The sequence below is a fragment of the Schistocerca piceifrons genome, chromosome 8, assembly GCF_021461385.2.
Source record: "Schistocerca piceifrons isolate TAMUIC-IGC-003096 chromosome 8, iqSchPice1.1, whole genome shotgun sequence".
Taxonomy (NCBI): domain Eukaryota; kingdom Metazoa; phylum Arthropoda; class Insecta; order Orthoptera; family Acrididae; genus Schistocerca; species Schistocerca piceifrons.
In genome coordinates this window covers 90,314,207-90,441,776 of record NC_060145.1, presented here as the reverse complement: position 1 = coordinate 90,441,776, position 127,570 = coordinate 90,314,207, and the positions used below count along the sequence as shown (strand labels likewise).

The 127,570-nt window shown below is 43.5% G+C and overlaps 1 long non-coding RNA gene across 1 annotated transcript; it reads right to left on the bottom strand.

Annotated features, from left to right (window-relative positions):
* Positions 1–6,911: 6,911 nt before the first annotated feature.
* Positions 6,912–108,286, bottom strand: LOC124712040. Its single transcript, XR_007005569.1, has 2 exons — positions 108,167–108,286; positions 6,912–7,275 (listed from the first exon to the last, which is right to left on the bottom strand). It is a non-coding gene; the product is annotated as an uncharacterized LOC124712040 (long non-coding RNA).
* Between the last annotated feature and the right edge of the window lie 19,284 nt (positions 108,287–127,570).

The window sequence follows — 127,570 nt, the reverse complement described above, 5'->3', positions numbered from 1 at the left end:
ACTCCGGCCGGCCAAACATATGAAGTCAGAGTAGGACGCATCTAGTAGATGACCTAAGAAAATTCGTAATACGACAAATTAGAAAATAATACGTGATCATGGTACCTCATCCCTGCGAATTCAAATATGCATATAAATAATTCATTTGAAAATGTAAAATCTCAAAAAAATATTTTCTTTTGAGCCAGCATTGATCCAATTTAGAAATTTTCTATTGGAAATAGGACCATTGGTTATTTTAAATTTTACAATAGTGTGAATGAGGAAAACATTAAAACTCAGAGTGCCGGCGGGAGTGGCCGAGCGGTTAAAGGCGCTACAGTCTGGAACCGCACGACCGCTACGGTCGCAGGTTCGAATCCTGCCTCGGGCATGGACGTGTGTGATGTCCTTAGGTTAGTTAGGTTTAAGTAGTTCTAAGTTCTAGGGGACTTATGACCACAGCAGTTGAGTCCCATAGTGCTCAGAGCCATTTGAACCAAAACTCAGAGTAAGAATACCTAGCAACATTTAACACTGCAATACTTCTTTCTTCATTGGCACCATCTTGAAGAGACATTTTCCAACCACACCATGACTGAAAATGAAGTTCGCTTCGATATGCATTGCTTCGAAAATTGTAGCTATGTACATTCAGCTCTTGCGGACTGACACAAAAAGTTTATTGTTACCAGTCACTATTTATCTATTTTCACGTTTCGTAGGTTTAAACATCCATCATCAGGTGGATTTAACTGGCGTAATATGGTATGTATGTAGCCGACATCGGGGAACATCAGTTTCGATTCCGTAGAAATGTTGGAACACGAGAGGTAATACTGACCCTACGACCTATCTTAGAAAATAGATTAAGGAAAGTCAAACCTACTTTTCTAGCATTTGTAGACTTGGAGGAAGCTTTTGAAAATGTTGACTGGAATACTCTCTTTCGAATTCTGAAGGTGGCAGGGGTGAAATACACGGAGCAAAAGGCTATTTACAATTTGTACAGAAAGCACAGAAAGGCAGTTATAAGAGTCGAGGGGCACGAAAGGGAAGCAGTGGTTGGGAAGGGAGTGAGACAGGGTTGTAGCCTGTCCCCGATGTTATTCAATCTGTATATTGAGTAAGCAGTAAAGGAAACAAAAGAAAAATTCGGAGTAGGAATTAAAATCCATGGAGGAGAAATAAATAGTTTGAGGTTCGCCGTGACATTGTAATTCTGTCAGAGACAGTAAAGGACCTGGAAAGGAGGATATAAGATGAACATCGACAACAGCAAAACGAGGATAATGGAATGTAGTCGAATTAAATCGGGTGATGCTGCGGGAATTTGATTAGGAAATGAGACACTTGAAGTAGTAAAGGAGTTTTGCTATTTGGGGAGCAAAATAACTGATGATAGTCGAAGTAGAGAGGATATAAAATGTAGACTGGCAATGGCAAGGAAAGCGTTTCTGAAGAAGAGAAATTTGTTAACATCAAGCATAGATTTAAGAGTCAGGAAGTCGTTTCTAAAAGTATTTGTATGGAGTGTAGACATGTATGGAAGTGAAACATGGACGATAAATAGTTTGGACTAGAAGAGAATAGAAGCTTTCGAAATGTGGTGCTACAGAAGAATGCTGAAGATTAGATGGGTAGATCGCATAACTAATGAGGAGGTACTGAACAGAACTGGAGAGAAGAGAAATTTGTGGCACAACTTGACTAGAAGGAGGGATCGGTTGGTAGGGCATATTCTGAGGCATCAAGGGATCACCAATTTAGTACTGGAGGGCAGCGTGGAGGGTAAAAATCGTAGAGGGAGACCAAGAGATGAATACACTAAACAGATTCAGAAGGATGTAGGCTGCAGTAGGTACTGGGAGACCACAACAACAACATGTGTTGTGCTAATACTTTCGAATAACGTGTGGCTCTGTCTCCAGTAGTTACAGGCTCCTCTTCCTGTCGCGTTACACCACGTGCGCTATCGTACTTTGTAAAGACTAAAGGGAGAGCAAAGATGCACCTACAATAATTTTTCTGTTGGTCACACTCTGGCACAGCCTTGTAGTGTATAATCCCTAAACTTTATATACTCGATCAAGTCCTTCTTTTATTATTTGTTGCATAGTTTACAAAACCAGTTGCTTGTACCATTCATCGACACTACCTTGGCAGGGAAGTCATTCTTTGATAGTAGTTTTGTGTATTATGTAAAAAAATGAAAAAATAAAAAAAACACCAGTTGTCTCCTTGCAGAATCCACGAGTCATGGTCATGCATCTCGCTGCTCGGCAAAAGGCTTGTTATACTCAGGCAGCAGGCTCGCTGCCGGCACATCACTACTTCCTGATCGCACAGATGCCTCGTATCTCGGCAAGAACCATTACTCTGCGACTGTCTACAGCCTTGTTTAAGTGGATTATCTGCAGCGTATGCAGCAAAAATTATGCTATGCATCATCCTACAACATTAACAGTTGTTGGTTCACGCTAAAAAGGTGGTTACTGACAACGAGAAAGTAGAATGGGTATGAATGCAACCTTTTAATGTAGACAGTATACACTGAAGATACTGCCACAAGTTCTTACAACAGCTCAAAAATTACCGAGAGACAATTACGAACCTCGCAACCTATTTCCCAGTATTTTCGAGACTAATTTAAAATATGAGGATTAATTAGAAATTCTAATGTTATTTCTGTCGAACAATGATTTGTAGACCATCTACTTTACATACTACTTCTGCCGTTTATAGATTTTCCTGCTGATGTTTCAACGAAATAAAAACTGTAAATTAGATGAAACAATGTAACCAATTCCCACAAAGTACTGTATCTAACATTAGCCATCATCAAGTGACATAACCAACGTGCCTCTGGTCACTGACAGCTTTGCATTAAAAATCGGTTTAAACAGGTATCTGTTTAAAACCGCCACTTGTAACTACAATCATGCTCATAAATTAAGGGTAATGCTGATACATGCTGAAACAATGCTCTGGTGGGCGGTTTGAGGGTTTAAATCACCTCGGGGTATGACCATACGTTGCATTTGACCTGCGGTCGTCGCACGGTGGCGCTGGCAGCAGTCCACATACTCAGAGGTGCGTTGCTGCATGTCTGAGTACGGTGCATCGAGTAAGTGTGCAGACTTTTCAGACGTGCTAATGGTGACTGTGTGTTGAAAATGGCTCAGAGAACACATACTGATGACGTTATGAGGGTTAGAATACTAGGGTGACTGGAGGCTGGTCAAACATAGCAGGTCATAGCACGGGCCCTCCGTGTACCACAAAGTGTGATCTCAGGATTATGGCAACGATTCCAGCAGACAGAAAACGTGTCCATGCGCTACAGTACGGGATGTCCACAGTGCACAACTCGACGAAAAGACCGATATCTCACCATCAGTGCCCGCACACGACCACGGAGTACTGCAGATAGCCTTGCTCGAGACCTTACTGCAGCCACTGGAACAGTTGTCTCCAGACACACAGTCTACAGACGACTGAACAGACATGGTTTATTCGCCCGGAAACCTGAAAGGTGCATTCCACTGACCCTTGGTCACAGGAGAGCCCGTAAAGCCTGGTGTCAAGAACACAGTACATGGTCATTGGAACAGTGGTCCCAGGTTATGTTCACCGACGAGTCCAGGTATAGTCTGAACAGCGATTCTCACCGGGTTTTTATCTGGCGTGAACCAGGACCCAGATACCAACCTCTTAATGTCCTTGAAAGGGACCTATATAGAGGTCGTGGTTTGATGGTGTGGGGTGAGATTATGATTGGTGCACGTACACCCCTGCATGTCTTTGACAGAGGAACTGTAACAGGTCAGGTGTATCGGGACGTCATTTTGCACCAGTATGTTCGCCTTTTCAGGGGTGCAGTTGACCCACGTTCCTCCTGATGGATTATAATGCACGGCCCCACCGAGCTGCCATCATGGAGGAGTACCTTGAAACAGAAGTTATCAGGCGAATGGAGTGGCCTGCCTGTTCTCCAGACCTAAACCCCCTGGAGCACGTCTGGGATGCTCTCGATTGACGCATCGCTGCACGTCTTCAAACCCCTAGGACATTTCAGGAACTCCGACAGGCACTGGAGCAAGAATGGGAGGCTATACCCCAGCAGCTGCTCAACCACCTGATCCAGAGTATGCCAACCCGTTGTGCGGCCTGTGGACGTGTACATGGTGATCGTATCCCATATTTACGTCGGAGTACGTGCACAGGAAACAGTTGCGTTTTGTATCACATGTGTTTCAGGACGGTTTTCTCAACTTATCACCGATACCGTGGACTTACAGTGTGTTTGTGTCGTCTATGTTCCCTATGTGCCTATGTTATCAGCGCCAGTTTCGTGTAATACCACGTTGTCTGGCACCACATTCTGCAATTATCCTTAATTTAAGAGCATGAGTGTATCATAACATTAGTGTCTGCATATTCCGGGAACAGGCTGTCAGTCTACAAAGTGATAGCTTACAGTCACATGACTCATTCTAGAACATTGATCAAGTGTATAGCATCGATACTTACAGTACACGTGTTCGCCCACTGCTTGAATACTGCTCACCGGTGTGGGATCCGTACCAGATAGGGTTGATAGAAGAGATAGAGAATATCCAACGGAGAGCAGCGCGCTTCGTTACAGGATCATTTAGTAATCGCGAAAGCGTTACGGAGATGACAGATAAACTCCAGTGGAAGACTCTGCAAGAGAGACGCTCAGTAGCTCGGTACGGGCTTTTGTTGAAGTTTCGAGAACATACCTTCACAGAGGAGTCAAGCAGTATATTGCTCCATGCTACGTATATCTCGCGAAGAGACCATACCATGAGAATAAAATCGGAGAGATTAGAGCCCACACATAGGCATACCGACAATCTTTCTTTCCACAAACAATACGAGACTGGAATAGAAGGGAGAACCGATAGAGGTACTCAAGGTACCCTCCGCCACACAACGTCAGGTGGCTTGCGGAGTGTGGATGTAGATGTAGATACCAAATAACACTATTGGCAGACCCCGGAAGTGTGCAAAATGTTCAAATGTATGTCAATTCCTAAGGGACCGAACTGCTGAGGTAATCGGTCCCTAGACTTACACACTACTTAAACTAACTTAAATTAACGTGTGCTAAGAACAACACACACACACACACACACACACACACACACATGCCCGAAGGATGACTCGAACCGCCGGCGGGAGGGGCCGCGCAATCAGTGACATGGCGCCTCTAACCGCGCGGCGGAAGTAAACAGAAAATGTCAAGACCAAAGTCGCATATATGATCCATGATAGAGCATTATAGAAATGCAGAAAAATCTGAAGTGGCAGGTTCTTGAGGTTAGATGCAAACTCTCCCTCGCAGGACTCCTTAAAAAAGTGTTAAGTGGTAGTATTAAGTGAGGAACCTAGAACGGGCATTCAAATCAAAACAGAACACCTGCCACGACGCGACTACAGAATGGATCCATTCAAAAATAACAACCACACACGTTAAGACATTTATCACAGTTGGAGACGAAACGATCTATTATTGTTTCAGAGAGCGCAGATAGCTACTAATGGATCCATAACCGCACCCACTTCTACACTTCCTCATACGACTGAAACCCACGTGCACGTGCGTCTTTCTTCGGTTTGCCAAAGAACTGAAAACCACGCAGTTCCGGGCTGGACAGAGGATGTTATAGTGTTTCGCAAACAAACTGCTGAAGCACAGACTTAGCCTGATTAGCAGTGTAGGAGTGGGCACTACTGTGCAACAGGATGATTCCCTCTTAAGCGTTCCTGGGCAAGTCTCAGTTTTCGCAAAGCGTCGTCATAGCGGTGTGCATCGGCCGTAGTTTCACGCTCCAGGAATTCGATAAACAGAGAACCGCTGCAGTCAAAGAAGAAACTCATCAGGACCTTACCAGAACTTGTGCGAACAAATTTGGATCTTTTTGGTGGGGGAGATGTGGGATGTCTCCACTTCTGGCTTTGGTGTAAGCACTCGAGTTGTAAGAATGCTGTCGGACTGAACTATCCTACTGCACAATAGCGCCCACTCCCACACAGCCAATCATACGAATGTTACAGATCAGCAATTTGGACGGTAAATGCTATAACATCCTCTGTACTCCCCAGATCTTTCACTGTGTGATTTCCACATCTTTGGCGACCTGAAGAAAGACATTTGTGGATGTCAGTTTCAGTCAGACAAGGAAGGGCAAGAGTGGATGTGTTTGTGGATCTGTCAGCGGCCGACCATCTTTTATGAAACAGGAATTGTTCGTCTCATCTCCCAGCGGGATAAATGTCTTAACAAGTGTGGTAATTACTTTTGAATGCAACCAGTCCATGCTCCTCTTGTGGCGGACGTTCGGTTTCCATTTGACTCCTCATAGGAAGCTACCACGGTTCCCTAGATATTACTCTTGCACTGATTGTGAAGATTAGATTAATCCAATCGCAGCCCACACAGAGCATTTAAGAAGTCAATTTCCCACGCTACGTTCGCGGCTGGAATGGAAAGAAACTTTAATATCTGGTACAACTGGAAGTATCCTCTAGCCTGCACTTCATCGTAATTTCCAGTATATGGATGTAGATTGAGATGCTGAAGTTGATTTGTGGTGTGCGAGAAACCACACAACGAGGCGCAGCCAAACAGAGCACTATTAGAGTTATCTTGAAGCGGCTAATCATGGCTCAAGATTCAGCATGGGCGGCGGCGACTGCTGATCCAAATAAAAACCAGGTTGATATTACTGCGTGGTGAGGATCGTAGCGAGATGTCGGTGAGGAACGACCAGCAAGGTGGCACCATGAACACCCTGTAACTCCCCGTTGAATCTGTGATTAGCACACTCAGGGACACTTTAGCCCCTATGAAGTATTGTCTCAATCTGGGTAGATGTAAGGTTGTGTAGAATGAGAATATAGCGGCAGCTTTAATGAATTTATTGGAGTTTGTACAGAGAAGTAGGAAGATGCACAGCAAAATGTCAGAGTGGCAGACACAGCTCAGGACCGTGTGGAGCTGCCTCTGGAACCCACTAGAGCAGCCTGGAAGGTTCCAAGCTAGGGGCACCAGGCTATTGGGTTCAAGGCTAGGGGGTTCCAGGCTGTGGGGCTCCAGGCCTGCGGGGCTCCAGGTTTGGGGGCTCGGGGCTCCAGGCTAGGTGTCTCCGCTGGTACAGTGACGGTTGGTGCAGGCGCCGCTGTGGCCATCCGCGCGGCAACGACACACATCGCAGCCATGCGTGAAGCTGGTTCCAGGCACGCAGTTCACGCCAGCCACGTCTCGCGCTGCAACACAAATAAAACGAGGTGTCAGCAGAAAGGCAGTGTGTGCGAGCTGCCATACACTTCACTGTCCTCCAAGCACAATACAAGGATGTCCTGAAAGCAAGAGAAGATGGTACAGGTGACACAATCAAATGCCATTTGAATCCACACCCGTTTCTGGTTTAACGATGGAAGGGGCGTCAGCAGAGGAGCGATGACACATGTGCAGAGCGACGAAGAAGAGAGAGTAGCAGCAGACTGGCATGCCTGACGTTATTCGAATAGGATATGTCTTTGAGAGTTGGTCCACTGAGTGAGATGGACCGGTAGAGTATTTCACAAATGGGTAGCTAGAGAGCATCCCCCACCGTTTGTGAGGCAGGTCCTTTGTTAAAAAACGTGGTGCACAAGTGTTGCCGTTATATTCGTGTTAGTTCTGCAGAAAAATCAAACTCTTGGTTCAGGTAAGCCGAAAAGTTTTGATGAGGAGTCACTTAATTTTAGAATTAAGACTCAGTTTGCACAATATTGATGCAGTTCCTTTACTGTGAACTTGACACATTTGTGAGCATGAAACTAATCTAAAATGTCTATAGAGTTCGCTACCTAACGATAGAAGTCAAGGTGGTCCATTTCTCCCTGACAATCAGGAGAGATTGGCCAGTACTATTTGGGAGCGATGGACCAGTGTTATTTGGCAGAGATGGCATACATGTTTTGATGTGGGACAGCTGGATCACAATTACATTTAGCTTAGGTGATCATGGAAATTTAATGATACTCTGGAAAGAGTATAAATAACATGTATTGTTTTCAAAGCTGCCATTTTTCTGTTCCAAAAAATTCCAACTGATTACAAATGACTGCGTCTTGTGAGCATGGTAAATGGTCTGAATATGCGTTAATAAACACTATGGACGCTGTGCGAAACAATTTCATGGGTATCAACGCTAAATACAAGACTGCAGTAAAAAAACTATTCTAAGGGTTATATGGGACCTCATCCTTTACTGGGGACTATCAACGAACGGAAGCTTATTGATCATGTTAAGAAACTGCAAGAGCGAGGTTTCGCTTCATCTTGAGATTCAGTAAGGTGTATGGCATTTGAACTAGGAGAAAGACAAAACATACCTCATGCATTTAATAGGCAATCAAAAAAAGCCAGTTACGACTGGCTCATCTCCTTTGTTAGACGTAATCAAAATATCCTTACAAGAAAGATAGAAGGTGTGTAGGTTGATCGAGGGAAAGGGCTGAATGAAGCCACTATAAAAGTATTTCAGACTTCTTGAAAATGGCTCTAAGCACTACAGGACTTAACATCTGAGTTCATCGGTCCCGTAAGACTTAGAACTACTTAAACCTAACTAACCTAAGGACATCACACACATCCATGCCCGAGACAGGATTCGAACCTGCGACCGTAGCACCAGAGCGGTTCTGGACTGAAGCGCCTGGAACCGCTCGGCCACAGCGGCCGGAAAACTACTTGAAACTGTGATGTACGAAAACGACTTGTTTGTTAAATCGGGACACATTTACCACACAGTTGAAACGGGGCTGAAGTTGAACAACGAACCTGACAGTGTTTTAGCAAACAGAGGTTCAAGAAATGTTACTTCAGTCACATGTACGTATATGGAATTTTAATTCACTCTTTTCTTCATGTATAGCCATATTTTATGTCGTCCATCTGTCACCAATGGGTGAGATGGACCACTCATGTATATTTTCATTTTATCATATCTCTTGCATTTTAAGTGGCAGTGCCTCAGTAATATAATGTACTTAACTTTATATGACACTGTATACAAACATGCTGCCAGAAGTCAACACGTCAGTTACATACTGAGGAAAAAAGTGATCTAACTCTCTCAGGGTTGTCCTACACAACACGATGTCAAACCGACGTGTACTGGCAACATGGTCGCCAATGGAAGTGCGTGCTGTTGTCCGATATGAATGGGCACGTGGGACTAGTGTGTGAGTCATCCATGAACGCCTACAGACCGTGTATGATGAAGAGGTTGTGTCCCGTCAGACGGTTGGTCGCTGGAGCTGCATGTTCAGAGAAGGAAGGAAGAGTGTCGAGGATGAAGGTCGAAGTGAGTGATCCTCTACATCCACAAACCAACGCTGAAGTGGAGCAGGCTGTGCGACAATTCCATGGGCGTACGGCGCCGAGTTTTGCCAGAGCAGTTTCTTCAAATTATAAAATGCAATCTAGCATTTTATCTAATTCTGACCCTCCAATATGTATTGACACACACAGTGGTTACGGTTACTACAAGCCACACCACACGTTGGGAAACGGGGCCATATTTCTAGTAGTTTACTGTCGAGTTGAGATTTTCACACACAAATGTTTTATTCATATCTTACAGAAACGAGCAGTACGGCAATAAACAGCCTTTTAAACACGCCGCTAACGGCAATCAAGTAATTCATACCAATACAACAATTTTAAAAAATTTCTTTTTTTAAAAAAATAGAAGTAACAGTACGGCAATAAACAACCTTTCAAAACACGCCGCTAAAGGCAATCAAGTAATTTATAGCAATACAATAGTTTAAAAATTTAAAGAACATTAGTAAACAGGCTACTAAAGTAAATACAGAACTTTGTTAATAAAGTACGCTGAGGTAGTGAAGCTACCAACACCGCCATTAAAAAAAAAGCAAAGGTCTCAGCAAACACACGATTAGTGGCATAAAGGATTAGAGGAATTTAAAGAGGTTTTTAAGCAAAAGTGTCCTGGAATATCATTAGAACATAACAGATATGACGGACCCGTGTAAGGCGGCCATAAATCACCCACTCAGGGGTGCTCAGGCTAGGCAGAATACTGACCAATTTGAATACGCCCGTAAACATTGTAAGACGTGTATATTTCTATTGTTTATTGTCAAATCACAATTTATGAAAGATGTTTATATTTTATTAATAGGATTAAGTAGGAATAATTAATATTTGTCATGTTGGAAATAACTGTGGTAGCAGGGAATGTCTGCACCAAAATATTGTTGACAAGAGAGACCGCAAATTGATATAATTTTAAAAAAGGGCGGGAGAGATCGCGTATGGATACATTTTAAAAAAAGAGCGGGAAAGACTGCGCATTGATACATTTTGTAATGGTAGCAGGGAGTGTCTGCACCAGAAAGCATTGTTGGCAGGAGAGACCGCACTTTAGCGTTCGTAGGAAGTCAGCAGTAAGCGAGAAGTGAAGCGAGTCGGTAGCAGGTCTGAAGTGAGAGGTTGAGAGAAGCGGTGTGCCTACCAGCCACCAGTTATGATTTACAAGAGATTATAAACGGATGTACAGAGACATCAGCTAACTATTATAATAAGAGGAGCTAATATTATTGAATTAATTTTTTGAGAAACTCAAGACTACTGAAGGTATGTTTGCGCATTGCTAGTTGTAAGATTATTGTAAAAAATAAGTCCCATTTGAACGTTTGTAAAATCCTTTCATTCAGAATACAATTAACTTTTGCCAGCAATATTGCATTTCTAATTATAATCCATCCCAAAAACCATCAACGTAAAACACTGCAAAATTTTATTATTGTCAAGAAAAAGTTTAACTATGAATTACGTAACTTCAGTCAAATTAATTAAAGAATAACGACAGCTTTGGTAATAAACGCAGCCACTTATTATGAAATCCCACCAGCAGCTAAAAGAGTATAGTAAAACAGAGTAAGTATATTCATGTCGCAGTTAGATGTAGCAGTCAGATGGCGATCCAGTAACAGTAAAAAAGGTAAGGAAGAGTTTTGGGTTATTGCAGATAACGATTGAGGGCCACACGACAACGACACGTTCTATGTTTCGTCGAAATAATCCGAAAATCACTTTTAAAAAGCAGCAATTAAATTTGTATGCGAAGATTGAGAAAGAGAATAAATTTCAAAGGGGAGATTTCATTTGTTATTATTAAGCAAGAGATAGAAATCCTAAGGGAAGGTTACATAGGTTATTGTAAAAGGGAAGGTTATGCGTAACAAAAGAGATATAGAGGAGACGGGAAGGTTTCAACACAATTGCCACTCTCAGGCTAGTCAGTGCACCGACCTTTAGCCAGCGAAAACTTGTAATAAGATGGCTTAACTTGCTGACAGAATTATAGCTAACCTCGTGCAAAAACATTTCACCACACACTCCTGAATGAGCGACCACATTTTCAACCAACAAGAAGCATGAATTTACTCATAACACACGACAGAATAGCGAAACAATTAAACTGCCGAAACTACACCTCCCATCGGGCAGTAACGAGAGGAGGAGGAATGATCACTGTCTTCAATTACACCGGTGCCGGGCACAGGAAACCCGATCGCCGGAGGTCACAAGGCAGAAGAGACACTGGTTACGCAAACATATTACTTAATCATTAAACCTTCCACTAACTTAACTTGCAATTATGCTCGAACAGGCAGTACACGACCTCCGATGGCAAGGATCCACACATCCGACCGCGCACGCATCGCCAGTGTACCCAACACGCCACGGTCACGCGACAACTCGCTCTGTCATCGGAGTTCACGTCTTCTCTACAGCGTTGACGGGTAGTGACCGCTCCTTCATGTTAGGTGTCTCCTTTTTAAACTCCAGTGTTGAAACGGAGGACTTAAAGAAGCTTGTTAACGTCCCACCAAGGTGAAATGAACAGCAACTACTCGTGGGGCGATTCTGTATACAACCAACACGTGGGGAGCTCTTCCGCCAACTCGACCCGCTCGTTACACACAACCGACACACATCACATGGCGACTCGGTACAACCGACCACGCCCGGTCCGCGCTGGCGAGCCACACTGCCCTCCCTTCCCCACCAGACTCTCTGAGCGCACCACCCTAGTTCCGCGCCACCACACGGAGTTACCACCGGTCAAAGATCTCACTTCCTCCATGGCAGTTTCCCGGATCAAACGCAGATATCGATAGCAGAGGGAAAGACAACCAAGCAGCCACTTAATGACAGACAACATATCAAACAAACATGTCAGGGGAAGAAAAGAAAAACCAATGCAATTTAAACACAAGGTGTAGCACCAGTCGATACACGGCTCAGTATATATAAGTGGGGGTCGGAATTAGATAGAATGCTAGATTGCATTTCACATTTTACCTCAGCACACTAATTATTCTGAGGTGAGAAAGAACCACAAAAGGTAAGGCGGGAGTGAAAATAATCATGTTTAGTCTGCAGTTAAGACAGGACTTAAAACTTCGCGCAGAACCTGAATCTGCATTTTGTTACCTTTTAAGTTATATATATTTATTTATTTAAATTACACATGGTGAATCATAATTAATGGCGTAAACGCATACAGTTGAAAATACACGATACTATAAGGAAAAAAGTCTCAGTAAACATAGGGTCAAAATGCGTACCTTAAGAACTACGTGCAATTTTTCATCTTCGATACTGTGAAGCAAATCTCTTCTACTGCAAGTTCTTTGCTTTCCACATTTTGGGAAGTAGTAGTATGGAACAAAAACAGGCCAGCAAACATGGGCTCTAAAACGCATACCTTAAGAGCTATGAGCACGTGCTAATCTTCGCTTCTTGGATACACAACTCTTCTAATGAACAATTGCTCATAACTTTAGAGGTATACATTTTAGAGCAAATGCTTACCGGACATTTTTTCTTGTTTAGGTTCATGCTACTACTTCCCAAAATGTGGAAAGCAAGGAACTTGCAGTAGAAGACATTTGCTTCACAGTATCGAAGATGAAAAATTGCTCGTAGCTCTTAAGGTATGCATTTCCGACCGTATGTTTACTGAGACTTTTTTGTTTCTAGTATCGTGTACTTTCAACTATATGCTTTTACGTCATTAATTATGATACAGTATAGACACTCCTGGAAAATGAAAAAAGAACACACTGACGCAAGTGAATAAGACCTGTTATACTTGCACGGGGCTCTATGAGAGGGCAGCGCATTCGATGATGAAACGCGCCACACCGCGGACACACCAGGAACTGCGGTATCGTCCGTCCTGTTGCAAGTTGCTCAGCAGCTAGAATGAGATTTTCACTCTGCAGCGGAGTGTGCGCTGATATGAAACTTCCTGGCAGATTAAAACTGTGTGCCGGACCGAGACTCGAACTCAGGACCTTTGCCTTTCGCAGGAGAGTTTCTGTAAAGTTTGGAAGGTAGGAGACGAGGTACTGGCAGAAGTAAAGCTGTGAGAACGGGGCGTGAGTCGTGCTTGGGTAGCTCAGATGGTAGAGCACTTGCCCGCGAAAGCCAAAGCTCCCGAGTTCGAGTCTCGGTCCGGCACACAGTTCTAATCTGCCAGGAAGTTTCATGCTCAGCAGCTGTTCACCGCCAGAGCCAGTGGCAGCCAATTTGCCGTTGTGTACGGAGCTCCTTGTGTGTCTTCAACATTGTCAGCACGCTGCGACAGCGTGTACGTGAACCGTTCGTGCAACTACGGAGTTTGAGCGAGGGCGTATGGTGGGCCTGCGGGAGGCCGGATGGACATACCGCAAAATTGCGCAACACGTGGGGCGACAGGTCTCCCCAGGACATCGATGTTGTCGCCAGTGCTCAGCAGAAGGTGCACATGCCCGTCGACTTGGTTCCGGACAGCGGCGACGCACAGATGCACGCCAAGACGTTCGCCTCTTACGAAGTACCGTGCAGGACGGCACCGTCACTTCACAACAAATTAGGGACACTGTTGCTTCGTGGGTATCATCGAGAACCATTCGCAACCGTCTCCTTGAAGCAGGGCGACGATCCCGCGTGCAGTTATGGCGACTTCCGCTCCAACATCGCTCAGCCCGCCTCCAGTGGTGTCACGATAGGCGTTTATGGAAGGACGAATGGAGACGTGTCGTCTTCAGTGATGAGGGTCACTTCTCCCTCGGGGCCAATGACGGTCGAACACGTGTGTGGCGTCGTGCAGGGGAGCGCCAAAATCTGGAGTGTGAACGACAGAGGCACACCGGATCGATCATGGTGTGGGGAGCCATATCCTAGACTGGCCGTTCTCCATTGGTGATAGTAGAGGGAGCATAGAACAGTGAACGGTACATTGAACCCATTTTTCAACCGGTATTGTTACCGTTCATGCACCAACAAGGCGACATGCTTTTCCAACAGGACAATGCACGTCCACATGTCTCCTGTGCCACCCAACAAGCTCTTCAAGGTGTACGCCAACTACCCTGGCCAGCACAATCCCCCATGGAGCTTGTTGGGACCGGATGAAACGTCATCTTGCACTGTCTGCACGACTGGAACGGAATATGGCCCATCTGGGGTACCAGGTGGACACTGCATGGCAGGCCATTCATCAAGACTACATTCGGCACCTCTACGATCGTCTTCATTGGAGAATTGCAGCCTGCATTGTTGCAAAAGGAGGGTACACGCAGTACTAGCGCCGACAATGCACACGCTCTGTTGACTTTACTCACATGGGTAGGGCTCTGTCTTTGTTATCGTGTGTTGTATACATCCCCAAGGGCGTATCAATGAAATTTCCCTCTGCTGGGTCGACGAATTCATGGTGTTCTTTTTTCGTTTTCCAGAAGTATATATACAGGGTGTTACAGAAAGATACGGCCAAACTTTCAGGAAACATTCCTCACACACAAATAAAGAAAAGATGTTATGTGGACATGTGTCCGGAAACGCTTAAATTCCATGTTAGAGCTCATTTTAGTTTCGTCAGTATGTACTGTACTTCCTCGATTCACCGCCAGTTAACCCAATTGAAGGAAGGTGATGTTGACTTCGGTGCTTGTGTTGACATGCGACTCATTGCTCTACAGTACTAGCATCAAGCACATCAGTACGTAGCATCAACAGGTTAGTGTTCATCACAAACGTGGTTTTTCAGTCAGTGCAATGTTTACAAATGTGGAGTTGGCAGATGCCCATTTGATGTTTGGATTAGCACGGGGCAATAGCCGTGGCGCGGTACGTTTGTATCGAGACAGATTTCCAGAACTAAGGTGTCCCGACAGGAAGACGTTCGAAGCAATTGATCGGCGTCTTAGGGAGCACGGAACATTCCAGCCTATGACTCGCGACTGGGGAAGACCTAGAACGACGAGGACACCTGCAATGGACGAGGAAATTCTTCATGCAGTTGACGATAACCCTAATGTCAGCGTCAGAGAAGTTGCTGCTGTACAAGGTAACGTTGACCACATCACTGTATGGAGAGTGGTACGGGAGAACCAGTTGTTTCCGTACCGTGTACAGCGTGTGCAGGCACTATCAGCAGGTGATTAGCCTCCACGGGTACACTTCTGCGAATCGTTCATCCGACAATGTGTCAATCCTCATTCAGTGCAAATGTTCTCTTTACGGATGAGGCTTCATTCCAACGTGATCAAATTGTAAATTTTCACAATCAACATGTGTGGGCTGACGAGAATCCGCACGCAATTGTGCAATCACGTCATCAACACAGATTGTCTGTGAACGTTTGGGCAGGCATTGTTGGTGGTGTCTTGATTGGGCCCCATGTTCTTCCACCTACGCTCAGTGGAGCACGTTATTATGATTTCATACGGGATACTCTACCTGTGCTGCTAGAACATGTGCCTTTACAAGTACGACACAACATGTGGTTCATGCACGATGGAGCTCCTGCACATTTCAGTCGAAGTGTTCGTACGCTTCTCAACAACAGATTCCGTGACCGATGGATTGGTAGAGGCAGACCAATTCCATGGCCTCCACGCTCTCCTGACCTCAACACTCTTGACTTTCATTTACTGGGGCATTTAAAAGCTCTTGTCTACGCAACCCCGGTACCAAATGTGGAGACTCTTAGGCTCGTATTGTGGACAGCTGTGATACAATACGCCACTCTCCAGGGCTGCATCAGCGCATCAGGGATTCCATGCGACGGAGGGTGGCTGCATGTATCCTCGCTAACGGAGGACATTTTGAAAATTTCCTATAACAAAGTGTTTGAAGTCACGCTAGTACGTTCTGTTGCTGTGTGTTTCCATTCCGTGATTAACGTGATTTGAAGAGAAGTAATAAAATGAGCTCTAACATGGAAAGTAAGCGTTTCCAGACAAATGTCCACATAACATATTTTCTTTCTTTGTGTGTGAGGAATGTTTCTTGAAAGTTTGGGCGTACCTTGTTGTAACACCCTATATATATATATATATATATATATATATATATATATATATATATATACTTCGATGATCTGACGGGAACCGTCAGATCATCGTAGTTAAGCGCTGTCGGGCTAGGCTAGCACTTGGATGGGTGACCGTCCGGTCTGTCGATCGCTGTTGGCAAGCAGGCTGTACTCAGCCCTTGCGAGGCAAACCGAGGAGCTACTTGATTGAGAAGTAGCGGCTCCGGTCTCTGAAACTGACATATGGCCGGGAGAGCGGCGTGCTCATCGTGTGCCCCTCCACATCTGCATCCAGTGACGCCTGTGGGCTGAGGATGACGCGGCGGCTGGTCGGTACAGTTGGGTCTTCCAAGGCCTGTTCAGACGGAGCTAAGTATATATATATATATATATATATATATATATATATATATATATATATATATATACAAAGTGCAGATATATACAACACTAGCTGACCCAACAGACTTCGTCCTGTCAAAAAGATTTGTAATATGGCAGTTTTTTTGCCTACGTATTTAAAAAAATTCTCCTGAACAGAACCGTCACCCTGGTGATAGGGCGTTTTGAATAAAAAATAATTAAATAAAACATATATAAGGATTTAAAAGTAAGTAATCGCTTTATTGTTAATCATGTGAATCATAATTATTATTATTATCATTGTAGTGCTTTGTGGTATACGATGTTTTTTGTTTGATTACCTGGCGCATAGATAAACAAATCTGATGGTTTTCCAACACGGGAACAGGCAACATACAATTGACCATGTGAGAAACATGGGTTTTCTATATTAATACCACAAACACTTAATGATTGCCCCTGGGACTTGTTTATAGTCATAGCAAAAGCAAGCCGCACTGGAAACTGTAGTCGTTTAAACTCAAATGGCACATCAGTCGGAATCATTGGGATGCGCGGTATGAGAACATCTTCTCGTTTATACTTTCCTTTGAGTATAGTTGCTTCTATCACATTGTTTAGTAATTTTTTTATCGCTAACCGTGTACCGTTGCAAAGACGCGGTTGGTTGATATTTCGCAACATTATAACCACCGATCCAACCTTTAATTGAAGATTGTGAGGTGGCAATCCTGGCAAATCCAGCGAGTTTAAAAATTCCGGTGGATAGTTGACTACATCATCTTGATTAGTAGCCGAATCAACTGATTTATATATCCTCAATTCGCCTGTAATTTGTTCTTGAATTTTGAAATTTAATTCATTTACATCTATGTTTTTTGCAGCCAGTATAGCTCGTTCGCTCAACCAATCATGGTTTCTGTAATTTTGAGAAACATCTGGAAACACCTTCTGAATAAGTTCATCTTTTGATCGAGTTAACTGACAAAAACTTTGAGGAAAGTTAATGCAGCCAGTCAACATGTCTATAGGAAATTTGCCATTACCAATGTCAATGAGTTGTTTAGAGAATATGTTTCCAGATTGGTCATTTCGCAACTCGACACGCATATTCTTGCTTAAATGAAGTACTTTGACATGTTTCCACAAATTGGAGGACTTTAGACATGCATTGAGTTCATCAGCTGGCGTTGATCGTGGAATCACTGGCAATGTTTGACGAAAATCTCCTGCTAATAAAATCATTGCACCACCAAATCGGTTATTATTGCTCCGTAGATCTTTTAAGGTTCTGTCTAAAGCCTCCAAAGATTTTTTATGTGCCATCGTGCATTCATCCCAAACAATCAATTTACATTGCTGCAAAACCTTTGCCATTGCAGAGTTCTTCGAAACGTTGCAGGTTGGAGTTTCATTGCTTTGCATATTTAATGGCAATTTTAGTGCTGAATGGGCTGTTCGACCACCTTCAAGCAAAGTTGCTGCGATTCCCGACGAAGCGAGTGCAAGTGCAATTTTATTTTGTGAGCGAATTGTTGCTAATATTAATGAAATCAAAAAAGTTTTTCCTGTACCACCAGGTGCATCTAAGAAGTAAATCCCTCCAGTTTCATCATTTGTTACTTTCATAAGAGTTTCAAATACATACTTCTGTTGTTCAGTTAACAGTGGAAGATTTGTTTGAATTAATTCTTTCAAAGCGTTGAGATCATACAGTTTTTCTCGATGCAACTCTTGGTTAAAAGCGTCATGCATTGGACGATTGGGCGCGGTCAGGCCTAATTGAAATAATAGTTTGTTTGACATTATCAAGCACATGTCCTCAATTGAAATCAATGCTTCATTGTAAATTTCATCACTGATTTGTATATTTGGATTTCCCATTCTATTCCGTATTTGATACGAAATATCATCACACATATAATCTTTGTACTTGATCCACAAATCAATTGGGTTTGATGGGAAGCATGTAGATATGATTATAGAAAACAATGTTCGTATTTGATGAGCGTGTGATGATATTACAGCATCATTGAGAGTTTGCTCCCAATGAGCGTCATTTTCAAGCAATTGCAAACGTTGACAGGCTTCTCTGTAGGATCCACACAATTCACCATGAACAGTTCGTAACTGTTGGAATGATGTTGGGCCACGTACATTGACTAATAGCAGTCGTAAATAAAAACATTCATCATTGCTTGGATGTACTGAATAAATCCGGCCAATCGCATCGGTGGAATATACATCTGTATATCCTGGAACTGGTTTTCCTTGTTTCCGTCGTATAAATCTCCTTGAGGATTGATTCCAGGTATAATATTTTGGCATTTCAGAATATAGCAATGTTTGTGCGAAATGATCGTTTTGGCATGTCTCAAAAAAACTGGTTAATGTAGTAGATGGTGGCTGAGCAGCTCTTTGTACTGCGTTCTGTGCTGTAAAATACACTCTTTGTCCATTTTCTAAATGCACAGCTAAGTGAACAACAGAAGGGTGTCTCGCATGAATAGGAAAAGAAAATATTCGCCAAACTGCTTCATTACTACTGACATAGCGGCCCATTTGGTATTGGGTAACTTCATCATTGGAATTCTCTGCACCAATTCCAATCACAGCCATATCACTCCCTTTGGTTACATATTTGCAAATGTATTTAATAGATTTCACTGAATGGCAAGATTCAACGTTGATGTGTGCTTTGAATGTCTTTGATAAAATGGGTGAATATGGAACAATCCAACGATTATCTATTTCAATATCTTGTTGATTTAATTTGACAATTGTTGATTTTCCATTGTCTGCTGTCGATCTGCGACGATACAATGGATAACCGTCATTACCAGTAATTGTTTCCGATATTAATGTCCGTGGATATCGTTTTGAACATTTACCATCCATCATACACGGTGAATTTTGATTAAGAGTTCCACAGGGACCATGTATCATGTTTTTGATAACTACCTCATGCAATCCAGGATCTACTTGTACATTAGGGATTTCAGCTGATATCACTGCATCAACTTCATTTGGCCTTATCTTTTCAACCAACCAAATCAAAATGTGTGCATGTGGCAATCCTCGTTTCTGCCACTCCACAGAATACATCCAGCAGCGTGTCTCACCAAACACATTATGTTTTACGATGAAATCCATTAAAGATTTCAACTTTTGTCTAAAGACTCTGGCTGTAATATCATGACGATCAATGGGTGATTGCCCAGGGAATAACTCCTGCTTGATTTCTATCCATTGCGGATTGCATGTAAATGTGATGAACAAATCTGCTGTACCATAATGACGAACATACGACATGGCATCTTGAGCATATTCGTGCATATGCCGAGGGCTTCCGATGTATGTTGCTGGAAGAATAGTCATCCGACCGACATTCTGTGCATTTCCATCAGTATTAATTGCATCTCGAAGGTGAATATACTCTTCAGATCGGAGTTTGGTTTGATTCAACCTGATGAATGTTAATCTCTCCGTTTCAATTTTTACATACATGTCAACAACATATTTGTGATATAATCGCCGACATTTCAATATGTGATTTTCTTCATTTTCCCGAATCATTAGGCGGTATGAATAATAGTTCATTGAACTGACTTTTTTGTTGGTTTCAGAACCTGTAAATAGATTTTGTTTTAATAACATTCAAATATAAAATTAAAATACATAATATAATGACTGAGATATTATCGCCATAGCTAAATTAATATTTTAGTTACCTGTAATGGGATTTATCATTTTTATTGAGAAATCGTAGCCATCTTCACCTTGCCAAAATATAATGGGATATTGCAGTGCATCATATGAGCGGTGTGTTTCCTTTATAATTGATCATTCCGACGATGTAAAACAATATCACGGGATTCCAAGTTTTCTCCAACTACAACGATAGCAACTTCATCAATAGTTGGTGCATTAAAACGTCTTGTATGTTGACCTGCAGGTGTTTTGTCAGCTCTGATTACAATTTTGTGATTATTGGATGGCATCAGATCCAGGGCAGTTTTAAACAATATAATCAATTGATTGTGTTGATGAAATAAAGTTTGTAATTGTTCTACAATAGACCTCTTTACTAAATTGTTATGTGCACAACGCAGATCAATTTCTTGTGGTGAATTGCCCATAAAATAAATTTGCAGGAATTTGTTGTCGCTATCTGACACTGGTAACAGTGAACCTGCTCTGTGATATATTTGCCCTTGTATCTGTAAATAAAATAAAATATTATGGTGTGGTATAAATTAATGGATTGTCAGTGATCAAACTTAAATAATATTTGATCTTAAAAAGTATATATTTAGTTTGAACTAATATCTATCAAATATAAAATATAATAAAAGTGTCACTGAAACTGAATCACCATATAATATGATGACTAAGTGATATATAAGTGATTAAGAAATTGAATATTAGTGACACATCATAACTTTTGTGACAGAAAATTTTGTTCGCTAAAATAATTATGAGTAACTGCTATAATACATACCTTGAAAGTTGGCATAAAATTTTCCCGAACTACATTTGTTGCCCCAAACGAAGTCATTTGAAAGCAATTGTTATATTGTTGGATATGTGTCAAAAAGTGTATAGAATCTGTTCCTATTCCTGAAACCAATGAGTACAATGGTTCTGGTGGTGGGTCCAATGGTATCAATTTCACTTTACCATTTGCGCAACACAATCCATTGGCTTCGTTTTTGTATTTTAATGCCTTACAGTGTGAGCAAACCGAGTTCATAGAACCAATAACAACACATTGGTAGTTACTGTAGTCAATTGACACATCGTAACTGAAAGCAGCTCGATTCAAACTTGCGCGATTATTAGTTGAATGTCGCGCTCGCGCATCACGCGTTTGTGATATCCGAATTCTTTCACGTTCATTTCCGTCGTCACGTTCTTGTGCCGTACGATTAGATCGGTAATTAGCTTGGTTTGTAGCATTTCTGGTTCTTGTACCTAAATTGCTTCGTCTTATAGGAGGCATATCAAATATAAATTAGTTTTTCACTAATCACGAACTAAACAAACACTAACTAAGTAAACACTCTGCACAAAACACGAATTTGTTTCGTGTATCAGTTGACAAAAGCAAACTCAGTAGATTAGGTCACAGACAACTTTTTTTTTTTTAAATTTTATATGACTTGAAGTCAAATCCTTTTAAGCCGTACGAATTGTAACGCGATTTTTGTTTGACTGATGTAATGACGTGGAAACTGATGCATTTTATCTCGCGTGCCGAAACTAATACAAAAGAAACGCGAGTTTCGGAACGCGACATTAAACTTCTCCAACTATGTATTCTGTGCTCCAACGCACACACGCACATTGTTTTGATAGATATGATCTTTGACGTTAGGAACACACCTACATTGCTTAGACAACAGTGAGTGCTTGTAATTTAATATGAAATTTATACCATAGCAATAAAGCTCAAATTGACTACGTTTTAGTTACAAATCATTTGTATAGGAAAAAGAAAAGGGCTATTTTTAGGGTTTTTCCAGCAATAATTCTAATTTTTCTCGCCGTAACAACCATCCTTGAACTTCAACGAACATTTTAAAAAAAGATCTGGCCAAATTGGTCGAGGCGTTGTTCAGTTATGCGCTTACCAACACATTTTGCGATTCATTTTAATATGAACTTTATACCATAGCAATAAAGCTCAAATTGACTACGTTTTAGTTACAAATCATTTGTATAGGAAAAAGAAAAGGGCTATTTTTAGGGTTTTGCCAGCAATAATTCTAATTTTTCTCGCCGTAAAAACCATCCTTGAACTTCAACGAACATTTTAAAAAAAGATTTGGCCAAATTGGTCGAGGCGTTGTTGAGTTATGCGCTTACCAACACATTTTGCGATTCATTTTTATATTATAGATTCTGTAGTCTGCTCATTAAGGATATTATCAGCGCCACTAGTTTTATGTGTATGTATTTCCATTTCTTCTCACAAGTTCATGCCGGCTCCTTTCCTGCTAAGTGTAATATTTTCATGTTGTTCTCAATGTTTCTCACTGAATGGTTATCTTCAGCAACGTAGTCCGCAATCGTAAATTCGTTCGAGTTGGCAGGTATTAACGCAGCAAGGTTTTCTTTGTATCCAATCTCAAAACTCCTGCCTATCTGACCAATTGCCCTAGGGCATTTCACCGGTAAACCAATGCATCATATGTTTTGACGAAAGTACGGATGCTGTCTGATGATGAATTATGTAATACTTTGTGAATAAAATAATGTAAAAGCAGTTTGATGCTGGTTGCTGTTCACTGTCAACAACTAATTTCATATAACTAATTTCATATAACAGCCACAGTCTCCAACCTTGCATTTATCTGAAAAAATTGAATTCATGACATGCATCAACCAGCTCTGTAGTAACATACGTACAATTTGTAAGATCCAATGGCATGTTTCATATCTAATGTCATATATATACAAATCTGTCAAGTGGCACAGAGCTCGTTGTTGGATCCAATGTGAAATGTGTGATTATTTAAAAAGTTTTAACACAAAGCTCTGCAGTGGAGAGCCACTACTTTTCAATCATGTATTTTAAATGACGATTAAGTGAAAAAAAATGGTTCAAATGGCTCTGAGCACTATGGGACTTAACAGCTATGGTCATCAGTCCCCTAGAACTTAGAACTACTTAAACCTAACTAACCTAAGGACATCACACAACACCCAGTCATCACGAGGCAGAGAAAACGTGGGAAGCGCGAACGCTACCGCACGACCATGAGCTGCGGACGATTAAGTGGATGACACAACCCGCCAGTGTAGCTCAGAGTGCTAACGCGCAGCTTCCTGGACTCCGGTAGGCGCGTTGCCCCCCCCCCCCCAGATCGAACCCGCCCAGCAGATTACCGACGAGAGCCGGTGTGCTGGCCAGCCTGGATGTGGTTTTTAGGCGGTTTTCCACATCCCGCTATGTGAATACTGGGCTAGTCCCCACGTTCCACCTCAGTTACACAGCTCGCAGACATCTGAACACATTCCCACTACTTCCTGGATTCCACTAGACACAGATAGTTGGGGTACACTATTTCCGTCCTGGGGGTTGCGGGGTGGCGGCAAGAAGAGCATCCGGCCACCCCTTCAAATTAACATGCCAAATCCGATTAACCATGGCCGACCCTGCGTATCCGTGGGACAAGGCGCAAGCGATAGATAGATAGATAGATAGATCAAGTGGATGACACGCGTATCTACAAGACAGAGCCAACGACTCCCACATTGGATATACATTATGTGATTCCACGCACAATACCTTCGGAAGAAGACAGTTTTTAAACTGTCGAAACCATGTTCATGGTTTAATTAACCTGTATTTTGCAACTGGTTGGCTGTTGTTTCCAATCGATTGAAGCTCTTGCATGCACAGTAGCTAAATCGCAACCATGTTCAAAATCTTATATTGAAAATATACGTCCAGTGCTAATCTACTAAAACTGATAATTATGGGAATTGCTGTTATATTATTTCTCTTAGGTATACATATATTAGTAGAAAGCATCTACTCTTGCTATTCAATTCATATACTCATTCGCATCAAGCAGTTATGTAGCTTAACTGATTTCACAGAACATATCAGCTGTGTATACAGAACGTCGCACTTATTTCCATGACCCCAAATATCTTTCTGTCGAGAAGCAAAAAAAGAAAAATGCATCAAGTAAATGTTGTTCATCCATCAGGGGACATTAATCAGCACGATTCCCTTTCATGCAACTTTGTTCATAGCGATGATAGGACCAGCAGTGGGCCCTTTTTTTTTAAGTTTTACCCTATATTGTTTCTGGCAATCAACCTCGTCTCCTCAAGAGCTCTTTCAAAGTGTATCACATTCTGTACCCTATATTGTTTTCGCAGTCAACCTCGTCTGCTCAAAGACCTCCTTAAAAACGTTTCATATGTTGTACCCTATAGTGTTTTCATCAGGCAACACCCTCTCCTCAAGACATGTTCAAGAACGTTTCTCAGTGTACCATTCATGTAGACAAGACGTTATTAAAGACGTAACAGAAAACTGACTCTTAGTCTCCTGCACCAGCACGTACTGCAAGTACCGGCATGACGTGACTCGCCCACTTGCAGGAGTTGACAGAAAACAAATGGAAGCACAAGGAAAATGCAGACGGCCCATTCAATCAACCGCTCTCAGTGGAAGGTTTGTGTGAGAACCACGTACACCAACGAGGGCAAGATAGAAGTGCCACTCATCTGTGGAGAATGTAAGTTAGCAGAGCAAGATTGCAATAATATTTCCTTGTTTACAATAAGGGTACAAGTACTGCGGCACTACAGAACTTTTAAACAATGTTATGTACAGTAAAGATAATCCGTGATTAAAAATTGCACCATCATTACCTTCAACTGAAGACGGCTGAGTGAACAACTGGTGTATTATTTCCTTGTGCTTGCATTTTGTTTTCTCTCAACTGTAGCAAGTGGACGAGTTACATCACCCCAGTACCTGCAGCGCATACTGGTACAGATGATACTGGTACAGGTGACTCAGATTCAGTTTTGTGTTACGTATTTAACAACGTGATGTCTGCGTGAATGGAACATTGGGATACTTTTTTGAACAGGTCTTGAAGGGAGGAAGTGAATAACCGAATAAAAAAAACTGAGTACCATTTAAAACATTCATAACCTCTGGCTACAAATGTGCACAATAACTTTTATTGTGTCTTATCAGCAGCAGGATTCTTTTTGCCCGATGAAAACCTGAGGACCACATTTTTCAATGTTCAACCTTTTCATCTTACGCAAGTGTTGCCAACTGTTGAACAACACTATGAAAATATCAACAAGTCAGTGTAGCAGTGTGCAACAGGTCGTAAGCCCAGAATAAACAGGTGTGGTTGGTTCGCTATATTTCACTATATAATTGAATTATTGTTATTTTGCATGGTCATTATTGAATAAGAATATGTCGTAATTAGTTATTTTACTCCATTAAATGAAACCAAGTGTACAAAGCATGTTTCGAAAGCGGGTATATACAGGGTGAAAAGTATTTAAACCGACAATCTCTGGGCGGTTGTAGGGGACATCAAAACAAATATTTTTCCCTAATATAATTTTTTCTTATGAGGATTATTTAAACCGGTGGAGGCCGTATTACGCTCTTCAGTTGTTAGAGGCCGTATTACGATCTTCAGTAGTTAGAGGGCGTATTACGCTCTTCAGTTGTAGGCAACTGCTGTCCACCAGTGTAGTAGTGCATTGTCTCTGTATACTAATGGAGCGATACACCTGGAGTGAGTACACTGATATGGTTGGTGCGTACTATGTAGCGCACCACAACGGACGAGCTGCACAGCGGGTTTATCAACGACAATATCATAATCGCCGTATCCCGCATCATATGATCTTTGCTGCTGTGTACCAACGTCTGCGTGAGACCGGGTCATTTAGCAGATTAGCTGGACAGGGACGCCGTCGCACGGTAAGAACGCTGCAATTTGAGGAAGCTGTCTTGCAGCATGTGGAACGGGATCCTACAATCAGCACTCGTGCAATTGCACGTAACATGGGGACGGATCAGACGAATCTAAGAACTGTCCTTCGAGAGCAATTGTTACATTCATTTCACTTACAGCGTGTCCACAACCTGGAACCAGTTGATTATCCACCCAGACCACAGTTTTCGCAGAGGTACCTGGAACAGTGTGAAATGCATCCTACATTTCCATCCTCTGTGTTGTTTACCGATGAAGCAACGTTCGGGGTGATGGAGTCTTCAACATGTCCAATTCGCATGTTTGGAGTGAGGATAACCCACATGCCACAGTTACTAGCGCTCATCAAGTGCGGTTCTTCGTTAATGTGCGGGTCGGTGTTGTTGGGGACTGTTTAATTGGAGCGTATCTGCTACCTAGTTGTTGTCTTTTGGTCATAAAAAAATGGAAAAGTGTTTGTTGGTTTCATTTATTAAACGCCAGAGAAATCTTCCTCTACCGGTTTAAATACTCCTCATAAGAAAAAATGACGTTAGGGAAAAAAATTTGTTTTTATGTCCCCTACAACCTCCCAGAGTTTGTCGCTTTAAATACTTTTCATCCTGTATTTTTGTATAAGTCTTGCACCAAAAATCATTTTAAAAAAACTACCTAAGAGCATTACCACACAAAGAAAAATTTTCGTTACTCCATAAAAAATTCAGGTATGAATGGATTAAATGCATATACTGCAGTTCATATCTTCGTAATGAGCAAAGTTACCAGAAAGGCAGTCACAGTGTTTAATGTCCCCCTGATAGCTAAACAACATTTTCATGAGTACGAAGTCTTCTGCGATGGCAGAAGACGTCATATATACCGTAGACGGCTTCCAATTGGTCGGTAATCTCGCAGTGCTGTTGCTGATGGTGTCAACGTCTGCATTGGTGGCACCACCGCTCCCGTCGTACCGTAAATATTGCAACAAACATCTCTGGTTCCTCTCTGCATCGAGGGCTCACTTCCATGCACCCTGTCACAGCTGAAATTCTTCCCACAAATTCTTATTTCTACAGCCTCTTTAATCACAGAATCCGAGTATGTGGGAGACGGGGACAAAACTTTTGTGTTATCAAACAATATCTTGTGTTTGTTTGTGAGGCTGTACTCAGCAACTGCAGATTTCCCCAGTACTCGAATTTTAATATGCCGTGGATGTTCTGCACAGCGGTCGCAAACGGTGCGGATGGACTGACCGATGTAACTGCTTCCGCACTCACAAGGTATGTTATAAATCCCAGGGATTCAGTGGCCGAGACTGTCCATCACAGGGCGTTGTGTCTCGTTTATCTTCTTAGGAGGTCGGAAATTAGACCTGATACCTCGTCTTCCTAGGTCTCTCCCTGTTTTCCTGGATGTAGCGTCGCAAAAGGGAAGGAATGCAGTCGGTGACTCAGCACGTGAGTGTTCAATATTAACACGTTTCCTTTTCTTGGAGAACGATGACTCCACATCAGGTGACCCATAGCCATTCTTTCGGGCCACGTACGTCAGATGATAAATTTCGGAATCAACTGGTCCTTGCCAGAAACAGTTTATCATGTGTGTATTACTATATTCAAAGCTGCTGTCCGCTGAACTGGATGGTGCAAACTAGGGGCGCAACATCCCTTGTGAATGTAATATCCTTTGAGAGTGCGGAAGCAGTTATATCCGCACCGTTTCCGACCGCTGTTCAGAAAATCAAAGGCGTATTACAAATCGAGGACGAGAAATCTACAGTTGCAGAGCACAGCAGCAAAAGCAAACACAAAATATTGTTTGACGAAACAAAAGTTTTGCCCCAGGCTCTTACCTAATGATACACAAAATACGGTTTTATGAAACAAAAGTTTTTTCCCAGACTCCTTCATTTTGGGATTCTGTAACTGAAGAGGCTGTAGAAATAAGCCTGTGCGAGAATAACATCAGCAGTGACAGCTGATATAATTTTAGGGGCGCATGGAAGCGAGCTCTCGACGCAGAGAAGAACCAGAGATACTCGTAGCAATGTTTACGCTACGACGGGAGCCGTAGACACCATCTGCAACAACACTGCGTGATTATTGGCCAATCAGAAGCAGTCTACGTCTTATATAAGCTCACCACAGCAACAGTTTTGGCAGTCAGTCGCCTCTGACGAAGGCGATGGATGCAATCGTCGAAAGCTCGAGATTTTACGCACAACTGCCGCGGTAAAAAGTCCGAGAATGTTTTATGCAACATTTTCTTGATACATGTTTTGTTTTGCTTCTGGACAAAAAGTTATTTGGTATGGTCAAGATAGGTGGGACAGCTTATACAGTGCACAGCATAACTTCAAAACATTTTTGACATGAGTAGTAATGTGAACTGCAAATTTACGCCTGTGAGTCAAGCAGTTCTGGTAAGTTGTAAGAGGAGTACCTAATGAGGTATTCTTACAGTCTGATTTTGAATATACTGTGGTTTTCAATTTCCTGTCTGATCTGTACTGGCCACCTCTTAAAGACTTTTGACCCTGAATATCAAACTCTGTTCTGGGCCCTAGATGAAGATATGTAGTCCGCTTGGATATTATTTTTACTTTCAGTATTGTTTAAACGACAACATTTTCACCGTGGACTGCGGTACTTATTTAAATTTCCACAGTTGCAGTATCGACCTTTAATCTATTTTGAAGTGGTGCTGAAAATACAGCATCTGTCAACTTAAACCACTTGACAATGTCATTAAAATCGAAATTTGCAATTGTAGAAATTAAAATAAATTATGTCGCCCAAGGTGGACATGATGTCATTTGAGAAAATTCGGTAAGACTGCGAACCCAAGGGAGATACACTTGCTGGAGTACTGCGGTGGGGAATTGCACAGTAGATTGTAAGTCCACTAATGTTATTAACCAGAAATAATTATGAGGGAGTCCGTAGAAGTATCATCATGCTAGGTTAAGAAAGCTAAGTTACATCAAAGGATTATTTAACAGTATCATTTATCTACTTTTACGTAATGTTCTTACTGCTTTCATCTGTAGAATAAATACATTTTTTTTACTTCTGCTGCGTTGTTCTGAAAGATTACGGCGTAGCACAGGGTAGAGAAAAACTAAGTATTCCAAGCACGCTAGCAGTTCCGTCTACAGGTGAACGCAAGGGAAGAGAGATTCGTGAGAGTGAAGCAGGCAAAGCCGGTTTTCTTAGTTAACTTATCCAAAAATGGTTCAAATGTCTCTGAGCACTATGGGACTTAACGTCTGAGGTCATCAGTCCCCTAGAACTTAGAACTACTTAAACCTAACTAACCTAAGGACATCACACGCATCCATGCCCGAGGCAGGATTCGAACCTGCGGCCGTAGCGGTCGCGCGGTTCCAGACTGAAGCGCCTAGAACCGCTCGAGCACACCGGCCGGCTGATCGGAAGTAGTGCTGGAGGGAATTGACACCATGAATTCTGCAGGGCTGTCCATCTGTGACATCTCTTTTGAACAGCACGTAGCAATGCATCCCAGATACGCTCAATAATGTTCATGTCTGGGGAGTTTGGTGGCAAGCGGAAGCGTTAAACTCAGAAAAGTGTTCCTGAACCACTCTGCAGCAATTGTGGATGTGTGGGGTGTTGCATTGTCCTACTGGAAATGCTCAAGTCCGTCGGAATGCACAATGGACACGAATGGATGCTGGTGGTCAAACAGGATGTTTACGCACGTGTCACCTGTCAGAGTCGTATGTAGACGTATCAGGTATCCCGTACCACTCCAACTGCATACACCTCACACCATTATGGAGCCTCAACAAGCTTCAACAATACCCTGCTGACATGCAGGGGCCATAGATTTGTGAGGTTGTCTCCATACCAGTTCATGTCCATTAGCTCGATACAATTTGAAACGAGACTCGTCCGACGAGGCCACAGGTTTCGTCACCAACAGTCCAATGCCGGTGTTGATGGGCCCAGGCGAGGCGTAAAGCTTTGTGCCGTGCAGTCATCAAGGGAACAGGAGTGGACCTTCGGCTGCGAAAGCCCATATCGACAATGATTCGTTGAATGGTTCGCACGCTGACTCTTGTTGATGGCCCAGCATTGAAATCTCCATCTATTTGCGGAAGGTCTGCACTTCCGTCACGTTTAACGATTCTCTCCCGTTATCGTTGGTCCCGTTCTTGCAGGATCTTTCTCCGGCCGGAGAAAGTTTTATCTGAGATTTGATGTTTTACCGGATTCCTGACATTCACGGTACACTTGTCAAATGTTCGTTCGAGGAAATCCCCACTTCATCGCTACCTCGGACATACTGTGTCCCATCGCTCGTGCGCATCTACTACCCAAGGTTAAAATTTCGTCACACAGTTTTTCTCCACCCTGTACAGGCGTTGCCGACCACAGCGCCTTATTCTGTCTGTTTACGTGCCTGTGTATTTGAATACGTAGGCCTGTACCAGTTTCTTTGACGCTTCAGTGAGTAAGATGAGCGTCGGTCTGAGTCACCTACTTGCAGGCCCTCTCGTGGGAAGGAAACTTCTCTTTTCCGTCGTGGCGCAACCAGTCTTAGACTGTAAACACAGAAGAAGTAGTGTGAGTAAGGTGAGCAGGATTACCGCTTGGAAACGGGCCAAGGAAGGCGAGGCGCGGTTACGCCTCAAGTGTCACATCGGCTACACGCCGACAAGCCGTTGGCCGCGACGCGGCGGGACAAGTTGTTTCTCTAATGCGTCTGAATCTCACCTCTCTAGCAGCGCAGTGCGAGCCACAGGTTGCGTCCTCAGTTCAGCTAGCAAAAAAACTCATTTCTGCACGTCGTTCGTGACAAACTACAATACTGGCCATTAAAATTGCTACACCAAGAAGGAAATGCAGATAATAAACGTGCATTCATTGGACAAATATATTATACTAGAACTGACATGTGATTATATTTTCACGGAATTTATGTGCATAGATCCTGAGATATCAGTACCCAGAGCAACCACCTATGGACGTAATAACGGTCTTAATACACCTGGGCATTCAGTCAAACAGAGCTTGGATGGCGTGTACAGGTACAGCTGCCCATGCACCTTCAACACGATACCACAGTTCAGCAAGAGTGGTGACTGGCGTATTGTGATGAGCCAGTTGCTCGGCCACCATTGACCAGACGTTTTCAGCTGGGGAGAGATCTGGAGAATGTGCTGGCCAGGGCAGCAGTCGAACATTTTCTGTATCCAGAAAGGCCCGTACAGGACCTGCACCATCCGGTAGTGCATTATCCTGCTGAAATGTAGGGTTTCGCAGGGATCGAATGAAGAGTAGAGCCACGGGTCGTAACACATCTGAAACGTAACGTCCACTGTTCAAAGTGCCGTCAATGCGAACAAGAGGTGACCGAGACGTATAACCAATGGCACCCCATACCATCACGCCGGGTGGTACGCCAGTATGGCGATGACGAATACACGCTTCCACAGTGCGTTCGCCGCGATGTCGCCAAACATGGATGCGACCATCATTATGCTGCAAGCAGAACCTGGATTCATCCGAAAAAATGACGTTTTGCCATTCGTGTACCCAGGTTCGTCGTTGAGTACACCATTGCAGGCGCTCCTGTCTGTGATGCAGCGTCAAGGATAACTGCAGCCAGGGTCTCCGAGCTGATAGTCCATGCTGCTGCAAACGTCGTCGAACTGTTCGTGTGCCGCGCAGGATTAGCCGAGAGGTCTAAGGCGCTACAGTCATGGTCTGTGCGGCTGGTCCCGGCGGAGCTTCGAGTCCTCCCTCGGGCATGGGTGTGTGTGTTTGTCCTTAGGATAATTTAGGTTAGGTAGTGTGTAATCTTAGGACTGATGACCTTAGCAGTTAAGTCCCATAAGGTTTTTTAACTGTTCGTGCAGATGGTCGTTGTCTTGCAAACGTCCCCGTCTGTTCACTCAGGGATCGAGACGTGGCTGCATGATCCACCACAGTCATGCGGATAAGATGCCTGTCATCTCGAGTGCTAGTGACACGAGGCCGTTGGGATACAGTATGGCGTTCCGTATTATCCTGCTGAACGCACCGATTCCATATTCTGCAAACAGTCATTGGATCTCGACCAACGCGAGCAGCAATGTCGCGATACGATAAACCGCAATTGTGATAGGCTACAATCCGACCTTTATTAAAGTAGGAAACGTGATGGTACGCATTTCTCCTCCTTACACGAGGCATCACAACAACGTTTCACCAGGCAACGCCGGTCAACTATGGTTTGTGTATGAGAAATCGGTTGGAAACTTTTCTAATGTCAGCACGTTGTAGGTGTCGCCACCGGCGCCAACCTTGTGTGAATGCTCTGAAAAGCTAATCATTTGCATATCGCAGCATCTTCTTCCTGTCGGTTAAATTTCACGTCTGTAGCACGTCATCTTCGTGGTGTAGCAATTTTAATGGCCAGTAGTGTACTAACACAGTGTCCATCTAGTAATGAAGAACGAATAAAAATATTTTCTGCGATTGTTCTAACGTTCCCCTGTACCCTGGGTGGAAAAACTGCGGTCTACATCAGATCATAAGAATTCAGGAGATCTTTCCAACATCCGTTTTCTAGCGTAACCACACACAAAATTAATATTGAAGTCAACACAGGCAACTAATCTTATGTACTTTCTACAAAGTGAACCACGAACCCTCCCTAGCTTGAGAAGAAATGCTCTGATGTAAGAGTTAGGACTGTTATAAAGAATTATAATTAAAAGTTTACTTTCACTAAATTCAGCTACCCCTGCACAACATTCAAATGCCTGTTCAATACAGTGCTTTGATACAGCTACGAACTCAAATCGAACACTGTTTTTCATACTCATGGTCAGTCCCCCACTCCAAAAAGAACCAGCGAATCTGTGTCGTGTTAAAAGAAGCCTCTGAATTGTCACATTATTTGAGTGGTGCTCTGGTATATCAGTAATGTCAGTCTACCTTTATAAGAATTTCACTAACTCTATCTCTAACACCTATTACATTTTGATGAAATATGCTAATTCCTTCACTATGTGGGTACCTAACTTTCTTTGAAGATGGTCTCTTTGTTGCAGAGACGTCCTTTGACCAGGGATACCAATGAGCTGACTTCAGTCTAGAAAAGGTGCAGCTCCAACACCGACTACTACAGTAATTTTCCCATGGGTGGTCCCACCACCATCTACTATACTCTCACCTCTAAGCTTTGCCAACTTCCCTTTTCCATACCTATTGAGGTGCAGGCCATTCCAAGTGAAACCTGATCTATTGACAGACTCAACTGGCACCACTGCACTGGGAGCCATGCCCTCCGCTATCGGCCGGCCGCGGTGGCCGAGCGGTTCTAGGCTCTTCAGTTCGAAACAGCGCGACTGCTACGGTCGCAGTTTCGAATCCTGCTGGAGGACTGATAACCTCAAATGTTAAGTCCCATTCTGCTGAGAGCCATTTGAACCATTTTGAACCCTCCGCCATCAGTACCTGCTCAGTCCCCACGTTAACACGTCTAACAGCAGCATTAGGATGACGTCGATCACGACGTTTGTATAGTTGCAAAAAATGTACATTTGTGTCACCAATCTGAGTAGCTACCATTTCCGGGTAATCACCTACAGTCCTACATCATACTTTGTGCATGGTATTGTAATGCAGTTTCACAGCAAAGGCGAAGTTATAATTGTCATTCTTTCTCCTCTTTCACTTCCTTTCATTTTAAAGGATTCTGACGACGGGTCGCTAGACTGCCTCTTTGCGAGCAAACAGCCAGTGGACGTCCTTCATACGATGAACAGATAGCGGAGACTAAACGGCGCTGACGCTCCGACCGTTATGCCGACTTAAAAATGCCACGCCGCTATACTACACGCTGCGCGTGTGAAGTTTGGTACGCCTTGGCCGGCCCTGTTCCACATTAATGCCACAATCTGTACCAAAGAATGTGATAGCGGTATCTGCTGTTGCTGTGAAGCCACGTGCCATGCCCTCGCTCACTGATAATTCCACTGTTCTTTCTTTCTTTCTTTCTTTCGCTACTGCCTTTATTCCGCAGTGAGCGCAGGGTTGGCACGGTTAAGTATGGAGTTGGCATGGTTAATTTTAAGAGGTAGCTGGATGCCCTTCCTGCCGCCACCCCATACCCCCCGGGACGGAATTAGTGTATCCCAGCTGTCTGCATCTAGTGTAAATCGGGAAATAGTGTGAATGTGTTTCAAATGTCGTGTAACTGAGGCGGGACGTGGGGACCAGCCCGGTATTCACCTAGTAGGATGTGGAAAACCGCCTAAATACCACATCCAGGCTGGCCAGCACACCGGCCATTGTCGGTAATCCGCCGGCGGATTCGATCCGGGGCTGGCGCGCCTACCCGAGTCCAGGACTGATAATTCCACTGTTCTCCTGTACAAATTCAGTTCTGCCTGAATGATAATCTGATACAGTTTGTCTATACTGTGTTGGCAGAGACATCATTTCCTTTTTTAGGTCTTTGCTGCTAACATTAAGAACAGAAGAGAATTTCTGGATGGTGTCCTGTTTTAATTTTGAATTTTAGTATAGTTTGCACTTCACACATTACACAGACACTACTTTCCTCGTAGTGTGGTACTATTAGATATCAATTATCTTGACAAGACGACAGATACTGGATATCTCACACTCTATGAGGCAATACAATTACTATAATCTCCTACACAAAGTATGTAATAACATAATGAAATACTTGCACCATAATGTACGAGGATAAGTCAATTATTATCCGCAATTTAGTTATATTTTTGTTTATTTTGGTAGTACTGTCGTTTTACGTTGATGACGCATGCTTTGTTTATTTGTTGTTATATCTTTGCGATTTTCAAGCTGCTAGGTTAGTTTCGTTATCGCTGCCGTGCTGTTAATCATGGCTGCTCCGCTGTCTATTTGCAGGAAAGGAGAGCAACGTTCAGTGATCCGTTTTTTGTGGTCGGAAGGCGTATCAGGGGCCGACATTCATCGAAGACTTTCGGTACAGTACGGGAACAGTGTTTTGCCACAACGGAGTGTCTACGAATGGATTGAAAAATTCCGAAATGGTCGCACAAGTGTTACACACGATGAAGGAGACGGACGGCCTTTTACCGCCACAAATGAAGAAAGCATTGAATGTTCACGTGAAATGATTCTCTTAGACAGACGATTAACTGTTGACGAAGTGGCACATCGTCTGCAAAGCAGCCACGGTTCTGCCTACGAAATCATCCACAACAGACTTGGGTTTCATAAAGTTTGTGCAACATGAATCCATCATTACGAGCCGGAGAGTAAACGGTAGAGTATGGAATGGAAACATCCAAATTCGCCGTGCAAGAAAAAGTTCATGACCCAACCGTCCGCAGGAAAACTGATGCTTACGGTTTTTTAGGACGCACAAGATGCAGTACTCGAACACTATTGGGAAAGGGCATCAACAATAAATAGTGTACGTTACAGTGAGATGCATACTGCCAGGCTAAAGCCTGCAGTTCGAAGCGTACGCCGAGGATTGCAGTCAAAAGGTGTTGTGCTGTTGCACGACAATGCGCGACCGCATACTGCTGCGCACACTGCTGAAACGCTCCGGAAACTCAAATTTGAAGTACTGGATCATCCTCCATATAGTCCTGATCTTGCCCCTTCTGACTATCACTTGTTTGGTCCACTCAAACAGGCATTAAGCGGCCGTAGATTTGCCTCGGACGAACCCACCCACTGGGCTGGAACAAGGATCAAAATCAGGGTCCCTGACAAGATAACACTTTTGGGAACCACCTCTATCCTATAAATGGCAATGTCAACCATCCACGGTACCAATACGAAACAAGGTAATGGTGTAGGCCAATTGCACGTATTAAAAAAGAAAAGAAAACGGGAAAATGAAGGTCACCTATTCACTGTACCAATAGGAGCCAAGTCAATGGTCTGGGCTAATAGCATGTGCTAAAAAAAAAAAAATGCAGAAACGAAGGCCACCCATCCGCTGTACCAATACAAGCCAAGAACAATCTCCCTGACGTGGTAAGATTATAAGAAAACACAGGCAAAAGACACCTGCAGAACTCGATCAAACTACAGAATTATGTGAAAAGTAGATTGACTGCTGCATTTCATTGCTCCATACCTGAATTTAGAAAAATACCGTCAGATCTGTTGTTACAAATCTTGACAGGGTCAAGTGACTTATTTTATGTATTGTTTTCTTTGCCCCTTATAATTTTTAAGTGTTGAGACCACAAGAGGAACCTGAAGTCTTGTTATCAACACGAAAACTTTCTTAATTACCGTCCTCGCTATGCAAACGCTATAAAAATATAAATTTTCTTTAGTAATAAAATGATTTTTCAACATTATATACAGAAACATTATGAATTACTCTTCAAATATCCATTCTCTGCTCTCACTTGGGTCTCACATACGCACAAGTCACAGTTGAAACATAATATTCGTCTGCTTTCCGAAACACAGACGCATTTTAAATGTTAATGTACTAAAGACAAATGAAAATACAGTATACACATACACAGAACACCCACAAAAAATTAAATAGTATCTCAAAAACATATCAATCTGTCTGCGTTACAAGAATAATGGGTGTCACAAAATAGTGTCATTCATCAAAGATAAAATATAAGATTGCTAATAATTAGGTACATAAGAGCATTGTCCTCATTTGGACGAAATACAATACAGATACCACAGCTATTGTCTTTTCCTGAAGATAAAAAGCACACAATGAAAAAACAATCACGATACAAAATATAGTCCTCATTCATATGAGTTAGGAAATAATCGTGTACATGTGTTATTGTCATTTTCAGCAAAAAAAGACAAAATTCGCATTATCGTACTTCGAACAAGGACCTGATGATGAAGGTAATGAGAAGTTAGCATCTTGCATTCGTGTCTCTAATACATTCTGTCCCTTCCATGAAAATGCAACACCAAAGCCACCTGAGGTTGTAGACGTCCATTGTCACTGAAGTCCACTGTTCTATAATGGACCCCCATCCTATAATATTTGTTCACAAGAAAGTGTGAGTGTCAGAAATCAGGAGGTGTTGAAGATGGTGATGGTTGCATGATTTTGTTGGTGATGATGAGGTACAATTGACTAGACCATGGTGTAGGCAACGTTGTTAGTCATCTTGGTAATCAGGATCTGGACAGAGGTTGATGACTGGACAGCAGAAAAGTCATGCCATCATAGTTCGGGGTTGTACCTCATCTGTTCCAAAAATTATAAGAGAGATACACCACACAGCTACTACTTGTTACAAACGTGTCTATGGCTTCTGGTTGAAAGATCGTATGTTACATAGAGATAAAATTTCAATAGCATTACCGATAATACAACAGTCATTAACTCCTGTCTCTGCTTACTCATCCCTCTCATTCTGTACTGAAAGAAGAATATGAGGCGAAAACATCGACGGTAAATTTGTTCCTGCTTTGCATTTTTACCTTCAGATTACTTAGTGGGCACAACTGCATCTAATTAAGAATTAACAAGTCTCTGTCCCAATCACCATACACCCGGACTGAGTGCACAGAGTAGTAAGAAGGAAAAGGTTCCCACAATTACAAATTACTGCTTGTCCAGTCCACAGTCCTTACGTGGGTGCCTATTGTTGAGCTGCCTTCCTCCACAGACAAGTGACGAGGGTATGGCTGCTCACCAGGTGCCTCGTCGTGGCCAAGGCTGCCTGGAGGCCCACCGGCTGCAGGTACAAAAGCGTCTCCCAACCCTCCAGTATCTTCTGCGTATCTCTGTCCTCGTTGGCCCTGGTCAATGCTACCTAGAGACCAGCTGGCTGCAGGTATGGGTATTGGCAGGGTGTGGAAATGTTTCACACCTCTCCATCACCTTCCATGTAATGGAGATCCTCGTCCTTGTTGTCCCAATCTGGCCGTCAGCTGACCACAGGCATACATGCCTTTGGTGCTCAAGGTGAATTTGGCATTCACGGGGACCGGGGGGATGAGGTGACTGCTCCCATCTGGACAGCAAAGAAAGCAGCAACCCCACTCTATTAACTCGCCCAGCGGCTGATGTCGACCACTCCACAACTTCTCTGCCAGTGTTGTCCCAGTGTTCTCCCTTGCTGTCCCCACTGTTGCTCGGTACCTCTTAACATTTGAACATGCAATCCTTAGACCATCTACGAATGTAAATAATTAAAAAAGACACTAAAATTTACAGGGAAAAACTTACAACATCTATGAACAAATATTGCTTTCTCTTTACACGAGGTGGTGAAAACATAATTACCACTTGGAACTTACAACAGAGTGAGCTTCCGTGTAAGCATGTATTCGAGACACTCCATGCAGGTCATTATATAACATAGGTCAAAACAAATACCCTAAAATACTCATTAAAACAAATACCCTAAAATACTCATGATTTCACATAATGGAAAGGAAAGCCTCTTTCAGGATAGGAAATGTGTTGTTGAGGCTTCTTACAAAATCTTTTCCGTGGCATCACCAATATGGATGCCACAATGAACAATACATGATGAGATGGTGTCTCACTTTAAGTCTCCGTTTCCAGGCCGGCGGGAGTGGCCGAGCGGTTCTAGGCACTACAGTCTGGAACCGCGCGACCGCTACGGTCGCAGGTTCGAATCCTGCCTCGGGCATGGATGTGTGTGATGTCCTTAGGTTAGTTAGGTATAAGTAGTTCTAAGTTCTGGGAGAATGATGACCTCAGAAGTTAAGTCTCATAGTGCTCAGAGCCATTTGAACCATCTTTTTCCGTTTCCAGTTATGCATGTCGATACAAAAACTTACTTATCATCATCGCCTATCACTACACATTATTAGGTCTACTTACTCCTGACTCGGCCTAACAAAGAATTTCATGCAAGCTTCATTCTCTTGTATACATGGCGACTCATCCTTGATCCGTGTAGACAAGCCAAAACAAGCCTACTGCCAGTGGACGTGCATACAACCGTACAAGCAAATATTAAAATTCCACTGCACATTCCTTTTGTGGTCTCTCTCCTTTTTCCCCAATCACGTTCTGGCCACTATTTGCACTAGAACTACACAAATGGTTAGGCATGTCACGAAAATAGTACATTGAACGGCAACATTTTATCATTAGCCTAGATGCTAACACGCACCTGGTTGTGTAAGTAGGCTATTTAGGTTTTTATGTTCGTAACGTCATGTAGCGCTCTATATGAAAAAATCACTGACTGTGCTGTGTGCAGTCTGTGGCTGATTTGCATTGTTGGAATTTGCAATTGTAGTGTTGGGCAGTTGGCTGTTAACAGCGCGTAGCGTTGCGCAGTTGGAGGTGAGCCGCCAGCAGTGGTGGATGTGGGGAGAGAGATGGGAGAATTTTAAGAGCAGACGATCTGGACGTGTGTCCGCCAGAAAGAGTAAATTTGTAACACTGGATATCATGAACTGAAATGAAATGTCGTGTGGCTAGGGCCTCCCGTCGGGTAGACCGTTCGCCTGGTGCAGGTCTTTCGATTTGACGCCACTTCGGCGACCTGCGCGTCGATGGGGATGAAATGATGATGATTAGGACAACACAACACCCAGTCCCTGAGCGGAGAAAATCTTCGACCCAGCCGGGAATCGAACCCGGGCCCTTAGGATTGACAGTCTGTCACGCTGACCACACAGCTACCGGGGGCGGTATATATATATATATATATATATATATATATATATATATATATATATATATACACACACACACAGGGTGTTTCAAAAATGACCGGTATATTTGAAATGGAAATAAATACTAAACGAGCAGCGATAGAAATACACCGTTTGTTGCAATATGCTTGGGACAACAGTACATTTTCAGGCGGACAAACTTTCGAAATTACAGTAGTTACAATTTTCAACAACAGATGGCGCTGCAAGTGATGTGAAAGATATAGAAAACAATGCAGTCTGTGGGTGCGCCATTCTGTACGTCGTCTTTCGGCTGTAAGCATGTGCTGTTCACAACTTGCAAGTGTGCTGTAGACAACATGGTTTATTCCTTAGAACAGAGGATTTTTCTGGTGTTGGAATTCCACCGCCTAGAACACAGTGTTGTTGCAACAAGACGAAGTTTTCAACGGAGGTATAATATAACCAACGGACCGAAAAGCGATACAATAAAGGATCTGTTCGAAAAATTTCAAAGGACTGGGAATGTGACGGATGAACGTGCTGGAAAGGTAGGGCGACCGCGTACGGCAACCACAGACGGCAACGCGCAGCTAGTGCAGCAGGTGATCCAACAGTGGCCTCGGGTTTCCGTTCGCCGTGTTGCAGCTGCGGTCCAAATGACGCCAACGTCCACGTATCGTCTCATGCGCCAGAGTTTACACCTCTATCCATACAAAATTCAAACGCGGCAACCCCTCAGCGCCGCTACCATTGCTGCACGAGAGACATTCGCTAACGATATAGTGCACAGGATTGATGACGGCGATATGCATGTGGGCAGCATTTGGTTTACTGACGAAGCTTATTTTACCTGGACGGCTTCGTCAATAAACAGAACTGGCGCATATGGGGAACCGAAAAGCCCCATGTTGCAGTCCCATCGTCCCTGCATCCTCAAAAAGTACTGGTCTGGGCCGCCATTTCTTCCAAAGGAATCATTGGCCCATTTTTCAGATCCGAAATGATTACTGCATCACGCTATCTGGACATTCTTCGTGAATTTGTGGCGGTACAAACTGCCTTAGACGACACTGCGAACACCTCGTGGTTTATGCAAGATGGTGCCCGGCCACATCGCACGGCCGACGTCTTTAATTTCCTGAATGAATATTTCGATGATCGTGTGATTGCTTTGGGCTATCCGAAACATACAGGAGGCGGCGTGGATTGGCCTCCCTATTCGCCAGACATGAACCCCTGTGACTTCTTTCTGTGGGGACACTTGAAAGACCAGGTGTACCGCCAGAATCCAGAAACGATTGAACAGCTGAAGCAGTACATCTCATCTGCATGTGAAGCCATTCCGCCAGATACGTTGTCAAAGGTTTCGGGTAATTTCATTCAGAGACTACGCCATATTATTGCTACGCATGGTGGATATGTGGAAAATATCGTACTATAGAGTTTCCCAGACCGCAGCGCCATCTGTTGTTGAAAATTGTAACTACTGTAATTTCGAAAGTTTGTCTGCCTGAAAATGTACTGTTGTCCCAAACATATTGCAACAAACGGTGTATTTCTATCGCTGCTCGTTTAGTTTTTATTGCCGTTTCAAATATACCGGTCATTTTTGAAACACCTTGTGTATATATATATATATATAATGACTTTTGAACAGCGCAGTGGTTAGACACTGGACTCGCATTCGGGAGGACGACGGTTCAATCCCGCGTCCGGCCATCCTGATTTAGGTTTTCCGTGATTTCCCTAAATCGCTCCAGGCAAATGCCAGGATGGTTCCTCTGAAAGGGCACGGCCGACTTCCTTCCCCATCCTTCCCTAATCCGATGAGACCGATGACCGCGCTGTCTGGCCTCCTTCCCCAAACCAACCAACCAACCAACTTTTGAACACTATTAAGGTAAATACATTGTTTGTTCTCTATCAAAATCTTTCATTTGCTAACTATGCCTATCAGTAGTTAGTGACTTCAGTAGTTAGAATCTTTTATTTAGCTTGCAGTATTGGCGCTCGCTGTATTGCAGTAGTTCGAGTAACGAAGATTTCTGTGAGGTAAGTTATTCATGAAAGGTATACGTTATTGTTAGTCAGGGCCATTCTTTTGTAGGGATTATTCAAAGTCAGATTGCGTTGCGCAAAAAAGTATTGTGTGTCAGTTTAGTGATGATCAGAATAAGTAAAGAGAGAAATATCTGAGTACGGTCAGTTTTGCTCAGCTGTTTGAAAATCAAATAACGTAAGGGGTTTACCAGCACAGTAATTCACTAATTTTTCTAAGCGGAAGTTTCAGTTCAAGATAGATGCACACAACCGGGTTGCCTTCTAGTAATGGTTTTTCTCTCTCTCTCTCTCTCTCTCTCTCTCTCTCTCTCTCTCTGTGTGTGTGTGTGTGTGTGTGTGTGTGTGTGTGTGTGTGTGTGTGTGTTTTCCCTAACGCAGGTCTGGTTGCCTTACATACGACAACTTTATCATAGCGTTTTGCAACTCTCTTCCACTCGTATTGTATATCCGATGTCTTCCTTTGGGCTTTATGATACGTAGTCACCTCTCAAAATAACACGCTACAGTCAGAGGAAAACAAGAACATTATTCACAGTTAATCGATTCTCCTCGGTTCTATGACTTCGCTCTACTCGGGCAGGCTACAAAAACGTCAGCAACATTACCTTTGCATCCTCGTGCAGGTGCTTGCTTACGTCTACATTCCACGTGCAGATCTCAAAACTTGGTTCAGGGCCTTCTCTGCTAGCCGACATTTGCTCCCTGGTATTCTACATGCAAAAATACTCTTCACGTAACTGCTAATTCATAACAGTGGATCGGTCTTCTTTCCTGTGTCTGCGTCAAGACTCCTTCCTTCACGGCGCAATATTGATATCTCACACAACGAAGTAACCCACAAGACTTCTCCTCCATCAAATACATTAAAACTGGCAAAACAATCGCACTAACCACAGCTATTTCTGAGGGTACTTTTGTTCTGTCGTTACAACTACAAGAAAATGCGTGTTTTTCTCGCCAGATGCGTTTCACTCTAGTGAAGTAAAGCGTCAACAGTGGGCTGCAATTTAGTATATTTACAATTTGATTTGTTTCCTAGATCGAAAAACAATTCATTAACAAATTGTTGGTTTTTATTTAGGGTAATTTCTACTTGGTTTTTCGTCTACTTCAGAAAATGCCGTCTGCTAGCATGTTTTTGATTCCATTTTACGTTAGACACTGATAATTGTTGTCTAATTTTACGTTGCTTTGCAGAATAATGCATTTTTGAAGTTCAACACAGCACAGTTTGTACACTACTTTCCACTGTTCATTTGTACACTTCTGCACTCATCTTAGCTTCTTCCCCCGTCCCCCTCACCACACAAAATTTAAACTCCATCACTACTCCTTCATTTCACTTACACAGAATATAAATACACAGTGCCATAATTAAATGGAGTAACACACATACAATGAACTACTGAGAGAAAAAAATATAGATCAACGAAAAATTAGTTTCATTGTTGGTAACACTACAAAACACGGCCACGCTTAGAAGTATATCCCTGGTAACTGGTCACAGATACCCGCTACTTCACATAAACACAAATACTACTCACACATAGGATTACTATCCCTCCAAAAGCACATGTAAAATCACAAGAAGGCTGTGCCGTAGTTTTCAACGCCGGAAATCCAACACTGTAATTTTGTGTTATACAAGAATTGGAATATCCCTGTAAGAAAAGTAACACAAAAACTGGATTATCTCTGTAATAAAAAAATACACATCAAGCATTTCCTCGAATCTAACAGTTCCCAAAAGAACTGTGGTGTGTAAAAAATCCTGCCAGGCGCGCCAGATGAAAGGCACAAACTATAGAAAACGATTAAATGTCGGTAACTGGTTCTTCAGTGGGAAGCACTTCTGCCATATAACTTGCACTTTTTCACAGCTGCGGACTTCCTTTTGGACAAAACGGTGCTTATTGTTCTTTAACTTCCCTAAATGACGTTCCTCTGAAGTTTCAGAAATATTAATTGAATTTAGCACGAGGTTTTACCACAAAGAAATTGTTGTTGTTGTGGTCTTCAGTCCTGAGACTGGTTTGATGCAGCCCCCATGCTACTCTATCCTGTGCAAACTTCTTCACCTACCATTACCTACTGCAACGTACATCCTTCTGAATCTGTGTATTCATCTATTGGTCTCCCTCTACGATTTTTACACTCCACGCTGCCCTCCAATAGTAAATTTGTGATCCCTTGATGCCTCAGAACAAGTCCTAACAACCGATCCCTTCTCCTAGTCAAGTTGTGCAACAAATCAAATTCCTCTTCTCCCCAGTTCTATTCAGTACCTCCACATTAGTTATGTGATCTACCCAACTTATCTTCAGCGTTCTTCTGTAGCACCACATTTCGAAAGTTTCCGTTCTCTTCTTGTCTAAACTATTTATTGTCCACGTTTCACTTCCATACATGGCTACACTCCATACAAATACTTCCAGAAACGACTTCCTGACACTTAAATCTATACTCGATGTTCACAAATTTCTCTTCTTCAGAAACGCCTTCCTTGCCATTGCCAGTCTACATTTTATATCCTCTCTACTTCGACCATCATCAGTTATTTTGCTCCCCAAATAGCTAAACTCATCTACTACTGTAAGTGGCTCATTTCCTAATCTAATTCCCGCAGCATCACGCTATTTAATTAGACTACACTCCATTATCCTCGTTTTGCTTTTGTTGATGTCCATCTTTTATCCTCCTTTCAAGACACTGTCCATCCGTTCAGCTGCTCTTCCAAGTCCTTTGCTGTCTCTGGCAGAATTACAATGTCATCGGCGAACCTCAAAGTTTTTATTTCTTCTCCATGGATTTTAATTCCTACTCCGAATTTTTCTTTTGTTTTCTTTACTGCTTGCTCAATATACAGGTTACAATATATAGGTTACAACCATGTCCCACTCCCTTCCCAACCACTGCTTCCCTTTCGTGCCCCTCCTCTCTTATAACTGCCATCTGGTTTCTGTACAAATTGTAAATAGCCTTTTGCTCCCCGTATTGTACCCCTGCCACCTTCAGAATTTGAAAGAGAATATTCCAGTCAACATTGTCAAAAGCTTTCTGTAAGTCACCAAATGCTAGAAACGTAGGTTTGCCTTTCCTTAATCTATTTTCTAAGTCGTAGGGTCAGTATTGCCTCAAGTGTTCCTTTTCTATGGAATCCAAACTGATCTTCCACAAGGTAGGCTTCTACCAGATTTTCCACTGTGAAACGGAAATTTAAGCACCGAACTTCAGATCGACCAATCAGGAAGTGAACTTTACTAAATGCTTCCTAATATCTTTCTCTTACAGGGTACTTGAGGTTAATGACTCATCGCACGCTGGGGAAAGCTTTAACAAACTAAGTTCATTCTGAATGGACATTTATTCACAAAACGAATCGTACTCCTGAACTTCAGTAAACGTTTATTGCGTATAAAATGTTACCACAATGGTTCTGTAAGGGTAAATAGTTTCTCATTATATTAATCACCATAATTCAGGAGTAGTATCGTCAAAAGTGGCTCATGAGTCGTGGTGAAAAGAAATATGAAACTTGATCGGGAACACGATGCATGAAGTGAATACTGACCAGATAAAGAATAAATCTGAACCCAACCGAGTTTAATTCAACGTATAACCCAACTGCACTCTTCGCTGTACTAAAGATCCATGCACCCTAATCTTCTGTACTTCACACAAAATGTCTCGATTCCAAACCATAAATGCTAAACCGAAATAATGTCAGCAAGATCATAAGTCATCGTTGCCGAATAATAAGTTATTCTTAATAGCAATGATCCGCACAAATTTTGTATTCCCGTTAAATAATGTTGTGTAACTAGCTATTTTGATAATTAATTACGTAACTTATATTGGTTGAAATGTTATTTACTGACTAATAAACTATGGTCGCCAGTTCATGTTAGGCAGGAGTTATGAAATTATCGGTCTGCTTCAAACTGTCGTTGCATAACAAATACTGTACGAAAGCAAAAATGAAAGTTAATTATTATCGCAAAAAATGCTTTATAAATGGTGAAAACCAAAACCGATTAGCTATTAGAAACACATAACCTGACATCGACTGAGAAACGTTACTGCAATAATGTTATCTGTAGTCAGAATTTGTAAACCAACTAATTAATAATCTTTACTACATTTCTCATTAGTTCTGCCCTACATGACTTGATAAACGGTTTCAAACTCTATAAACAACGATAAAAGTGCGAAAAACAAGGTTACATAAAATATCAATGGAACTCGTGAAATAAATGTTGAGATTAACTGCATATTGCCAGCAACGTGCAGTTACTTTCTTCTAATGCTTTGAATTTTTCAATCATTGTCGAATTCACTTAAATGCGCTACAATACAAAATGAATTTAGTAATTATCATTGATTCTAGCTTTCGAAACAGATAACGTTAAGTTTTAAGTGGCAAGTATCTTTTCTTTCAAATCACGTAACATTGTTTTTTTATAATGTGGTACGTAGTAATGATGAGGGAAAAGATTGGTTGGTAGGGTTGAGAGGAAAGAACCAAACAGTGAAGTCCCATCGCTTTAGGGAAAGATGAGGAAGGAAGTCACCGTCCCCTTTCTAACGAACCATCCCGGCACTTGCCTGAAGCGATTTAGGAAAATCACGGAAAAAAACTATGTCAGGATGGCCGTACTCTGGTTTGAACCGTCGTTCTCCCGAATGCGAATCCAACGTGCTAACCACTGCACCACCTCACTCGGTTGAGGGGGAAGTTTCCTACTGATGATTGGTGACGTAAGTAAATCAGTTAACACAGATGCTAATTACGTTTTAACAGAATAACTACAATTTTCGTTTCAGATGTATCTGCGACACTGACCAATCTTATACACTACTGGACATTAAAATTGCTACACCACAAACATGACGTGCTACAGACGCGAAATTTCACCGACAGGAAGAAGATGCTGTGATATGCAAATAATTAGCATTCCAGAGCATTCACACAAGGTTGGCGCCTGTGGCGACACGTACGACTTGCTGACATGAGGAAAGTTTCCAACCGATTTCTCATACACAAACAGCAGTTGACCGGCGTTGCCTGGTGAAACGTTGTTGTGATGCCTCGTGTAAGGAGGAGAAATGCGTACCATCACGTTTCCGAATTGGATAAAGGTCGGACTGCAGCCTGTCGCGATTGCGGTTTATCGTATCGCGACATTGCTGCTCGCGTTGGGCGAGATCCAATGACTGTTAGCAGAATATGGAATCGGTGGGTGCAGGAGGGTAATACGAAACGCCGTGCTGGATCCCAACGGCCTCGTATCACCAGCAGTCGAGATGACAGGCATCTTATCCGCATGGCTGTAACGGATCGTGCAGCCACGTCTCGATCCCTGAGTCAACAGATGGGGACGTTTGCAAGACAACAACCATCTGCACGAACAGTTCGACGACGTTTGCAGCAGCATGGACTATCAGCTCGGAGACCATGGCTGCGGTTACCATTGACGCTGCATCACAAACAGGAGCGGCTGCGATGATGTACTCAACGACAAACCTGGGTGCACGAATGGCAAAACGTCATTTTTTCGGATAAATCCATGTTCTGTTTACACTATCATGATGGTCGCATCCGTATTTGGCGACATCGCGGTGAACGCACATTGGAAGCGTGTATTTGTCATCGCCATACTGCGGTGCCATTGGTTACACGTCTCGGTCACCTCTTGTTCGCATTGACGGCACTTTGAACAGTGGACGTTACATTTCAGATGTGTTACGACCCGTGGCTCTACCCTTCATTCGATCCCTGTTAAACCCTACATTTCAGCAGGATAATGCACGACCGCATGCTGTAGAACCTGTACGTGTCTTTCTGGATACAGAAAATGTTCGACTGCTGCCGTGGCCAGCACAGTCTCCAGATCTCTCACTAATGGAAAACGTCTCGTCAGTGGTAGCCGAGAACTGGTTCGCCACATTACGCCAATCACTACTGTTGATGAACTGTGGTATCGTGTTGAAGCTGCATGCGTAGCTGTACCTGCTCACGCCATCCAACTCTCTCTGACTCAATGCCCAGGCGTATCAAGGCCGTTATTACGGCCAGAGGTGATTGTGCTTGGTACTGATTTCTCAGGATCTATGCACCCAAATTGCGTCAAATTGTAATCACGTGTCAGTTCTAGTATAATATATTTGTCCAATGAATACCCATTTATCATCTGCTTTTTTTCTTGGTGTAGCAATTTTAATGGCCAGTAGTGTACAAAACTGTAACAATAAATGGCGTAGTCTTTCTTTATGATGAGTGCAGGTGACGTGGCGAAACGCATTTCGTGGCTGCAATAATTGGCAAGAAGCTCTTATTTTAATAGTGGGCAAATTGTGTTAATATTGGCCGCACAGTACTCTCCTTCTAACATTCCATTTGCTGTACCCACTTGATTACAATATGTATTGTGACCCAGATATATGCTTGCTCTTTAAACGCTTATAATGCCTCGCCTCACTTTAAATACCACACCGAGAATATACATCATTAATCACACTAGCACAGGCACTCCCCGTCTGTGCTAGTGTGTGTGTGTGTGAAATCTTATGGGACTTAACTGCTGAGGTCATCAGTCCATAAGCTTACACACTAATTAACCTAAATTATCCGAAGGACAAACACACACACCCATGCCCGAGGGAGGACTCGAACCTCCGCCGGGACCAGCCACACAGCCCAAGACTGTAGCGCCCTAGACCGCTCGGCTAATCCCGCGCGGCTGTGCTAGTCCGCTATACCATTGCAGTTCTCTGTTCTCCCAGTCAGCGGACACCAGCACCTATGCAGTTACAGTGCCATACTAACCAACTCTTTGAATTGTGCAATGCAAAGCCCCTGGCTTGGACAGCGTTTCTATCACAGAATTTTACTATATCGTTTGTGAATATTTCACCAGAAACATACATTATAGTTATTCGGTTGATGATCTACGAAACTAAACTCCAACCGAACAGACCTCGAAAGGCCCAACGGTATTGACCGACAGCTGTGTCCCATCCTCGGCCCTTAGGCGTCACCGGATGCGGATTTGGAGAGACACGTGGTCAGCACGCCGCTCTCCGGCCGTTGTCAATTTTCGTGACCGGAGCCGCTACTTCTCAATCAACTAGCGCCAAAATTTGCCTCAGAAGGGCTGAGTTCACCGTGCTTGCAAATAGCGCTCGGCAGACCGGTCGGTGACCCATCCAAGTGCTAGCCAAGCCCGACAGGGCTTAACTTCCTTTATCTAACTGGAACCGGTGTAACCACTGCGACAAGGCCATTATCTAATTGATGATCACAACCAACAAAATACCAAGTGACCCCTGCGAAACTTTCGCGCTTTTATACACTACTGGCCATTAAAATTGCTGCACCAAGAAGATGACGTGCTACGACGCGAAATTTAACCGACATGAACAAGATGGTGTGATATGCAAATGATTAGTTTCTCAGAGCATTCACACAAGGTTGGCGTCGGTGGCGACACCTACTACGTGTTGACACGAGGAAAGTTTCCAACCGATTTCTCATACACAAACAGCAGTTGACCGGCGTTGCCTGGTGAAACGTTGTTGTGATGCCTCGTGTAGGGAGCAGAAATGCGTACCATCACGTTTCCGACTTTGATAAAGGTCGGATTGTAGCCTATCGCGATTGCGGTATATCGTATCGCGGCATTGCTGCTCGCGCTGGTTGAGATCCAATGACTGTGAGCAGAATATGGAACCGGTGGGTTCAGGAGCGTAATACGGAACGCCGTACTGGAACCCAACGGCCTCGTATCACTAGCAGTCGAGATGACAGGCATCTTATCCCCACGGCTGTAACGGATCGTGCAGCCACGTCTCGATCCCTGAGTCAACAGATGGGGACGTTTGCAAGACAACAACCGTCTGCCCGAACAGTTCGACGACGTTTGCAGCAGCATGGACTATCAGTTCGGAGACCATGGCTGCGGTTACCCTTGACGCTGATTCACAGACAGGAGCGGCTGCGATGGTGAACTCAACGACGAACCTGGGTGCACGAATGGCAAAACGTCATTTTTTCGGATGAATCCAGGCTCTGTTTACAGCATCATGATGGTCGCATCCGTGTTTGGCGACATCGCGGTGAACGCACATTGGAAGCGTGTATTCGTCATCGCCATACTGGCGTATCACCCGGCGTGATTTGGGGAGGGGGGGGGGGGGGGTGCCATTGGTTACACGTCTCGGTCACCTCTTGTTCGCATTGACGGCACTTTGAACAGTGGACGTTACATTTCAGATGTGTTACGACCCGTGGCTCTTCCCTTCATTCGATCCCTGCGAAACCGTACATTTCAGCAGGATAATGCTCGACCGCATGTTGCAGGTCCTGTACGGGCCTTTCTGGATACTGAAACTGTTCGACTCTGCCCTGGCCAGCGCATTCTCCCGCTGTCTCACCAATTAAAAACGTCTGGTCAATGGTGGCCGAGCAAATGGCTCGTACAATACGCCATTCACTACTCTTGATGAACTGTGGTATCGTGTTGAAGCTGCATGGGCAGCTGTACCTGTAGACGCCATCCAAGCTCTGTTTGACTCAATGCCCAGGCGTATCAAGGCCCTTATTACGGCCAGAGGTGGTTGTTCTGTGTACTGATTTCTCAGGATCTGTGCACCCAAATTGCGTGAAAATGTAATCACATGTCAGTTCTAGTACAATATATTTGTCCAATGAATACCCGTTTATCATCTGCATTTCTTCTTGGTGTAGCAATTTTAATAGTGTAGTTTTGAATAATGACCGTATATGGAATAAGTGTAGTCGTGGGAATGATGAGATCTTTAAAAATGAACGAACGGTGTCAAATAATGATCATAAATTTATGATACATCCTTTTATACCCATTACCATATGTCCAACAATGTGTTTTTCATTCGGAATGTTTGTCCTGGCTTGTACGATAGGCAGAGATCAGCGACTGTCTGCAGGGCTACGTAACCTATAACTTTAACTCGACAAACATTTTTCATTACAGTAAATACGTTATACCATAGTAGAGGGTATACCACAATTAGAGAAGACAATGACAGATATATTTGTCGTTTCGGAAAATATATTCGTTTAGAAAAGTCAACTTGTATTATGGGCATAGATAATAGACTACTGCAGTGGTTACGCTTATTGTCTATGACAATGCTGTATACAAATCATCTACTTAAAACAAATGAAATGGTATTTGTAATGAAACAGTATGAAAAAGTGTCTCTCATTCGGGGTAAAGAAATTAGCTTAACAAAAAATAGGTACGAAGCTGGGCGTTCATGGCGTCATTTCCCTCTGTAGTTAAAAGTCTATTTTATGTTAAAATTTCTGCATAAAGTAAGATTTGGCGCAAAATCAGTATGCAATGTCAGAAGCTGGTTAAAGAACCTTTTTAACGATACCTCATTCATCCCTGTCCGCTTAGAACGTGTTGAGAAAAAGGTATGTTGACTTGAGAAATAATATACTACACTCACGCTCATAAATTAAGGATAATTGCAGAGTGTGGTGCCACACAACGTGGTACTACACAAAACTGGCGCTAACAGCATAGGCACATAAGGAGCACACACGACACAGATCTGTAAGTCCACGGAATTGGTGATAAGTTGAGAAAACCGTCCCGAAACACATCTGCTACAAAACGCCAATGTTTACTGCGCGTGTAACCCTGCATTAATATGGGATATGATCACCATGCACACGTGCACAGACCGCACAACGGGTCGGCATACTCTGGATCAGGTGGTCGAGCAGTTGCTGGGGTATAGCCTCCCATTCTTCCACCAGTGCCTGTTGGAGCTCCTGAAGTGTCATAGGGGTTTGAAGACGTGTAGCGATACGCCGACCGAGAGCATCCCAGACGTGCTCCATGGGGTTTAGGTCTGGAGAACAAGCACGCCACTCCATTCGCCTGATATCTCCTGTTTCAAGGTACTCCTCCGTGATGGCAGCTCGGTGAGGCGCTGCATTATCATCCATCAGGAGAAACGTGGGACCCACTGCACCCCTGAAAATGCGGACATACTGGTGCAAAATGTCGTCCCGATACACCTGACCTGTTACAGTTCCTCTGTCAAAGACATGCAGGGGTGTACGTGCACCAATCATAATCTCACCCCACACCATCAAACCATGACCTCCATACAGGTCTCTTTCAAGGAGATTAAGGGGTTGGTATCTGGTTCCTAGTTCACACCAGATGAAAACCCGGCGAGAATCACTGTTCAGGCTATACCTGGACTCGTCGGTGAACATAACCTGGGACCACTGTTCCAATGACCATGTACTGTGTTCTTGACACCAGGCCTTACGGACTCTCCTCTGACCAGGGGTCAGTGGAATGCACCTTTCAGGTCTCCAGGCGAATAAACCATGTCTGTTCAGTCGTCTTTAGACTGTGCGTCTGGAGGCAACTGTTCCAGTGGCTGCGGTAAGGTCCCGACCAAGGCTACCTGCAGTACTACGTGGCCGTCTGCGGGCACTGATGGTGAGATATCGGTCTTCTTGTGGTGTTGTACACTGTGGACGTCACGCACCGTAGCGCTTGGACACGTCTTCTGACTGCTGGAATTGTTGCCATAATCTTGAGATCACATTTTGTGGCCCACGGAGAGCCCGCGCTACTACCTGCTGTGTTTGACCAGCCTCCAATCGCCCTAGTATTCTACCCCTCATAACTTCATCAATATGTGTTTCTTGAGCCATTTTCAACACACAGTCACCATTAGGACGTCTGAAAAGTCTGCACACTTACTCGCTGCACCGTACTCTGACATTCACCAACAGACCTCTGCGTACGTGGACTGCTGACAGTGCCACCGTGCGACGGCCACAGTTCAGATGCACCACATGGCCATATCCCTAGGTGATTTAAACCCGCAAACCGCCCACCAGAACGTTGTGTCACCATGTATCCGCATTATTCTTATTTTATGTGCATGAGTGTGTATGTGATCCAAATACATACTTTTACGATCATAAAATTATATTGATATTGCAAAAATAAATGAAGTTATAATGGTGAGGTATTACGTTGTAGTGTTGTAAACGATAGTAACATTATTATTGGAGAGAACTCCATAACGCTTCTAAAGAATCACTTTAAAATTAAGAAGGTCTCTAGTACGGAAATACTGCACAGAAGCAGCACGCCATACTCATCTGAACCCAGAACTGCGACTGACTAACTCTGTACAAAATCCAACGTGCTTCGCCTCCGAACACAGAGACATAATACTTGGAGAGCGCGAACTGACTAGTCACCAAGACGAATTTTTCGGTGCTCCAGACATCTCCTCCAAACAAAAGACAGGAGAGACAACGCTTGTTTGCATGGCTCAAAACATTCCACTGGTTCAATGTCTAAAATTTGAGAGCACGTGTACTTTCCGTTTGGGCCTGAAGTAATCAATCGCAACGCCGAACGTTAAGAAACCCTGAGGAGATAAAGTCCTGCCTGCTTCTAAAACTGAACTCAACGACCGGTCTGAGGCCTCTACGACGAAGCTGAACCAGGAGGGTCATTTGCATTTGTACTTGCACCCACATTCATACAATCTACACTACTGGCCATTAAAATTGCTACACCAAGAAGAAATCCAAATGATAAACGGGTATTCATTGGACAAATATATTATACTAGAACTGACATGTGATTACATTTTTACGCAATTTGGGTGCACAGATCCCGAGCAATCAGTACCCAGAACCACAACCTCTGGTCCGCAGCTCATGGTCGTGCGGTAGCGTTCTCGCTTTCCACGCCCGGGTTCCCGGGTTCGGTTCCCAGCTTCGATTCCCAGCGGGGTCAGGGATTTTTTCTGCCTCGTGATGACTGGGTGTTGTGTGATGTCGTTAGGTTAGTTAGGTTTAAGTAGTTCTAAGTTCTGGGGGACGGATGACCATAGATGTTAAGTCCCATAGTGCTCAGAGCCATTTGAAACATTTTGAACCAACCACCTCTGGCCGTAATAACGGCCTTGATTAGCCTGGGCATTGAGTCAAACATAGCTTGGGTGAAGTGTACAGGTACAGCTGCCCATGCAGCTTCAACACGATACTACAGTTCATCAAGAGTAGTGACTGGCGTATTGTGACGAGCCAGTTGCTCGGCCACCATTGACCAGACGTTTTTAATTGGTGGGAGATCTGGATAATGTGCTGGCCAGGGCAGCAGTCGAACATTTTCTGTATCCAGAAAGGCCCGTACAGGACGTGCAACATGCGGTCGTGCATTATCCTGCTGAAATGTAGGGTTTCGCAGGTATCGAATTAAGGATAGAGCCACGGGTCGTTACACATCTGAAATGTAACGTCCACTGTTCAAAGTGCCGTCAATGCGAACAAGAGGTGACTGAGACGTGTAACCAATGGCACCCCATATCATCACGTCGGGTGATACGCCAGTATGGCGATGACAAATACACGCTTCCAATGTTCGTTCACCGCGATGTCGCCAAACACGGATGCGACCATCATGATGCTGTAAACAGAACCTGGATTTATCCGAAAAAATGATGTTTTGGCATTCGTGCACCCAGGTTAGTCGTTGAGTACACCATCGCACGCGCTCCTGTCTGTGATGCTGCGTCAAGGGTAACTGCAGCCATGGTCTCCGAGCTGATAGTGCATGCTGCTGCAAACGTTGTCGAACTGTTCGTGCAGATGTGTCTTGTCTTGCAAACGTCCCTATCTGTCGACTCAGGGATCGAAACGTTGCTGCACGATCCATTACACCCATGCGGATAAGATGCCTGTCATCTCGACTGCTAGTGAAACGAGTCCGTTGGGATCCAGCACGGCGTCCCGTATTACTCTCCTGAACCCACCGATTCCATATTCTGCTAACAGGCATTGGATCTCGATCAACGCGAGCAGCAATGTCGCGATACGATAAACCGCAATCGCGATAGGCTACAATCCGACCTTTATCAAAGTCGGAAACGTGATGGTACGCATTTCTCCTCCTTTCTCGAGCCAACACAACAACGTTCCACCAGGCAACGCCGGTCAACTGCTGTTTGTGTATGAGTAATCGGTTGGAAACTTTCCTGCAGCACGTTGTAGGTGCCAGCACGTTGTAGGTGCCGCCACCGGCTCCAACCTTGTATGAATGCTCCGAAAAGCTAATCATTTGCATATCACAGCATCTTCTTCCCGTCGATTAAATTTCGCGTCTGTAGCACGTCATATTCGTGGTGTAGCAATTTTAATGGCCAGTAGTGTAGCAATCATCCACGTTTAGCGAAGGTTGTTAAAGGTACATGATGTGCTGAATGTCAAACAGAATGAATATGAAAATAAAACGCACTCAGTTCGGTTCTCAGCGCGATCTTTCTCCCTGGCGTGGTACAAGAAAACACAGAAAGAGAAAAGACACACTGCAGAACTCGATAAAATACATAATTGTATGAAAGGTTGACCAATGAGCGTCTATCAGTATGAAGTGGGACGAGCACGTAATATCTCTAATAGGAAGGCTTGACAGCAAGTTATCAAAGGAATTCATGTAGCAACGGGTTGGTGGTATAGCCCTTACGAAGATGCAACAAAGATACTCAAGGGACTTAAATGGTTCGATTAAAATACTCTGTACCACGCACTTCACAATGTCTTATAATTTATAAATATGGAAACACAGAATTGCGCTACACACATCAAAAGGTTAGCGTCTCTCCTGAAAAATCTAGACCGGAAGATTACAGTTACCTCCCAAGAAAAATCGAAAGTAGGTGCAAGAGGATGGGAGCGCTCGCACACAAGAAAGAAGTAACAGCAAACAAAGTCATAAATGTTCTCAGCACATTCTGCTAGTTGACCGAACTCATAAACAACTACGAGAAAACAAAATTCTTGAAATACCAAGTTCAAATGTCAAGTAGATAGCAGCTGTTTTCTTCCACGACCTTGCCCACATACGCATGCTTGACAAAGGTCTGTGTTATTAAATACTGTCTCACATCATCACAACACGGACTTTCGCCACCTTATATACTACTGGCCATTAAAATTGCTACACCAAGAAGAAATGCAGATGATAAACGGGTATTCATTGGACAAATATATTATACTAAAACTGATATGAGATTATATTTTCACGCAATTTGGGTGCATAGATACTGAGAAATCAGTACCCAGAACAACCACCTCTGGCCGTAATAACGGCCTTGATACGCCTGGGCATTGAGTCAAACACAGCTTGGATGGCGTGTATAGGTACAGCTGCCCATGCAGCTACAACACGATACCACAGGTCATCAAGAGTAGTGACTGGCGTATTGTGACGAGCCAGTTGCTTGGCCACCATTGACCACACGTTTTCAATTGGTGAGAGATCTGGAGAATGTACTGGCCAGGGCAGTAGTCGAACATTTTCTGTATCCAGAAAGGCTCGTACAGGACCTGCAACATGCGGTTGTGCATTGTCCTGCTGAAATGTAGGGTTTCGCAGGGATCGAATTAAGGGTAGAGCCACGGATCGTAACACATCTGAAATGTACCGTCCAATGTTCTAAGTGCCGTCAATGCGAGCAAGAGGTGACCGAGACGTGTAACCAATGGCACCCCATACCATCACGCCGGGTGATACGCCAGTATGGCGATGACAAATACATGGTTCCAATGTGCGTTCACCGCTATGTCGCCGAACACGGATGCGACCATCATGATGCAAACTTGGATTCATCCGAAAAAATGACGTTTTGCCATTCGTGCACCCAGGTTCGTCGTTGAGTACACCATCGCAGGTGCTCCTGTTTGTGATGCAGCGTCAAGGGTGACCGCAGCCATGGTCTCCGAGCTGATAGTCCATCTGTTGACTCATTGATCGAGTCGTGGCTACACGGTCCGTTACAGCCATGCAGAAAAGACGCCTTTCATCTCGACTGCTAGTGATACGAGGCCGTTGGGTTCCAGCACGGCGTTCCATATTACCCTCTTGAACCCACCGATTCCATATTCTGCTAACAATCATTGGATCTCGACCAACGCGAGCAGCAATGTCGCGATACGAGAAACCACAATCGCGACAGGCTACAATCCGACCTTTATCCAATTCGGATACGTGATGGTAGGCATTTCTCTTCCTTACACGAGGAATCACAACAACGTTTCACCAGGCAACGCCGGTAAACTGCTGTTTGTGTACGAGAAATCGGTTGGAAACGTTCCTCATGTCAGCACGTTGTAGGTGTCGCCACCGGCGACAACCTTTTGTGAATGCTCTGAAAAGCTAATCATTTGCGTATCACACCATCTTCTTCCTGTCGGTTAAATTTCGCGTCTGTAGAACATCATCTTCTTGGTGCAGCAATTTTAATGGCCAGTAGTGTATTAATGACGCTTGGCAGTTGCTAGAACAGTCTTTTCATACAACTTCTCCTACTGGCAACATAAATTTTCGCTTGGACGTTCGAGCATCACTCAAATCGTCGTTGTCAAGCACTTCTGTCATTGTGTCCATTTGGACAACAGAATTGTATATGCTCTCTGCCTTCTCGATAGAGATTTCTTCCCACCCATTAAACACGATATGGTTTTGCAACACGGCTGAGCAGTTTTTTAATACACCGTTCTGGGATCAGATTTCCGTGGACCTTTCAGGAGGAAATGCTACTACAGGGAATTTGACCCTAAACAAATGACCTGTCACTCGCTTCAATGGCAGTTTAGCTTACGCGGTCATTCACTTTAAAGATAAGTCTGTTAGCACTAGTGGTCTGCATCTACTCCTATACTCTGTGAGTCAATGTGAAGTGCGTGTCAGAGGGTACCTTTTATTGCAGCAGACATTAAGGATTTATTTCGTTACATCGACAGATGGAGTGTGGGAGGAATTGAAACATCTCCACCGCCCTCTGGTCAGAGAATAAAGGACAGTCAAGTAAAATGTGGCGGACAGTAATCTGGGCGCCACAAGCACTGCAGATTGGGGGTCCTCCCACAGGAGTAAAAAACCATGCGTTACGGGACTGTGCCCGATGCGGAGGCGAGTGAGGAGAACCTCATCCCGCCTGCATGACTGGTAGGACGTACGCCATGGCCGCGTGGTGGCCTTGAGCAGACGCAGCTTATTTTCACCAACTGCCAGCCACTCCTCTTCCCATTGACGCATAACACGAAAACGCAAAAGGGAGGTAACAGCATGGAGGGGGACGGCACATTCAACAACGTGAGGGAGGGAACATGCATCTTTGGCAGCCACATCCACCAGTTCGTTTCCCCTAATACCCACGTGCCCCGGCACCCAGCAGAAAGAAACCTCCTTCCCCTGCCGTTGCAGGTGGAGTAGGGCATCATGGATGTTCTGGACGACCGTGTCCGCTGGGTACAAGTGTTGCATGGCCTGAAGGGCACTCAGGGAGTCAGAACAGATGAGAAACGTAAGACTGGGAACACGTCTCATCTGCTCCAAGGCCCGCAAGATCGCATACAATTCGGCATCAAAGATGGTAAGCGACGCAGGAAGCCGTAACTTGACGACTCGATCAGGGAAAACAACAGCACAACCAACAGAGTCCCCCTGTTTAGAACCATCCGTAAATACTGGTACATTATCGGGATGCTGGTTTAAAATATCGTAAAATAAGGAGGTAAAAACAAACGCAGGAGTGCAGCTCCTCCGGTACTCTGACAAGTCTAAAAGGACGCTGGGCCTCTGGAGCAACCAGGGAGGCAGGCGGGTAAAACCCTGGAGTTGGGGTGCCACACGCTCCACACCAAGGGACTCAAGCAAATGCTTTGCACGAATCCCAAAATGGTCTCGTTGCCCTGGGACGACTAGAAAAGAGACATTCCACAGGCGATCGGGCAACAGTAGGTTACGCAGGGGAGGTAGGGCAGGCAAGGAATTGACAGACCCGTCGCACCATGAGGAGTTTCCGCCGGATGGCGAGCGGCGGTTCCCCTGCCTCAGCACACAGGCTGGGGATGGGACTGGTACGGAAGGCACCAGTGGCTAGCCTGATACCCTCATGGTGTAGTGCGTCAAGAAGCTTCAGATACGAAGGCCTCGCTGACCTATACACGGTGCATCCATAGTCAAGACGCGACCGGACGAAAGCCCTATAAACCTGCAGCAGACGCGCCCGATCTGCTCCCCAGAACCGATGGCTCAGACACTTCAAAATATTCAGTGCCTTCAGGGCCCGCACCTTGAGGTCTTTAAGGTGCGGCAACCACGACAACTTGGAATCAAAAGTGAGGCCCAGGAACCTCACAGTGTCTCTAAAAGGAAGAATGGTGTCCCTCAGACGCAATTCAGGGGAGGTAAAAGCGAGAACGATTAAAATGAACACACACAGATGTGCGTTCACCGCGATGTTGCAAAACACGGATGCGACCATCATGATGCTGTAAACAGAACCTGGATTCATCCGTAAAAATGACGTTTTGCCATTCGTGCACCCAGGTTCGTCGTTGAGTACACCATCACAGGCGCTCCTGTCTGGGATGCAGCGTCAACGGTAACTGCAGCCATGGTCTCCGAGCTGATAGTCCATACTGCTGCAAACGTCGTCGAACTGTTCGTGCAGATGGTTGTTGTCTTGCAAACGTCCCCATCTGTTGACTCAGGGATCGAGACGTGGCTGCACGATCTTTTACAGCCATGCGGATAAGATGCCTGTCATCTCGACTGCTAGTGATACGAAGCCGTTGGGAACCAGTACAGCGTTCCGTATTACCCTCCTGAACGCACCGATTCCATATTCTGCTGACAGTCATTGGATCTCGAGCAACGCGAGCAGCAGTGTCGCGATACGATAAACCGCAATCGCGATAGGCTACAATTCGACCTTTATCCAATTCGGAAACGTGATGGTACGCATTTCTCCTCCTTACACGAGGCATCACAACAACGTTTCACCAGGCAACGCCGGTCAACTGCTGTTTGTGTATGAGAAATCGGTTGGAAACTTTTCTCATGTCAGCAAGTTGTAGGTGTCGCCACAGGCGCCAACCTTGTGTGAATGCTCTGAAAAGCTACTCATTTGCATATCACAGCATCTTCTTCCTGTCGATTAAATTTCGCGTCTGTAGCACGTCATCTCCATGGTGTAGCAATTTTAATCTCCAGTAGTGTAAAATACTGCAAGAATTCCGGAAGGTTTGCAGTGAAAAATAAAGGTCGCTATGAATTTGCGTTTGTTTCAAGCTAGGCCATCCGTTCCTGTGTATCAAATGTGGCTAACATATTGACTTTTTCTTTAAACTTTGAAGGATATTGCTATCTATTATCACTCTCCGGAAATTGGACTGTATATAAAGCGCTTCGTGCCGAACTCGCGTGCCAGCTTAAAAGCCAAAATGAAATATTCACATTATTCCTCATATCTCTTACACGGTTTTAGAAACTGAAACACGTTTTTGAAAGTGGTGGTACACTAAGAGGAGAGTATTTTGGTGTATTATATAATACGAAACTTCCGTATCTACCGCGATGTTCAAGCGGCTACAGATGTTTTCATTGGAATGGAATGATATTTAAATGCCGTCGATAGCTGGTGAAAAGAGAATTGCTGTGGTCTTGGAACACGATTTGTGAGGAAATTTCACTTTATTATTATACCAAGAATGGGCATTTTCACAAGCTACTGAGTTGTCTTTCCATCAGTTCGTGTTTTATGATTCTTTCGCAATTTCAACTGAATTAGAATTGTAGTGACACGAGTACTTACAAACTCTGCTGTGTTTTGACGAAAGCAGCAGGTTTGAACGTGGCAATACGGGAACTTAACACATCACTCAAAACTCATCTCTGATAACATCTCTCTGAAGACAATTAAAGGAAATGAGAAGTCTGGCGATTGAACCGATACTTCCGTTGAAATTTTAATGGAATCCTATAACGAAGTGTGTGTTTAATAATGAGTGTTATGGACTGAAACTGACCAAAGAATTTCATTTTCAAAAATTTGAGAAGTATGAAAACATTTATATTTGCAAACATCCAGTCAACTACTTCTCAAGGTGTAAACAGATTACCTGTGCCTTTGACGAACTAAAAGATGTTTGTGGTGAAAAAGTGCAGTCCCTCATTCTGTATAGGGACAGGAAAGAAAAGCTGGCATGCTATGAGCTGTTAATTGTTTTCATATTTCTTAGATTAGTGAGTTACAGAAATAAAATCTGTTGCCCAGATTCAATCCATGTCATTCATTATTAAAAATAGACAGAGATATAGGATATCCCCGAAACTTCAAGAGAAGTAGTGATTTATTTTCTCCTGGCTTATAATTACCTTTAGTTTTCTTCAGAGAAATGTTATTAGTGACGAGTTTTGAGTAATAGATAGGCTCCTTGTTGCCATATTAATCGGTTTCTTTCGCCAAAGTACTTTTGAATTCATAAATATTCATCTATTTAACATTCTAATGCAGTTGAAACTGCGACAGAACCATAAAACAGCAACTGGTATCAAGACACGTCAATAGCTTATGAAAATACCCATTCTCGGAATAAAAGTAAACTGCAATTTTTTCACATACATTGTTACAAACCCACAGTAATCCTACTTTCGCCAGCTATCGATGGCGCTTAAATATTGCGTCATTTCATCGAGAAAATCTGTAGCCGCTTGAGTATTGCGATAGGTATAGAAGTTTCACATATTAATCCATATGGCGAAATACTCTGCTCTTTGCATACTGTAATTTGCCAAAATCTTGTTTCGATATCTGAACTGTTTAAGAGATATGAGATATTTTGTGAATATTTCATTCTTGCTTTTTCCCTGGCGCACGAACTCAGGATGAAGTGCTTTACATATGATCCATTTTCTCGAGGTGGTGATAGATATCAGTGTCCTTCTAAGTTTAAAGAAAACCCTCGTTTTATACACATCAGCATATGACCTAACATACACTAAACGCAAATTCGTAACAACCTCTATTTTTCACTGCAAACCTTTCGAAATCCTTGCAGTAGTTTATTTAACCCTAAAATACCACAATAAATATGACCATTAAGGAAATTATAGGCAGTTCATCGTGAAGCTGACGAATCAAGCTATAAGATTGAAAGTCTACCCCTTGTTTGTTAAGCTGATTAATTTTCATGTAAGAAGTATCTCCCTTTAATATAAGCGGACGCAGTGCTCCATGGTTCCCATTTCTACCGCTATGTGTCTAAGTCTTTCAATTAGGCCCGATAAATTGAGATATGGGTCATCAAACCCGCTAGAAAAGATAGTATTCTAATTTAAAAATGAAGCAACGGATAACGCAACATCGGTGAATGGCCATGGAACAATACGTGCACATTAGGGACGGTAAGATTTTCTTTTTCTGATACTATGAATTCAGTTAGTCGCATGAAGTGCATAATGCATAGAGTGGATATGCCTGGATTGAAAATTCATAAAATATAGTCATTATCTCGGTGGTATGGATGAAGGATACTAAATAACGCTAAGAGAGAATTTCAATTATCATTCTGATTTATTTCGATAATATTTAAGAAAACTATTACTCTCTGTGACAAAACATTTAAGAAAAGTATTACTCCTTGTGACAAAACATACATTAAATCTATTATATTTAAGAAAACTAATACTCTCAGTGACAAAACCTACATGAAGCACTCGCTATCTCTTGCATCTCATTATACCGGAAACATAGACAACATTTCGTCGCCAGTTACATCTACTAATGATTCAAGTGGGTAAAAATGAATGTTACTGATTGGTGGCCTCTTAACACCATTTAGTTATTGTCACACCTATTTAACGCGCGGAGTAGGGAAGGATATTACCTTTCACTGTCTCAAACATTACTTGTGTTACTACACATGCAGTAGCATGCTGATAAGTTCATGTTGAAACCACGTATTATGCAACCGCAATGCAACGTGAGCAAACCAGCCCAGGCTTCATGACCCCACATTATTCATACTATTTTTAACGAATGGCAAATCCAGTGACTACCGTTATGAACGCTGGCAACACGTGGCCACGTTCGACAAGAAAGAAAGGAGTAAAATAAACCGTTGGATCATGAAAAATTATGTTGCTTATATCCAGATCGAAACTATGCAGCAAATGAAACATTAATGAACCTGTCCGCTATTGACCTAAGAACAAGAACCGTTTGTTCATGCCTTCAATAACCTCGCGCCTAAGTCCGCTAGTTGAAACACATTAATCTTAAAAATTTCTACATATAAAATATCGCTGAACGTTTCCCGGTATTAATTCACACCCGAACATGCTTCATAATCAACGTTACTCCAAAAAACCTACATTATGAATAACTTTTCTCACCATCAATGACGGGCGCCGCACCCCTGCGTCCGTCTCGTTCAATCGGCGGCCCCAGAGTCCTAACACGGCGCGTTCCAGGACCAACCGCCAACCGTTCAAAAAAACTGGTGGTAGGTGTAGGACCTCAGTGATAACCAACCTCACAAACTCTTCCTTGCTCATCCCCACTATCTTTGGAATCACGAAATCTCTGCCGAATCTGCTCACGTTGTTATATTGGTGCTAAACTACCCTACTGCTACCATCTTTGACTAAGCCAGATTATTATATATTCCATGCATAATTACGTTTATCCATCCACATACATCATGGGATCAAAGGATGAGAGAGGAGGTGTGACACCAACGCAAGAAAAAATATACACGGAAGCATCCTTGAATCCAGAGGTTAATTAGCTAGACGAAACATTGAAAGGACGCTCTCGGCGTAAAATGAATCATTAAACATGTAGAAATTAATCACTCAGTTAAATGAAGCGTAAACCTGTGATGTTTCAAGATATGCAAGAATAAAATTTTGTTACCGAGTTGTTTCCTTATAAACGTCTGAGAAAGGTCGCACGTAGGCTCGAGGGCGTGTGACTTCGTGATTGGTTTCAAGGTACTTAACTGGCGTTTCCCAGAATTTCCGTGCTGTAGCCTGTGACGTCAGTCACCAAGCAGAAGTCCTGATAAGCCAGTGCAGGTAGCATGCAGGGAATCCGGCTAGGCCTCGCAAGAAAAATAGCACCAGACCTATCTAGGGAAACATGCATAGTCCCTGCAGGGCAGCTGGCATGCAGGCAACAGAGCCCTCAAGGGGGCCGTGGCATGAGTCAGCAAGTAAGATTGCAGCGAATGTTACGATGGCAATGTGGTAGCTAGCCAAAACATTGTGTGTATTGGACACTGCCATCCAGCTATTCATCCCTGAACAATTTCGTCATTAATCACAATGACAGTACTTGAAAGATCTCTAGCCAATTTTAATTTGGATATGATGCTTTTTATTTGGATAAAACACTTTTTATTTATCATGTATCCATTAGAACTACTGATGCCCTTGGGAGAGCCAGCCCTGACAAAACTCTACCATCTGGTGAGCAACATGTATGAGACATGCGAAATACCCTCAGGCTTCAAGAAGAATATAATAATTCCAGTCCCAAAGAAAGCTGGTGTTGGCAGATGTGAAAATTACCGAACTATCAGTTTAATAAGCCACGGCTGCAAAATGCTGACACGAATTCTTTACAGACGAATGGAAAAACTGGTAGAAGCCGAACTCGGGGAAGATCAGTTTGGAATCCGTAGAAATGTTGGAACACGTGAGGCAATACTGACCCTACGACTTATCTTAGAAAATAGACTAAGGAAAGGCAAACCTACGTTTCTAGTATTTGTAGACTTAGAGAAAGCTCTTGACATGGTTGATTGGAATACTCTCTTTCAAATTCTGAAGGCGGTAGGGGTAAAATACGGGGAGCGAAAGGCTATTTACAATTTGTACAGAAACCAGATAGCAGTTATGAGAGTCTAGAGGCATGAAAGAGAAGTAATGGTTGGGAAGGGAGTGAGACAGGGTTGTAGCCTATCCCTTATGTTATTCAATCTGTATATTGAGCAAGCAGTAAATGAAACAAAAGAAAAATTCGGGGTAGGAATTAAAATCCATGGAGAAGAAATAAAAACTTAGAGGTTCGCCGATGACATTGTAATTCTGTCAGAGACTGCAAAGGACCTGGAAGAGCAGTTGAACGGAATGGACAGTGTCTTGAAAGGGGAAATATAAGATGAACACCAGCAAAAGCAAAACGAGGATAATGGAATGTAGTTGAATTAAATCGGGTGATGCTGCGGGAATTAGATTAGAAAATTAGACGCTTAAAGTAGTAAATGAGTTTAGCTATTTGGGGAGCAAAATAACTGAAGATGGTCGAAGTAGAGAGGATATAAAATGTAGACTGGCAATGGCAAGGAAAGCATTTCTGAAGAAGAGAAATGCGTTAACATCGAGAATAGATTTAACTGTCAGGAAGTCGTTTCTGAAAGTATTTGTATGGAGTGTAGCCATGTATGTAAGTGAAACGTGGGCAATAAATAGTTTAAACAAGAAGAGAATATAAGCTTTTGAAATGTGGTGCTACAGAAGAATGCTGAAGATTAGATGGGTAGATCACATAACTAATGAGGAGGTATTGAATGGAATTGGGGAGAAGTGAAATTTGTTGCACAACTTGACTAGAAGAAACGATCGGTTGGTAGGACATATTCTGAGGCATCAAGGGATCACCAATTTGGTATTTGAGGGCATCGTGGAGGGTAAAAATAGTAGAGGGAGACCAAGAGATGAATACACTAAACAGATTCAGAAGCATGTAGGTTGCAGTAGGCACTTGGAGATGAAGAAGCTTGCACAGGATAGAGTAGCATGGAGAGCTGCATCAAACCAGTCTCTGGACTGAAGACCACAACGAACGTAGTCTTGTGAAGCTGATTCGGTTTGGAAGGGTGTCATCAAGCCGTTGTATCTTCCCTGTGGTGAGCTGCCCCATCACTGCTGTGACTGGACCTTGTTATCCTGGATCCTGCCACTGGGACAGAGCTGACATCTGGTCTGGTCAAACTCATGTTTTATCGGGGACAGGTCTGGTGATCTTGCTGGCCACAGGAGTACCTCAACATCACATGGACATGTGTGGACCAGCATGCTCCTGTTCAACGAGAAGTAACAAATGAGAATGCAGAATGTCCATGATGTATCGTTGTGCCATCAAAGTTCCCTCGATCATTACCAACCGTGACCAGAAGTCATAAGCAAGGTCTTCCTACAGCACGACAGCAGTAACACCACTGTGCCTCTCAAGAACGTGGGAAGAATGGGAGCTCCCAGGGTCGGCAGCCGTTTGTGTTGTCGTGTTGCCGGCCTCTGTGACCGAGCGGTTCTAGGGGCTTCAGTCTGGAGCTGCGCTGCTGCTACGGTAGGAGGTTCGAATCCTGCCTCGGGCATGGTTGTGTGTGATGTCCTTAACTTAGTTAGGTTCAAGTAGTTCTGAGTCTATGGAGCTGATGATCTCAGATGTCAAGTCCCATAGTGCTTAGAGCCATCTGAATTTTTGTTGTTGTGTTAACGCCGTGCTACACATGGGACGGTGATTCCCTCGTCCGGCTGTTACTAGTATCCGACCAACTTTGCGGGATGACACAAAGTATTGCAGGGAGCCCATTACTTCGACTCAGATGGAGGTGTAAATGTGAAAGCTACATCAAGTGCTTGGGTTCAGTAAGGCTATCTTCCCTCGTGGTGATCACTCGTGTTCGATAGGAAACTTTACAGCAAGTACGTCTGCCGTCAAGTTCCCGTGCTGTCCATCGCCGAGCCTTTGTCACATCCAAATATCCCAGAAACCTAGAGTTGCTCGATTTGACCAGCCAGTCAGATGGAGACCCACAGTGACAACACTTTCAAAGTCCTTCAAGTGCTGATAACTCTACATCGCATCACTACGCAGCATCTTCACAGTGATCACTTACCTTCTTCCACTCTTAACTCCCCTTATGTACTCTACTAGACTTGATAACAACCCTAAACAGGAAAAACACTACTGTACTCTGGTGGCCTTTCTCTCTGTCGCAGAATACTGAAACTCTAACCATCTACATACCCACTGACGGGGTGTACATCTGAGAACTACATTGACATCTGACCATGTCTCCCGTGTGGTTTATCTTTTTGTCTGGCGGAATATTAGTAGCTCTGTCTATTCAGTTCTAAAGGGACATCCTCCTGTAGCATTACTTTTCCTCAACAGTATTAGTCGATACCAGAAGTATTTTTCGAATTTTGGACAGGTCAACAATATCTCAGCTGTTTTTCTGAAAAATTTCATATTATTTTATACGCAATATGTTTCCAGCTAAAAGTTATGAAAAGGAATTAATTTATTTCCGTTGTTACGATCGATATGTACTAGCTCTGAATGTACAGTCAAAATGGTTTCTTTTAAAAACGTTTGAAATTATGAAATATTTGTCACACTTAAAATTTCTACTATTAATTAAGCAATCTAGTACTGTTTATTATGTTTATTTCTGGATTCATTTATAGAATAATAACCTAAAGGAATAGAAATTCATCTGTAAAGAAAAATTGTAAGCCCTTTAGAATATTGTTATTACCGCAGAGTGAAGTAGTAGTAAGCGTCCCTCAGATGTGATCGGACGTATTTTTGTACTTTGGACGAACAGTGTAATTTCAGCTTTGTTAATGTGAAAATTCAAAAGACAGTGTGATACAGTAAAATGTGAGACATCAAACTAACGTAAAAACAAAAATTCTGCAACGACATTCTCCAAAATTATTTAGATCGATTGAACCATGGAAACCTAAAATGTAAGAATTTCAGCTTGAAGAAGCAGACCCTTAGACATAAAGAAGTGGAGCCAACTGTGAGAGAAAATATAAGTAAAAAATTTATTGTAAATCTCACTCCTCTCGAGTCTTCTGAAAAGACTTTACCATAGTGTACAGTAGCAACAATAAAGAAGGGAGGAATAGATCACAAGTACTAGGGAGACGAGAAACCAAGTATACGTGGGTGCACCGTACTGGGGATTGACAATGTGAACTGCATAGCACAAAGGCTATAAAGCTGATGCACATTATTTAAGTTTATGTCAGCAGAAAAGAACTTAAAATCACATTTTTAATATCCACAGTTTCCTATGATTTAAATGTCAAATTAGCTTTCTGACAAAAAAGAAATAACTTAATGTATGACATACGGATAGACAGCTGTGATACAATAGGCCATTCTCCAGGGCTGCATCAGCGCATCAGGGATTCCATTCTTATGGAAATGTGTTATTTGTTAAGCTATATACACGGAAATAGTGTATTTCAAGACATCATGCTGAACATTATACAGGGTGTTACAAAAAGGTACGGCCAAACTTTCAGGAAACATTCCTCACACACAAAGAAAGAAAATATGTTGTGTGGACATGTGTCCGGAAACGCTTACTTTCCATGTTAGAGCTCATTTTATTACTTCTCTTCAAATCACATTAATCATGGAATGGAAACACACAACAACAGTACGTACCAGCGTGAATTCAAACACTTTGATACAGGAAATGTTCAAAATGTCCTCCGTTAGCGAGGATACATGCATCCACCCTCCGTCGCATGGAATCCCTGATGCGCTGATGCAGCCCTGGAGAATGGCCTATTGTATCACAGCTGTCGACAATACGAGCACGAAGAGTCTCTACATTTGGTACCGGGGTTGCGTAGACAAGAGCTTTCAAATGCCCCCATAAATGAAAGTCAAGTGGGTTGAGGTCAGGAGAGCGTGGAGGCCACGGAATTGGTCCACCTCTACCAAACCTTTCAGAGATAAAGATACGAAAATGACTCAATTTCTTCGCCGAAGTCCAAGATGAATCTGTTACTTGGATTCAGTTACCTGACTCTATAGAACGAGAGGGCCTCCATGTGAGCAGATGTTGCGTATAAAGTTTTAACGGAGCAAAACAAGAAACAGTTGTGTATTTCGTAACAGCTGACATCTACAAATTGTGAGGCGGCGGCTTGTTCCAGGTCCCCGCCACTCATATTTTTCTCCTCCTTTCCATACCACATCATTTGCATTCTGATTCAATCTGATTCGGGGAACTTCCATGTGGTTAAGCTGCGATTACATAAGTGATTAAGACGTAGCTCACTTTTTATTGTTGTATTGTCTTATGATCGCAAGCAGATGTACTTCTCGGTCTCTGGAATGTCCTTGCGTCGCGTCAGGCTCTGAGAGACTGGTTTTTCCATTTGTTTGAGGGGGAGTGCAGGTAGTAGCTTTCCTGCGGATGAAAGGAAACAGTGACTACTTGAGCATACCGGACATTCAGGTAGCTGGATGAGCCTCTCGTTAATCCCCACCGTCTTATGTCAGTACAACTGTACGCCAGCTTTATAGTACAGCTAACATAGTGAACAGAGAAACACGACACAAGTATTCCGAGCCCAGAACAGTTCGCCCATTACGAAAATTTTCCGTCGTATTTGTGCACCTGTCCATAGAAATCAAACATTTTGATATCAGGACCTCTGGATCTTCTCTTTTCTATAAGGTGCAGGGAGAAAGCGTCGTTAAACTCCAGCAGACATTCCGAGAGGTACCCAACGAACGACCCTTCCCGGTAGGAGATCTACACTTTCTGTCTGCTCTCTGAATTCTCGATGCGGATTGGCGAACATATTTTAACTGCTGGTGGGAGCAGACGACTGCGTTTGGAGGTCGCTGAATCTACATTTACGTCTACATCATACTCCGCAAGCCACCTAATGGTGTTTGGCGGGGGTACTTTTTTACGGTGTCATGTATTCTCCGCCCTGTGAATTTTCCGCCCTGCGAATTTACCGCCCAGAAAAGGTCGAGGAAGGGTCCACTAATACCCTGGGGACGCGAGCTGGCATGCTCAAGCCGTACGGTACAAGCCATACAATATGTTGCATGTAACAATTTCAGTGTTATTAGTTCTGATTTGTATATGTTTCAACCTTAAGAGTTCTTACTGATTAAAAGTAAAAAAAAATGATTCTATTAATTTATGCAGAAATTTGGTTTAGAACACATACACAGCGACATTGCCCAAGTGGAGCACAAAATAAGTAAATAAATAAATAAACAAGTAAATTGCTGTCAGGTTTTTGAAGGGCCATTTGTTGGCTGGTTCAATGCTGAAATTTGTTAAACTTACGTCAGAGAAGCACTCGATCCAAAGCACATGAAAGAAGGCGCAAAATTATTATAGTTGAGGAATGCATTTGTAGTTGATCAAAAAATTGAAGAGACTAACAAAAAATAAAAACCTATTAAGGAGGTGGTTCTTGATAAAACTGGAGGACTTAAAGAAAACGTAGAAAATCTTACACATAACTGTCATGCGAAAGAAGACAGTGCATTAGTTGAAGAAAGAGCAAATGAAGAAGAATCCAATGAAAGTAGTAGTAATATTTTCTTTCCTGACATCTGTCAGTGACCTGTGACTGTCTTGGAAATCTGACAGTTGAATCCTCAAAATAGTAAGTGACAAAAAATTTGAAAATAAACGTTACTCATTCGTTTTTGTTTAACAGACACTGAGATAAAAAGAAGCGTTAACTAACAGTTAACGTCTGACTCCTTCTATATCAGCCACAGCGTGAGAGTGTTTTTAGAACTTGGATGGCCATTCAACTAAAAATCACAGTTTGTACTACTCTTGTTTTAGTCTCTTTACCATTTTTATTACTTCCAAAATCTGCATGAATTGTATATATCTGTGAAAACTGTTTGCCACAGCACTTGAAGTACCATCCATAAAAAAAGTCTCGTTTACTTCTTAGAGCCTTTCTCCTTGCTCTTCCACAAAAAACTATTATCCTGTCTCCCGATTTATCGTCGCTTAACAAGAAACTGCTGCCATCATTCATAGTTATTAGCTCTGCTTTAAGTTCAATCTCTTCTGTTGTCTCTGGATCCCTATCACTTCCCTGCGACTTTGCCCTTGTATAACGTCCTCTTCGTTGTTCGCTGCTCTGACATTTCTGTCACAAAGTCGTACCCTCTACTATGGAAGCTACCTAGCTCATCTGAATAGATTTTCGAAATATACGTATTTTCCTCTCGTGCCCTCTTCTTTGCCTGGTTCAGAGTCCTCTGTACTTCCAGCCTTGCGTCATCCGGAGGTCCACATTGCTGCTCGTGCGAAAAGAACACTGTAGAATCCTTCATTTTAAGCTTTCCATGACAATGCTTCTCTTTCTGTTTTGAACAGCGCCAAATCACAGTCCCATCTTCCTTCGTTTTCTTCACTGTGTAAGAATAACCTTCATAGTGGCAACTACGCTTACCATGAATTGTCGTTGAAACTTCCATATCACAACTACTGAGACGGTAATATACAAGTAGCAAGATGTGAAATCTAGTAAAACTAGAGCTATACTAACAGGCAGATGGGACTGTGCGGGCGGGGTTCGGTCGAGTCCAGGGAACAGGTAGAGCAAGGTGATTAGGACGGTCTGGCTGCAGGTAGGACGGGACACAATGGACGCAGGTACGAGGCAGAGAGTTTGCAGATTTCTAGTGGGGCGGAAAGTTCGCAGGGCGGAGAATTCATACATTCCTTTTTTACCACTAATTGAGCCCTCCAATCCTGTTCCAGTGGCGAATAACGCGTGGGAAGAATGTTTGTCGCTAAGTCTAATTTCTTGAATTTTCTCCTTCTGGTCACTATGCGAGAAGTATGTAGGCAGAAGTAATATGTTGTCCGACTCTTCCCGGAAAGTGCTCTCTCGAAACTTCCATAGTAAATTTCTCCGCAATACACAACGCCACTCTTACAACGTCCGCCAATGGAGTTAGTTGAATACCTCCTTAACGCTGTGAGCGACTTGTGGGTGCTATTCTGTCATTCTGCGCAACGGATTAACCTGAGATGTACCCTTCACCCTGTGCCTCCTGCAAGATGCAATTTCCACTCCCACACTACTACAGAAGTCAGACAGACGCCGGCCGGTGTGGCCGTGCGGTTCTAGCCGCTTCAGTCTGGAACCGCGTGACCGCTATGGTCGCAGGTTCGAATCCTGCCTCGGGCATGGATGTGTGTGATGTCCTTAGGTTGGTTAGGTTTAAGTAGTGCTAAGTTTTAGGGGACTGATGACCACCGATGTTAAGTCCCATAGTGCTCAGAGTCATTTGAACCATTTTTGAACCATCAAACAGACGCTCCTAACGTTCTAAAGAGAAATGCCTGAAAAACTTTCAGCAACAAATATCTTCTGGGTTCGTCCACTGTAAGGAAATGACTCTCCCAGTGGAGTACTGAGGAGAGACTTGTTCCTTGCTCTTTGAGTACACGTACGAGTGCACACGCTCTTGTTACATGTTCTCGCTCCAAGAGCAACAACAGAACGGCCCCTCTCCACGCCAGACGTGAAGGGGTATATCTTTTGGTCTCTTCCATTACTCCTTCAGCTCAAAGTGTCAGGAATATCGTCTGCCAATCAGCATTGCTCTTCTAAAACGGGAGAATGACGTTTCGTTTTACGTGACCAATCCGGAAATCTGTAACATCGGCGTTTGGCGTTTGCTGTCTCCCTGTGAAAAACTCTGAAACTGCGTGCTATGTTTGTAAAGAATGCGTAGGCTGGACGCTCCTACACAATGTAGCAGAATTTGCTTTTAAGCCGAACATGGGGTCGTTCTCCCTTTCACTCGGGCAAACGCTGTCCGCTCTATGGGCGGTCGCCGGCCGATGTAGATAGGTTGACTCGTCCTCTGAACGGACCGGCCTCCTGGCATGCAGTTTGCCTCTACCGAACTAAAAGCCTTTGTGACCGTCGTGTCTTGAATGTGTGCCTCGAGAATTTCAACCTCAGTGCGCAATTGCAATTTATTTGTTATTTGCATATCGTTTACATGAATTCATACGACACTGACTTTATGTTATCGAGTTTGGGTTCGAATGAAGCGTCTTGATGTGCGGAATATGATTGTGAGGGCGGAATATGTAAGCAATAAAGGTCAGGAGACCACGACGTTTTACAACGCTCTAGTACCGAATAAACGATCCTGTGACGAAACGCGCAGCTCTTCGTTAGATCTTCTCTATCTTTTCTATCAATCCTGCCTGGTAGGGATCCCAGACAGATGAACAGTACCCAAGAATGGGTCGAAATAACGCCTTACAAACCACTTCCTTCGTGGGTCAGTTACGTTTCCTTAAAATCCTTCTTATGAATCTGAGTTTGGGATCTGCTTTTCCTACTTTTTGTTTTATAGGGTCATTCCACTTAAGGTCGCTGCAATAGTTACTCCTAGACATTTTACAACAGATACTGTTTCCAGCTGTTGGTCATCAATAGTGTTGCTATAAGGTAGTGGATTTCTATTCCTATGTATGAGCAATATGTTACATTTATTTGCGTTCAGGGTCCACTGCCAGAGCCTGCACCATTCGTCAATTCTCTGGCGGTCATTCAGCAAATCGTTACCATCGTCTAGCGTTGCTACTTTGTTATAGACAACCGCATCAGCTGCGAACAGCCTTAGAGTGCATCCGACCCTTTCTACTAGACTATTTACATGTATTGTAAACAGTAACGGTCCTACCACACTTCCTTGCGGTACACCGGAAATTACCTTTACATCTGTCGATTTTCTTCCGTTGGTTCCGAATGGTGAAAATTTACCCCATTTACTGTGACTGGCCTTAAAGACTGTACAGCGGTTTTCTCCGAGGTCTAAAGCGAGCCAGAAGTGTTTTGGGGTGACAGTCTTGGTCTGATTTTTGATGGATTTGCAGCTCAATTTGAGCCTGGCCTCAGTGAGGTTTTAGTGTTCGTATGAATCAGATCTTCAGCTTTCAAACCATACTTGCCGGTCGCAGAATATTGCCGGTGTTTGTGTTCGGGAATGACCGAGGGCCGGGCTCCACGTTTTCAGACACGGCTCCCCTCCACGCACCATCCACTCTCAGCAGTAAGCATCAGCACAGCCATGCTTGGACCGCACCAGCGGTGCACACCTGTGATTTCGGTACACGTGGTAGTGAAGTATATGTCATGTCAGCTCATGAATAGTTTCGATCCGTGTTTCAGGTGCGCTTAGCACCTCAAGCACTCCATCCCTTACTCGTGACGATTTCTTTTTCTGACATCAAGCACAACTTAGATTACATCGTCAGAGATTTATTTCCCTGATGATGACTTTTCTGTTTTCTGTTTCCATTCTATAATTCTGTTGCGCGCTCCCACTTCCCTTCACTCTTTCTTTTATTGTTGTATTAAAACTGTGTTCACTGTTTGATGATTGCAGTCGCGAGACGCTTGTACGCCCGGGCACGACGTCAACCGCGGTTTTTTCAAGCATCACTCTGTGGTGACCTTGCTAAACAGTCTATTTTTGCATGAAATCATTGAAGTTTGTTGATCTCCAATTATATTCATGTTCACTTGTACTTCTCGTAGGCTCCTTTTCCATACGAATAAATCTTGTGTTTATCAGTGCAATATATTTAATTTCGAAGGCAACAGTTTTCCGTTTACTTCTTACGTACTGTGTGCCCAGGTACTTCTGCCACAAACATCAGACGAGACCTGACTACCTCCGGCATTCTGTTATTATTTCCTTAATGCGTAACAACTGAACTTTATCAACTAGCCTAAACTTTCCAAGGGGATAAACTATTGTTTTTCGTTGATTTCGGGCGACCGTCTGAAGGTAAATTTGCCTTTGCTTACCCAGGGAGTACCGCTACACCAAAGTGCACACCAGTCCCTGCATACCCGCTATCTGGAAAAATGCCTTGACCTCTCAGAGCTGTGTCGGTACGATTTAAAAATTGGTTCCGTGAGTACTTCCGACGTATAGTTAAAACACTAAACTCATTACGTTGGGCTGGCATATACACTACTGGCCATTAAAATTGCTACACCATGAAGATGACCTGCTACAGATGCGAGATTTAACCTACAGGAATAAGATGCTGTGATATGCAAATAATTAGCATTTCAGAGCATTCACACAAGGTTGGCGCCGGTGGCGACACCTACAACCTGTTGACATGAGGATAGTTTCCAACCGATTTCTCATACACAAACAGCAGATGACCGGCGTTTCCTGGTGAAACGTTCTTGGAATGCCTCGTGTAAGGAGGAGAAATGCGTATCATCACGTTTCCGACTTTGATAAAGGTCGGATTGTAGCCTATCGCGATTGCGGTTTATCGTATCGCGACATTGCTGCTCGCGTTGGTCGAGATCCAATGACTGTTAGCAGAATATGGAATCGGTGTGTTCAGGAGGGTAATACGGAACGCCGTGCTGGATCCCAACGGCCTCGTATCACCAGCGGTCGAGATGACAGGCATCTTATCCGCATGGCTGTAACGGATCGTGCAGCCACGTCTCGATCGCTGTGTCAACAGATGGGGACGTTTGCAAGACAACAACACTCTGTACGAACAGTTCGACGACGTTTGTAGCAGTATGGACTATCAGCTTGGAGACCGTGGCTGCGGTTACCCTTGACGCTGCATCCCAGACAGAAGCGCCTGCGATAGTGTACTCAACGACGAACTTGGGTGCACGAATGGCAAAACGTCATTTTTTCGGAAGAATCCAGGTTCTGTTTACAGCATCATGATGGTCGCATCCGTGTTTGGAGACATCGCGGTTATCGCACGTTGGAAGCGTGTATTCATCATCGCCATACTGGCATATCACCCGGCGTGATGGTATGGGGTGTCATTGGTTGCACGTCTCGGTCACCTCTTGTTCGCATTGTCGGCACTTTGAACAGTAGACGTTACATTTCAGATGTTTTGCGACCCGTGGCTCTACCCTTCATTCGATCCCTGCGAAACTCTACATTTCAGCAGGACAATGCACTACGGCATGTTGCAGGTCCTGTACGGGCCTTTCTGGATACAGAAAATGTTCGACTGCTGCCCTGGCCAGCACATTCTCCAGATCTCTCACCAATTGAAAACTTCTGGTCAATGGTGGCCGAGCAACTGGCTCGTCACAATACGCCAATCACTACTCTTGATGAACTGTGGTATCGTGTTGAAGCTGCATGGGCAGCTGTACCAGTACACGCCATCCAAGCTCTGTTTGACTCAATGCCCATGCGTATCAAGGCCATTATTACGGCCGGAGGTGGTTGTTCTGGGTACTGATTTCTCAGGATCTATGCACCCAAATTGCGTGAAAATGTTATCACATGTCAGTTCTAGTATAATATATTTGTCCTATGAATACCCATTTATCATCTGCATTTCTTCTTGGTGTAGCAATTTTAATGGCCATTAGTGTATAATGTCATGTGCGCAGTTAAAAGAGACAGTCATTAACATAATTCCTACGATTAACTAACGAAGTGTAGCAGAGATCTCAAAAACGTAACTGAATTAGACAGCTTTGTTATTGAATGTAAGGTGGTAGAAACAATCAGTATAGTACGTAATGCCTGCGCCAGCATTATTTCCTTTTAGGAATAGTGCTGTCAGAAATAATCATTCGACAAACTGCTTACTGAAACTTCTAACATCTGTGAAATGGGAAGATCGAGAGAAAATTCCTCAACGAACGAATAACAACGATAAATATCACTGACACAGCGTTAACCAAACTTAGAACGACCCTTCATTTACGGAGTGACTGACAGCGTTTATTTCCAGCTAAATACCAAGTTTTAAGTAGTTAACTGAATTAAAGAAGCAAACTGCGCGGTGATATTGTGAACACACGAGTCTCATTCGGGCACTGGCACAGCTTGCGATATGGTGATGATGTTAAAACTGCGACAAAACTAATCATTCAGAAGAACAGGATCATCTTCATCGTCATGGTCGGAATTACTTGAAAACACTGTCATCTTACGCATCTTTACAGGTCTAATGATCAAACTGTCACTGGATTCGTCCTCAGAACCGTACAAACACTGATTCACACAGTTATCGGGATCTTCATTCTCACTAGGTACATCTGCACAACTTCGTCAAAAACCTCCTAAAGTATTTCAGATCCGTTCATTTGTTTCCGTTCTCTGAACAGGGCCATCTCTAAGAGCAGGGGAAACTTCAAGGCAAAAACATTAACTGTTGGTTGACTCTTGTACAGAAGATTACAGCAACCAGCCACTTTTTACAATGCTATTTTATTTATTTAAACGGCGCTGTTTAAATAAATAGATAGCATTGTAAATGTGGCTGGTTGCTGTAATCTTCTGTGTAAGAGTCAACCTATATTTTGTACACAGCCACGGGGTCAAAATGTCAGTTTTTGAGAAAATATCAAAAACATTAACTACTTAAAATCTCAAAATACAATCAAAATGTGAAATTCGCAAAAAGTACATGAAGCCAATCAAATATAATACAATAACTGTTGGTGTATACACCTACACAGACGAAGTAGCTAAAATATACCACTGCAGGGGGCATCTCTTTGCAGCATGTACAAAATACGAGTTATCTCGAGAACCGTCCACAACGGACATTGCACGAAACACAAATGAATTTTAATCCGTCCGCAACGTATTAGTAACTTCATCTGAACTGTACGGTGCACTAGAGCTAATACAGTGTTACCGCGACATATCCATAACAATGTTGATGTACATAATAGAACCTGTGACTGTCGTAAATTCCAAACTGGTCTGCATATTATGTGTCTACTTCAGAAAAGAAACAAATAAAGGAGTTCATCTATTTATAATAGAACCTCTGGCTGCTGTAAATTCTGATCTGGTTTGCATATTACGTGTCTAATTCAGAAAAGAAAAAAGAATTAAGAAACTTCCTGGCAGATTAAAACTGTGTGCCGGACCGAGACTGGCAGAAGTACAGCTGTGAGGACAGGGCGTGAGTCGTGCTTGGGTAGCTCAGTTGGTAGAGCACTTTCCCGCGAAAGGCAAAGGTCCCAAGTTCGAGTCTCGCTCCGGCACACAGTTTTAATCCGCCAGGAAGTTTCATATCAGAGCACATTCCGCTGCAGAGTGAAAATCTCATTCAAGAATTAAGAAAGTTCGTCTATTAATATTAATAAGGTGACCAGAAGAACTGTTGCAGCTTTAAATACAAACAAAGACATTATAAATGCTGGGAAGGAAATGTACTAGGGTGAAGTGCAAGCTAGTAAATTATCGAAGATGAAAATACGGAGAACAACGCTTTATGGATAAGTGGAGTGTCAAAATAGATACATTTGCTGAGAGTGTGACACGTTGACGTGTTTATTATTACATCGCAAAAAGGAACATTCACACTCAGCAAATTATTGGGGGCCGAGGGAGTGGCGAGGTAGGTACCATTGAGGAACGCAGGCACAGAGGGTGAGGAAGAAATGATTAAGAAGAACGGTTTAGGGACTAACCGCGAGAGATACGTTTTACTATCTTCTGCCCAGATACGAAGCCTTTCTCTAGGACTGCGACTGCAAAAATACGCACTAGCCACAGCGTCGCATTATCCAAGTAGCATAATAGAGAAACGACAGTGGACAGCTGTCTATCACTAATGAGATTTATGTGGGACACAGTGCTTTCTTCACACAGCTGCCGCATACATATCCCCCTTAGTTCAATAATGGACTTCATGCTGCCACTTCACTACGCTACTGTACGATCTCAAAGGTTCGGAGGTGACGTAGAAGATTTGCTCTTTGACTAAAGGCAGTCATTACAATAAAGGCGTTTATCGTTGCAGCAGAATCTTCTATGAAATTTCAATCACCAGCTTCCCCCATCTGAAACATCCCCTTAGAATAATTTATGAATTACTGTGCTGATAAACCTCTTACGTTATTTGATTTTCAAACAGCTGAGCAGAACTAAACGTACTCAGACATTTCTCTCTTTAGTTATTTTGATCAACACTAAACTGACACACAATATTTTTAGCGCAATACACTCTGACTTTCAATAATCCCTACAAAAGAATGGCCCTGACTGACAATAACCTATACCTTTCATGAATCACTTACCTCACAAAAATGTTCGTTACTCGAACTACTGCAATACAGCGTGCAATACAGCAATATATATATATATATATATATATATATATATATATATATATATATATATATATACACTCCTGGAAATGGAAAAAAGAACACATTGACACCGGTGTGTCAGACCCACCATACTTGCTCCGGACACTGCGAGAGGGCTGTACAAGCAATGATCACACGCACGGCACAGTGGACACACCAGGAACCGCGGTGTTGACGGTCGAATGGCGCTAGCTGCGCAGCATTTGTGCACCGCCGCCGTCAGTGTCAGCCAGTTTGCCGTGGCATACGGAGCTCCATCGTAGTCTTTAACACTGGTAGCATGCCGCAACAGCGTGGACGTGAACCGTATGTGCAGTTGACGGACTTTGAGCGAGGGCGCATAGTGGGCATGCGGGAGGCCGGGTGGACGTACCGCCGAATTGCTCAACACGTGGGGCGTGAAGTCTCCACAGTACATCGATATTGTCGCCAGTGGTCGGCGGAAGGTGCACGTGCCCGTCGACCTGGGACCGGACCGCAGCGACGCACGGATGCACGCCAAGACCGTAGGATCCTACGCAGTGCCGTAGGGGACCGCACCGCCACTTCCCAGCAAATTAGGGACACTGTTGCTCCTGGGGTATCGGCGAGGACCATTCGCAACCGTCTCCATGAAGCTGGGCTACGGTCCCGCACACCGTTAGGCCGCCTTCCGCTCACGCCCCAACATCGTGCAGCCCGCCTCCAGTGGTGTCGCGACAGGCGTGAATGGAGGGACGAATGGAGACGTGTCGTCTTCAGCGATGAGAGTCGCTTCTGCCTTGGTGCCAATGATGGTCGTATGCGTGTTTGGCGCCGTGCAGGTGAGCGCCACAATCAGGACTGCATACGACCGAGGCACACAGGGCCAACACTCGGCATCATGGTGTGGGGAGCGATCTCCTACACTGGCCGTACACCACTGGTGATCGTCGAGGGGACACTGAATAGTGCACGGTACATCCAAACCGTCATCGAACCCATCGTTCTACCATTCCTAGACCGGCAAGGGAACTTGCTGTTCCAACAGGACAATGCACGTCCGCATGTATCCCGTGCCACCCAACGTGCTCTAGAAGGTGTAAGTCAACTACCCTGGCCAGCAAGATTTCCGGATCTGTCCCCCATTGAGCATGTTTGGGACTGGATGAAGCGTCGTCTCACGCGGTCTGCACGTCCAGCACGAACGCTGGTCCAACTGAGGCGCCAGGTGGAAATGGCATGGCAAGCCGTTCCACAGGACTATATCCAGCATCTCTACGATCGTCTCCATGGGAGAATAGCAGCCTGCATTGCTGCGAAAGGTGGATATACACTGTACTAGTGCCGACATTGTGCATGCTCTGTTGCCTATGTGATGTATCTGACCCCAGGAATGTGTCAATAAAGTTTCCCCTTTCTGGGACAATGAATTCACGGTGTTCTTATTTCAATTTCCAGGAGTGTATATATATATATATATATAGAGTGAGTCACCTAACGTTTCCGCTGGATATATTTCGTAAACCACATCAAATACTGACGAATCGATTCCACAGACCGAACGTGAGGAGAGGGGCTAGTGTAATTGGTTAATACAAACCATATAAAAATGCACGGAAGTATGTTTTTTAACACAAACCTACGTTTTTTTAAATGGAACCCCGTTAGTTTTGTTATCACATCTGAACATATAAACAAATACGTAATCAGTGCCGTTTGTTGCATTGTAAAATGTTAATTACATCCGGAGATATTGTAACCTAAAGTTGACGCTTGGGTACCACTCCTCCGCTGTTCAATCGTGTGTATCGGAGAGCACCGAATTACGTAGGGATCCAAAGGGAACGGTGATGGACCTTAGGTACAGAAGAGACTGGAACAGCACATTACGTCCAAATGCTAACAGCTTTTTATTGGTCTTTTTCGCTGACGCACATGTACATTACCATGAGGGGTGAGGTACAAGTACACACGTGGTTTCCGTTTTCAATTACGGAGTGGAATAGAGTGTGTCCCGACATGTCAGGCCAATAGATGTTCAATGTGGTGGCCATCATTTGCTGCACACAATTGCAATCTCTGGCGTAATGAATGTCGTACACGCCGCAGTACATATGGTGTAATGTCGCCGCAGGCTGCCACAATACGTTGTTTCATATCCTCTGGGGTTGTAGGCACATCACGTTACACATTCTCCTTTAACGTACCCCACAGAAAGAAGTCCAGAGGTGTAAGATCAGGAGAACAGGCTGGCCAGTTTATGCGTCCTCCACGTCCTATGAAACGGCCGTCGAACGTGTACCTCACCCCTCATGATAATGTACATGTGCGTCAGTGAAAAAGACCATTAAAAGGTTTTAGCATGTGGACGTAATGTGCTGTTCCAGTCTCTTCTGTACCTAAGGTCCATCACCGTTCCCTTTGGATCACTACGTTATTCGGTGCTCTCCGATACACACGATCGAACAGCGGAGGAGTGGTCCTCAAGCGTCAAATTTAGGTTACAATATCTCCGGATGTAATTAACATTTTACAATGCAACAAACGGCACTGATTACGTATTTGTTTATATGTTCAGATGTGATAACAAAACTAACGGGGTTCCATTTAAAAAAACGTAGGTTTGTGTTAAAAAACATACTTCCGTGCATTTTTATATGGTTTGTATTAACCAATTACACTAGCCCCTCTCCTCACGTTCGGTCTGTGGAATCGATTCGTCAGTATTTGATGTGGTTTACGAAATATATCCAGCGGAAACGTTAGGTGACTCACCCTGTGTATATATATATATATATATATCAGTTCTTGACATCCAGTCTTACAAATTTACTGTCTCTGATGGACACACGTCCAGATCATCCGCTCTCAAAACTCCGCCATCTCTCTCCCCACATCCATCACTGCTGGTGGCTCACCTGCAACTGTGCAACGCTACGCGCTGTTCACATCCAACTGCCCAACACCACAATGGCGAATATTCTAACAATGCCAGCCAGCCACAGACTGCACACGGCACAGCCAGTGATTTTCATACAGAGCGCTTTGTGGCGTTACCAACACAGAAACCTATACAGCCTACTTACCCATCGAATGTTGTGAAAACATTTTGTTGGCCTCACCTACATAGGGAGAAATGATCATAATAATAAAATAAGAGAAATTATAACTCGCATTGAAAGATTTAAGAGTTCGTTCTTCCCGCGAGCTGTTCGAGAGTGGGACGGTAGAGAAATAGTTTGAAGGTGGTTCGATTAACCCTCTGCCAGGCACTTAATTGTGAATTGCAGAGTAATCAAGTAGATGTATATGTAGGTGTAGATGATGGCTTCCGATATTTGCCGAATTCTGCCAACTGAGAGCTGGAGTGAGGTGTTTTGAGCTAGAGTATGTTATTATATGGCTCTGAGCACTATGGGACTCAACTGCTGTGGTCATAAGTCCCCTAGAACTTAGAACTACTTAAACCTAACTAACCTAAGGACAGCACACAACACCCAGCCATCACGAGGCAGAGAAAATCCCCGACCCCGCCGGGAATCGAACCCGGGAACCCGGGCGTGGGAAGCGAGAATGCTACCGCACGACCACGAGATGCGGGCAAGCTAGAGTATTTCAAAGAATTTGATACAATAACATGTGCAATAGGTGAAATGCAGAACAGATCTTACATATATCACACAATTTCAGCTATCTTTAATTCCCTATCAGCAAACGCATTAACTACAAGATCTATACCTCATCTCGAGAAGTGTCCAGCTTGTGCCAAGTATGGCAGAGATATTGATACAGCGGATCTAGTTAAAGAAGGAGCTGCTTTCGAATTCCAGGTGAGATATACACGGCTTCCCATTGGCGTATTTTGAAGCTTTTTTCAAACTGTTGGTTAAGAGATACTCTTCCGAACATCTAAACAGCTTTAGCAAGATTTATGACAATGTGAGTGACTGCATCATCATGTGGACGCAACTTCAACAAATTAAATGTGACAAAAAAACTATGTAAGACTGAGTATGAGGATTGTAGACTATCAGCGTTACCTGTCCCGTCGATAGACTCTTGTAATAGTTCTTTAGTAATTATCTATTTTTCAAAAACCTTTCACCTACTTCAATTCCCGAAAATGCTAAAAGACGTATTTTTTATTTTCTGATAGAAACCAAATACCATTTTTCGTAGTTCTCGCTTCGAAATTCCCTTACTCGCGACGTACTTTCGAAAAGCGTTTCATTCACTATTTCACCCCCTTAGGACTGGAATGTCAGAAAATCCATTCGTAAACGATGCCTGCAGTATAAGATCCACGCCCTCCCCAGACTTCAAGTTCGTATTCTTAACTGTGTGGGCTGGACGATGATGAGTCAGTAATTAGTCTGACCGTGTTTCACCCCCTTACGGGTTGAATTTCCAAAAGCAGTGAAAAAAGGATTTTTTCATCTCTAACCGAGAAACCCAACACCAATTTTCAAAGATTTTGCTTTAAAACTGTTACGGCAATGAAATATCTTCATAAGACGGTTCACCTCATATTTCACCGCCTTAGGAGTTTAGTTTCCAAACTGCGTACGTTTTAATTCTAACAGAAAAGCCAAATACAAATTTTCATAGCTTTAGCTTCAAAAATGCTTGCAGAATGAAATACTTGTGTAAAAACTTTCATCCCCCGTTTCATATCTGTAGGGACTGAATTTCCAAAAACAGTGAAACACGTATTTTTGGATTTCTAAATTTTTCATAGCTTTATCTTTAAAAATGCTTTCACAATAAATATTCTCATGAAAAATCTCATCCCCTGTTTCACCCCCTTAAGGGTTCAATTTTCAAAAACACTAAAGCACGTATTTTTTTCATAAATGTAGCTTTAAAAATACTTCAGCAGTCCTTTAATGATATATTTAAAAAAAAAAAAAGGCTTTCACCCATTATTTCACATCCAATAGAGCTAATTTTCCAAAAATGTTGAAACACGTATTTCCTTGTTTCTGGCCGAAAAACCTAATACCAGTTTTCGTAGGTCTTGCTTCAAAATTGCCTTAAGAGCGACTTTTTCAAAAAATACTTCATCCCCTTTTTCACCCTCTTAGGGTTGGGATTTCGACAAATCCCTTCTTAAACGAAGCCTATAGTATAAGATCCACACCTCTGCCAAACTTCAAGTTTCTATCCTTAGCTGTTTGGGCTGGGCGGTGGTGAGTCAGTCAGTCAGTCAGGATATTGCCTTTTGTATATAGAGATTAATAATCTATGCACTATTAATAATTTGAGAGGAGCAAAAACAACTGTTCTTTATCATACATGATGACAAAAGCACTGCAGAATAGTTACGAAAAACGATAAGATATGGATATTGCCAGATTTTAAGTTTTCATAAAATTTACACAATTTTTATTTATTTACCACAACGATATATTTAAGTTGTCGTTGCAATATTTTTCATTAACACAGTTCTTTTAAGAACTATTTTCTCCCAGAATGCTTCATTTTTATTAACACTGCTTTAAAAACCATGATTTTCTAGATCTAAGCAGATAAAAACAGCAGAAACGTAATTTTATAGGGTGGGGGGCGTTTTTTTAGTTCTGTGAAGAGCACAGGATAACCTCGGTGCGAGTCTGTCATCCTTTAGGAAACAGGTCCTTTACAAGAAAGTCGCACATCGCTATTTACTGTACTACATGACCTGGGCTCAGAAAATGTAATAACACATTAATTATAAACTTAGATGCCTTTGTCACAAACAACGCAACCTGGTGATAGCTTAACTTTCGATGTACTGAAGGAGCATTATTCATCACGTTTGATTCAACTTACCTCTTGTCAAATATGTATGACACAGTTTTCGTTTGGAGCAGGTGAATATATTACGTATTCTTAGGATTTGGTTCACATAAAGTGAATTCTTTACAGACGAATGGAAAAACTGGTAGAAGCCGACCTCGGGGAAGATCAATTTGGATTCCGTAGAAATATTGGAACACGTGAGGCAATAGTGACCCTACGACTTATCTTAGAAGATAGACTAAGGAAAGGCAAACCTACGTTTCTAGGATTTGTAGACTTACAGAAAACTTTTGACAATGTTGACTGGAATACTCTCTTTCAAATTCTGAAGGTGGCAGGGGTAAAAATAGAGAGCGAAAGGCTATTTACAATTTGTACAGAAACCAGATAGCAGTTATAAGAGTCGAGGGACATTAAAGGATAGCAGTGGTTGGGAAGGGAGTGAGGCAGGGTTGTAGCCTCTCCCTGATGTCATTCAATCTGTATATTGAGCAAGCAGTAAAGGAAACAATAGAAAAATTCGGAGTAGGTATTAAAATCCATGGAGAAGAAATAAAAACTTTGAGGTTCGCCGATGACATTGTAATTCTGTCAGAGACAGCAAAGGACTTGAAAGAACAGTTGAACGGAATGGACAGTGTCTTGAAAGGAGGATATAAGATGAACATCAACAAAAGCAAAACGAGGATAATGGAATGTAGTCGAATTAAGTCGGGTGATACTGAGGGAATCAGATTAGGAAATGAGACACTTAAAGTAGTAAAGGAGTTTTGCTATTTGGGGAGCAAAATAACTGATGATGGTCAAAGTAGAGAGGATATAAAATGTAGACAGGCAATGGCAAGGAAAGCGTTTCTGAAGGAGAGAAATTTGTTAACATCAACTATAGATTTAAGTGTCAGGAAGTCGTTCCTGATAGTATTTGTATGGAGTGTAGCCATGTATGGAAGTGAAACATGGACGGTAAATAGTTTTGACAAGAAGAGAATAGAAGCTTTCGAAATGTGGTGCTGCAGAAGAATGCTAAAGATTAGATGGGTAGATCACATAACTAATGAGGAGGTATTGAATAGAATTGGGGAGAAGAGGAATTAGTGGCACAACTTGACTAGAAGAAGGGATCGGTTAGTACGACATGTTCAGAGGCATCAAGGGATCACCAATTTAGTATTGGAGGGCAGCGTGGAAGATAAAAATCGAAGAGGGAGACCAAGAGATGAATGCACTAAGCAGATTCAGAAGGATGTAGGTTGCAGTAGGTACTGGGAGAGGAAGAAACTTGCACAGGATAGAGTAGCATGGAGAGCTGCATCAAACCAGTCACAGGACTGAAGACCACAACAACAAAGTGTTCACTTAAAGTCAATTACAAAAAAAGTTTCCTGTATGTAGGAAATTTGGCGTCGTCTTAAGAAAGAGCATTTTCATAATCCTTCCGTATTTCATTCCAAAAATTTCTTGCCGTGAGTAAAAGTAAACAGAAAACTTGTTGTAGTTCTTCTAAAATGCATTGATGGAAATTCCGTCTTTGTACACTGAATAGTTTGCAAATATGAGAGAGGTGAATGATTCGTACGATCGGACGTGTGCTCTGTACGTGGTTTCAGTTGCTCCTGCCGTAGTGTCGATCATGAAGTAGTTTCGAACAGAGTAGCCATAGTTCGCAGATAATCAGGAAAAGGTGCTACCACGACCCGTGTTCATCACTGCCAATTTCCTTCGGTCTGGACTAATAACGGAGGAAAAAAAAGTAAATATAGATACTAGCAGTCAGCTTCAACCCGGGACTTAGCGAACATGCGGCAGACGATGTAAACAACGTGGCGACTACAACGTCACATATTTGGCGATACCAGACTGTGGCGATACTCTGAAACACAAACGACATCGGCGGTTTTGATTAGGAAAATTTACTAAATCGGAGAATACATAATCCGAAGTACAACTATTCTTATCAGTCACATACAAGTGAGAGAGGCATGTCTTGGAAGGAAAACGAATCACATATCATAAAAACAAGTTATATATGGTTCAAATGGCTCTGAGCACTACGCGACTTAACATCTGAGGTCATCAGTCCCCTAGAACTTAGAACTACTTAAACCTAACTAACCTAAGGACATCACACAAATCCATGCCCGAGGCAGGATTCGAACCTGCGACCGTAGCAGTCCCGCGGTTCCGGACTGAGCGCCTAGAACCGCTAGACCACCGCGGCCGGCCACAAGTTATATAGTTGTAATAGGCATCTGTACTATACGAACTTAAAACCAAATACTGATCATCAATAAATCTTATTGGAAAATAAACTTAAGCTCAAGTGCACACAACGAAACGCAATTTCGGATAAATGTGCTTTTCAGTAGTACATTGAAAAAGAATTTGACAAGGAAGTTTTTTGCTACGAGGGTAAGTCAGTTACTATCCGCAAAGTAGTTACAAAAGTTTATTGTAATCAGATAGGGAACTTACTAGAACATCACTTTTCGATATAGTCTCCTTCCGTTTCAGCGCACTTGGTCCATCGTTGTACAAGCTTACTGAAGCCCTCACAAAAGAAGGTTCTCGATTGAGCTGCGAGCCAGGAATGCACCGCTTCTTTCACTGCTTCGTCCGAGGCAAATCGACGGCCCCTTAATGCCTGTTTGAGTGGACCAAACAAGAGGTAGTCAGAAGGAGCAAGATCGGGACTATATGGAGAACGATCTAGTGCTTCAAATTTGAGTTTCTGGAGCGTTTACGCAGTGTGGGCAGCAGTATGCCGACGGGCATTGTTGTGCAACGACACAACACCTTTTGTTAGCAATCCTCTGGGTATGCTTCGAATTGCAGGCTTTAGCCTGGCAGTAAACCTTCTCACTGTGAAGCACACTGTTTATTGTTGTGTCGCTTTCCCCATAATGATTGTGCGTCACAAAAAACCGTAAGCATCAGTTTTCCTGCGGACAGTTGGATCTTGAACTTTTTCTTGCACGGCGACTTTGGATGTTTCCATTCCATAGTCTGCCTTTTACTCTCCGGCTCGTAATGATGGACCCATGTTTTGTCACCAGTAATGGCCATGTCTAAGAAGTTGTCCCCTTCGTTACCATAGCGATCCACATGTTTTTGCAGATGTCCAAGCGCATTTGTTTATGCAACTGTGTGAGTTGTTTTGGGAACCATCTTGCACAAACTTTACGAAACACAATCTGTTGTGGACGATTTCGTAGGCAGAACCGTGACTGCTTTGCAGACGATGTGCCACTTCGTCAATAGTTAATCGTCTGTCTAAGAGAATCATATCATGTGAACGCTCAATGGTTTATTCATTTATGTTGCTAAACGGTCTTCCGTCTCCTTCCTCGTGCGTAACACTTGTGCGACCCTTTAGGAATTTTTCAATCCATTCGTAGACACTTCGTTGTGGCAAAACACTGTTCCCGTACTGTACCGAAAGTCTTCGATGAATATCGGCCCCTGATACGCCTTCCGACCACAAAAAACGGACCACTGAACGTTGCTCTTCTTCCGTGCAAATAGACAGGGGAGCAGCCACGATTAACAGCACGTCAGCGATAACGAAACTAATGTAGCAGCTTGAAAATTGCAAAGATATAACAACAAACAAACAAAGCATGCGCCATCAGCGTAAAACGACACTACTACCAAAATAAACAAAATTGTAACTAAATTGCGGATAATAATGGACTTACCCTCGAATCTGTCGGAAGGATACCAAGCAGACCACCGTACAAAAAAAAAAAACATAAGAAAATGAGTCGTTCATAAGTCGAAGTTGGTATAGGGAAATATGCTTTGGCTAAATACACTACTGGCCATTAAGAATGCTACACAAAGAAGAAATGCAGATGATAAATGGGTATTCATTGGACAAATTATACTAGAACTGACATGTGATTACATTTTCACGCAATTTGGGTGCATAGATCCTGAGAAATCTGTTGTGGCGTAGCAAGACAGCCACGCCACGGAAGTAGCCGAAAGGCACGCGTTTAGCAGGCAAGAGATAGGTCTGTAACAGGATACGTAATGAATGCTATAAAGGAAAGTACGTAGCTTCTGTAATACTTAACTTTAATCCATCCTTGGTACATCGCTATTGCCGATGTAAGTGAGACTCCATAGATACATGCAATGTTACTAATGGCGGCTTGCTAGGTCGTAGCCATGGACTTAGCTGAAGGCTATTCTAACTATCTGCTCGGCAAATGAGCGAGGCTTCGTCAGTGTAGTCGCTAGCAAAGTCGTCCGTACAACTGGGGCGAGTGCTAGTCCGTATCTCGAGACCTGCCTTGTGGTGGCGCTCGGTCTGCGATCACACAGTGGCGACACGCGGGTCCGACATGTACTAATGGACCGCGGCCGATTTAAAGCTACCACCTAGCAAGTGTGGTGTCTGGCGGTGACACCACAAAATCAGTATCCAGAACAACCACCTCTAGCCGTAATAACGGCCTTCATACGCCTGGGCATTGAGTCAAACAGAGCTTGGATGGCGTGTACATGTACAGCTGCCCATGCAGCTTCAACACGATACCACAGTTCATCTACAGTAGTGACTGGCGTATTGTGACTAGGCAGATGCTCGACCACCATTGACCAGACGTTTCAATTGGTGAGAGATCTGGAGAATGTGCTGCCAGGGCAGCAGTTGAACATTTTCCGTATCCAGAAAGGTCCGTACAGGACCTGCAACATGCGGTCGTGCATTATCCTGCTGAAATGTAGGGTTTCGCAGGGATCGAATGAACGGTAGAGCCAAGGGTCGTAACACATCTGAAATGTAACATCCACTGTGCAACGTGCCGTCAATACGAACAAGAGGTGACCGAGACATGTCACCAATGGCACCTCATATCATCACGCCGGGTGATACGCCAGTATATCGATGACGAATACACGCTACCAATGTGCGTTCACCGCGATGTCGCCAAACATGGATGTGACCATCGTGATGCTGTAAACAGAACCTGGATTCATCCGGAAAAATGATGTTTTGCCATTCGTGCACCCAGGTTGGCCGTTGGCAGGCGCTCCTGTCTGTGATGCAGCGTCAAGGGTAACCGTAGCCATGGTCTCCAAGCTGATAGCCCATGCTGCTGCAAACGTCGTTGAACTGTTCGTGCAGATCGTTGTTGTCTTGCGAACGTCCCCCTCTGTTGACTCAGGAATCGAGTCGTGGCTGCACGATCTGTTACAGCCATGCGGATAAGATGCCTGTCATCTCGACTGCTAGTGATACGAGGCCATTGGGATCCAGCACAGCGTTCTGCATTACCCTCCTGAACCCACCGATTCCATATTCTGCTAACAGTCATTGGATCTCGACCAACGCGAGCAGCAATGTCGCGATACGATAAACCGCAATCGCGATAGCCTACAATCCGACCTTTATCAAAGTCGGAAACGTGATGGTACGCATTTCTCCTTCTTACACGAGGCCTCACAAGAACGTTTCACCAGGAAACGCCGGTCATCTGCTGTTTGTGTATGAGAAATCGGTTGGAAACTATTCTCATGTCAACACGTTGTAGGTGTCGCCACCGGCGCCAACCTTGTGTGAATGCTCTGAAATGCTAATCATTTACATATCACAGCATCATCTTCCTGTCGGTTAAATTTCGCGTCTGTAGCACGTCATCTTCTTGGTGTAGCAATTTTAATGGCCAGTAGTGTAGTTCAAGCAGACACAGTGATAAGCAATTATGAATATTTCTGCATATCAGTAGCAACTCGGAATGGTTATCACAAGAACTGTAACGGCACTGCCCGGTATAAAAAGTGAAGCACCTAGAAAATAACAGTGAGATGTCAATGTAACATCATACACGTGTACACGATCGACGGGTATGTAAACAATTTATGAGTTGTAATTCTCTGTGGTATGTAGAAAAGCCACCAGAGCGCATTAGTGTTGTTCGCGTTTGATGTTGTTACCGGGCATCGTAGGGAATGTAAGGAGTGTGAACAGCGCCAGATGTTGAATAATCACTGTGAAGGCCATGCAGTTGCCGTGTACACGTCTGAGACGGCGTTATCAGCGCGTGACCGAGTTCTATAGTGGTATCATTGTGGGTCTCCATTTGGGCAGCTGGTCGATTCTTGCAGCATCCAGTTTCGCGGGGCATTCGGTTGTGACAGTGGTCCGATGCTGGACTGCATGGGAACGTGATGCAAGACATTTCGTTATCAAGATTCGGTTCCACCGCGTCTGACGACTACATGGCATGATCGCCCTATAGTGTACCAAGCGCGTAGTAACTCTTTCACATCTGCGCCTGCCATCTGAAAGCATATGATGGACTCCTTGCATTATTCTGCATCTTTCCACACCACTGGTCGGAGACTAGCAGTAGCCGGGCTAGGGACTTACATCCAATCTACATCTACATCTACATGTATACTCCGCAAGCCACTCAACGGTGTGTGGCGCAGAGCACTTTACGTGCCACTGTCATTACCTCCCTTTCCTGTTCCAGTCGCGTATGGTTCGCGGGAAGAACGACTGCCGGAAAGCATCTGTGCGCGCTCGAATCTCTCTAATTTTACATTCGTGATCTCCTCGGGAGGTACAAGTAGGGGGAAGCAATATATTCGATACCTCATCCAGAAACGCACCCTCTGGAAACCTGGCGAGCAGGCTACACCGCGATGCAGAGCGCCTCTCTTGCAGAGTCTGCCACTTGAGTTTGTTAAACATCTCCGTAACGCTATCACGGTTACCAAATAACCCTGTGACGAAACGCGCCGCTCTTCTTTGGATCTTCTCTATCTCCTCCGTCAACCCGATCTGGTACGGATCCCACACTGATGAGCAATACTCAAGTATAGGTCGAACGAGTATTTTGTAAGCCACCTCCTTTGTTGATGGACTACATTTTCTAAGGACTCTCCCAATGAATCTCAACCTGGTACCCGCCTTACCAAAAATTAATTTTATATGATCATTCCACTTCAAATCGTTCCGCACGCATACTCCCAGATATTTTACAGAAGTAACTGCTACCAGTGTTTGTTCCGCTATCATATAATCATACAATAAAGGATCCTTCTTTCTATGTATTCGCAATACATTACATTTGTCTATGTTAAGGGTCAGTTGCCACTCCCTGCACCAAGTGCCTATCCGCTGCAGATCTTCCTGCATTTCGCTACAATTTTCTAATGCTGCAACTTCTCTGTATACTACAGCATCATCCGCGAAAAGCCGCATGGAACTTCCGACACTATCTACTAGGTCATTTATATATATTGTGGAAAGCAATGGTCCCATAACACTCCCCTGTGGCACGTCAGAGGTTACTTTAACGTCTGTAGTCGTCTCTCCGTTGATAACAACATGCTGTGTTCTGTTTGCTAAAAACTCTTCAATCCAGCCACACAGCTGGTCTGATATTCCGTAGGCTCTTACTTTGTTTATCAGGCGACAGTGCGGAACTGTATCGAACGCCTTCCGGAAGTCAAGAAAAATAGCATCTACCTGGGAGCCTGTATCTAATATTTTCTGGGTCTCATGAACAAATAAAGCGAGTTGGGTCTCACACGATCGCTGTTTCCGGAATCCATGTTGATTCCTACATAGTAGATTCTGAGTTTCCAAAAACGACATGATACTCGAGCAAAAAACATGTTCTAAAGTTCTACAACAGATCGACGTCAGAGATATAGGTCTATAGTTTTGCGCATCTGCTCGACGACCCTTCTTGAAGACTGGGACTACCTGTGCTCTTTTCCAATCATTTGGAACCTTCCGTTCCTCTAGAGACTTGCGGTACACGGCTGTTAGAAGGGGGGCAAGTTCTTTCGCGTAGGCCGCCGTAAATACCGCAACAGAAACGGCCGAGGTGCCGTCACTGGGAAGCACTGATCAACTGCGTCGTATTGTTTTCAGCGACTAATAGCGGTTCCACTAACCTGAATGACCACCATCGACGAGTGTTCGGTGACTTGGGAAGAGGTCTCACTCTGCAATTGTTTTGCACAGCGGTGTTACTCCTGCCGTAATGGTGTGGGCAACCATCGGCTGTAGCTCCACGTCACGACTGGCAGTGACTGAGGGACCTCTAAGGGCACAACGGTAAGTCACGAACATCCTGCGTCCCCATGTACTAGCCTCCCGTGTGACGGTATTGTGTTGCCATGTGCCAACAGGGCGATGCTCGTCCGCACTTCCAAACATGGCACCTGTCTCTATGAACTGCCTGCTTCATACTGAAGAACTACCATGGACAGCAGACTCCTCACGTCTGCCCCAACATAACATGTGTAACACCAGATCGGACGTCAGCTCCGCCCCTGTGGCAGTATCTGGGATATGGAGGACCAGTTATAACAGTTGTTGGCCAGCACCCCTCAGAAGAGGATGTGCTGTTGTGGTCTTCAGTCCAGAGATTGGTTTGATGCCGCTCTCCGTGGTCGACATTACAAGGCCAGATCAGCCAATCATCCAGACTGCAGCCTGTGCAACTACTGTAAACGCTGCTGCCCCTCTTCAGGAACCACACATTTGTCTGGCCTCTCTACAGATACCCCTCCGTTGTGGTGACACCTACAGTACGGGTATCTGTATCGCTGAGGCACGCAGGAAAAGAAATTTGTGGTGAGGTCTTATGAGACTCAACTACTTAGGTCATCGGTCCTTAAGCCTACACTCTACTTAATCTAACTTAAACTAACTTGCGCTGTGGACAACACACACACCCATGCCCGAGGGAAGACTCGAACGTCCGACGGGCGGAGCCGCATGGACCGTGACAAGTAGCCTTTAGATCGCGCGGCTACCCCGCGCGGTTGAGGCACGCAGACCTCCCCACCAACGCCAAGGTCCACAGTTCGTGGGGGTACGCAGGAGAGGATACAAGGGCTTTCTGACGCTCTCCCCAACGTAATTAATGCATGCAGCCAGACCAGAGTGAGTGCAGCGTCGTAGAATTGCGCTCTTACTTCAAAGTCCATTGCAAATTTGACTCGATTTTTTAATTACTGAAGTAACATCACATACATCTTCAGCTCATGAAGTTTCATTTCATTTCGTCCTCACCTTCTGTGCGCTCCATTTCTTCGTCAGGCAGTGTATTTATGGAAGAGAAAACGAATCGAGTACCGTAAAAAAAAACTTACAGGTGTAGTCGGTATATCGCGATTAATAATACAAATTTAAACAAATCATATAGAGAAAAAGACTGATAAACCAATTTTATGTTATAATTCCCTCCGACATAGAAGACAGAGTATTTTATTTCTCATACACAGCAGAGATTGAAAACACCCTGTTCTGCAAAAATTAATGTCGGAAGTGTCTATCGCATGATGTGTCCCACAAGGAATGTTAAGAAAGGTAGGAAGATATATTTGCTCAGAAAGGGTGACAGGATACAAATTTTAGAATATCTCAGCAGTCAGCATCAAATATTTGGTGATGAAGACGAAGATGTGGACAACAAATGGAAAAAATTCAAATGCATCATTCAATATTCCCTAGACCCGAGTAAGGTTTTAAGGGATAGGGAACATCCACCATGGTTTAATAGCCGTGTTAGAAAAGCGCTACGTAAACAAAGAGCACTTCATCTCAGATTCAAGAGAGGTAAAAACCCAGCTGACAAACAAAAGCTGAACGAAGCGAAAATGACCGTGAGGTGAGCAATGAGAGAAGCGTGCAATGATTTCAAGTAAGATGTTGTCAACCGACCTGAGTAAAAGCCCTAAGAGATTTTGGTCGTATGTAAAATCAGTAAGTGGGTCAAAATCATCAATTCATTCTCTCAGCGACCACACCGGCACCGAAAATGAAGATAACAGAAGGCCGAAATACTGAATTCTGTCTTCCGAAGTTGCTTCACTGCGGAAGATCGTAACACTGTCCCTCCTTTCAATCGTCGTGCAAACGTCGAAATGGCAGATACTGAGATAACCGATCGCGGAATTGAAAAGCAGCTGCAATCGCTTAGTAGTGGAAAGGTTTCAGGACCAGATGAGATACCTATAAAATTCCATAAAGATTATGCGAAAGAACTTGCTCCCCTTCTAGCAGTAATTTATCGTAGATCGCTTGAGCAACGAAAAGTACCTAACGACTGGAGAAAAGCACAGGTCATTCCCGTTTTTAAGAAAGGCCATAAGACAAATCGACACAATTATAGACCTACATCGTTGACGTCAATCTGTTGTAGAAATATGGAACATGCTTTATGCTCAAGAATTATGACGTTCTTGGAAAATGAACAGATCCACTATAAAAATCAACATGGATTCCGCAAACAGAGATCCTGCGAAACGAAGCTCGCTCTGTTCCTCCACGAGATCCACAGCGCAGTGGACTACCGAGGACGGGCTGATGCCGCGTTCCTTGATTTCAGTAAGGCATTTGACAGAGTCCCGCATTGCCGTTTAATGAAAAAAAATACGAGCTTACGGAGTATCGGAGCAGATCTGCGACTGGATTCTCAAGACTTTCTTGCAGATGGAACTTAACGCGTCGCTCTTAACGGATCTAAATCGACAGATGTAAAGGCAATATCCGGAGTACCACAGCGAAGTGTAATAGGAACATTGCCGTTCACAATATATAAAAATGATCTAGTAGAAAGCGTCGGATGCTCTTTAAGGCTATTCGCAGATGATGCCGTTGTTTATACCCAAGTAGAAAAGCCAGAAGATAGTAGGAATCTGTAGAAGGACTTGCAGAGAATCGATGAATGGTGCAGACTCTGGCAGTGGACCCTGAACGGAAATAAACGTAACATACTGCGCATACATAGGAAAAGAAATCCACTACTGTACAGCTACACTTTTGATGACAAACAGCTGGAGACAGCGTCTGCCGTAAAATATCTACGCGTAACTATCCAGAGTGACCTTAAGCGGAATGACCTTATAGAATAGATAGTGGGAAAAGCAGACACAAGACTCAGATTCATCAGAAGAATCTTACGAAAATGTAACTCATCAACGAAAGAAGTGGCTTATAAGGCGCTTGTTTACCCGATTCTTGAGTATTGTTCAACTATTTGGGATCCCTGTCAGGTAGGACTGGTAGAGAAGATAGAAAAGATCCAACGAAGAGCGGTGCGTTTCATCACGGGATCGTTTAGCTGGCGAGAGAGCGTAACGGAGATGCTAAACAAACTCCACTGGCAGACATTACAAGGGAGACGTTGTGCTTCACGGAGACACTTACTGCTGAAATTTCGGGACAGCACTTTTCAGGAGGAGTCAGACAACATATTACTTTGTGGTGTCACAGCCAGACACCACACTTGCTAGGTGGTAGCCTTTAAATCGGCCGCGGTCCGTTAGTATACGTCGGACCCGCGTGTCGCCACTATCAGTGATTGCAGACCGAGCGCCGCCACACGGCAGGTCTAGAGATACTTCCTGGCACTCGCCCCAGTTGTACAACTGACTTTGCTAGCGATGGTTCACTGACAAAATATGCTCTCATTTGCCGAGACGATAGTTAGCATACCTTCAGCTACGTCAATTGCTACGACCTAGCAAAGCGCCATTACCAGTTTCTATTGAGATTATGAATAATGTACCGTCAAGAGCGATGTTCACCAATTATGGATTAAAGTTAAGTATTCCACCAGCTACGTCCGTTTTTTGCTAAAGTCTAATTTCCTTGACCTGTTCCAGACCTCACGCCAGCCTGCGTGAGCTAAAACGCGTGCCTTTCGGCTTCCTCTAATATCACGGTGTTGGCTGTCCTGCCAACCCACAACATACTTCACATACATCTCGCGTATTGACCACGATGAGAAAATTCGAGAAATTAGAACCAATACACAGGCATACCGACAATCATTCTTCCCACGCACTGTTCGCGAATGGCACAGGGTTGGGTGGATCAGATACCCTCCGCCACATACCATTAGGTGGCTTGCGGAGTATGATGTAGATGTAGATGTGTCACTGTCAAGAAACATAGGTTGACGAAAAGTGGAGACACAGCAGAAACATCACACGTGAATTGCATTCGTAGTCCACGAAACACATTTGGGCCACCAATAAGCTGCTGCTGTCTTTTGCTTTCAATGCCTTGTACATAGGAACACTGCGCCGCCAACGGCGACGATAACCACGTCGCACAGGCGCTGCAGTTGAAGAACTGGTATAGTATAGCACACAAGGTAACTGAAATAAATATGCAATGAGACGAACAGAAATGACACTTTCATACGCAGACAATAATTACACCGTATTAACGGATTTTTTGATGGTCTCTTGAGCATTAAAGACGGCGGGACATGGTTCTTATCAGGGTGCTTCATCACCAGGGAACACCATGAGGTTGTTAAGGAGTTCTTATCATAGGGCGCCCCATTCCTCCGCCAGCACAGTGATGGGCAGTAGTTGTGTGAGCGAACGTGTGGGTGCTATTCTGTCATTCTGCGCAACGAATTAATCTGAGATGTACCCTTTTCCCTGTCGCTCCCGCAAGATGCAATTTCCACCCCCACACTACTACAGAAGTCAGACAGACGCTCTTAACGTTCTAAAGAGAAATGGCTGAATAACTTTCAGCAATAAATATCTTCTGGAGTCGTCCGCTGTAAGGAAATGACACAAAAATTCACAAAATTTCTTATGTAACTAGTGGGATACCTGGGTACTGAAGTAGTGCTAGTTAGTGTAAGAAAAACATAAAACTAACGAAAATTATTATTTTTTTGTAAAAATTCTGAGAAATCACAATGGCACTTTTAGTTATGGACTGAACAAGTTATTTCCAGGTTCTTTTCGGAATGTGAAGTTACCTCTTAAGGATAGGGTTCACTAATAAAATTTCTATACAAAGCTTAAGATTGTTATTGACTTGGCAAAATGGCTGACAGCCGCGCCTACTCAACTTGAATAATTATCTGTTAGAGTGTTGCTAGGTATGGTCGAGGCTGACGCGTGTGAAATGCAGTGAAGTGTACTGTTGTGGAGGAAATATGGGGCTCGCAAGAGCTGTAGCGCACAATACCATAAGCTGTCATGACTGCTGTCTGCACCGCTCGCTGCTGACAAATAAGATAACTCTCTTCTATCTGGATTGACCTTCGCCAATCAAACTCTACCTACGCCTTGATGAAGTCAAGGACTCCTATTCGCCCCTAGTCTAACTACTGGCGTGGTAAACCGTTCAGATAACCAGTCCACCGCGATGTCACTCAAAAATTCGCTCGCAGGCGTTTAACTATAACTCTGTCCATTTGCACTGCACAATAAGGGTGGCAGCCAACACAGTGAATAACGCTTAATTGCAAGGAATCAGTACAGAGTCGCACTCCGATTCGCTCTCGACGAGGTGCTCTCCCAGTGATGTACTGAGGAGAGACTTGTTCCTCACTCTAAGAGCGACAATGGAATGGCGCGTCTCCACGCCAGATGTGAAGGTGTATATCTTTCGGTCTCTTCCATTACTCCTTCAGCTCAAGGCGTCAGGAATATCGTCTGCCGATCAGCATTGCTCTTCTAAAATGGGAAAATGATGTTTCGTTTAAGGCCAACAATCCGGAAATCTGTAGCGTAGGCGCTTGGCGTTTGCTGTCTCCCTGTGAAAACCTCTGAAACTGCTTCCTATGTTTGTAAAGATTGTGTAGGCTGGGCGCTCCCACACAATGTAGCGGAATTTGCTTTTAAGCCGAACACGGGGTCGTTGTCCCTTTCCCTCAGGTAAATGCTGTCTGCTCTACGGGTGGTCGCCGGCCGATGTAGATAGGTTGACTCGTCCTCTGAAGGGACCGGCCTCCAGGCATACAGTTTGCCTCTCCCATACTAAAAGCTTTTGTGACCGTCGTGTCTTGAATGTGTGTGTGTAAGCCAGCCTCAGGTATTTCAAGCTCGGTGCGCACTTGCGATTTACTTGTTATTTGCATATCGTTTACATGAATTCATACAACATCGACTTTATATTATCGAGTTTGGGTTCGAATGAAGCCTCTTGATGTGCGGAATATGATTGTGAGGGCGGAATATGTAAGCAATGATGGCCAGGAGACCACGACATCTTACAGTTGGTATGTGTGAACGTGCTGCAATATGTCCCCAGACCCATCCCACAAATGTTTGACGGGAAGGGGTGGGCCAGTCCATTCTAGGAATATCTTCTCGTTCCAGGAGCTCCTTCATCTGCGACTTCCAATGCGATCAAGCATTGTCATCCATCAGAACGAAGGCAGTGGTGAATGCAGTCCTGAAAAGACGCATACGGGGGAGAAGTACGAGACACAATAACCTTGACCATTGATTATGCCACGTTCAAAGATTTAGAGGTGAGTACGCCCATGTAAAGTATACTTCTCCACACCCTAACACCTGGATCACAAAAACGATCATGTTCGACAATGTCCCTGCGTGCATTACATGTTCCCACCTCTGGCCGTGTGAGAATAAGTCCAGAATCACTACGCAGACTAAATTCTCTCTCATCTGGGAAGGACATGCGACTCCACTGCACACTGGTCCAGTCCCTGTGCTCGTGGCACCACCGCATAACTTTGAACACGGTACATTCACTGGGCGACGTTAGTGTAATAATGTACTCCTTCCCCATGTGCCTGTTTTTAGAGGTGCAATCGACCCTGACGTCATTTTTATGGGTAACAAAGCGCGATCACATCGAACACTGGACGCGTAAGAGCTCTTGGAAAGAGAGGATATTAGGCGAATGGACTGACCTACTCGTCCCGCGACTTAAATCTACATCTGTATCTACAGCTACATGACTACTCTGTAATTCACGCTTCAGTGTCTGTCGGGGGGTTCATTGTACCACCTTCAGACTATTTGCTCGACAGTTCCACTCTCGAACAGCGCGCGGGGAGAACTAACACCCAAATCAGTTTTACGCTAGCAGTGATTTCTCTTATTTTATTACGATGATAATTTCTCCGTATGCAGGTGAGCGTCAACAAAATATTTTCACATTCCGGTGCGAAAGCTGGTGACTGAAATTTCGTGAAAAGATCCCGCCGCAACGAAAAACGCCTTCTTTTAATAATTTCCATCCCAATTTACGCATCGTATCAGTGACTTTCCCTCCCGTATTTCTTTATAATACAAAAGGAGCTGTCGGTCTTTGTACTTTTTCGATCTCCTTAATCAATCCCATCTGGCAACAAAGCAGAAGACTGACAAGTTCAGCGTAGATTGTCTGTTTTGTGGATTTGTTGCATCTTCTAACTGTTCTGTCAATAAAACGCAGTCCTTGACTCACCTTCCCCACAATATTATGTATGAGACATTTCCAACTTTAGTCGTGCGTAACTGTTATCCCCAGTAATTTAGCGCAAATGGCAATCTTGAAATTTGTGTGATTTATCGTGTAAGACTAACTGGACAGAATTCTTTAAGTACTCATGTGAATGACCTCACACTAGAAGTTCCTTAGGGCCAACTGACATCTACATCTACATGATTACTCTGCAATTCACATTTAAGTGCTTGGCAGAGGGTTCATCGAACCACAATCATACTATCTCTCTACCATTCCACTCCCGAACAGTGCGCGGGAAAAACGAACACCTAAACATTTCTGTTCGAGCTCTGATTTCTCTTTTTTTATTTTGATGACCATTCCTACCTATGTAGGTTGGGCTCAACAAAATATTTTCGCATTCGGAAGAGAAAGTTGCTGACTGAAATTTCGTAAATAGGTCTCGCCGCGACGGAAAACGTCTTTGCTTTAATGACTTCCATCCCAACTCGCGTATCATATCTGCCACACTCTGTCCCCTATTACGTGATAATACAAAACGAGCTGCCCTTTTTTGCACCCTTTCGATGTCCTCCATCAATCCCACCTGGTAAGAATCCCACACCACGCAGCAATATTCTAACAGAGGATGAACGAGTGTAGTGTAAGCTGTCTCTTTAGTGGACTTGTTGCATCTTCTAAGTGTCCTGCCAATGAAACGCAACATTTGGCTCGCCTTCCCCACAATATTATCTATGTGGTCTTTCCAACTGAAGTTGTTCGTAATTTTAACACCCAGGTACTTAGTTGAATTGACAGCCTTGAGAATTGTACTATTTATCGAGTAATCGAATTCCAACGGATTTCTTTTGCAACTCATGTGGATCACCTCACACTTTTCGTTATTTAGCGTCAACTGCCACCTGCCACACCATACAGCAATCTTTTTTAAATCGCTTTGCAACTGATACTGGTCTTCGGATGACCTTACTAGACGGTAAATTGCAGCATCATCTGCGAACAACCTAAGAGAACTGCTCAGATTGTCACCCACGTCATTTATATAGATCAGGAACAGCAGAGGTCCCAGGACGCTTCCCTGAGGAACACCTGATATCACTTCAGTTTTACTCGATGATTTGCCGTCTATTACCACGAACTGCGCCCTTCCTGACAGTAAATCACGAATCCAGTCGCACAACTGAGACGATACCCCATAGGCCCGGAGCTTGATTAGAAGTCGCTTGTGAGGAACGGTGTCAAAAGCCTTCCGGAAATCTAGAAATACGGAAACAACTTGAGATCCCCTGTCGATAGCGGCCATTACTTCGTGCGAAGTTTCTGAAACCATGCTGATTACGTATCAATAGATCGTTCCCTTTGAGGTGATTCATAATGTTTGAATACAGTATATGCTCCAAAACCCTACTGTAAGTCTGTAGTTCAATGGATTACTCCTACTACCCTTCTTAAACACTGGTGCGACCTGCGCAATTTTCCAATCTGTGGGTACAGATCTATCGGTGAGCGAGCGGTTGAATATGATTGCTAAGTAGGGGGCTATTGTATCAGCGTAATCTGAAAGGAACCTAATCGGTATACAATCTGGACCTGAAGACTTGCCCGTATCAAGCGATTTCAGTTGCTTCGCAACCCCTAAGGTATCTACTTCTAAGAAACTCAGGCTAGCAGCTGTTCGTGTTTCAAATTCTGGAATATTCCATTCGTCTTCCCTGGTGAAGGAATTTCGGAAAACTGCGTTCAATCTCGCTGTAACATCTTTCCAGTCCTATGGTTAGCGTGGGAAACGTTGGAGAGCATGCACTGACGTCTGTGGTGATCAGATGCCCTGTTAAGAACCATGTCCTGCCGTTTGTAATGTCCAGGGGACCGTCATGAATCGCGGTGACTTCAATGTAAGTAGTGTCTATGAGTAAAGTGTTATTTCTGTTCGTCTCATTGCTTATTTCTTTCACTTACGTTCTGTGCTACACTGTAGCAGTTTGGTCCAAGCGGTATGGCCGTAGTGTCATCTAACAATGTTACTTACCAGTGCAACATCATGAAAGTTAATTACGTCCTTAGGTTTTGCACGCCAGCATACACTGAGATGACGAAAGTTCATGGGATAGTGATATGAAAATATAAAAAAAAAATGGTTCAAAAGGCTCTGAGCACTATGGGACTTAACATCTTAGGTCATCAGTCCCCTAGAACTTAGAACTACTTAAACCTAACTAACCTAAGGATATCACACACATCCATGCCCGAGGCAGGATTCGAACCTGCGACCGTAGCAGTCCCGCGGTTCCGGACTGCAGCGCCTAGAACCGCACGGCCACCGCGGCCGGCCTGAAAATATACAGATGGCGGTAGGATCGCGCATACAAGGTACGAGGCGTGTTTTTTAGTTGGTGCCGTTTTGAAATTTAAAAAAGACATGCTAAGATATCTCAATAATTTTATTTTTACATTAAAGCCTGTACCTTAATCTACTTCACTACATAATTTCCGTCAATATTGAGGCACTTGTCATAACATTGTACCAGTTTTTGAATACCCTCCTCATAGAAGTCTGCCGCCTGACTTGTTAACCACTGCTTCACCACTGTATTGACTTCGTCATCGTCTTGAAAACGCTGACCGTCCAGGTGTTTCTTCGAGATGAAACATGGGTGGCCTACGTCACACCAGAATCTAAGCAACAGTCCATGGAATGGCGGCATTCAGATTCACCCAGAAAAGTGAAGTTTCAGCAAACAATTTCTGCCCGGAAAATCATGCGCACGGTTTTTTGGGACAGAAATGGAATATTGCTTGTGGAATTTCTGCCTTGTAATGACACAATCAATGCAGCAACTTACTGTAAGACATTGCACAATCAGCGCCGTTCAGTTCAGAACAAAAGATGTAGCAAGTTGAGCAAGGGCATCGTTTTGAAATTCCCGTCCGCAAGTGGCGAATCAGACCAAAGATCTCATCTTTTCGATGGGAAACTCTAGATCATCCTCCGTACAGCCCCGATCTTGCGCCCAGTGACTACCATCTGTTCCTGCGTTTGAAGAAACACCTGGGCGGTCAGCGTCTTCATGACGAAGTCAAAACGGTGGTGATGCAGTGGTTAACAAGTCAGGCAGCAGACTTCTATGAGGAGGGTATTCAAAAACTGGTACGACGTTATCACAAGTGCTTCAATATTGACGGAAATTATGTAGAAAAGTAGATTAAGGTACAGGTTTTCATGTAAAAATAAAATTATTGAGATATTTTAGCACGTCTTTTTTTAAATTTCAAAACGGAACGGTACTTACTTAAAAAACACGCCTTGTATAAAAAGCAATGCATTGACGGAGCTGTCACTTACACTGAAGTGATTCATATGGAAAGGTTTCTGTGGTGTCACCGCCAGACACCACACTTGCTAGGTGGTAGCCTTTAAATCGGCCGCGGTCCATTAGTATACGTCGGACCCGCGTGTCGCCACTGTCAGTGATTGCAGACCAAGCGCCACCACACGGCAGGTCTAGAGAGATGTCCTAGCACTCGCCCCAGTTGTACAGCCGACTTTGCTAGGAAAGGTTCACTGACAAATACGCTCTCATTTGCCGAGACGATAGTTAGCATAGCCTTCAGCTACGTCATTTGCTACGACCTAGCAAGGCGCCATTACCAGTTTATATTGAGATTGTTATTAATGTACCGTCAAGAGCGTTGTACACCAATTATGGATTAAAGTGAAGTATTCCAAGATCTTCGTACTTTATTTGCAATTCTCAAGACATTGTCCTGTTCCAGACCTCACGCCAGTCTGCGTGAGCTTAAACGCGTGCCTTTCGGCTACCCGTCATTGTGGATTGGCTGTCTTGCCAGTCCACAACAGTTTCCATCGTGATTATGGCGCACGACGGGAATGAACAGAATGTGATCTCGGAATACTAGTTGGAGCTAGGTGCATGGGACATTCCATTTTGAAAGGTGGCTACACTGAGTCACAGCGCCAGAGACTGCGCCAAAGAGTATTATTCAGCCGCCTCCACTGTGGCAGTAGTAGTTCAGAGGTTGCCGTGGGCAGTGCTTGTTGAGAGGATGTCGATAGCTGTACTAGTTGAGGCCATGTCGTGTGCAGTTTGTGACAAACTCGCCCATATTTTATGTAAGTGGCCAGCCAATAACAATTTCCTGTGACATTCTTGTTGCTATGTTTCCCCATTCCTTAGGTTTTACTTTCTTATGTAGCATTTTCCTTCTTTTCCTGCTTTCTTTGAGTGTGTGCTTTAGTTTTCTTAGGTCTGTCCACATTCGTTCCTTTTAATGTGTGTCAGGGCGCTGATGACCTCGATGTTGAGCGCCCATAAGCCCCAACACACCACCACCAACACCATCGTGTGCAGTTGTTCTGTTGGGTGAGATAGCAGATGCTGTTCGATTGGGGATGTTGCAATGATCACAGTGTATTTTTCGTCAATATATATGAAGGCAACAAAAAATTTTTTTTCTTCAAATTTCCTAAATGACAATGCATCTTGGTCACAGGTTCAGTCAACAAAGCATCTGGCTTGTGTTCATGTATTAGACTGTAATTCTGGTTTCTATGTGCAATTATAGTATTTCTGGTTTTTGAATTACTTCAGTGTAAACGGTGTTTAAAATATCTTGTCGTATTGAGGAAGAACCGTGCCAGATGTGTACATTGAATCACACTTCCACACACAGAACAGTTACACTTGTGCTTTGTTGTTTCGTAGCTTTTTATAGTTGCTGTGTTAACGGAAATTTCCTTTCATTTTTTATTGTTATTCTATGCAGTCAGATTGCGTACTAATACTACTCAGGGCCAACCGGTTACGAGACTTCGTAACCGGACATACAGCTACTAAAAATATTATTTGCATTTTAATTAATTAAGCCCCTGTGCAATTTCCGAGATCGTTAGGGAATGCGATATTCCGAGGTCTATAGTGTCAAAAATGTGGCGAGAATGCAAAATTTCAGGCATTACCTCTCACCTTGGACAACGCAGTGGCCGACGGCCTTCACTTAACGACCGAGAGGAGCGGCGTCTACTTAGTGCTAACAGACAAGCAAAACACTACGTGAAATAACCGCGACGGACTAATTCACAAGGACAAAACTGTGGAATCTTGCGTTAATGGGCTACGGCAGCGGAAGAGCGAAGCGAGTGCGTTTGCTAACGACATCACCTGCAGCAGCTCTCCTGGGGGTCGTGAACATATCGATTGGACCCTAGACGACTGGAAAACCGTGGCCTGCTCAGAAGAGTCCCGATTTCAGTTGATAACTCAGGTTATTAAGAAGGATATTTTGAAGAATCAGCCTCAGTTGCACAAATTTTCTGGTATTTACCAGGTTTCGGCTAAATTAATATAGACTTATTCAGAAATATAAAATTATTATAACATGCCAGAGTAAGGCACAGTCAACATTAAAATTAAAACATGTAGTACCGTGGTCCATGTCGAATTAAAAATTCCGCGTGCAGCGGTCAGTGCCAACGGAAATGCCGCTACCAACCGACCGCGTGGTAAAGAGATGCCGGGGCTGGACTTCAGCTAAGTACTTTTAATTCGACATGGTACCACGGCACTAAAGGTTTTAATTTTAATGTTAACTGTGCCTTACTCTGGCATGTTATAGAAATGTGCAGGGAGGAGACCCCCCAAGAGGGATCGTTGCCGACAAAATTTTATTAAATAAATTTTCCATGCATAATGTTCGGCCGTAGCCGGCTTGCGCATACTGTGGTGGAAGGTGCTGGCCGGAAGACCATGGTCGGCACATTCCTGCCACGTGCTCCTCGGTCAGACTCAAGTCTCACGGGTTGTTTGCGCTGACGGGGGTACGCTACTAGCAAGACGCGTTGGCGGAATCAATCCTCCAATCAGAGACTAATCGTGTGATCACGTGGGGAAGCGGCCGGGAGCGGCGAGGGCGGCTTGGAAACAGCTCCGCGCTCTCTTAGCTTCTGACCTCGGCCCCGATTAGTCGCTCCTCTAGCCTCTGCCTCTCTGATGAGCAGTCGGCAACCCCTCTTGGGACTGCTCAGCCCTACGTAGGCACCAATGTATCATCGTTACAGGAATAAACTGGGTCCATTCCACTTCATTACTTTTCATTTTACAACGCCCTCCGCTCCTGACCTCTATCCTGATGAACAGAAATTTTATGCTTCTGAAGAAGGCTAGATTAATTTAGCCGAAACCTGGTAAAGACCAGAAAATTTTGTGCAACTGCGGCTGATTCGCCAAATATTAGTCTATCACAGTTGCTGCCGGGGCTGCAGTATGCTAAAAACTCTTATCAAGAAGGCACCGTGTAAGGTGATGGTGTCTCCATAGGGTGTGAGCTGTGTAGACATGGAATGGTTCAAATGGCTCTGAGCACGATGGGACTTAACTTCTGAGGTCATCAGTCCCCTAGAACCTAGAACTACTTAAACCTAACTAACCTAAGGATATCACACACATCAATGCCCGAGGCAGGATTCGAACCTGCGACCGTTGCGGTCCAGGGGTTCCAGACTGAAGCGCCTAGAACCGCTCGGCCACCTCGGCCAGCTGACGTGGAATGGACTGTGTTCTCTGGTCCAACTGAGCAGATCATTTACTGGAAATGGTTATGTTCGACTACATGGAGACCATTTGTAAAAATTCATTGACTTCATGTTTCGAAACAACAATGGAAATTTTACAGATGAAAATGTCACTGGGCCACGAAAAAAAATCTGGTTTAAGAAACATTCTGGACAATTAGAGTGAATGATTTGACCACCTAGATCGCCCAACGTGAATACCATCGAACATTTATGGGACATAATGCAAAGATCAGTTCGTACACAAAATCCTGCACCAGCAACAGTTGCGCAATTATGGACGACTGCAGAGGCAGCATCGCTCAATATTTCTGCTAGGGACTTCCAATGATTTGTTGAGTCCATGCCAAGTCGAGTTGCTGCATTACGCAGGACAAAAGGAGGTCCGATACGATAGTGGAAGGTAACCCATAAGTTTGTCACGTCAGTGTATAATTACTGTCAGAACCAAACAAACACGATAATAGGAATCCAAATGCCCGTCATGAAGCTAGCTCTTTATACGCACGAAGTAATGGCCGCTATCGTCAGGGGATCTCAAGTTGATTCTGTATTTCTGGATTTCCGGACGGCTTTTGACACCGTTCCTCACAAGCGACTTCTAATCAAGCTGCGGGCCTATGGGGTATCGTCTCAGTTGTGCGACTGGATTCGTGATTTCCTGTCAGGAAGGGCGCAGTTCGTGGCAATAGACGGCAAATCATCGAGTAAAACTGAAGTGATATCAGTGTTCCCCAGGGAAGCGTCCTGGGACCTCTGCTGTTCCTGATCTATATAAATGACGTGGGTGACAATCTGAGCAGTTCTCTTAGGTTGTTCGCAGATGATGCTGTAATTCAGATGATGCTGTAATTTACCATCTAGTAAGGTCATCCGAAGACCAGTATCAGTTGCAAAGCGATTTAGAAAAGATTGCTGTATGGTGTGGCAGGTGGCAGTTGACGCTAAATAACGAAAAGTGTGGGGTGATCCACATGAGTTCCAAAAAAAAAAAAAAAAAAAAAAATCTGTTGGAATTCGATTACTCGATAAATAGTACAATTCTCAAGGCTGTCAGTTCAACTAGTTCAACTAAGTACCTGGGTGTTAAAATTACGAACAACTTCAGTTGGAAAGAACACATAGATAATATTGTGGGGAAGGCGAGCCAAAGGTTGCGTTTCATTGGCAGGACACTTAGAAGATGCAACAAGTCCACTAAAGAGACAGCTTACACTACACTCGTTCGTCCTCTGTTAGAATTTTGCTGCGCGGTGTGGGATCCTTACCAGGTGGGATTGACGGAGGACATCGAAAGGGTGCAAAGAGGGGCAGCTCGTTTTGTATTATCACGTAATAGGGGAGAGAGTGTGGCAGATATGATACGCTAGTTGGGATGGAAGTCATTAAAGCAAAGACGTTTTCCGTCGCGGCGAGACCTATTTACGAAATTTCAGTCGCCAACTTTCTCTTCCGAATGCGAAAATATTTTGTTGAGCCCAACCAACATAGGGAGGAATGATCATCAAAATGAAATAAGAGAAATCAGAGCTCGAACAGAAAGGTTTAGGTGTTCGTTTTTCCCGCGCGCTGTTCGGGAGTGGAATGCTAGAGAGATAGTATGATTGTGGTTCGATGAACCCTCTGCCAAGCATTTAAATGTGAATTGCAGACTAATCATGTAGATGCAGATGAAGTGTCGTCACAGCAACCATTACCGTTACGTCGCGGGTCAAACACGAGAGTTAGTCTCGCCAACTCCTCTTGACCGACATTCCTCCGGTCTAGGACTAACACTGAAGGTCTTCCAACGACTATGTATCCTCTCGGTATTACCCACAATAAGCTCACCTGAGACCTCAGGCTGGGCGGCTAGGACGAGGGCGGCGACGAGTAGGAGGACGAGACTCGCGGGGGCTCGCATGCTGGCAGCCGGCTGGCGTGCAACTGGCGCCAGCGAACTCTGCAAGGCCGCTCCTGACCTCGCAGTCCCGGCCGCGCTAGGTAGGAGCCTTCCCCCACCCGTAAGCGCCGACACCACGCCTGCCCGTTCCAGTGCAGCGTCTATTCTCCCAGCCGTGCGGCCACCGCCTGCGTCTCTGTGGTTACCCACTCAAGCCCTATGCATTGTCACCCCGAGTCGCAGGTGGGGTCACATTTAAGCCACTTTTACTTGATCAGCTTTCTTGTCTCAATTGGAAACTCGAGACAAGTGAGTTTACAGCATCGCCTCTGGCGTTTTATTTCTGTACTGACTCGTTTGTTTTGGTCCAAAACTGAGTGTGTTGTGTGAACTGTCGGCTGTGCAGTTTGGCATCTTAAAGGTGGAAATGAAATTATAAGGGACTACTCTTTTAGCGAAAAAATAGAAATACAGTAGCAAAATATTGGAAGAAGCATTGACAATACAGTTTATCAATGTCCACAGCAGAATTCAGTGTGGAAGTTCTTGTAAATGGTGGTGTTGCAAGTTTTTTCACTCCTGATAATTGAAAGAATAGGGAAAGTGTCATCCAAACATCTCAGAACATGGTGGTAGACACTTATTTGCTCCAGAAAATATACACTTGAAAAGCGCAAACACATCAAACGATATCCAGAACGCAGTAAATAGCGTCCTTTTGTTTGATCCTTCCTATCTTGTTTTCTTGTGTGATGACCTCATCCCACAGGAAAACTAATTATCAAAAGCTGAACTGTGAAGTCACCCAAAATTCTAGCTGGAAAACCAAATTATTTGTTATACTTCTCAATTAGTCCCAATCCCACTTTATTTACGAACTGAAAAACAGAATGTTTGCCGCGAGGGTTTAGCCGACCGGTCTTAGGCGCTGCAGTCACGGGCTGTGCGGCTGGTCCCGGCGGAGGTTCGAGTCCTCCTTCGGGCATGGGTATGTGTGTTTGTCGTTAGGATAATTTAGGTTAAGTAGTGTGTAAGCTTAGGGACTGATGACCTTAGCAGTTAAGTCCCATAAGATTTCACACACATTTGAACATTTTTTTGAACAGAATGTTTACGAGAAACTTCTCTGAAAACAACCCGAGTCAACAAAATTGAGTATATACCCCCCGAAACTTCAGAAATATCAGAGACAATACTGTTAATAATTACATGAACACTGGAGGGGGCTTCACCATACATTCATCCACTTTTACGTATAACCGGCGTCTCTCAGTACTACAACTAGTAGCAATACAATATCAAAGCTTTTTACACTGTGAAAACATTCCCCATGTGTTTTGACAACTGACATATATGATTCGCGCTCATGGCAGGAAATGCACCAATGGTGAAATAGTAGCTTTTGTGTCATTGGTCGGATCTCAGACAATTATGGCGCTCGCCGTAATTTAAGCGCGTAGGCGTGTTTCACGACAAAACACTCTTATTAATCACTATCACATTGCTGTACTGATAACAATACATAAAACCACCTAAAATAATGCGACTGAATAATTCTGACGTGCAAGGAGAATTAGTTCTAATTAGAGGAAGAAATTTATATTTACCAGTGTTCCAACAATGACTACCGTGCAACTATTAGTTCGCTAATGGTACTTTTATTTTCGATAGCAGAAAGCAAACATAAACAAGCAAAGAACTGATCTGAATAGAGTCCATAATTCTATTACTTTTAATAGAGAAAGAAAGTTTTTAGATCAGGGGATGGCTTTCGGCGCCGGCCGCGGTGGTCTAGCGGTTCTAGGCGCTCAGTCCGGAAGCGCGCGACTGCTACGGTCGCAGGTTCGAATCCTGCCTCGGGCATGGATGTTTGTGATGTCCTTAGGCTAGTTAGGTTTAAGTAGTTCTAAGTTCTAGGGGACTGGTGACCTTAGAAGTTAAGTCCCATAGTGCTCAGAGCCATTTGAACCATTTCGCTTTCGGCGAAATAACTTTTCGTTGCATACGAAGAACCATGGACCTTGCCGTTGGTGGGGAGGCTTGCGTGCCTCAGCGATACAGATACCCGTACCGTAGGTGCAACCACAACGGAGGGGTATCTGTTGAGAGGCCAGACAAACGTGTGGTTCCTTAAGAGGGGCAGCAGCCTTTTCAGTAGTTGCAGGGGCAACAGTCTGGATGATTGACTGATCTGGCCTTGTAACACTAACCAAAACAGCCTTGCTGTGCTGGTACTGCGAACGGCTGAAAGCAAGGGGAAACTACAGCCGTAATTTTTCCCGAGGGCATGCACCTTTACTGTATGGTTAAATGATGATGGCGTCCTCTTGGGTAAAATATTCTGGAGGTAAAATAGTCCCCCATTCGGATCTCCGGGCGGGGACTACTCAGGAGGACGTCGTTATCAGGAGAAAGAAAACTGGCATTCTACGGATCGGAGCGTGGAACGTCAGATCCCTTAATCGAGCAGGTAGGTTAGAAAATTTAAAAAGGTAAATGGATAGGTTGAAGTTAGATATAGTGGGAATTAGTGAAGTTCGGTGGCAGGAGGAACAAGACTTTTGGTCAGGCGAATACAGGGTTATAAATACAAAATCAAATAGGGGTGATGCAGGAGTAGGTTTAATAATGAATAAAAAAAATAGGAGCGCGGGTAAGCTACTACAAACAGCATAGTGAACGCATTATTGTGGCCAAGATAGACACGAAGCCCACGCCTACTACAGTAATACAAGTTTATATGCCAACTAGCTCTGCAGATGACGAAGAAATTGAAGAAATGTATGACGAAATAAAAGAAATTATTCAGATAGTGAAGGGAGACGAAAATTTAATAGTCATGGGTGACTGGAATTCGGTAGTAGGAAAAGGGAGAGAAGGAAACGTAGTAGGTGAATATGGATTGGGGCTAAGAAATGAAAGAAGAAGCCGCCTGGTAGAATTTTGCACAGAGCACAACTTAATGATAGCTAACACTTGGTTCAAGAATCATGAAAGAGGTTGAATACATGGAAGAACCCTGGAGATACTGGCAGGTTTCAGATAGACTATATAATGGTAAGACAGAGATTTAGGAACCAGGTTTTAAACTGTAAGACTTTTCCAGGGGCAGATGTGGGCTCTGACCACAATCTATTGGTTATGAACTGTAGATTAAAAATGAAGAAACTACAAAAAGGTGGGAATTTAAGGAGATTGGATGTGGATAAACTGACTAAACCAGAGGTTGTAGAGAGCTTCAGGACGAGCTTAAGGGAACAATTGACAACAATGGGGAAAAGAAATACAGTAGAAGAAGAATGGGTACCTCTGAGAGATGAAATAGTGAAGGCAGCAGAGGATCAAGTAGGTAAAAAGACGAGGGCTAGTAGAAATCCTTGGGTAACAGACGAAATATTGAATTTAATTGATGGAAGGAGAAAATATAAAAATGCAGTAAATGAAGCAGGCAAAAAGGAGTACAAACGTCTCAAAAATGAGATCGATAAGAAGTGCAAAATGGCTAAGCAGGGATGGCTAGAGGACAAATGTAAAGATATAGAGGCTTATCTCACTAGGGGTAAGATAGATACTGCCTACAAGAAAATTAAAGAGTACTTTGGAGAAAAGAAAACCACTTGTATGAATATCAAGAGCTCAGATGGAAACCCAGTTCTAAGCAAAGAAGGGAAAGCAGAAAGGTGGAAGGAGTATATAGAGGGTCTATACAAGGGCGACGTACTTGAGGACAATATTATGGAAATGGAAGAAGATGTAGATGACGATGGAATGGGAGATACGATAATACGTGAAGAGTTTGACAGGGCACTGAAAGACCTAAGTCGAAACAAGGCCCCGGGAGTAGACAACATTCCATTAGAACTACTGACGGTCTTGGGAGAGCCAGTCCTGACAAAACTCTACCATCTGGTGAGCAACATGTATGAGACAGGCGAAATACCCTCAGACTTCAAAAGGAATATAATAATTCCGATCCCACAGAAAGCAGGTGGTGACAGATGTGAAAATTACCGAACTATCAGTTTAATAAGTCACGGATGCAAAATACTAACGCAAATTCTTTACAGACGAATGGAAAAACTGGTAGAAGCCGACCTCGGGGAAGATAGTTTGGATTCCGTAGAAATATTGGAACACGTGAGGCAATACCGACCCTACGACTTATCTTAGAAGAAAGATTAAGGAAAGGCAAACGTATGTTTCTAGCATTTGTAGACTTACAGAAAGCGTTTGAGAATGTTGACTGGAATACTCTCTTTCAAATTCTGAAGGTGGCAGGGGTAAAATACAGGGAGCGAAAGGCTATTTACAATTTGTACAGAAACCAGATGTCAGTTATAAGAGTCGAGGGATATGAAAGGGGAGCAGTGGTTGGGAAGGGAGTGAGACAGAGTTGTAGCCTCTCCCCGATGTTATTCAATCTGTATATTGAGCAAGCAGTGAAGGAAACAAAAGAAAAATTCGGAGTAGGTTTTAAAATCCATGGAGAAGAAATAAAAACTTTGAGGTTCGCCGATGACATTGTAATTCTGTCCGAGACAGCAAAGGACTTGGAAAAGCAGTTGAACGGAATGGATAGTGTCTTGAAAGGAGGATATAAGATGAACAGCAACAAAAGCAAAACGAGGATAATGGAATGTAGTCGAATTAAGTCGGGTGATGCTGAGGGAATTAGATTAGGAAATGAGACACTTAAAGTAGTAAAGGAGTTTTGCTATTTGGGGAGCAAAATAACTGATGATGGTCGAAGTAGAGAGGATTTAAAATGTAGACTGGCAATGGCAAGGAAAGAGTTTCTGAAGAAGAGAAATTTGTTAACATCAACTGTAGATTTAAGTGTGAGGAAGTCGTTTCTAAAAGTATTTGTATGGAACGTAGCTATGTATGTAAGTGAAACATGGACGATAACTAGTTTAGACAAGAAGTGAATAGAAGCTTTCGAAATGTGGTGCTACAGAAGAATGCTGAAGATTAGATGGGTAGATCATATAACTAATGTGGAGATATTGAATAGAATTGGGGAGAAGAGGAGTTTGTGGCACAACTTGACTAGAAGAAGATCGGGTGGTAGGACATGTTCTAAGGCATCAAGGGACCACCAATTTAGTATTGGAGGGAAGCGTGGTGGGTAAAAATCGTAGAGAGAGACCAAGAGATGAATACACTAAACAGATTCAGAAGGATATAGGTTGCAGTAGGTACTGGGAGATGAAGAAGCTTGCACAGGATAGAGTCGCATGGAGAGCTGCATCAAACCAGTCTCAGGACTTAAGACCACAACAACAACAACAAAAACGAAGCGCTGCGCTGCGCTGGACAGCACGACGTAGGCCAGTTACGATGTTGTGAGCAGAATACAGGCAGTTTAGCTTGTTAATCTTCTCCGGCAAAACGCGACCAAAGTTTCTGCTCAGCTGTATCAGTAACCCAGTGGCAATTAACAAACCACAATACGCTAGTATGCGACCGTTATTGACATGTCCCCTCTTGCAAAGCACATTACGTAGACAGCGTTCGTTTATACACTTTGTGCACTGTCCGTCACTGAAAGTCAGATATAATGCACAGTTCATTAAAGTCTCCACTTTCATGGCTTAGTAGACCGCAAAAGCCAACAGTTCCATCACCCGAATGTCAATGCCAGCAAAGTTCATTCGCATAGAAGCCTGTAGGTGTCGGTCACAACAAAATCTTGTTAGTGGCACGTTCACAGTCCGGTTTATTTGTTCCTAAAGTTCCCTGGCGATGGTATTAGTTACCGCAGTGGTGAAGCGAACTGACATTCTCATAGTTCGGTATCACTATCCATACAATTCCGGATGCTTTTCATAAAAACGTAGTACCATTTTCCAGCGCACGCTTCACCGACGCATCGTCCACTTCTACTACACATCCTCTGTTCGACTATCGATATCGCTATCGCTGTACCCTGTCTACAGATGTTACATCATCATCATAATTACATGTTTTAAAATTAATAATATACCAAAAAAGAGCCGGCCGGGGTGGCCGAGCGGTTCTAGGCGCTTCAGTCTGGAACCACGCGACCGCTACGGTCGCCGGTTCTAATCCTACCTCGGGCATGGATGTGTGTGATGTCCTTAGGTTAGTTAGGTTTAAGTAGTTCTAAGTTCTAGGGGACTGGTGACCACAGTAGTTAAGTCCCATAGTGCTCAGAGCCATTTGAACCATTTGTACCAAAAAAGAAATTTACAAATCTTTCCACAGTTACAAACCAAGAAACATATTTACCCATTAGCAAAAGAAATAATCACAACTACAAAAAAAAATGGCTCTGAGCACTATGGGACTTAACATCTGAGGCCATCAGTCCCCTAGAACTTAGAACTACTTAAACCTAACTAACCTAAGGACGTCCATTATAATTATCCGGGCTGTTATGCCGTGGTCGGTTGATGAATTCTGAGGTGATTCCCAACGTTTCGTCTCCGACTGCGGGAGACATCTTCAAGGGGGTCCGTGGCTTGATGGAAGGTCCAACACACACACTGGCTCGCTACTGACTGGCGCTAAATTCCGTGTCCGCGCGCTCCCGCGCCGCGGCGTGACGTCACGTGTTTTGAAAACGTCAGTGCAATTGGCCGCTGTCCGTGGCCGTCGATCGCCGTTGCCATCACCCAGTAGTGGACGAGTGGTACACATCTTCTTTAACACCGGCTTCCATATACCGTTTAATTTGACGCCCTCCTCCTTTCGGTTGAAATTATTTGGGTGTTTAGCGATTTCGATTGCCTCCCTGTAGAGCCTTTCGTAGTATCCGCTCGTGGCCGCTAGTACTAGCGTCTCCTCGAAACGAATATTGTGGTTCCCTGGCTGGAAAGTATGCTCCGCAACAGCTGATCGTTCCGTTTCTCCTCTTCTACAATTTCCCTTGTGCTCTCCCAATCGTTTAGAAACAGTTCTTTTGGTGGTACCCACATAAACATCACCACAGCTGCATGGGATCCTATACACTCCAGATTTTTCCAATGGTTTGCGAGCGTCCTTGGCAGGCCTAAGGTATTCCTGTATCTTCCTGGTGGGCTTGTAAATTACGGTAATATTCCGCTTCGTCAAGATCCTCCCTATTCTTTCCGTTACATTTTTAACAAACGGCAGGAAAACCTTAGATTTTTCAGTAACCTGTACGTCAGTATGATTTCTGCGTGTCTGCCTCAACGCACGTTTTATTTCGGCGGACGAATATCCGTTCTTCGTTAGTGCATTGTGGAGATGTTCCATCTCAGCGTCGAGCAACTCAGGTTCACAAATATTTCTAGCTCTGTCCGCTAACGTCTTGATAACACCCCGCTTCTGCTGTGGGTGGTGGTTCGAATCCCGGTGCAAATAACGGTCCGTGTGCGTGGGTTTGCGGTACACTGAGTGGCCCAAACTACCATTTTCGTTTCTAAACACAAGCACATCGAGGAAATGTAGTTTGCCGTCTACCTCCTCCTCCATAGTAAACTGAATTCTTGAGTTTATACTGTTCAGATGTTCGTGGAACCGGCTTAGTTCCTCCCTACCATGTCTCCACAACACAAACGTGTCATACGAGTGGTACACATCTTCAGCCAGTGTGTGTATTGGACCTTCCATCAAGCCACGGACCCCCTTGAAGATGTCTCCCGCAGTCGGAGACGAAACGTTGGGAATCACCTCAGAATTCATCAACCGACCACGGCATAACAGCCCGGATAATTATAATGGACATGATATTTCCGGCCGTGAAAGTTTACATTTTAGTAACCTAAGGACATCACACACATCCATGCCCGAGGCAGAATTCGAACCTGCGACTGTAGCGGTCGCGCGGTTCCAGACTGAAGCGCCTTTAACCGCGTGGCCACACTGGCCGGCAATCACAACTACATCTTTACACTTAAAAACCACAGTAGTACCTTACATCATCATAATTACATATGCCGGTAGTAACAAAAGAAAAAAATAGAAAACTAAATAAAAGCACGGCAAAAAATTTTATATGCATAATTAGCAATGCTTTCACACTTGCTAAGTGCCAAATAACATCGAAAATTATTTTTCTGTTCAGATAACTCTGACCTTTTCACGGTTTAAGTGCACTGGTGTCCAAAATTAAAGCAAAAAACCGCTATTTTCCTATCTTGTGTCTAATTCACGGTATAATCGTAAAAACTGTCAAAAAATGTCCGTAAAATCGTGTTCTGCACGGAAGATGGCACTCCGATCAGCGGACAACCACGCCAACGATGACGTCAGGGCACCTATCAAACGATGTAGCGTGTGCCGGGTAGTCCCCCATCCACAGTCACTGTGTCTACAGTCACAGGCGGTGCAGTACGGCACAGAGAACACGCCTATCAGACACTCTGTGGTGGAGGGCCATGGGAAGAATGGAAACAGGACAGTCGCAAACTGATGTGGCCTGATGGTTTAATGTGAATCGTTCCGTTGTTTCTCGCAAGTGGTGACAAACCAGGGCAGGCCCGACCACGTGTAATATCAGAAAGAAAGGAGCGTCATTTGGCTGTAAGGACATGACGGTACTGCCTTAGTGCTGCACGGCAACTGGCATCGGACCTTGCAGCATGCAGTGGACGTGCTGTATCGAGACAAACAGTGACAGAGCGATTCAGCAGAGTGGATTTTACTGTTGGAGACTTGCTGTATGTATAACTCTAATGCGTCCTCACAGAAGGGAACTTCTAGAATGGAATCGTCAACATATAACCTGGACATCGAATATTGGGCCAATGTTCTTTTCACACATGAGTCCCGATTTGGTCTGGAGCGTGATTCTCCAAGGATTCGCATCTGGAAGGAACGTTGAACACGATTTCGGGACCCAAGCATTGTGGAAAGAGACCGAAATCGATTCCCAATGGTGTGAGCAAGGATTGCGTTGTCCAGTCGAACACCTCTTCATGAAATTGTGTGGATAAATCGGCAAGGTTTGACTGCTGTCAGGTATCGTGACGAGGTCTTGAGACCTCATGTGCGGTTGTTGCAATGTGCTGTGGGCCCAGACTTCGTGCTGGTGGACGATAATGCTCATAGGGCACAGATGGTTCATGTTTCCTTGGAAACCGAAGACATTGCGCACATGGCATGGCCTGCTCGTCCTCCCGATATGAATGCAGAAGAGCATATCTGGGATGCACTAGGGAGAGAGGCTGCATCCACCAACCACTCTCTAAGACTTGCGAACAGCTAAGCAGGAAGAATGGGCGGTATTGCGTCAACATGAGATTGTACACATCATTCAAAGCATGTCCTATCGTTGTCAGGCCTATATTGCTGCTAAAGACGGTCACACACCATACTGAACATATCAGCCGGTTGTCGGGATGTGTGTGCAAATTAGTTAAGCTGGAAAAAATGAAGAACATTTTTATGTACCGTTATGCTTATAGCAGTTATTTATGTTCCGTATTCTTTACATTGTTTCTATATTACTATCACCTGTTTATACTGAAACGTCCCCTTAGAAAAATTGGTGAATTACGTTATTTGATTTTCAAACAGCTGAGCAAAACTGAACGTACTCAGACATTTCTCTCTGTACTTATTCAGATCATCACTAAACTCACACACAATATTTTTAGCGCAACGCAGTTTGACTTTCAATAATCCCTACAAAAGAATGGCCCTGACTAACAATAACCTATACCTTTCATGAATCACTTACCTCACAAAAATCTTCGTTACTCGAACTACTGCAAAACAGCGAGCGCCAATGCTGACAGCTGAGTAAAAGATTCTAACTACTGAAGGCACTAACTTGTGATAGGCATAGTTAGCAAATGAAAGATTTTGATACAGAACAAACAATGTATTTATCTTAATAGCGTTCAATAGTCATAATATATATATACATCAGTTCATGACATCCAGTCTTACAAATTTACTGTCTCTGATGGACACACGTCCAGATCATCCGCTCTCAAAACTCAGCCATCTCTCTCCCCACATCCACCACTGCTGGCGGCTCACCTCCAACTGTGCAACGCTACGCGCTGTTCACATCCAACTGCCCATCACTGCACTAGCGAGTATTCCAACAATGCCAACCAGCCACAGACTGCACACAGCACAGCCAGTGATTTTCATACAGGGCGCTATGTGGCGTTACCAACATAAAAACCTAAACAGCCTACTTACAATACTGTTTCGTGGCAAAATAAATGCAGCCCTGCAAAATTTCTGTTTGTTGCTTTAATTTGAACACCAGCGTAAGTTTCATTAAAACACTTTATGTATTTACTTTCTTATTTCCGCATAGTGTAGGCTTTTTCTCTGTAATACCTAAATATGTGTTTGACTTCAGATATTTCGTTTAAATCATAAGAGGACATTAGCAGGGAAAAATGTCAGGATCTGGTGTAAATTTTCGTTGTGTAGTGAAAACAAAGCAAACAACACAATAAACATTAAGGAGACACAAAAGTACAAAATCTATTTCTATAATAGGAGTCAGCTCACCCAGAATAGGTTAACTGTATCTATCTGCCGACACCAGACAAGCGACTTTCAATTAAAATGTCTCCCCTGTACAAGAATATACATAATGAATGAACGAATGCAGGTTGTAGATACATGGTTGACGACATATGGATGTTTGGGGGTGGACATGGAGCGTGCTCAGGTAGCCTAACGTAAGGTGATAAGCGGGAAATCCGGGTTCGAGTCCCGGGTCGGCACAAATTTTCTTTGTGGTCATTCCATTATACAGCTGAAGGTTGTCCATGTTCGCAACCGCGAATACATTTAGTGCGGTTCTTAAAGGCTGTAGTTGTCGCAACGCTGCATCGTACTTCTAAAGAACACAGGCACTTCAATATCGTAATCACACATGGAGACAGTCTCCTTCCGCGCCATAAATTCTGTTCCTCGTGTAAATAGGGTTTTTAGGTTTTTATGTTGGTAACACCACGTAGAGCTCTGTATGAAAATCACTGACTGTACTGTGTGCAGTCTGTGGCTGGTTGGCATTGTTGCAATATTCGCTACTGTAGTGTTGGGCAGTTGGATGTGAACAGCGCGTAGCGTTGCGCAGTTGGTGGTGAGCCGCCAGCAGGGGTGGATGTGGGAGAGAGATGGCAGAATTTTGAGAGCGGGCGATCTGGACGTGTGTCCGTCAGAAAAATGAAATTTGTAAGACTGGATGTCATGAACTGATATACTTTCGTACACTATTAAGGTAAATACAGTGTTTGTTCTCTATCAAAATCTTTCATTTGCTAACTATGCCTATCAGTAGTTAGTGCCTTCAGTAGTTAGAATCTTTCCTTTAGCTGGCAGCATTGGCGCTCGCTGTATGGCAGTAGTTCGAGTAACGAAGATTTTTGTGAGGTAAGTGATTCATGAAAGGTATAGGTTATTGTCAGTCAGGGCCATTCTTTTGTAGGGATTATTGACAGTCAGATTGCGTTGCGCTAAGAAAATATAGTGTGTATCAGTTTAGTGTTGATCAGAATAAGTAAAGAGAGAAATGTCTGAGTATGTTTAGTTTTGTTCCGCTGTTTGAAAATCAAATAACGTAAGAGGTTTACCAGCACAGTCATTTATAATTTTCCAAAGGAGATGTTTCACTAGTTACATCCAATTTTACTGATAATAAGGTGTGAAATGCCTTAATGAAGAATCAGCAGTCCACGTACTATTGTTTCACAAACAATCTGTAACCTCTCCCCAGCAGTTCATTACACGATCAGCCAGAAATTCGTCTGCCATGGAACTATGACGTCTCATTGATGTGATAGGTCTGAAATAAATATTCAGATATTCCATGTCAGTAGCTGAAGTATTATACGAAAATATTTCTGGTGGCAGCGGACACTGACGATGATTACTGAAAATATACAAATTGACGGAAAACGTTTATGCACGAATTTGAATGTAATAGGCCCGTTATATAATCATTTTCATATGTTTTTTTATTGTTGTAGGCTCGTACTGACATTCGTGAATATTTATTTTATATCTATGTCTTCACTGAGACGGCATAGTCCCATGGCAGATGAAGTTCTGGCTGACCGTGTAAGAGACTGATGGGGAGAGGTTCAGAAGAGCTCGCAGACGATTCAGATTTTAGAAGAAACTCTGATACAGATGATTTCTTCTGATGCAAACACTACTGCAGTAACTGATGGTAGTCTGGGTAATATAATCTCAAGTAGACCAGTGGGTGAAACGTCCAATACTGATGCAACAGGTACGGTAGACTGTTTGTGTTTGAGGAAGTATTTCATGGAAGTTGTGAAATTGAAGTGGCTCCAGATGTGGAAATATATGTATGGTCTAAAGTTGTTTGTGAACTCAAGTCCATTCGGAAATTTCTTCCTCCTGATGGCTTATGCTTGCTAACAGAAGCTGACATTGCTAATTTCCTGCAGATTTCTTCAAACTTTTCCAGCACAAATTTTGTGCTCCTGTTTCGTTGATATGAATATTTACAATGCCAAACCTCATGGTGGCCATAGAGATAAATAATAAATTGAGCAGTTTTGCTGGCTACTGTTCCCAAACATTGCATACTGATTGTTATGTTGGATAAAACTATCTATCACTTAAAGGGTTAAAACGGTGGTTAACGCAATTTTGGCAGTCTGAAATGAGTCCCACTTCGCGGAAAGCCCACTTTTTACACACTTCATTTAATTCAAACCAGGACCAAACAAACTTGTGCATTTTCCATCACCAGACGCAGATTTTTGACCTCTCAAATGTTGGGAAAACAATTGTCAGATAACTTTAGTCGTTAAGGAGATATTTGTGGAAACGTACAACATGTCATAAGACCCATAGTGTTTGACAGGCAGCTAACAGGTCAGTGACGTCATGACAAGGTCACAAGACATGCGTCAGTGTTTTATTGTGTAATTCAAAACGCATATACACGAATGATTTTTAAAAAATACTGATGCATTATCATAAAAATAATTTTTACTCGTGATACGAGGGTCACTCCAAAAGAAATGCACACTATTTTTTTTCAAATTCATCTTTCATTCTACATGTTTGAAAGTTTTACAGTGTGTAGATACATCCTTTAGGAACAATATTCTCATTTCTCCATATAATTTCCATCCCTCTCACCTGTCTTATGCCATCTTGGAACCAGCGCCTGTATACCCGCACGGTAAAATTCTGGACCAACCTGTTGGAGCCACTGTTTGGCAGCATACACAAGGGAGTCATCATCTTCAAACCTTGTTTGACAAAGAGAGTCTTTCAGTTTCCCAAAGAGATCATAGTCACATGGAGCCAGGTCAGGACTGTAAGGCGGGTGTTTCAGTGTTGTCCATCCGAGTTTTGTGATCGCTTCCATGGTTTTTTGACTGACATGTGGCCTTGCAATGCCGTGCAACAGCAAAACATCCTGCTTTTGTCGATGTGGTCGAACACGACTCAGTCGAGCTGGAAGTTTCTTCAGTGTCGTCACATATGCGTCAGAATTTATGGTGGTTCTACTTGGCATGATGTCCACAAGCAAGAGTCCTTCGGAATCGAAAAGCACCGTAGCCATACCTTTTCCAGCAGAAGGTGTGGTTTTGAATTTTTTTTTCCTTGGGTGAATTGGCATGATGCTACTCCACTGACTGCCTCTTCGTGTCTGGTGGAAAATGATGGAGCCATGTTTCATCACCTGTCACAATTCTTCCAAGAAATTCATCTCCACCACTCTCGTACTGTTCCAAAAGTTCGATGCATACCGTTTTTCTTGTTTCTTTGTGAGCCACTGTCAACAACCTGGGAACCCAGCCGGCACAAACCTTTTTTAACGCCATCATTTTCAGCATTCTGCAAACACTTCCTTCCCCTATGCCAACGTAGCGTGACAATTCGTTCACTGTGATGCGTCTGTCAGCAGTCACCTATTCGATAACTCTCTGCACATTGTCTGGAGTGTGTGCAGTACGAGGCCTGCCGCTGTGAGGACAATCCTCAATACTGCCGTGCCCGCTTTCATCACGTAATCTGCTTGCCCACCGACTAACTGTACCGGTACTGCGATCGACAGCAGCATCTCTATACAGCTTTTAGAACCTCTTGTGAATGTTTCCCACTGTCTCGTTTTCATAGCACAGGAATTCTCTGACAGCACGTTGCTTCTGACGAACGTCAAGTGTAGCAGCCATCTTGAAGACATGCTGTGACGGCGCAACTCACGGGAACAGGTTGAACTAGTTTGAAAACAAGCGGGAAGGATGTATCTACACATTGTAAAACTTTCACACATGCAGAATGAAAACTGTATTTTCACAAAAATAGTGTGCATTTCTTTTGGAGTGACTCTTGTAATTATACTAGTACCACTTAGAAAATGGTTCAAATGGCTCTGAGCACTATGGGACTCAACTTCTGAGGCCATTAGTCCCCTAGAACTTAGAACTACTTAAACCTAACTAACCTAAAGACATCACACACATCCATGCCCGAGGCAGGATTCGAACCTGCGACCGTAGCGGTCTCGCGGTTCCAGACTGCAGCGCCTAGAACCGCACGGCCACTTCGGCCGGCAGTACCACTTAGAAACAACCCCAGGAATTTGTCAATATTCCTATTACAGTAAGAGCCTGGACACCCCCTGGGGCCTTATTCGTCCGACTAACAGATTGTCCGTATGGTCGTACTAGTACGACCGATCGCTGAAGCTCGTCAATTGCAGCCCGGTGACACCCGACATATGGCCCACAAGCAGTCATTCGCGAAGTAACTGACCCGAACGCTTCCCTGATGAGACCATTTCCAGCTTCAAAACTGTGACCAAAGCAAACTGCTTCCAACAGGTGCCTTTTTGAGAGACGGCAAGTGATAAAATGTGCGTTTGTAATAATGATTAGTAAATGAAGATGGCTGAAAACAAGTACTGAAATGTTGACATGTTCAATAGTTTATGTTGGTTGTAGAACATCGTAATTGACAAGGACGGGGAAGAAAGGACATCTGCATTCACTCGGCAGTTAACACAATCGACAAAATGATACGCTTCTGCCGGGGAGATAAATTTATACGCTATAAATTTATGACATTATTTTGCTAAGGAAGCGTACAAATGAAAGCGGTTTGAATATACGCAGAGAATATTGAAGCCACTCTTGTATGGGCATAAGCTATGATTTAAAATAATTTGGTTACTGTCATTTTGTATAGTTGTGAATTATTTAAGAATAAGAGCTTCTAGGCGCAAGAAGTTACAGTTACAACAACTTGTGTTTCGTGTAAGTCTATAAATATTCGAGACAATAGCATCTCGATCTCATTTTGTTATTTTGTCTCAATTTGTCTTGTGTCACGTCGTCTATATTGTTTCAACTCGTGTCTTTTGAGAGTGAAAACATATAATGCGAAAGTATTCAAAACTTTAATTTCAGAAGTACCTTCCACATTGTTTGACCAAGCTCTGCTTCTTACGCTGTACGGTTATCACAAAATTTCCACCGGCAGCGCCCAACACCACAGGTTCAGCCAAAAATACGGCCTCGGTCCCAAATAGCCGCATGTCTTCAACAGGGAGCTATTTCCTAAACAGACACACATTATCCTTGAGATAGCGAAAAGTTTTATTATTAATAAGAAATGATAATTAATTTTTAAGTGAAACAGGGAGTTTCATCGGACAGAAACTAATTCAGACCTTAAACTGTGAGAACTTTATTTTCAATTGCCACATTACGCAGCCCAGCGCTGCGATCGTCAGTATTTTTAATAAAATCAAAAAATACTTACCATAGGCATAGGATCTTTGACTGCCAGCATTAATAATTCGCAAAAAAATAACTTTTCACGTGAATTTAACTTACTTGCGGGAGTGCAAAATTAATTTGGAGAGAACTTGCTTAAAGATTATCGTCTTTATTCAGTGATTAATCCATCACGTTAATGAGAAAAAGATACTGCGAAATGCTGTTCTACCTCGACAGATTTTGAAGACAGTAATTTGTGGCGTCTTCTCGCAAAGAAAAGTTAACTATTACCACACCCTGAGATCAGAAGGAAAACATCATTAACGACGAATAGTCACTACCAACCCGTCAGGGAATATCAGGATCATGAGAGTCGTTACAATACTAGTTACATAGCGTGAACGTGCGGTTGAACGTTTTCTCATTTTGATTTTAAATACACTTTCTAGAATTTTTGTAAGTCCTATAGAATAAGGTTCTAATAATCGATCATTGACGTACAAACAGAACAGCGAATTCAACAGAAAAATATCACACCATGTTCTTTTTCAAGGTTTATTGCTGTTTCTGTCATCACGCCGCATTAAGATTATATGATAGTCGTAGGCAAGACAGGATTGTGGACCGTCTTTAGTTTCTTCTCAGTTTTCATTTTAAATACGGTTTCTAGAATTATTTAAACAGTCTTACTGAATACACAGTCTACTTCACGTACCGTATCTTCAGTAAATCTGATCATACAATATTAAGTTTTTTGTTGCGTTATGCTTAGCGTATCCATATCCTCCGCAACGTTCAACCATGGTTTCCTCTAAGTCGCTTCAAGCATGGTTTCCTCTAAGTCGCGATGGAAATATCTCTTGTTTGGATATCCCACAGTGACCTGTTCTGCCGGCCGGAGTGGCCGTGCGGTTCTGGGCGCTACAGTCTGAAACCGCGAGACCGCTGCGGTCGCAGGTTCGAATCCTACCTCGGGCATGGATGTGTGTGGTGGCCCTAGGTTAGTTAGGTTTAAGTAGTTCTAAGTTCTAGGGGACTGATGACCTCAGAAGTTAAGTCCCATAGTGCTCAGAGCCATTTGAACCATTTGACCAGTTCTCGTTCACAACACTTGTAAGCTTCTCTACGTCCATACTTGGTAATCAAGTTCGAAACACACACAGACACAAGCAAGAAATGGCGCTCTCTTTCTCTCTCTTCTCTCTTTTTGTCCTCTTCCTTAAGAGGGAGTAGCTGGTGGAGGTTGTTGTCGCATTTGGACATTTCCTCCTCTTTTTTGGGTGGTGTTACATGTACTGTTCTTTTGTTAATTGCTATTTGATGAGAGTTTTTCCTTTTCTTATTCTGCTACTGCATGAGTAGCGACTTGAGTCTTTCGTATTTCTCCCTTTGTTGCTCGTATTGCCCAACGGTGTTGATTAGATCATTTTGCGAGTTTCGCGCCGTGGCGTAGAAAGCTTCTGCCAGGGCACGGAAACGCGTTGATAGTGGCTCAATATCTGCAGCTTCATGTAGGTCCGCCGTGGGGAAGCGCGTGGGGACGTGTAAAACACGTCTTAACGCTCTATTTTATACTTTTTGCAAGCGATCTACCTTCGCTCTGGCTGCATAGCCCCATGCTCTTCTGCGACGTTCCTCTATGTGACACTTCCATGTCAGGCGCCTATGAAGTGTGACGCCGAGGTAGCCGGCCGGAGTGATCGAGCGGTTCTAGGTGCTACAGTCTGGAACCGCGTGACCGCTACGGTCGCAGGTTCGAATCCTGCCTCGGGCATGGATGTGTGTGGTGGCCTTAGGTTAGTTAGGTTTAAGTAGTTCTATGTTCTAGGGGACTGATGACCTCAGAAGTTGAGTCCCATAGTGCTCAGAGCCATTTGAACCATTTTTTGTCTTGGAGGTCGGAGTTTGCCGTAGCATCTGGTGAGCAGCATGGCTTGCGTTTTGTCGGAATTGATTGTGATCCACCACTGCTTGGGCCAGTTTTCCGTCCTGTTTAGGGCAGTTTGCGGACGCCTTGTAACCAGGTTCCTGTTTTCGAATAGAAGAAGACTGCAGTGTCATCCGCATATTGCGCAGTGTTTTAACGAAATCGTCGAAATGAATGGAATTGATTTGAAATTTCGTTAAAGAAGAATAATAAATTTTATCTTTTGCTTTTAAGTTAATTTTCTTTCGTGCGAACTTTGTTGTAGAACCACTCTCTTATTTTCGTGTGGTAATAAAAATTTTTACTTTCTTAAGAATTACGTACATTTAAAGAAAAAATAATTTTTACGTGAACTCATATGAACTGGTTAAGAATATTAGGTTAAGAATTGAGTCCTTTAAATCATTCGGCCTTGGCATACACTTTCCAGATGCAGTGGGTTTTTTGTTAAATATTTTTACTGAATTTTATCCCGGCACTAGCCATAGAACACAAGATTATCTCTATCAGCAGAAAATGTTTTAATTATTGCCAAGCCGACATTTATCACTGATCAAACCTACTTCACTATGCATTTGAGTTATTTTAAAGAACCAAACTGTTTAAATTTCAATGTTAACTAACATTAACTATCCGCCTACGAATGCACAAACGTATAATTAATTCAAATTTTATCAGCCACAGGATCACTGAAAAAGAAGAACAATTTCTTAATTCACTATTGATTTTTATGCATCTGTTCCCGATTTACGGGTTTGATAATTTTTTAAATGTGCCGCCTCTGCTATTGTTGGTCGCGGCACAGCCCAGCAACACCGCTAAAAAATGCTGAAAAATTCTTAAAGAAATTTTATAGATGACGTGGGCAAGCTAATTTACATAAATAATTCACACTTTTGATAAACTCTAATATATTTAGATCAAACAACAATACAACTCACATTAATTCGTAACGCATCGTCTAATGGCGGCTAAGTCCAGACAGAGACAAAAGAAGTCTACACATTCGTAAAAAACTCTTTCACAGTGTCCTACCGCAATGACTCCTGAACAGAGAAGACCAAAGAATACATAATGCATTGTGCTTAAATAGTATTGCTGACTATTAACATTTCTTTGCAAATTGACGATATTATTCTCTTCTGGCAACATTTTATATCTCTGCTATCGCAAATACTGACACATTTTACAATCACATAATAAATACAGAAAAATTCCTATCCTAAATACAGAGAAATATTACAACAAAAAATATAAGGAGAATAACAAATGTCTTTTACACCACATTCAGTAATATTTTTGTTCAATAATTACGATATATACAACTTGCCCAGAGCGGCGTATATGGTACAAATAAACTCTTGTTCTTTAATAACGTGAGTTTGCCAGGGAACGTTACAGTGTGTACATGCTGGGTCGTAGGGACGTCAGCAGTATAGACATTGTAGAGGACGGGTCCCAGGACCGAACCTTGGGGCACGCCTGCATTGATTCTTCTCCTGGTCGATAGGGATCCATCGACCTTAACTGAGAAAGTCCTACCGGAGAGATAGTTTTTTACGATTTTGACAATCTTTCCGGGGAAGTGTAGGGTGTACATTTGTGTAGTATCCCGGCGTGCCAGACTGAGTCGAAGGCTTTTGCTACGTGTAACAAGACAAGCCCGCAGTAGCCCTTTCGGTTGAAGCTGTCCGTGGCTGCTGCAACTTCTCTCATAATTTGTTGGTGGGCGGAGTGTCTTTGCCGAAAGCCGA